At 33.1% G+C, this 144,179-nt stretch overlaps 1 protein-coding gene and 1 long non-coding RNA gene across 7 annotated transcripts; one reads left to right on the top strand and one right to left on the bottom strand.

Moving 5' to 3' along the window:
* Window positions 1-12,020: 12,020 nt before the first annotated feature.
* On the bottom strand, window positions 12,021-80,574 carry LOC142225472 (beta-1,3-glucosyltransferase). Of its 5 annotated transcripts, none has more exons than XM_075295242.1 (9): window positions 80,458-80,574; window positions 58,850-59,196; window positions 45,981-46,372; window positions 45,711-45,847; window positions 36,027-36,660; window positions 28,161-28,293; window positions 27,799-28,018; window positions 12,599-12,863; window positions 12,021-12,417 (listed from the first exon to the last, which is right to left on the bottom strand). In XM_075295242.1, the coding sequence occupies exons 2-9, from the start codon at window positions 58,908-58,910 to the stop codon at window positions 12,100-12,102; spliced, it is 2,160 nt and encodes a 719-aa protein (XP_075151357.1). In that variant the 5' UTR covers window positions 58,911-59,196; window positions 80,458-80,574; the 3' UTR covers window positions 12,021-12,099. The 5 variants fall into 5 exon arrangements, with proteins under 5 accessions (XP_075151357.1, XP_075151356.1, XP_075151355.1 ...); XM_075295241.1 differs by having other exon boundaries at window positions 80,382-80,568; XM_075295240.1 differs by having other exon boundaries at window positions 80,358-80,568.
* Window positions 80,575-87,922: 7,348 nt separating this feature from the next.
* On the top strand, window positions 87,923-89,363 carry LOC142227673 (uncharacterized). 2 transcript variants are annotated; one of them, XR_012719965.1, is made up of 4 exons: window positions 87,923-88,303; window positions 88,397-88,701; window positions 88,796-89,037; window positions 89,119-89,363. It is a non-coding gene; the product is annotated as an uncharacterized LOC142227673 (long non-coding RNA). The 2 variants fall into 2 exon arrangements; XR_012719964.1 differs by having other exon boundaries at window positions 87,923-88,701.
* Window positions 89,364-144,179: the final 54,816 nt, after the last annotated feature.

The raw sequence follows: 144,179 nt of genomic DNA on the forward strand, positions 1-144,179 counted from the left end.
TCGGCCCCGCCCGACTTTAGACTTTCCTTACTTGTTTCATATTGCCTTTTTGCACGAGTACAAAGCTACCGTGGCTTTTCTCGTTCTTTCTTCAATATTAAGCCTAAAGTTTAGCTTCCTGTATATGGGGGCTATATCTAAATCTGAACCGATTTCAACCAAAACGGCATGTGGACCCACAAATTCACAAATTTCAACCTAAGAGGAAAACACCTCAGCTTTCATACAAAGAAAAAATGATGGTGATATCTTTATCCGTTCAAAAGTTCCAGAATTATTAAAAAAAAAAACAAGTATATACGGCCGTATATACTTGTTTATACATAAGCTCGGCCAGGCCGAAGCTTATGTACCCTCCATCATGGATTGCGTAGAAACTTCATCTAAACACTGCCATCCACAATCGAATTACTTAAGTTGCGGTAACGCTTGCCAATGGCAAGGTATCTTAAAACCTCCTAACACCATCTTCTAAATTGTATGTAAGTCCATACGTGGTATATATTAAATCAAAAAAGATCGATGCAATACGTATATAATTCAGTTTGACAAAGTAGACATAAAATTTTGACAAAATTTTCTACAGAAATAAAATTTTAACAAAATTTTCTATAGAAATAAAATTTTCACAAAATTTTCTACGGAAATAAAAATTTTGACAAAATTTTCTATAGGAAGAAACTTTAGACAAAAATTTCTACAGAAATAAAATTTTAACAAAATTTTCTATAGAAATAAACTTTTGACAAAATTTTCTATAGAAATAAAATCTTGGTAGATTAGTTTTGGCTCGAGTGGCAACCATGATTATGAACCGAATAAAATTTGAACAAAATTTTCTATAGAAATAAAATTTTGACAAAATTTTCTATAGAAATAAAATTTTGACAATGATGAAAATTTTATTATGAACCGAATAAAATTTTAACAAAATTTTCTCTAGAAATAAAATTTTGACAAAATTTTCTATAGAAATAAAATTTTGACAAAATTTTCTATAGAAATAAAATGTTGGTAGATTATTTTTGGCTCTAGTAGCAACCATGATTATGAACCGATATGGACCAATTTTTGTGTGATTGGACCAATTTTGGTATGGTTGTTAGCGACCATATACTAACACCACGTTCCTAATTTGAACCGGATCGGATGAATTTTGCTCCTCCAAGAGGCTCCGGAGGTCAAATCTGGAGAATGTTTTATATGGGGGCTATATATAATTATGGACCAATTCTGGCACGGTTGTTAAAAATCATATACTAACACCATGTTCCAAATTACAACCGGATTGGATGAAATTTGCTTCTCTTGGAGACTTCGCAAGCCAAATCTGGGGATCGGTTTATAAAAGGCTATATTTAACTATGAACCGATGTGGACCAATTTTTGCATGGTTGTTAGAGACCATATACAAATATCATGTACCAAATTTCAGGCGGATCGGATGAAATTTGCTTCTCTTTGAGGCTCCGCAACCCAAATCTGGGGATCCGTTTATATGGGCGCTATATATAATTATGGACCGATGTGGATCAATTTTTGCACGGTTGTTAGAGACCATATACTAACACCATGTACCGATCCGGCTGAAATTTGCTTCTCTTCTAGGCTCCGCAAGCCAAATCTGGGGATCGATTTATATGGGGGATATATATAATTATGGACCGATGTGGACCAATTTTTGCATGGTAGTTAGAGCCCATATACCAACACCATATACCAAATTTCAGCCGGATCGGATGAAATATGCTTCTGTTAGAGGCTCCACAAGCCAAATCTGAGGGTCCCTTTATATGGGAGCTATACGTAAAAGTGGTCCGATATGGCCCATTTTCAATACCATCCGACCTACATCGATAACAACTAATTTTGACAAGTTTCAAGTCGATAGCTTGTTTCGTTCGGAAGTTAGCGTGATTTCAACAGACGGACGGACGGACGGACATGCTTAGATCGACTCAGAATTTCACCACGACCCAGAATATATATACTTTATGGGGTCTTAGAGCAATATTTCGATGTGTTACAAACGGAATGACAAAGTTAATATACCCCCATCCTATGATGGAGGGTACAAAAACGATTTGGAATCACTAAAAATGAAACGCCCGATTTTAAGCAAACTCGGTGAAATTCAACCATATATATGGTTGAGCGTTTACTTGAACTACGTTCATTTTGCGAAAAAAATTGTAAAACGCACAAAGATTTATATATACAAAATTCCACTTGGGCGTTTATGAAAGTATTTGTTGCGGTTCTGGGACCCGCCAAAGAGGCCACAATAAATTTGCAAGCCCCAAACTTGGTAATTGGAAATTTTTTCGGAACTTGGATAAAAATGAAACTGGAAATTTCTTCAGTGAGAGAAAGTATGGCGAAGGATTTTTGGCCAACCAGCAGTGATTTGCGTCCTTTATTTGGACCCGAGATACAAAAGCCTTCTAAAACAAGAATCAGTGATAAACGGAAAACAGTGACCTGGCGTCAAATACGACATCTAAACCCAACAACTCCGAATATTCCAAGTGAAAGGGCTGCAAGTACGAGTACTAACAATGATGGTACGTAATATTTAAACTAATAATATGTTAAGATACGTTTTCTTGTTATTGAAGATGACATTAAAGCTAAAATAAATGAGTTCTTTTATCGTGCTCGCATTTCGGCACAGAGCAGTGTTCTGCAATTTTGGGATGAACGTCGATGAATTTCGATGGCCAATAATGACAAGCGACTATACACTAACTGAGTGCAACTTTGTCGGGGTACTTCTAGATCCGATTAGACGATTACATAAATCGAGCTACTACACGCCAACATCAAGCTTCCCCATTGCGTGGGAAATGTGTACTATACGTCTTACTTTCCGGTTGTCTGGGATTCACGACTGTGGTATAACTGCCACAATTCATTTGGCACGTCGAGTAGAGGAAGTCATGATCAGTCTAACAGTCCAATTAATCGGTGTACCCATTAAAGAGAAACATAGACCGTAGGATTTGGCAAACTACGGTTTTTATATTCCGTACCCATCCAAGACTGTGTTGGGAGCTCATATACCTCGGCTTACTAGAATAGGACTCAAACGAATGTTTCGTCCAACGCACTATTTTCGGGAAATCAGTGGTTGGAGAAGTCGAAGCTGAACCAACCGAGGGCCAGTGTGTTAAGAATACTATCATTGAATTATAATCACCATATGAATTTACCAGTATTGAGTTAGAATTATTTAGACATAAGTCCCGGTTGTCAACCCAATGAATTTTAACTTTCTTTTACTAATTTGAGTTAATTGAATTACAGCTTAATGAACTAAGTGATGCAAGGTGGGCGGCAAGTCTACACGTTACGTCGACCACTAATTACTAGTCGATCGCTCTGGTTATCGATTATTGCGTGTGGACTTGTTAAGTTGAAATTATTGAACTTCTCAAATTGTTTTATTTTTATTCTCATTCTCGTTTTATTCGAAAAATTATTGCTGCCGTGAAACGACCATCCTCTTATTTTTATGTTAATAGAAGTTAACAATATTGAACCATATATTAGACTTACAGTGTAAATAAAGTCCCTTGTGAATTAAAGAGAACAAATTAAATCAATTGAGTACTCAATTTACATAGAAAGTAATATATTGGTGGTGACTTTAGTCTTTCGTACTGTTGCTGCTGCAGTTTTTTATATTTTCAATCTAGGCGACAAAAATTCATTTGCATAGGGTTGATATAAATTGACGAGTGCCGGTTCAATAATTGGTCAGTGTGACCAAGACAAGTGTTGGCCCAAACAAATGGAATAATTCAATATTTGTTCTATTCGCATTTAAAAATCACCTTGAAAGTCCAGGAATAATATATACATAGAAGTTGAAGAGTTTTTTGTACCAAAATTTATTTAGGCAAAGCCGACTATCGAAAACCTTTTTTCGTATAATTAGTTGATAGTTTTGCTGAAAGTAGAGGATGCTGATGAGGAATGTGGTAATTCCGAAACGGGCTTTCCCCAAATAAATTTGACAAATATGCTTTTCCTCTGTTGGTTAAGCTACTCTTGTAGTGTAGTCAACGTAATGGTTTTAAGCTGAATTCAAAACAACAAATATGTTTTTGCATCACATAATTACTGTTGTTGAAGAGTGGATCAACTACGACAATCCCATGATATGGCTGTCGCCGTCATGCCTAAACTTTGACGGCAAAGTGGAATATACATGGAAATTAATATGGTGGAATTAGCTGGGTTGCTGTTTGCAACCGAGTGATCACATTTTTGATCGCGATGACACTCGGTCACATTTGGAATAAATCCTCTATATAAGTTCAAGGGTCTATTATCTGTCTAAAATTAATTGGTGTGCCTTTAGATATTTTATATATTTTATCCAATCCCAGGATAACAGAGTTTATCTGAAGGTCCATCGCAAAAATTAAAAGATTTCAATAGGGTAGCACCCAATGTCCTTTTCTCCAACTTTTAAATTTATATGGACATATTTCTGTTGTTACTCGTACGTGGTCATCTCTTCGGGCAGGATAACTATGACAAAGTTACACATTTAAAAGAACTAAATTATGAATTTTTTTCCAACACGACAATAAGGACATCTAAACCAAACTAACACATGCATATACAAAACCCAAAATGGGAAGAGTAAAAACCATAAAATCCCCTTTTATCCTGCAAATACAAACAAAGCTTTTATGCTAGTTTCTTCTGAGTGTTATCTTTGAAATTTCCCGCTAGAAATAGTTAAGACGACGACAAAAAAACTGTCCACATTAGGGATTCGTTGCACAAAAGCACCGAATAAATCCTCTAGGGAGTACGTGTTTTCATTTTCATCTGCGTTCTATTTTTCCCCGCCGAAAACTTCGACACTTGTTTTAGGGTAGTATCACCCACCATCCTTATGTAGAATAGTACTAGGAATTGTGTGATAAAAATCTCTTTTTTTAGTATAAAATTTAAATGTTGAAAACTTATTTGAGCAAACATCTTCAGTGTCATGCTATTTTGTGCCCAACGGTCGCTCGCGTCCCCTCACCACTCTCCCAGCCATTGGAATAAAATAACCTTGAAGCTTTTCGTAAATATCATCTGTCGAAGAGTGTATGATTGTGTTCGTCGTTCGTGGTTTTTTGGGGGCGCTTATATTATACTCAAGCGTTTAAAATGCATTACACCATCTTCTACTTAACCTTTCCCTGATGCCTTCACAGTGCCTAGTATTTTACTTTGTGGAACACGGAAATCCTGAGGAATCCCTTTTATGGGAATGTTTGTGTGAAAAATGGAAATTCATTCAACTTTTGCCTTTTTAATGAATGCTTGACTTAGTTTGTTTTATCCTTGATTAATGATGAGGACCTTTCCATTGGTGCCAGAGGTGTTACTCTGTCAATATTCATGAAAATTTTGCCCGAAATTTTGGTAGGGGAAATGTGTGATAAGGCTGTTAGAAATTAAAGTTCAGTTTTTTTTCTTCTTCTTTTTTGAAACTTTTTGTGGGCAAAGACTTACCTTATTGAGGGTGTTAACTTTAAGTCATTATTCACGGTGTGGTTCCGCACGAATTCCTTTATCAATTGTGAAACTAGAACGAGATTACTTAATTGAAGTATGCTATTTCATTGGTTTGAAAGAGTCCCTTATTGCCAGGAATATTTAGATGCTTTTAAAAACCGCCAACATGAGGCAGAGGACATTCATTTGTATTTCTTATTATGTTGTTTTCTTTTGCAAATATTTTTATTGATTGAAATGGCAAAAATGTGTAGAAGTAATTTAAATTTCAGAAGCCATTTATTTTTGCTCGATATGGGCAACTATACACTGAAAGAAATATTGACTTAATATGAAATATCCTGCATCTAGACACGCAATTTACACATTGTTAAAGACATTTTTTTTAATAAAGAAATTTTAATTGAAAGAAAGCCCATAAATTTTAATTTAGATTTGTGTTTCTTTAAATCTATATTAAAAGTTAAATACACCGAAAAAAGCATGTCCAGTTCCACAGATTTTTTTTACAGTAATGATTTTGGTATTGAGTCCGAGCGAAAAAAGTGGAGTATTGAAATTATGATACAATTCTCTTTAACATTTGGGTTTGATTCTAGGAAACTATCAAAATCATTTAAAAACGTGTTAACAACAACTTAACATTCCAAATTCAGACTCTGCAAGTAGAATTTATGGTATGTTCAAGAACAAAGCGTCTTTAAAAAAAGGATTGAATAACATTTTATATTTTTGAACGATTTTTTGCTTTGTAGTCAAGACACCATAAGTCAACAAATTTAAATATGAATTCATTAATTTTGAAGTAAATATTTTTCAGAATTATTAAAGCAAACTTGACCTTAGTCAAACAAAACTTTCTTTCGTGTGAAAACACCCAGTTTAACTATAAGGACAAAACGACTTCAATGAAAAGTTTATCGACTTTTCAACAACGAAAAAAAATGTGTTACAGAAATGTGTCTTCTATTCTAAGCAAAATTCGCATTCGTATTTTAAAGACATGAACTAGTTGGTGTCATTTATTTTAATTTACCGTGTAATGGCTTTCTATTGCGTTTCCATACAGCCATATATTTTAGTCCTTAACTAGTTCTGTAAAATGGTTCAAATACACTCAAAAAAAAAAAAAAGAAATTGATAATTGAAAGTTGACTGCAAACATTTTGTAGTCTTGAAATACGTCCCCTATTTTTGAACGCATTTTGACTTTGTAGTGTCATAGGACGGAATTACTCCGTTCTATTATCAATTTTTACAATTTGAAAATGTATTTCGCTCCGACTGGGAGTTGAACTTGGTTTTATTGGCACCATAACAGAATGTCTTGACATACTCAGCCACAAACGTCACGGATAAGGACGAGAACGATTGTTGGCAAAAATATTCATTTTCCCAACGAAAAATTCATGGAAAATCCATAAATGTCATCTTTCATATGTAGCTACAATAATCACCTACACAATCATCAAACATCACAAACTTCATCATCGTCTTAAGCATACAAAGCTTAATAATCGAGTTTTGTTTACTTTGCTTGGCTGTCTACTTGCATAATCTGCGTATGCAGCTTCATTTGTAGTGAATGCATCCCCTGCCCTCTGCCAAGCAATAATGCGTGCGCAGGTAATTGACTGCAAGTGTTGACAACAGGAGTGGGTGGCGACGCACAAGCTACTAGTATAAAAACATAAAGAACTAAGTATCCTTAACATTGTAATAATTTTATAATCACTTTTTCTTACAGCAAATAAATAAATCGTGTTATTATTTTTAATTATTGAAATATTTGAATTTTTTAATTATTCTTTTCATTTCAAACTACGCAAGTTTTCTCAACAGCGATGGAATCTTAACATGTCCGCCATGCTTACAAAGCGTCATGGGTTTAATCCCAGTTTCGACCAAAAACACCAAAAAGTTTTTAGCGGTGGATTATCCCTTCCCAATAATGCTGGTGACATTTCAGTGTTTTAGTTTAGGGTGAAACTCCTTTCGAACTCATCTATAAAAAGGAGGTCTTTTGTCGTTGAGTTAAACATGGAATTGGGCAGCACTCATTGATAAGCGGGAAGTTCACCACCTGTGGTACCACAATGGACTGAATAGTCTAAATTAGCCTAAAAACGGGATGATACTCTACACTGAAAAAAAATATTGTCGTGAGTTCAAAGATTTTATGTCTTTAAAATACGAATACAAATTTCGCTTAGTATAGAGGACACATTTCTCTAATATAAAGTTTTTTTCCTTCTTCAAAAGTCGATAAACTTTTCAATGAAGTCGTATTGTCCTTATAATTAGTTGATTTCATTTAAAAATGGGTATCATAACATGAAAGAAAACATTGTTGGGCTAAGGCCAAGTTGACTTTAATAATTTAGAAAAATTCTTTAAAATTAATGAAATTGTCTTTAAGTTTGTTGTCTTTTTGCATCTTGACTACAAAGCAAAACATCGTCCAAATATAGGACGTGTTTTTCAACACTTTATTTGAAAGACTTTTTTTACTTGAAACATAGCATAATTTCTACTGGAAGTCGAGTCTAAATTTCAAAAATAAAGTTGTCGTTAACTCGTTTTTAAATGACTTTGATAGCATATGAAGAAAAAAAAAACTGAAAAAACGAAAAAATAAAATTTGCTTCCCAGAAGCAGTACACACAACCCAAATTTAAAAGGGAATTGTGTCTTAAAAGTGTCCTTACTTGTATTCTCCGCTTCTTTGGCTCGGAATCAATATCAAAATTTTTAGAGTAAAGACGAAATCTTTGGAACCAGGCATGCTTTTTTTTCAGTGTACCCAACCTAGCCTATTGATCATGAGGCATCAACACGTCAATTCAAATGTTTGTAATAAGTACGTAATCTGACACCTACAGCTTCTCTAGAACGCAGGTTGAAATATCACCGGATTTTTGTATTAATTATTTTTTAAAAGACTGCTTCTTTATGCTACACATAGTTTTATTTGGTAATTTCCAGTATATAATTTTGTACAAAAAGATTTCCTCCATTAACATTCAAGAAGAATTGAAAATTATTTTAATTTTAATAAATTTCTCAAGCGGCTTAGGTTAAAATCTTCGCTAGGGTAAAATTTTAATTTATTTGTTTTATTTCTTTATAGATTTCCTATTCATTTTTGCAACATTTGTCCAACATTTAATTTTTAGTTTAAAGCGGTCAAAGAGAGTAACATCTACGATTTATTTTAAAAGAACTTCATCGGAAGTAGAAACATGGAAAGAGGGTGCCCGGATGTGCTTAAAAAGTAAAATATTACTGAGAATTTTCGAAATCTCAGAAACCCGGGATTGAAAATATGGTAAAATGTTGTTCTGAAAAAAAAAAAACAAAAAACGTAATGCTACGGCTCCATACATTTTGCTAATACAAAGAAAAACAAAAAAGTCCGTAGTTAAACTAACGCTAAATTTAATTTATTCATATTGCAAAAAATTATTTGTTTGAAGTTAAATTTTATTACTTTTTTCGAAATTGTCCACAGCCTAACGAAAGTTTACTTTTCTTAAGTATGTCTCAAACATTTTATAAACTAAACGTGTGTATAAATTTCAATGACCGTACACATAAATTCAATATTAACGAAAGCAAAAGAAAATTTTCGTACGATTCCAAAAAATAGTAAGAATGAACTATGGTATGGTTAAAATGCTCATGATTTGGCGACAATGATTTCTTCTTTTATGAGAGGGTGCAATTTTGTGAATTGCAGTTAAAAACTACACCAGGACATTAAATTTTCCTAGGTTTAACAACGCTTTGTGAAAATCTCAAAATGTGGAGTACAATTTAAATAGTTATACTATAGGGTCAGATGTGGACACACTTTGTCCATCACAAAATATTTTTTTGAATGTATCCTCGGTCGAAATTTTCATACGGCGCCTAACATCTGGAGACTTTAAATTTTCCTAAAGAGTTATTTTTACCCTTTCATATATATCACACCCATTAGTAGTTTTTGTTCGATTTCATCTCACTGTGCGATGGGTGATATTAAAAACAACAACCTTTTTGTCAAGTTTAGCATATTTAACATATATTGAAACAAAAGCTGTTAACCCAAGTAGGGTTAATAGGCGATTAACGAAAATCGACTTTGAATATCTTACACTGAAAATAAATTCTCGTAATCCCTATGATTTTATGCCTTTAAACACGAAGCATAACTTTTTGCATAACATGAAATACGAATTTCTCTGATGCAAAGATTTTTACTTGGGCAAAATCATTGAAGGCATTTTGTCCTTACACGCAAAGAAAAAAAAACGTTTGGAAAACGTGTACCGAAAACGTTGTTCTTTTGTTAGAGTTTTTTGAATTTCTTCGAAAATTTTAAACTTTTATCACCAAAAAATTCGTTTGTTACAAAAGTTTTATTTTTTCAATAAAAAAATATTTTTGAACCAACAACACAGTCCATTTCGTTTATATCAAGCACTGTTCTTTTCTGACTTTAAGTCTTTAATAAGACACATTTTACAGTTCATAGTAAAAATTTAATATAGTAGTATGTAATGTTGAACATCTTTTCGGAATCTTTCGAACATAACAGGTTGGCTGATAAGTCCCCGGTCTGACACATAGATGGCATCGCTAGTATTAAATGCATATTATTTTCATATAGTACCAACCTTCAAATGATTAGTTTGTGAGATAAAGCGTCTTTTGTGAATAAACTTTTGTTACTGTGAAAAAAATAGAAAAAAGGAATTTCGTGTTTTGATAAAATACTGTTTTCTGAAGGGAAAAAATACGGTGGAAGCAAAAACAAAAACCACAAAATGATTTTGAATGACCGTAAAATGAAGTTGATCGAGATAGCAGAGGCCTTAAATATATCAAAGGAACGTGTTGGTCATATCATTCATCAATATTTGGATATGCGGAAGCTCTGTGCAAAATGGGTGCCGCGCGAGCTCACATTTGACCAAAAACGACAACGTGTTGATGATTCTGAGCGGTGTTTGCAGCTGGATGAAACATGGCTACATAACTACACTCCTGAGTCCAATCGACAGTCGGCTGAGTGGACGTGTTGGTCATATCATTCATCAATATTTGGATATGCGGAAGCTCTGTGCAAAATGGGTGCCGCGCGAGCTCACATTTGACCAAAAACGACAACGTGTTGATGATTCTGAGCGGTGTTTGCAGCTGGATGAAACATGGCTACATAACTACACTCCTGAGTCCAATCGACAGTCGGCTGAGTGGACAGCGACCGGTGATCCGTCTCCGAAGCGTGGAAAGACTCAAAAGTCCGCTGGCAAGGTAATGGCCTCTGTTTTTTGGGATGAGCATGGAATAATTTTTATCGATTATCTTGGGAAGGGAAAAACCATAAACAGTGACTATTATATGGCGTTATTGGAGCGTTTGAAGGTCGAAATCGCGGCAAAACGGCCCCATATGAAGAAGAAAAAAGTATTGTTCCACCAAGTCAACGCACCGTGCCACAAGTCATTGAGAACGATGGCAAAAATGCATGAATTGGGCTTCGAATTGCTTCCCCACCCACCGTATTCTCCAGATCTGGCCCCCAGCGACTTTTCTTGTTCTCAGACCTCAAAAGGATGCTCGAAGGGAAAAAATTTGGCTGCAATGAAGAGGTGATCGCCGAAACTGAGGCCTATTTTGAGGCAAAACCGATGGAGTACTACCAAAATGGTATCAAAAAATTGGAAGGTCGTTATAATCGTTGTATCGCTCTTGAAGGGAACTATGTTGAATAATAAAAACGAATTTTATATGGATAGTTAGCTATTGATGACAATAACAGCTACGTAGCTCAGTGGATAGTCTGCTGGCTTACAAATTGCAGGGTCCGCGGTTCGATTCTCCGTCCAGGCGAAAGGTAAAATTTTAAAAATTTATAAAATCGTATAATTTATTCTACATTGTTTGTATTACAGAAAAAGGCGCTAAGAACTAAAAAACCTCGTGGAAGTGAGAAAGATGTGAGGGAAAATGCAATTAGCCAGAAAAGATTGTTTTTTGAGTTAGTCTTTATGAAATTGTTTTTACATCCCGGAAAAGAGTAAACGTTTATCACAAACAGTATATACTTTTCTTCCAAATAAACTTCCTTACATGTGATGCGACTTTAAATGGTTATCAGCGATAAAGACTCATTTTATATGCAACATTTAAATTTAGAAATTTAATTTGCGGTTAACATGTTTATGAATGACTTTATTTTACACGAACACAAAAGATGAAAAAATTCGTGAATTGAAATTGGTTTCCCAGTATCAAGTAAGCAAAATCTTAATTTAAAAGTGAAATGCTTTTTAACGATCCTCGCTGTAAATCCTCGCTTCTTTGGCTCGCCATTAATTCCAAAATAATTAAAGACAAAACTTTGGAACTGGGTAAGCTTTTTTTCAGTGTAACCGAACGAAACCCAACCCAATCGTTTAGTTTCTTGAAATGCCCACTTAAATAAAAAACAATCAATGAATTGATTTGTATGTTAAGTGCATAGAAATATAGAATTTATTTACAGTTCATCTTCATAGTTTTTCCCTTATAGAACTATAGAGATTACAAATCCACATGTCGCTCTTTGGAATGATGGAGTGAGGCTATCAGGGATACAGGTACAAATTCATTAAAGTTTATAGCCTCAGGCTTGGCCAACAGATTACGGTTCTTATGGTAGTAGTTGGGATTTTCCTGCGGCTTTTGCCGTCGAACATCTTTTTCCGCCTCAACATCTTTGGCATCCGTCAGTAGCATACGATCGTCAGCATTGAAAAACCATTCCTGGTAAACTTCATTGGGATCCATTTGCCAAAACTTGTGAAATGATACTGGTGCTTCTTGTTTCAAACGTTCTGCTGGGTAGTCATTAGGCCGAGCCTATAGATGGAGTAGTAAAATGAAAAACGGGGGGCGGGAAGACAAAGAGAGGGAGAGAAAAAATAAGCAAGCAAACAGACATTAATGACACATGGCCCACATATAACGTCAAGTTGTGTGTATGAGTGTGTGGTTTTTTATATATCACTCTTGGCAAGTAAATAAAATTAAAGTATCCTACTTGATGGAAACGCGATGAATGGAGTGCTTTCAACTGGAGTGTGTGCAAACAGGAACCCAAAATCATATCGTCGGGCGCCGAGGGCGAAGGACAGCTACAGTGTTGCACAATCAATTGAAGAGCCGGCACCGACACTGCAATGCCACCACCCCCTGTTATGTAGTTGAAGCCATCGGGAGCATACAAGCGATAACCATAGCGTTCGCCCAGATAGATTTCATCCATTGAATTGTAACAGCCAAGTACTTGGCAAACACCTGAAACACTATTGAGGGTAGAAAAAAGCAGGAAGACAGAAGTGGCACATTAACACAAATAAAAAAGTCATCATCAGCAAGACGGAAGAGCAGGGAATTTTCATTCGTGGCATGTATAATGAGGTGGTGAACGACAATGTGTTTGTGTATGCAAATTTCTCGCCGCAATAAGCAAACCGATTCAAGCGGAGGATAATTTTATTAAATGTGTAGGTCACACTGTACATATAGTAGGTCGGAAGAATTCTATCCCACACCCTCCACCGGAAGATGCGTAGGAGAGGTATATTAACTTTGTCATTGTGCACACACAGAAAAAATATCACTAAAGTGTTCGAATTTAAAAAGTTGATTGAAATAAAAGAAAAGAAATCAATTAAAAATTTAACTGGCAAAATAAAATTTTAAACAAATTAAAAATTAAGTCAGTTAAGAAATTAATTAGAATAATCATTGTTCCTATAAATATAAAATAAAAACAAGTAAGTAAAATAGAAAGTTGGGCGGTGCCGACTATATCATACCCTAAACCACCTTTATTGAATTAGTAAACCTAAGCATTTGTGGGGTAACATTGATATAGGTATGGAAGATAAACTGCAGTTGCATATTTAAGAAAATTAAGGGGAACATGTTTATGGGTGCTTTGTATCAATCTGGCTATAGCTCATAGTCAGTGTTGCCAGGGAAAATGTTCGGTTTACCCTACAAGAACAAACAAAGTTCCCTACTTTCCCATACATTCCCAAACAATTTTCCCTACAATATTTTTCGTTAAATTTAAACAAATTTTACAAAAAAAGGGTTCTAATACTTTATTATCTTAAAACATGAATATGCAACGTTATATCTTAGAATATAAATTTGTATTACCACCACGGTTGCCACAGTTGGTACAATTATACCCAAAATAGTAATTTTTTGTTTGTTAAATCTCTATAAAAATAAAATTTTGGAAAAAGTTTTATATATCATTTCATTTCATTTCTTTATAAAATTTTTGTGAGAAATTTTTTATATAGAAATAATATTTTGAAAAAAAAAATTCTATAGAAGTACAATTTTGACAAAATTTATTTGACAAAAATTTCTATAGAAATATTTGTTTGTTAGATTTGTGGTAATCTTCAAATTTTGTTAGATTTTTTTTTGGCACGAGTGGTAAAGATCAAACCTTGCCGGCTTCTAATTTCCTCCTCTAGAGCCACCAAAATGTAAAATTTATAACAAATTTTGTTGAGTGAAAATGTCCCTAAATTGTAGCCATACGTCCCTACAAGGCGCTAAATATTAGAAAACCCCTACATATAGGGAATATATTGCACCTACGGAGTTAGTGTGCCACTAATATTGAGCCCATTATTAAAAAAGAGAAAATCGTTCAATTCGTGTGGGTAATAAATCCAAATTTCTAAAAATCGAGCCATATTCTTATGTAAAAGCTATAAGTACGTATAAATACGATCGGCTAGTACATCAAAATTTGAAATTTGAGTAACATTGGTTAATAAATTAGAGTACAATGGCCAAATTTGAGAAAATCGAGCAATGCATATATATATGGAAGCTATATCTAAATCTGAACCAATTTGCATAATATTTTGCAGGTTTGATTAACACCACAAAAGGTTACCTTTTGCAAGATTTGAGTAAGATCAGTTAAGAAATGAAGCCTGTATGGTCAAACATAAGGTTATTAAATATGGGCGAATTTTTTAAAATCGGGAGATACATATATGTGAGCTATATCTACATCTGAACCGATTTCGATAAAATTTTGCACATACAGTTAGTACTATGGAGCACTAGCACATCTAGACAACTTTGAGTAAGATCGGATAATAAATAAGGGTTCTATGGCCAAATTTGGGAAAATCGGGCTATACATATATATGGGAGCTATATCTCAATCTGAACCGATTTCGATGATTTTTTGCACATATAGTTAGCGCTATAGAAGATTACATTTAGCCGACTTTGAGTAAGATCGGTTGATAAATAAGGGTTTTGTGTCAAAATTTTGGAAAATCGTGACCCCATTTGTCGAAATCGGGCGATAGATATATAGGGGAGCTATATCTAAATTTGATCCGATTTCTTCCAAATTCAATAGCGTTCGTACTTGTGCCCAAAAAACTCCCTGTACCAAATTTCATCAAAATCTGTTAATAATTGCGACCGGAATCCTGTGAACAACAAATACATGGACAGACGGACGGACGGACACCAAGCGCTAGATCGACTCAGGAGGCGATTCTGAGTCGATCGGTATATATTTTATGGGGTCTAAAATCAATATTTCTGGTAGGCACATTTTTTGGCAGATCAAACTTATTATACCCTGACCACTAAGTGGTGTAGGGTATAATAAAAAAGGATATTTTCAATCAAAAATATAATTGAAAATTTTGCTATTAAAAATTAGTTTCTATAAATGAACGTATATAAATACATACGCCCGTCGATAAAAACCTAAGTATCCCTTAGTACATTTTTTAAAATTATAATTAAAACAAAAAAGTTATTAATTTTTATGTATATAAAACATAATATATCTTTATTATTTAACAAGTAAGGAAAGTCTAAATTGGCCGAGGTCGACTATATTGTACTCTGCACCATTGTGTACATTTACATTTTAGATACCATGTCAAATCCTTCAAAATTGTCGGGATCCATGTATAGGGGTTTAAGTTCTTATATTTAAATCTGAACTAAAATTTAAACCAGCTAATGCTCTAGGATAATGCACGAAAAAATTGGGAAATATTTAAATCTAAAGCCATTTTTTTTTATAAAATTTCATTTTACAAGGATATGGGCTATTCTGGCCATATTTGCCTAAATTGGAAGAATATATTTTATATATTTATTGAAAAGGATCTAACAACAAAGATTTTCGATCTAGGAAGAAAATCTATATAGGGTTTTATCTAAAGTAGAATCGATTTGGATCAAGATCATTCGGAGTACCGTATTTCCTTAATTCAGGGGTAAATATATCCAAACGATTTTACCAAATTTTGATATTGTTAAAATGTTAACTATACTCTCTTTTCAAAATTTCAAGTAAATCGGAGTGAAATTTTACCCTCCGGAGGTCATATGAATCTAAGTCGGGCGTAAAACATTTATGGGAGCTATAGCAAATTTGAACCGTTTTCCACCAAGCATAGCTAGAATGTTAATTTTATTCCCTTAACACCATTCACTCAGTATCCTAATGGTTTCGTCACGCAGTTTAAACTTGTGGATCGCTAGGAGCATACAGAAATTAATTGATCCAATTATTTTTTTTTATTGAAATGTCTTCAATCACGAAAATAATAGTATCACAGTTTTAATTGAGCATAAAATATAATTCAATAAAAAATTTAATGATTTCATAGCAAATGTCAATTATTTTTTAAAATTAAATTAAAAATTTAATTGGTGTTGATTGCAAAACTCAATTTTTTTGTAATCAAAAATTTAAATATTTTCAATCATTGACTTAATGGTTTTACTTTTATTAAAAAGTTAATTGTTTCAATTAATTATACCCTGAGCCACACTGTGGAACAGGGTATTATAAGTTAGTGCCTATGTTTGCAACACACAGAAGGAGACGAGATAGACAAATGGTGTCTTTGGCAATAATGCTCAGGATGGGTCCCTGAGTCGATCTAGCCATGTCCGTCTGTCCGTGAACACATTTTTGTAATCAAAGTCTAGGTCGCAATTTAAGTCCAATCGACTTCGCACAAGTATGTGTTTTGGCTCAGAATATAACCCTATTGATTTTGGAAGAAATCGGCTCAGATTTAGATATAGTTCCCATATATATCTATCGGCCGATATGGACTTATATGGCCCCCAGAAGCTAGAGTTTTAGCCCAACTTGGTTGAAATTTTGCGCTAGGAGTGCAATTAGTAGTATAGTCAAGTGTGCTAAATTTTCTTGAAATCGGTTCAGATTTAGATATAGCTCCCATATATATCTTTCGCCCGATATGGACTTATATGGCCCCAGAAGCCAGATTTTTGGCCGAATTTGGTTGAAATTTTGCACTAGGAGTACAATTAGTAGTATAGTCAAGTGTGCAAAATTTGATTGAAATCGGTTCAGATTTAGATATAGCTCCCATATATATGTTTTTCTGATTTGGGCAAAAATGGCCAAAATACTCTCATTTTCCTTATAAAATCGCCACTGCTAAATCGAAAACTTGTACAAACGACTCAAATTTTCCTTTATTTCTAATACATATCTATCGACCAATAAATCATAAATACACTTTTACGAAGTTGCCTCAAAATGTGTTCCACCTCAGCGCATTCGCCGACTTAAATGTAAAATATATAAGTATTGTAGAACTCTGTCCAGATCTGGTCAGATATATAGAATATATGTGTATGGGTACATATAACATCCAACACATTGGACTGATTTGATATGGTATCGAAAATGTGGATTTACAAAGTGGTGCAGGTTATATTATAGTCGGCTCCGCCCGACTTTAGACTTTTCTTACTTGTTTTTTAATTGAAAAAGTTTTCAATTTCAATCAACTTTTAATTTAATATTTTTTAGTGACATATTTTTCTGCGTACTAACAGATCCTAGGCCACCTAGAATAAATAAAGGTAATGAATGATATGTCCTTGTGACAAGACCTTTTAGAAAACAAGTGAGCAAGGTTTTTTTATTTCATTTATTATTTATTACAATTAATAAAAAAAACTGTAATAAACAAGTAAGTTAGGTAGAAAGTCTTCAACAAAAGATATTTTCATTAAAATTTAGCCAACGATTTTTTTTTCATTTGCATACACTAATAAAAAAGTTTCGTTACATAAACGAAATGTGTCGTTAAAAGTCAGCCGATGAAACAAATTCATTAATACAACGAATGTTTTCGTTAATATAACGAATTTTCTGCAAATAAACGTAACATTTCGTACTATTAGCGAATATTTTCATTGTATTAATGGAAATGTTTCGTTATATCAATGAAAATTTTTCGTTGGCCGACTTTTAATGAAATTTTCTTTATGTGTAACAAAAAATTTGGATTTCATATCGGAATCGCCTATTGGAAGTTTATTCAAATGCAGTGACAAAAGATGGGAGAAAATATGTAATTTGTTCTTATTTTTAATCTGAAGGATTTGTTTTGAGACCTTTCCAGTTCTTGTTTATGTGCTCTCGGATTGTTCTGGTACACTAATAGAAAAAAAGTCGTTATATTAACGAAATGTGTCATTAAAAGTGAGCCAATGAAACAAATTCGTTGATACAACGTAGGCATCCAGTTTCTCCTGAACTTTGGTTTTAAAGTATGCATATCGACATGAATTCTTGTGTAAAAGATTTGGACACAGGATTGTTTTTCTATTAAGCTTCCAGCAAAAAAAGCGTCGCCAAAAAAGTAATGAAAATGTTCTTTTTGGATCCGGAAGTGGTGCAAAATTGACGCAGAAGCGATGAATTTAACATGGGCTTGTCATAGGACGGAAGTCCTCCATTTCAACAGCCGTTGCACTGAATTTCCATCACTTCTTTAGGTGTGATCCGAATTCAATGGTTTGGATGTAAATTAAAAAATTCTGTGATATTTTGTCAAATAAATAATTTTTATAATTTTTTAATGGATTCTAACGCTTGTCGGAAACGTTTGACCTCAAATATTTTCAAAAATTCACAGTTTTTTCAGATTGGATTTGGCATTTTTTTCGACAAAATTTAAATTATTTGTGCCGTTTTATGAATTCTTACTCTGTTTTTAACCTATTTGAAGCCAAAAAAGTTAAAATTACCAATTAAAAGTATGAAAAAACCAAGTTATAAAAAATTGAATTAAAAGAACTTCCTGGGTAGTTAAAACAAAGAACATCATTGGGAGTGCATTTCTGGAAGTGCTTTTAAATTTGTGCCTTTGGAAGAACTTCCAAATTTTTTTGCTGGGCAGGTTTAATTTCCTGCCAACAAAGCGATATCTTTCGTTTCAAAGGAAAGTAATAGTATTTTGTACGAGTATTTTGTTGCGGTCGGTTAATTTCCCTATTAATATAGCTTTAATTATATTAATATAACTTTACACAAGCAAAAATTATGGCTTAAAATTTTAATTTTCTTCTGTGTCTCTTTGCTTGCACTAAACCACTGTGACTTCCTCCATATTGAACATACAAGGACGAGTTGACCGGAAAGAGTTGGTGAACTTGTTGCCGACCATAATCAAATAAACATTTTCGCCTTAATCATTGATACTAACAACTTAACTTGCACTGGCCTACAACCCGAAAAGCGGAACCGCAAAATAAAGACAAAAATTGCAATAAAATGCATCTGCACAGACACTTGTACCATCCTGAATTTTTTGCGATATGTATTTCCATATTAAAATCAATGGAGCAAATACGCTTAATCCATACCAGATAAATTGAAATTTTAATTGAAAAATATTACATATATCATTTTTATTTTTCGATGAAATGCAATGTAACATATATTGGAGGCATTCGGTCCTACAGTAAATGAATTAGTTTCATAAGGGATAACAAGATGCTGTTTTGTTAAACAATTGAAAAGGAGTTCGGCCGAGCCATGGCACCCTAACACATACAAATTTACAATCGATACCTACTATTAAAGATGTTAAGGCAGAGACACAATGAAAAAAGCAGATCTAGGCTTTTGCTTTTTTTCTTTGCTTTAAACCCGCTGTAGTTTTTCCAACACACATAGAAAAGCACAATTCTCGCTTCATAAACATAAACAAACTTATATTTCTAGCTTATATTTATTGTGCGTGCCCTCATATAATTATAAACATTTCAACTTTTTTCGAAGCAAAGAAATAAGAATTAAGCTGTTCATTGTGTGTAGGCCTTTAGTGTTTGCACTAGGGGTTTTTTCCCGGGAATTTGCTATTTTTTCCGCTCCCGCTTTCCCTTCTTTACAATATTTCATATATAATAGAGGGTTTTATATGGCAAATGACAGTTGAAATCTAGTTAAAGTGGATTTTGGAAGTGTAATGTGAATGATAGTGAAATCGAAATAAGTTTCTTTCATTTCCAAACAGTTTTTTAATGTTACAAAAAATCTCACTAGTTATATTAAAAGTGTTTTTCCGAAAACTACACTGAAAGAAAACATTGTGAAATTTTTTTGTATTAAAAAATATTTCATATTTTAGTATGATTTTTATGGCTGATGTACGAGATCAACATTATATATATTGTTAGTTGTCCAGACAACGCCTTAAAATCGTAGCTTTAGGTGATTTCTAAATTATTCAACTGTGTAAATGTATGCCGGGAATGGAAAAAGTCCGGGAAAAAGAAAACCCTAGTGTGTACACTTTTTCATTAGGCTCAGAAACGTTAACAGCCTGTTTAAGTTAATATAGTCGAGTTTCGGCAGTTCTCTAATGCAAAGAAAACGGATTTTTTAAAATGTATGATAAAACTGACTGATTAATCGAGGTATTGCCCATCGCTGGCCACAACTTTTCCCTATCTTTCTGGCAACATCCGGATAGCGCGACGAAAAACGACAGGTATTTGAACTCACTGCCTGTTCATGAAACACAAAATCGACTCGATACGAATCGTTCGTCTACATTGAAACTAAAATAACTTTAGATACATTTGCTAGAAAATCCTGAAATTTGTCATGAACTCATTATTTATGATTTACTATCGAACACCGAAACAATTAGGATTCACAAACTCTGGTTTTTGTGATATCAATATGGGATTTTTGACGAATCGTTCGTCTCAAGGCGAACGAAAATTCCATGAAATGCTGATCAGTCAAGCCATTCGCCATCTATCTGAACAAGTTGTAATCAGAAGGAACAATGTTTAAGCTATAAACAAAGCTCCTGTGATACTTTCACTCGGTTGCAGCAGTTGGTCTCATCAAATACACAGCATAAATTTCATTCCATGGATGTTCGGCTTCCCCGTCGATGGTGAGGCCGATCGGGGAAACCGTATCATTTGTTCGCTTGGAATTATCGCAGTGCATCCAACTCAATAACGACCTTTTCTTTTTGACTTTTGAGCAGCTGTTCGCAAGCTTTTCGTAAATACGAAAAAAAAATTGACAATATTTTGTATAGAAATAGAATTTTGGCAAAATTTTCAATAGAAATACAATTTTGACAACATTTTCAATAAATTCAATATGTTTAAAAATTTTGATTTTCGTGTTAGGTCATTTAATAAAAAATATTGATAAAAAATGAAATTGGTGATTTTTAAATTTCTTTATTCAAATGATCTTCCCAGGCACAACTTTTAAAGAAATGCAAAGGTTTAAAAAAGAGAGTACATTCGTCCTATGAGAAGCCTTGCAAAATTCATTGGAGACGATCCCAATTTGCACTACTTCCGGATCACAAGATGGAGATCAATCTACTTTTTTGGAAGCTCCCTTTCCAACACTTATATTTAAGACATTTTGCTGCAAGCAAGCAAATGGAATAACTTTTTGGAAACTAAACAAGTAAGTAAAGTATGGTTCTAAGTACAAAATGGTTCTAAGTACTTTATTATCTTAAAATATGAATATGCAACGTATATAACTTAGAACATAAATTTGTATTACCACCACGGTTGCCACAATTAGTAACCTTTTTTGTTAAATCTCTATAAAAATAAAATTTGGAAAAAGTTTCTATAAACAAATTTTTGTGAGAAATTTTTCTATAGAAATAAAATTTTGACAATAAATTCTATAGAAATAAAATTTTTAGAAAAATTCCACAGAAATAAAATTTTGAGAAAATTTTTATAGAAATAATATTTTAAAAAAAATTTCTATAGAAATACAATTTTGACAAAATGTTCTATAGAAATAAAATGTTGACAAAATTTTCTACAGGAATAAAGTTTACCACACATTATCAAAGATCAAGCTTTGCCGGCTTCTAATTTCCTCCTCTAGAGCCACCAAAATGTAATTATTACAAATTGTGTTGAGTGAAAATGTCCTACATTGTGGCCCTACGTCCCTACAAGACGCTAAATATTAGAAAACCCCTACATATAGGGAATTTCCCCTACTTCTAGCAACACTGGCTGTGTTGATATTGCACCTACGGAGTTAGGATGCCACTAATATTGAGCCCATTATTAAACAAGTATAAACAGCCGTAAGTTCGGCCAGGCCGAATCTTATGTACCCTCCACCATGGATTGGGTAGAAACTTCTACGAAAGACTGTCATCCACAATCGAATTACTTGCACGCAGAGAAGGAATATGATCACCTCAAACATGTTTCAAGAGCAAAATGTTATTTTTGTATGGTAACCATGTAACATGTTTGTCACTAAAATGTTATTTTCTCGTCAAATATAACCTGCTTGCCGAAATCAGGTGCATGCTTTCCGAGAAAATAACACGGTTGCGAAAACCATGTTACATGGTCACCACCCAAAAATAACATTTTGCTCTTAAAACAGGTTTGAGGTGGTCATATTCCTTCTCTGGGTGTGGGTTGTGGTATCTTAAATCGTTTTCTAAATTGTGAGTTAGTCCATACGTGGTATACATTAGACAAAATAAAAAGTATGTGTAGATAAGTCTACAAATAATTACGAATCGATATGGGCTATTGCACGGTACGTAGGGAGCCAGAATTGAAATATGGGGGTTGCTTATATGGGGACTATATACAATTATTCTTGATTGATGATATTGATGGACTAATTGTTGTGTGATTGGGGATCGATTTATCTGAGGGCTATATATAACTATATAGATATGGACCTAGTGAGGCATGGTTGTTAACGGTCATATAAATACTAGCACAATGTACCAAATTTCAACTGACTCGGATGAAATTTGCTCCTCCAAAAGGCTCCAAAACCAAATCTCGGGATCGGTTTATATGGGGGCTATATATGATTATGGACTGATATGGACCACTTTTGGCATGGTTGTTAAATATCATATACTACCACCACGTACAAAATTTCAACCAGATCGGATGAATTTTGCTTTTCCAAAAGGCACCGGAGGTCAAATCTGGGGATCGGTTTATATGGGTGCTATATATAATTATGGGCTGATATGAACTAATTCCTGCATGGTTGTTAGATACCATATACTAACATCACGTACCAAATTTCAACCGAATCGGATGAATTTTTCTCTTCCAAGGGGCTCCGGAGATCAAATCTGGGGATCGGTTTATATGGGGGCTATATATAATTATGGACCGATTTCGACCAATTTTTGCATGGGAGTTTGAGGCCATATATTAACACCACGTACCAAATTTCAACTGAATCAGATGAATTTTGGTCTTCCAAGAGGCTCCGGAGGTCAAATCTGGTGATCGGTTTATATGGGGGCTATATATAATTATGGACCGATGTGGACCAATTTTTCATGGTTGTTAGAGACTATATACTAACACCATGTACCAAATTTCAGCCGGATCGGATGAAACTCGCTTCTCTTAGAGGCCTCGCAATCCAAATCGGGGGATCGGTTTATATGGGGGCTATATATACTTATGAACCGATGTGGACCAATTTTTGCATGGTTGTTAGAGACCATATACTAACACCATGCACCAAATTTCAGCCGGATCGGATGAAACTCGCTTCTCTTAGAGGCCTCGCAAACCAAATCGGGGGATCGGTTTATATGGGGGCTATATATAATTATGGACCGATGCGGACCAATTTTTGCATGGTTGTTGGATACCATATACTAACACCATGTCCCAAATCCAAATCGGGGGATCGGTTTATATGGGGGCTATATATACTTATGAACCGATGTGGACCAATTTTTGCATGGTTGTTAGAGACCATATACTAACACCATGCACCAAATTTCAGCCGGATCGGATGAAATTTGCTTCTCTTAGATGCCTCGCAAGCCAAATCGGGGGATCGGTTTATATGGAGGCTATACATAATTATGGACCGATGTGGACCAATTTTTGCATGGTTGTTAGAGACCATATACTAACACTATATACCAAATTTCAGCCGGATCGGATGAAATTTGCTTATCTTAGAGGCCTCGCAAGCCAAATCGGGGGATCGGTTTATATGGGGGCTATATATAATTATGGACCGATGTGGACCAATTTTTGCATGGTTGTTAGAGACCATATACTAACACTATGTACCAAATTTCAGCCGGATCGGATGAAATTTGCTTCTCTTAGAGGCCTCGCAAGCCAAATTTGGGGGTCCGTTTATATGGGGGCTATACGTAAAAGTGGACCGATATGGCCCATTTGCAATACCATCCGACCTACATCAATAACAACTACTTGTGCCAAGTTTCAAGTCGATAGCTTGTTTCGTTCGGAAGTTAGCGTGATTTCAACAGACGGACGGACATGCTCAGATCGACTCAGAATTTCACCACGACCCAGAATATATATACTTTATGGGGTCTTAGAGCAATATTTCGATGTGTTACAAACGGAATGACAAAGTTAATATACCCCCCATCCTATGGTGGAGGGTATAAAAAGAGAAAATCGTTCAATTAGTGTGCGTAATAAATCCAAATTTGTAAAAATCGAGCAATATTCTTATGTAAGAGCTACAAGTACGTATAAGTACGATCGGCTAGTACATCAAAATTTGAAGTTTGAGTAACATTGGTTAATAAATAAGAGTACTATGGCCAAATTTGGGAAAATCGAGCAATACATATATATGGAAGCTATATCTAAATCTGAACCAATTTGCATAATATTTTGCGGGTTTGATTAATACCACAAAAGGTTACCTTGTGCAAGATTTGAGTATGATCAGTTAAGAAATGAGGCCTGTATGGTCAAACATAAGGTTATTAGGGGCGAATTTTTCAAAATCGGGTGATACATATATGGGAGCTATATCTACATCTGAACCGATTTCGATGAAATTTTGCACATATAGTTAGTACTATAGAGGACTAGATCTAGCCAAATTTAATTAAGATCGGTTAATAAATAAGGGTTCTATGGCCAAATTTGGGAAAATCGGGCTATACATATATAGGGAAGCTATATCTAAATCTGAACCGATTTCGATGATTTTTTGCACATATAGTTAGTGCTATAGTAGACTACATTTAGCCAAATTTGGGTAAGATCGGTTGATAAATAAGGGTTTTATGGCCAAATTTTGAAAAATCGGGCGGTACATATATATGGGAGCTATAGCTAAATCTGAACTGATTTCGATGATTTTTTGCACATATAGTTAGTGCTATAGAAAATTATATTTAGCCAACTTTGAGTAAGATCGGTTGATAAATAAAGGTTTTGTGGCCAAATTTGGGAAAATCGGGCGATACATATATATGAGAGCTATATCTAAATCTGAACCGATTTACATGAAATTTTGCAGACTTGAAGGGCGATGGAAAAGATTACCTTTTGCCAAATTTGGTGACGATCCGTTTGAAAAAAGCGCAAAGTGACCCCATTTGTCGAAATCGGGCGATACATATATATGGGAGCTATATCTAAATTTGATCCGATTTCTTCCAAATTCAATAGCGTTCGTCCTTGTGCCCAAAAACCTCCCTGTACCAAATTTCATCAAAATCGGTTAATAATTGCGACCGGAATCCTGTGAACAACAAATACATGGACAGACGGACGGACACCAAGCGCTAGATCGACTCAGGAGGTGATTCTGAGTCGATCGGTATATATTTTATGGGGTCTAAAATCAATATTTCTGGTAGGCACATTTTTTGGCCGATCAAACTTATTATACCCTGACCACTATGTGGTTTAGGGTATAAAAAACGATATGCTTGCACATTACAAAAAATTTTTTGTTTGAACAAATTCTGAAAACAAAATCTTCAAACAAATTTTGTTTGAACAAATTCTGAAAATATATATGATTGAAGATATATGGGATTTTTTATACCCTGCGCCACACTGTGGAACAGGGTATTATAAGTTAGTGAATATGTTTGCAACACCCGGAAGGAGACGAGATACACTGAAAAAAAGCATGCCCGGTTCCAAAGATTTTGTCTTTCCTTTAAAAAATTTGGTATTGATTCCGAGCCAAAGAAGCGGAGAATACAAGTAAGGATACTTTTAAGACACAATTCTCTTTTAAATTTGGGTTTTGTGTACTTGCTTCTGGGAAGCAAATTTTAATTTTTCGCTTTCTCATCTTTTTTACTTCATATGCTAACAAAGACCTTTAAAACGAGTTAACGACAACTTTATTTTCTAAATTAAGACTCGACTTCCAGTAGAAATTATGCTATGTTTCAAGTAAAAAACTTCTTTAAAATAAAGTTTTGAAAAACATGTCCTATATTTGAACGATTTTTTGCTTTATAGTCAAAATGTAAAAAGACAACAAATTTAAAGACAATTTCATTAAATTTAAAGAATTTTTCTGAATTATTAAAGTCAACTTGACCTTTGCCCAAACATTTTTTCTTTCATGTTATGATACCCATTTTTAAGTCAAATCACTTAACTGTAAGGACATTACGACTTCATAGAAAAGTTTATCGACTTTTGGACAAGGAAAAAAACTTTATATTAGAGAAATGCGTCTTCTATGCTAAGCAAACTTTGCATTCGTATTTTAAAGACATGAAATCTTTGACCTCACGACAATATTTTTTTCAGTGTAGACACATGGTGTCTTTGGCAAAAATGCTCAGGGTGGGTTCTTGAGTCTATATAGCGATGTCCGTCTGTCCGTGAACACATTTTTGTAATCAAAGTCTAGGTCGCAGTTTTATTCCAATCGACTTCAAATTTGGCACAAGTGTGTGTTTTGGCTCAGAATAGATCCCTATTTTGGAAGAAATCGGTTCAGATTTAGATATAGCTCCCATATATATATTTCGTTCGATATGGACTTATATGGCCCCAGAAGCCAGAGTTTTACCCTAATTTGCTTAAAATTTTGCACTAGAAGTACAATTAGTAGTGTAGTCAAGTGTGCCAAATTTTATTGAAATCGGTTCAGATTTAGATGTAGCTCCCATATATACCGTTCGCCTGATTTACACTCATACGTCCACAGTGGCCAATCTTTTACTCCGATTTAGTTGAAATTTTGCACAGGAAGGAGAATTAGCATTGTAGCTATGCGTACCAAATTTGGTTGATATCGGTTCAGATTTAGATATATCTCCCATATATAGCTTTCGCCCGATATGGTTTCGAAAATTTAGATCTACAAAGTGGTGCAGGGTATAATATAGCCGGCCCCGCTCGACTTTAGACTTTCCTTACTTGTTTTGTACTAGCCATCTCCGAGGCAATATCAACAACGAAGTGTAGTCACACAATGTCATCTGAAAACCGAAAAGCTCATCAGCTCTCGAATACACGATTTATCGGTCAACGAATAGTCTAAGTGAGCCTGAAATATCGGGCTGCCACTATACCTAACCTAAGCTAACCTATGTTCCCCATGTACTACAAATCGAGACGAGATTTCTCACCAATTACAGATCATCTGGAAACCAACCAACACCCGACAATATAACCGCAGTCAGTTCCTGACCAAAATAGACAGAAACTGTCGTATATCATTCAAGTAGATTATAAATAGAGTCTATCAATAAATTGTTGAATATTTCACTCGACAGAGATAAACGTTGGTGTTCATATTCCGAAAGGATCCATTAATTCTTATGGAGATCGTGCAGGCGACAAAGTTTACCTTGGCCGTTGACAAAACCACGTTACAATTTCTTTGATATTTCAGAGCAAGTCAGCGGACATTACGAGTATTAAACAAATTACATCTCAGTACACATGTCATTTCTGTAAATTCATTGCGGGTGTTGATCACTGTGTTCGTATGAAAATGGAGCATAATCTCTTCCTTTACACAACTCCCGTCACATGCAGAACATTGTATTCATTGACGATGGTATTGTTATGTGTAATTCCATGCTTTTCTGTGTTTTCTTTTGACATTATTGCGATTACCTTAATAAAGTATCGTCATCCGTAAGAACAAGCCATTGGATTTGGAAATCTTTGTGGTCATCCTTATTGCGCGATTGATAAAAACTATTGTGGCCATAGGATCTCAAATTGTTGTGATAGTCTATGTCCCTCAATGCCATTTTCAAAATTTGTAGTGTTTTCGCACAATGTCCCATTTCAACATTTGCTATGCCGGTATTTACCGTCGGTATGCTAGGATCTTAAATGGAAAACAAAAGAAAAACATTTTTCAAGTATACTAGAAGCGTATAGATACATTCATATTAATGTTAATAATATATGTATGTTATATTAATTTTAAATTTATTAATTTTAATTCTACGCAATGATTTTGTAATTACCTTCAATATCACTAAAGTATTTGATGTGTTTTGTGTACGGTGCCCATGTACTTTTTAAAATGGGTAAACGTTCATGGTGATATTTAGAACAGGTCTTAACGGCAAAATAGATCTGAGTCCTTTTAGCTGGAATCTGAAAGAATATGTGCACACAAAAAATTTTTTCTCTGATTCAATCATCAAATTAATTGATCCAATTAATTTTTTAATTGAAATGTCTTCAATCACGAAAATGATAGTATCAATCACAGTTTTAATTGGGCATAGAAAAAAATCTTGATTAAAAAATTAATTGATTTTTTCAGCAAAATTCAATTAATTTTGTAATTGATTCAATTAAAAATTTAATTGATGTTGATTGCAAAACGCAATTAATTTATTAATTAAAAAATGTAACTATTTTTATTTACTTAGTTAGATTGGCTTAGAATTTTTATTTGGATTAACAAATGATTGTTTGAAATACATTTTTAATTAAAAAAGTAAAAAACAAAAAAAAATCAGCACTTTTTTTAACTGAATTAGTCTTCCGAATTTGATTAAAAAGTTAATTGTATCAATTAATTTTTTAATTAAACATTTTAAAAATTTCAATCACTGACTTAATTAACTTAATGTTTCTATCATGATTAAAAAGTTAATTGTATCAATTAATTGAAAAAATGTTCAACTTCAATTAACTTTTTAATTGGAAATATTTTGGTGATATTTTTTTCTTTGTGGATTACTGAGATATAAGTGAAAAATTTACCATTTGAATTCTCTGCAGTGTTACATCAGTTGTCAGCTTATAACCATTAACAATGCTCACATTATTGAGGACATATCTGTGATTTTCTAAAGAATCCGCTTAAGACGAGTTTTGATGAGAAATGTTTATGTTATTTAAAAGCTTTCTATTGGTTTTTATTTGAAGTCGAGGCGTTGTCCTATTACGAAGGCTATTTTGTTAACCCTTTCACTACCGAAATAAACCTAATATTACAAACTTTAATTTTTCTTCTGTTTTCACTTGTACTAACATCATGTAGAACAAAAATTGTCATTTTGAGAACCTACCTCAATTACTTCAAGAGCTATATGAGCTTTTTCTGAAAACTTGCTTCTTGAATTGTGACCAAATGGCCTTACAAAAATAAGCCCTATTTGGCCTATAATAACTTTCACAGTGTGAGAATACAAAAAGGAAACCGTAAAAGTATCAGCTATAGTTTTTGTATAAATGTCCATTTACTAGAAACATACAAAAGAAAAATTGTCTCAAATTTTCGTATTTTTCGTTTGTTGTTAAAAAAGTTTATACAAATATATTTTAGTGCTCACCAATATGGAAAATATTTATAGCTTATTTAGACTAAGGCCTCTACTTTAAAATAACATCGAGAAATAAATCGAAACTAAGTGGGAAAATAGAATTTGGTGTCTTTTTCGAATGTCCTTCTAACTGGACATCGGTAGTGAAAGGGTTAACAATAACCTAAGATCGATAATTAAAGATATGCTCATAAATAACCTTCCATTTTGACACAACATAAATTTTTGTATTTTTCAGTACAACATTTATGTTTTTGTTTTTTTCTTATGTACTCATACACCCTCAAAAAATGTGAACATATAATATGTTTGGAAGCAAATTGTCCCTAAAAATAATATATGTTTGGAATCATTTTCTCCCAATTTGTCGCAACAGAAAAAATATCTCCAAAAAATTTCCATTTAAACTTATAATTGAATTTTCAAACACATACAGTCAGGAAAAAACTTGTACACCAATCAATGTGAAATAAATTGTAAAACGATATGGAAAATATGTATGTATGGTATTATACCTTAATTTAAAGCTTGAGATCCCAGCCACAAACAGAAAATTAATTCAGTTTTATTTCGGTTTAGGGGACAAAATAAAAAGAACAAAAAAATGTTAATTTCGCATAGCAAAAAAACTTGTACACCAAAAATAAATGAAAATTATTTGTTTAAATATAAAATATTACTAGTTTTTAATATTTTGTATGGTATCCTTTAGCATAGTTTACAGCGTCAAGACTCTTTGGCATTGAGTTGGCTATGGTTTTCGTCAAATATATGTGAATTCCGTTCCATATATCAATAAGGATGTTTATGAGAGTTTCTTCGCTAGAATGTTAAAGTTCATCAGCTTTGTTTTGATATATGCCCACATACTCAAAAACAAAAATCGATTCTGTAACATATACCCCAAACACATTTTGCTTCAAGCATATATACTTTCAGGATTTGTGCAAACAAAATATTGTCAAACATGTTATGTTTCACCTTAGGCATACACTGGTAGAAAAAAAAAATTTGATGAAATTTTCTTCGTGTATATATATTTTTAAGGCGCCAATTGGTTATTTCCATTATTTTACTTGCAGCATTCTCTCTAGGTCTCTCTTTCTACACACATATATGTTTATAGGTTATTTCTAAATTAATATATGTTTGCATCCAAGCATATTATTTTTTTATTATTCATCTATGGAGAAATCCTTATAGACTAACAATGCTATACTACAATATTTACAAAAGGTATTGTATGCCTAAGTATTTAATAATAGTGTTATATTTCTTTTTATATTATATTTATCTTCTGAAAGATCCAAATATTTATAGTATTTATTAAACTCTTCACATAATCGGCGAACAGGATCGTGATTTTCAAAGTTTGTTCGAAAGAACTGAATGCGAAGCAGTTCACTCAGATTTAAATCTACCATTAATAACATCAACCATAAAACAGATATTCAGCATAGTACGTCTACTTTTCAGTTTAGGCAATTTTACAAGTTTTTCCTTGTAAGATGGCAAAGTCTTTCCTTGTAAGATGGCATGGTTTAAGGAGTCCAGTTGTTCCGACGTAAACAACAGTAGAAATTGCTTTTGTACAGATTCAACACGGTTCAAATGAATTTGATACTGTGGGTGCCATATTACAGATCCATATTCAAAGATTGGACGTACAAGTGAAGTGTACAGATTCCTTGTTACAAATGGATCAGCAAACTCCTTACTCCAGTGTTTGACAAATCCAATTGATCCATATGATTTATTGACGGTCATAGATATGTGAGATCTAAAATCTAGTCTCCGATCCAACAGTATTCCGAGATCCTTAAAGGATTCAACAGTTTGAAGCATGTCGTTATTAATATAGTAATTTGTATCAACGTGGTTCAATCTGTAAAAAGAGATGTGTTTGCATTTTCTTATGTTCAGTTCCATCATATTTAGAGAACACCAGTTGTACATGCTATTTAGATCAGATTGAAGTAATGCTTGGTCATTACTATTCCGGATAATTTTCATAATTTTAACATCGTCAGCATACATAAGTGTATTACCAAATCGAATTGCTGATGGAAGGTCATTTATAAATAAACAGAACAATAAAGGTCCAAGATGACTGCCTTGAGGAACACCAGAAGGCACATGTATCGATTCCGAAATAATGCTATCAAATACTAAACATTGAGTGCGATTTGTCAGATAACTTTCAAATCAGGATACCATTAAGTTACTGAAACCCATGCGATGTAATTTGTACAGTAGTAGGGAGTGATTTACTTTGTCAAACGCTTTACTATAATCAGTATAAACGACATCAGTCTGTAAACGATCTCTAAAGCCTTCATTAATCATTGTAGTCAGTTCCAAGACATTTGTTATGGTTGAACAAGATTTACGGAAACTATGTTGTTTGGGTGATAGAAAAGAGGAGACTTGATGAACCAAAATATCAGATATAATATTCTCCATTAGTTTACAAACATTTTATATCCCAAACATAATATGTTCTAACATATTAACATATATGTCCCAAACATGTATGCTTGCACTTAAAAATATTGTGTTAAAAAATTGAGGTGTTGAGGTGGATTCAAGTTCGGGCCCTGCGGAGGGTGAAGTAATACTTGTTTGGTGTTGTATATCAAGTATTCTTTAAGAATATGGGACGAATGCTTGAGGTCATTATCTTGGACAAACACAAAACCATCCCATGTTTTTTGGCACATTATTCTTCAAAATATTTAAATTATACATTGTGCGTATATTTCATTCAAGAAATGTGAGGTTTCCGGTGTGATATTTCCTTCAAGAAATGTGAGGACGGATATTTGCATTCCGTCACATTTCCATCTATTTGGTTAACAGTACACTGAAAAGAATATTGACCTAATATGGAAGATTATGCAACTTAAATTTTAGGACTTGAAATTTACGCAATGCTAAGGACAAAATTCTTTAAAATAATGACTTTTTAATTAAAAGAAAGTTTATAATCCTCGCATCAAAAATTTTTTTCATTAAATTTAGGACACAAATCTTGAAATTGTGCGTCCCTCTGTTTAAGTTGTAGATCTTTGAAGTAAGGCAAATGTTCCTTAAAATAAAGAAAAACATTTTTAATTTAAAGAAATCGTCTTTAACTCAACTGACATTGAATTTTTAAATTTAAGATAAAAACGCTTCAAATATAGGCTAAGACTTATTTTAAGGATTTGCATCTTTGGTTTAAAGTTTTTTTTTAGCATTAAGAAAACAGTTTTTACTTTGAAGTACTTGGCATAATTTGGATTTTGAAACTGGAATTTGTTTATACATGAATACCTTTAATAATATATCGCAAACAGAGTATACAAATTCGACAAATGAGATCTGTATCCAATTTTAATTTTATTGATCCTAGATTTATCTTTATTTTAAAGAAGCCGCATCTTTGGCTCGGAAGGTCAAAATCTTCGTTTTTTTTCCATAAGGTATATTACATATATATTTACTTCATATTTTCCATATCATTTCACAATTTATTTCACATTAATTGGTGTACTACTTTTTTTGCTGACTGTATATTCAATTAAAAATTTATTTGATTCAATATTACTATTTAAAACAAATATTTAACAAAATTTTCTGAAACAACATAGAAACAGTTTCACAATAACCACCAATTGTTTGTTTCTCGCTCTTTGAATAAGATATCGCAACATACATATACATATATACTCGAAATTTCTAAATAAATATATGTTTACATCCACTTTTATTTATTAAAAATTGACTCTCATTTTATTAAAAAATGACATCTCAAACATAATATAGTGTAACATATTACCATATGTGTCTAGGTTTGCCAGATGGCCGGGATTCGCCTGGATTGTCCCGGAATTTCGTCACCAGAAATTTGTCAAAAATCTCGGAATTTGTCCAAATCTCGAAATTTCAATTACACAACGCATATATTTAAATTTTCCCATTTTCTAGAAAAGATATACAAGTAGAAATTATTCTATGTTTTTGCTTTGTAATCAAGACACAAAACCACAAATTTAAAGACGACAACAAAGCTTTTTGCCCTTTTTGAATTGGACACTTTTTAAAACATTAGACACAGACTAAGTGCAATATTAACCATAACTTTTATAAATTCGAACTTTTGAAAGGATGCAATTCACATCAATCCGAATAAAAAACAGCGAACTCTATCAAAACATGCTAAGTCAACTTAGCGTACTATGGAATGAGGGCATCGATTTGTGAAAGTATCGATGTTTGATATAGGTTAGGTTAGGTTATGTGGCAGCCCGATGTATCAGGCTCACTTGGACTATTCAGTCCATTGTGATACCACAGTGGTGAACTTCTCTCTTATCACTGAGTGCTGCCCGATTCCATGTTAAGCTCAATGTGAAGGGACCACCTTTTTATAGCCGAGTCCGAACGGCGTTCCACATTCCAGTGAAACCACTTAGAGAAGCTTTGAAACTCTCAGAAATGTCACCAGCATTACTGAGGTGGGATAATCCACCGCTGAAAAACTTTTTGGTGTTCGGTCGTAGCAGGAATCGAACCCACGATCTTGTGTATGCAAGGCGGGCATGCTAACCATTGCACCACGGTGGCTCCCATGTTTGATATAACATCATAGGAGAAAGAGGCTCCAATATAACAGTTAAGGAATTTTCCAGCCTGTAGGCAATGGCGGACTTTACACCCATAGAAAAAATGATTTCAAAACGATCCGTTCATGAAAGTGAATCAACACACATGTGTTTTCAAACTGAGAACGGACGGGGTCAATTTGACAACGTAAAAATGATAACATGCGTTGCTAAAACAAAAACCAGCGTTCATGATCTGAAAACGTAATAGTTACGAATTTATAAACAAAATTAAAAAAAAAAAAAAAGATTTCCGTGAACATTCCGTTTTGATTTTTTGTGAACGTGTCCGTTTCATTTTGTCACCGTCCGTTCACGTTTATGGAACCCAATTTTTTCTATTAGAGTAAGTGCAGCAAATGTGGTACAGGCTGGTAATGTGGTATAGTAGCTTTTTTCTCTATCTAAAAACATACGAATAACTAAACCAAGTTGAACATATTGTGGCTGTCAGAGAATGTTCTTTGTGTCAGTTGAAAAAAATCACATTTACCTGTACTCGAATGTTTTTTGGGAGGTTCTTAATCGTTTTGTGTGAAGGTATATTTTCACTTTATGAATTTTGGGATGAATGTGGTAAAATCTTAGCCTCGTTGGACAAAAACAAAAAATTTGGCTATCGAAAAACAAATGGGTATACCACATTTGCTGCACTTACCCTAGTGTATAACTATAAAACAACTTTTTATATGCAAGTGAAACTCAAATGTGACTGTTTTTTTTGTCCCGACAAATCCAGGAATGTACGCCGCAAACTCCCGGATTTCGGCAACCATCATCTGTCAACCCTATATGTGTCGCAAACATTTGATTCTAATTTAGGAACTTATATTTCATGTTAGCCTGATATCGAAACAGGCAATTGACGTCCAAATGCATTATATCTAATTATACAATTATTTTTCGAGCTTTATGGACAGCTATAGATTAAGGAACATGGTTAATAGAACCATTGAAAAGAAAACGCCAGATACAAATCTATACACGTCTGGACTGTACATGTTTCGGTTCGGGCGAATGAACCTTTCCACAGCCTTTAGTATAGATCTGGCTGGGAGAGATAACTCAATTTTAGGCCCTTTATGCTTACTCCTTATGGAGAAAACATTTGGGAATTTTCCTCTTACAAATTGAATCATCTTTTTCTCCCACTGTACATCATCTTTTCATATAACTTACAAGTCCGTTAATCTTATTTTTATTTCGTTTTGTTACATAGTAATGCAACAACACGAAATTTATTTTTAGAAAGCTAATTTGTTAGAATTCACCTAAGTGGTGAACAGTCGAACAATGCTTATTGTTTCTACAGTCAACTACCGAAACATGTACAGTCCAGGCGTGTATAGATTTGTATCTGGCGTTTTCTTTTCAATGGCTCTATTAACCATGTTCCTTAATCTATATCTGTCCATAAAGCTCGAAAAATAATTGTATAATTAAATCTAATTTAGGAACTTTATATTTTTGCATTTTGCATTTTTGCAACATATTTTTCTATCCGTGTAATAACCCACTCAAAAGAATAACGAAAAATTATACAAAATGTGTCTCCATTACTTTAAAAATTAGATTTCCAATGATCGCTAAGCAAATATTTGATTAATATGAATTTTCAAAAAAAACGAACAATGTGAAAAGTTGCGAGTTTGATTCCCGGTTATAATTCCTAATTTCCACTAATGTCATCACACAAATTAAAGTTACATTTTGAAGATGCTTTAGGCATCTAAAAGTACCACCCTTTCCCAATATTAAAAATGTTTGGAATACTTTGTAATGGTTGTCCTTTTTTGTTGTTGTAATAATTATGTTTTCCATTTACCTCGTCAACTGTTTTTTATGTGCACCCTTTGCAGTGCTTACATTTCTTTAGGACCATATTCCTATCACGAACCATACTTACACATGATACGGGCGATGCTGACGCAGTGACTTCTTGTGTTGCATACATGGCACAGGCTATATTTGTTTTCTTTGTATCGCCATATTCCCGGGAGGCCTCAGGGCAAATATATGAAGCTTTCTTCAATATTATTTTCTTGGTTTGTTTCAGGTTTGATGATGATGATGATGCCGATGCCGATGCCTGCTTCATAGATCCACCATCAAAAATTTCATTAGTATGCCGGAAATCAGAGTGTGACCCAGCCTGCTTATCGTAATCCTCCGTGTTGTCAGCATCTATGGTGGATTCTTTTTTGTGTCTCCTATGTTGAGTGCTAGCAGAAGTCCTTGTGTGAATGTGGTCTTTTGTGTGGCCCTTTGTGGCTCCTGTATCACTGCTGCTCGCACTCACATTGTCATAAACGTTGACATCAGGACTTTCGCTATCATTTAGTGATGGCGTTGCGGATGAGGTTGCTTTTACCGGAAGAGATGTTGTAGTGCTTGTTGCTGATGCTTCTGTTGTCATTGATATTTGGACATTATCATAAATGAAACGAGCCAGCTCATGTGCCGCATCAATACTAAATTCCGAACGTAGCAGTGGCTGCTGTTTTAGATGTTTGTTGTGGCTGCTGAATATGTCGGCAATGCTAATGCGACCACATCCATGCACAGGAATTATTTGAAGAGTAAATAGAAGAAAAGGTAAGGAAAATAAAGCATTTGAGGTGAACGAGAAAAGAGACAGTGAGGAGAGCGTAAATCTAAACGAGGTTATAATGTGTTAAAGAGCAAATAGGTATGGAGAACAAACTCACACACACACACACACACATCAAAGCCTAAACAAACACACCAACCCATTTCAAGTATATGTTAAGAATCTGTTTGAAATGTTGCTGCTACGCATCAAATATCCCCGCAAACCTTTTCTTTCACAGAAGAGTTTCAATAAATTCATCACAAGCAATATTTTGTTTACGGCGTACATTTGAAATCGTTTCTCCCGTCATCAGCAATTGAGTCCGGATCGCAAATCTTCCAAAATTAGATTATTTCATATGGAAGAAGTTCATATGAAATAGATCGACTTTCGCAAAAGTTTCTTCTGTAATTTTAGCCATGCGTTAATTCACTCGAAGGATTTTTTAAATACAGTCGAAGCTCTGTTCAACGAATACCCCATTTAGCGAAAATCCAATTTAACGAATGACCAAATTTTTAAAAATGAGAATTCTAAATAACGAACCGTTGATCAAAATTTACATTCGGTATAAGGAAAACGCTTTTAAGCGTAAGAAAATAAACAAAAAAACTAGCAATGTTTTTGTTGAATCACGCTAACTTCCGAACGAAACGATCATCCGATCCGGTTGAAATTTGGTACGTGGTGTTAGTATATGGCCTGTAAAAACCATGCAAAGATTGGGCCATATCGATCCAAATTTATCCACAAAATTGAACTACTATCGGACAATCAATTATTACTACTATGAATTTGTATTTGAACTTCTTTGTATTCAACTTAGAAGTTTTAATATACCTTGCCATCGATTGTGGATTACAGCCTTTAGTAGAAGTTTCTACGCAATCCATGGCGGAGGGTAGTTAAGATTCGGCATGGCCGAACTAACGGCCGTATATACTTTTTTTTTTTAATGAAATTCTCCTTATTCTAAGAATGTTTCAAAAAATTTATGAACTAAACGTGGGTGCAAAGGTTAATGGTTGTGCACATAAATTCAATGCTTTTAAATTCAAAGCAGAAGAAAACTAATGATGTTTTAATTACTTTTAGTTAATTATTTCCTCTGCGAGGGGTGTAGTTTTGTAGATTGTATTTAAAAAGTATACCAGTTTATAAACGCATTGTGCACGAGTTTTTTTCTGTGTAAGAACAAATATAAGTTATTCGCTAACGCCATAATCTCACACTTAATAAAAACTCTTTGCAAAATATTAACTTATAATTCGTGAAAATGAAAGTTCTTCTAAAATTCTTCAAATTGTTTGCAGGGATAAACATCAAAATATCGTAGTGAGTCAGTTTTTAAGGTGTCCTTCCCGTAGGATGGGTGATACAATAAGTTTGAAATTCTGTTTGTAACACATCGAATTTCTTCGTTCCACAGTATAATGTATATACACTGAAAAAATAGTTGTAATTTCTCAGTAACGATATTTATAAAAAAAAAGAAAAAAATTAAATAGATTAAACAAGTAAAAAAAAAATAATTCTTTCCTCCCAAACGAAATTTTAGACAAACAAAGTTCGTTTCTCATTTGCTTTTCGCTGTAAGGAAGTGTATTTGGAAGAAAAGCATATAATTTTTGTGGTAAACCTTTATTCTTTTCCAGGATGTAAAAACAATTTCAGAAAGACAAACTCAACAAAAAAAAACATTGTTTTCTTGCTAATTGCATTTTCCCTCACATCTACGAGGTTTTTTAGTTCTTAACACCTTTCCCAGTAATACCAACAATGTAGAAGAAATTATACGATTTTATAAATTTTTAAAATTTTTTTACCTTTCGCCTGGACGGAGAATCGAACCGCGGACCATGCACTTTGTAAGCCAACACACTAACCACTGAGCTATGTACCTGTTATGGTCATCAATAGATAAATATCCATATAAGTTATATTTGTATAGCATACAAATATAACAACGAACCGAATAAACAAAGTTTATTTAACAGAAACAAATATTTAGTTTGGCACCGTGGAGCAGTGGTTGCTACGTCCGACTTGCATGCCAAGGGTGGTGGGTTCGATCCCTGCTTCGACCAAATTTTTTTTGCTTTTTTTACACATATTCCAGATGTTCGGAAGATTCCGAAAAAATGTTCAACATTACATTGTAGTATATTAAATTTGAACTGTAAAATGTGTCTTATTAAATACCTAAAGTCAGAAAAGAACAGTGTTTGATATAAACGAAATGGACTGTGTTGTTGTTTCAAAAATAACTTTTTTATTGAAAAAAAAAACAAAAATTTTGTAACAAGCGAATTTTTTTAGTAATAAAAGTTTAAAATTTTCGAAGCAATTAAAAAAAAACTCTAACAAAAGAAAAACGTTTTCGGTACACGTTTTCCAAACGTTTTTTTTTCTTTGCGTGCAAATACATACATTTAAATATCACTCGATGTAGACAGAATTTGATAGACTTCTACAAAATCTATAGACTCAAAATTTAAGTCGGCTAATGCACTAGGATGGAATACAATGTTAGTAAAAAAATATGGGAAACATTTCAATCTGTTGAACCATGTTCAACAAAAACTCATTTATTGTATTTTATTTTTAGTTTTTCATGAGATGAATATGAATTCGCTTAATTATGAATATTTGAATCTAACGAATTAATAGACACCTTGCACTTGAATTGTCTGAATCAATTTTAAGGAAACTTCGCAAAAGTTTATTTATGATTGTTGCGGCAGCAACTGTTGTGTTACGGCTGTAACACGTTGAAAAAAAAAAATGAATTATAATAAAAACGTCAATTAACGAAATCGCACGTACACTCAGAGAAGGAATATGATCACCTCAACCATGTTTCGAGAGCAAAATGTTATTTTTGGACGGAGAACATGTAACATGTTTGCGGCAACCATGTTATTTTCTCAAAAAGCATATGGCTTACTTCGGCAACCATGTAAATGTTTGCCGAGAAAACACCATTTTTGCGACAAAAATGTTCCATGGTAACCGTCCAAAAATAACATTTTGCTCTCGAAACATGGTTGAGGTGATCATATTCCTTCTCTGCGTGTAGCGAACACAAAAGAATGGAGTTTTATTATCTAAAATAATAAAATGATTTTACATAAAGTATATAAAGAATGTAATAAAAAAAACTTACTTAATTCTATTTAAATCCGGCTAAAAATTTTGGCGAATCCCTGTAAATTCAGGATTACTAATACATACATACATAAATACGTAAAATAACCGGTAACGAAAATGCTACTACAAAAGTAATTCATATAGCAATCGGAAATGACGTGAATTAAAACAAAATTTTACATAAAACGTATCGTTCGACAAATCGACTTTTTTCAAATTAACGACAAAAGAAAACAAAATTAACGGTTTATATTCAAAATTCAAATTATAAAAAAATCTATGAATTTTCTTCATAACAATGATTTATCGCTCGATATATATGTATTAGAAGTTTAGGAAAATTAGTGTCATTTTTACAACTTTTCGACTAAGCAGTGGCGATTTTACAAAGAAAATGTTGGTATTTTGACCGATTCCGGTGTCAAAAAAATTTGGCACGCATAGCTACAATGCTAATTCTACTCTCTGTGCAAAATTTTAACTAAATCGGAGTTAAAAATTGGACTCTGTGGTCATATGAGTGTAAATCGGGTGAAAGCTATATATGGGAGATATATCTAAATCTGAACCGATTTCAACCAAATTTAGAACGCATAGCTACAATGCTAATTCTACTCCCTGTGCAAAATTTCAATTAAATCGGAGTAAAAGATTGGCCACTGTGGCCACACTTGACTACACTACTAATTGTACTCCTAGTGCAAAATTTCAACCAAATTGGGGTAAAACTCTGGCTTCTGGGACCGTATAAGTCCATATCGGGCGAAAGATATATATTGGAGCTATATCTAAATCTGAACCGATTTCAATAAAATTTGCCACACTTGACTATAGTACTAATTGTTCTTCTTGTGCAAAATTTTAAGCAAATTAGGGTAAAACTCTGGCTTTTGGAGCCATATAAGTCCATATCGGGCGAAATATATATGGGTGCTATATCTAAATCTGAACCGATTTCTTCCAAAATCTATAGGGTTCTATTATGAGCCAAAACACATACTTATGCCAAATTTGAAGTCGATTGGAAAAAAACTGCGACCTATACTTTGATTACAAAAATGTGTTCACGGACAGACGGACATGGCTATATCGACTCAGGAGCCCACCCTGAGCATTTTTGCCAAAGACACCATGTGCCTATCTTATCTTATAATACCCTGTTCCACAGTGTGGCGCAGGGTATAATTACGCTAGTCATAAATTCGGGTGAAGGTGCTAAGCTTTCCAACAGAAATGAATTTGGTATCATATTTTTTCTTGCTTTGTATATTTTTGATAAGAGCAAAATACTACGCGAATTATTTAGTTTCGTTTGTCTGTTCGGATCATTTAAAAGCTTCCAATAATCATGCTAAGGTGCAGAAAGTTGGATGAGATTTTAAGTTACTAAAAGAGTTCGTCATTTTTCAGTAATCCGTCCAACAAAATGGCTGGTGAAATAAAGTTGCCATATAATCTACCTAATCATCTCAGCAAAGTTGAAAAAGCTAACATTGCATTTTGAAGTCCACTTTTCGATTACGGCATTCTATATTTCGTGACGAGACAAAAAGCCTCACAAAAAGGCTAGTTCCTGTCCTGTCACCTTCAAAGAGAATGGAACCATTTCCTACAATTCGCATTGTGTTTTCCACATCGATTTATTGGAGAAGCGTTACAATGTCTCAGTATTTCGTTGGTTTTGCGCTGATTTAACGAAGGAAGATCTGACTCGTCCAAGCGAAACAACGTCAAATTTAGCTACGATCTCTTGCTTCACCCTCCTATTTTCATAATTTGATCCCATTGTTTATAAATTTAAAAAAAAAAAATCACTTACTGGGAAAAATATCAGCCGAAGGGAAAGTTTTCGGCGCCACGGAGGCTATTTTGTCAGCCATCAAAAGCTGAATCTCAACCACTGATATTTAAATCTGATTCATTCTAGATCAAAATTTGGACCAATGTCTCCCATAATCAAGACGACACACACAGAGGAACTTGAACGACTATTTCTTCCAAATTCGAATTTTCTTTACAATAAAGACATTTGACCTTATTTCGAATGCATTCATCTTCAAAGGAGAACGAAAATTTCAAAGAAAATCTTTAGGACAACATTTACAAAATTTATTTTAATGAAAATATCTGTAAATATATAAAATTTGTCCCCAATATAATTTTTTTTGTCCAACTTTATAGGTTAAAAAATGTTTAAAATGTTATGATGGAAAATTAATTTTCTGTGTATTTATCACCGATTCCCGAAGTTTGCGGAGACTTTGGACTTTGTCCTTGCACAATTATGGCGTTTAGGGGATTTTTATGTTTGCACATTCGTATCGCCACTAGTTCTGACTAGCCTTTCAACATACCAAATTCCACAAACATACACACACATACACCAAGGGAAAAGGAAACCAGCAACAGATTTTTCTGTTAAAGTTAATGGCAACAACGTGTTACCAACATAACAACAACAAAAACATCACCATCACAAACAACAACAAAAAAATTGCAAAATAAACACAAATAAATTACAATAGCTTTTGTACACCAAACACCAGCTCTAACGCACAGTAGTTTCTACCGTTTAACGGAAATATGTACAGTGTGACCAAATCCAGAATATTGTTGTTATGGATAAAGTGGTTGTTGCGAAGATCGTATACTTTCTTGATTGGTTGTGCCTCATTAAAACATACATTGTTGGTTCAAAGCCAAAGACAATTGTGAATGAGTAAAAACTGGAAATTATTCCCTTCCATAATTGTCCCATACGACCTTTTCATAGGTGTATCTGAACCCTACACCGAAAAAAATATTGTCATGAAGTCAAAAATTTCATGTTGTTAAAACAAGTATGCAAATTTTGCTTACCATTGAAGACGTATTTCTCTGATATAAAGCTTTTTTCATTACCCAAAAGTCGATAAACTTTAAAATTAAGTTGTTTTCCCCTTATAGTAAAGTGATTTGACTTAAAACTAGGTGTCTTGACAAGAAAGAAAATTTTGTTTGACTAAAGTCAACTTGGCTTTAATTCTGAATAATGAAATTATATTTAAATTTTTGTCTTTTTGCATTAGCCAAAGATTCGTGTCCTTAAAATACGAATGCGTTTTTTACGTAGCATAAATTTTTCACTGATGCAATTCTCTAATATATATATTTTTTCTTGTCCAAAAGACGATCAACTTTTCAATAACGTCGTTTTGTGCTTACACTTAAGTGATTCGACTTAAATATGGCTATCTTAAAATGAAAGAAAATTTTGTTTGACTAAGATCAACTTGTCTATAATAATTTTGAAAAATTCTTCAAAATTAGTGAAATGGTCTTTAAATTTTTCATCACTTTATTTCAAAGACGATTTTTACTTCAATTATAGCATAATTCCTACTTCGAGTCGAGTCTAAATTTGGAAATTGAAATTTTCGTTAACACGTTTTTAAAGGACTGTGATAGCATAAGGTTGGTACTATGTTCGGTTTTCGAGTTGAAATTCACTTTATTTTCGCGATTACTTTTCCTTAAATATTCAAAATTATAAATGAAAACAAACATATTCCTGTAAAGTCTTGTCGAAATCCAGAGGAACAAGAAACTGCGCATCAATTGAGTTAATTTATCTTTTTTATATTGACCTGTTTTAATAAAGTAACCACGAAAGTTTCAACTAGAAAAGCGAACATAGTACTTACCTATAAGAAGAAACAAGTATATACGGCCGTAAGGTCGGCCCGGCCGAAGCTTAGGTACCCTCCACCATAGATTGCGTAGAAATTTCGACTGAAGCCGATGGCAAGGTATCTTAAAACTTCCCAACACCGTAGTATATACTACATAGTCCATACGTGGTATATATTAAACTAAACAAGTATATACGGCCGTAAGTTCGGCCAGGCCGAATCTTATGTACCCTCCACCATGGGTTGCGTAGAAACTTCTACGAAAGACTGTCATTCACAATCGAATTACTTGGGTTGTGGTATCTTAAACCTTCTTAACATCGTTTTCAAAATTGTGAGTTAGTCCATACGTGGTATAATTAGACAACAAAAGTTATGTATAGTGAAGTCTACAAATAATTACGAATCGATATGGACTTTTTGCACGGTACGTAGAGAGCCAGAATTGAAATATGTGGGTCGCTTATATGGGGGCTATATACAATTATGAACTTGATATGGACCAATTTTTGTGTGATTGGGGATCTGAGGGCTATATATATAACTATAGACCGATATGGACCTAGTAAGGCATGGTTGTTAACGGCCATATACTAGCACAATGTACCAAATTTCAACTCACTCGGATGAAATTTGCTCCTCCAAGAGGCTCCAAACCAAATCTCGGGATCGGTTTATATGGTTATGGACTGATATGGGCCACTTTTGGCATGGTTGTTAAGTATCATATACTACCACCACGTACCAAATTTCAACCAGATCGGATGAATTTTGCTTCTCCAAAAGGCACCGGAGGTCAAATCTGGGGATCGCTTTATATGGGAGCTATATATAATTATGGACTGATAGGAACCAATTCCTGCATGCTTGTTGTATACCATATACTAACATCACGTACCAAATTTCAACCGAATGGGAAGAATTTTGCTCTTCCAAGGGGCTCCGGAGGTCAAATCTGGGGATCGGTTTATATGGGGCCTATATATAATTATGGACCGATATCGACCAACTTTTGCATGGGAGTTTGAGGCCATATATTAACACCACGTACCAAATTTCAAGTGAATCAGATGAATTTTGGTCTTCCAAGAGGCTCCGGAGGTCAAATCTGGTGATCGGTTTATATGGGGGCTATATATAATTATGGACCGATGTGGACCAAATTTTGCATGGACCATATACTAACACCAGGTACCAAATTTCAGCCGGATCGGATGAAATTTGCTTCTCTTAGAGGCTCCACAAGCCAAATCGGGGGATCGGTTTATATGGGGGCTATATATAATTATGGACCGATGTGGACCAATTTTTGCATGGTAGTTAGAGACCATATACAAACACCATGTACCAAATTTCAGCCGGATCGGATGAAATTTGCTTCTCTTAGAGGCTCCGCAAGCCAAATCGGGGGATCGGTTTATATGGGGGCTATATATAATTATGGACCGATATGGCCCATTTGCAATACCATCCGACCTACATCAATAACAACTACTTGTGCCAAGTTTCAAGTCGATAGCTTGTTTCGTTCGGAAGTTAGCGTGATTTCAACAGACGGACGGACGGACATGCTCAGATCGACTCAGAATTTCACCACGACCCAGAATATATACATATACTTTATGGGGCCTTAGAGCAATATTTCGATGTGTTACAAACGTAATGACAAAGTTAATATACCCCCCATCCTATGGTGGAGGGTATAATAAATTAAAATTTGTTTCCTAGAATCAAACACGCAAAACTCAAATTTGAAAGAAAATTGTGTCTTAAATATATCCTTACTTCAATTCCCCGTTTTTTTGGCTCGGAATCAATACCAAATCACAAAATCTTTGGAAACGGGCACGCTTTTTGCAATGCTTCCAGACATTGCATTTCAAACCTTGATAATTGAATTTTGTATAGCTTCTTACTCAAAATGGAATTTTATTCAAACACAATTTTCTTTTCTTTCAGACAATATACGGACGGATATTCGGGCTAATTGACATCAGGATGTGATTCCGAGTTGACCATCAAATCACTGTGCATTGATTTGTGTACATTTTAGCAAACATTTGTCATACCAACCCACCTTGTGATACCAACCCATGTATCGAAATACAACACACATACGTACAAAACCATTCACACTCACTCATACACACATTCCATGAAGTGAAAGGAAACCTACCTTTTGAGTAAAGGCATGCTAAACACGACACCGGCACGCAACATAGGATATGGAAACCATTTGGGATTCTCGAAAAATGCAAAGTGATGTATTATAGTCGGTTCACGATCATACAATGGATGGCCCAAAAACAAAGGCTGCCACAGAAACATGTGGAGAAAAGAAACATTATACATCAATTTTCGAAATGCATCCCCTTTAAATTGGGTAGCCCCACCCACCTCCACCTACCACACACACCTACACCCACCCAGTGTTTTGCTAACATACCTGTGTATGATTCTCTAGTGTTAATCCTTGCATGAGTAGCCGTACATTAACACTGGTAGATTCTTCACAAAAGACAATCCATCTGGTTAGATGTGTTATTAATTCTACACCAATCTTAATTTGTTCACTTGTCCGGGCCGATGTTGCTGTCTTAGTCGTCGTCATCAACGTCTTTGTCATTGGTGCTGTTGTGGACATTAGCTGTGGTATTATGTGCAGTAAGGTCCACTCTCCAGGGTAATTGAATAATTCATGTAATATTTGTACTTTAATGCTATAGTCCGGCCTCAGCTCCTCAGATTGCCTGATGATATTCTCTTTCAGTTGTTGACTTAATTGATTTTGTGGCGGAGCATCTTGGCTTCTGATGATGAATATGGCTTCGATAGGTTCTGTAAATGGAAAAATTTCAATATTGACTATGCATATTTAGAAACATTTCTATGCAATTGGTTAATTTACAAATGTTTATTACACTCAAAAAAAAGTGAACTCTCTATTTCACTAAAGCCAATTTAACTTTATTTTAGTTCATGGAATTATTATGTTTGGAGGAAGTTTCCTTTACTCTAATAATTTTTTGTGTACGTTAGTTAAATTAACTAATATCAAGGAAAAAAATATACTCAAATGAAACATAAAGATTAACTAAATTCGTGTCTTCCACAAAATAGTTCAGAATTTCTTTAAATTTGTAAATTTTACCAAAAATGCGTCCATCATGAACTTCGTATGTCACTAAAGACATTCTTGCAATTTTGAACTCCAAGTTTTTCCTTCAAACTACAAAATTTTCTTTAACAAGTGAAAAAACTTAGTTATGTCTAATAAATTTTCTTGAATTTGTCGAAAAGTATTTACTTATTTTTAGGACATCGGCGTGATGCCAACGCTTGTAATACTGTTTAGTTAAAATTTTCTACAAATATTCAAAATTTTCTAAAATTAACCGAAAGTTTTCTTAATGGTGGGTTCACTGTTTTTTCAGTGTAGGATCTACCTATTAACATTGGAATGAGAACGATTTTTTAAAGCATGGAATAGATTTATAAATTATTGTGAATATATTTTTAAACTATAATGATTTATTTATAAATTATAATGAATAAATAATAGTGAATTATAGAAAACCGAATAACTCTATAATGAAATGACCTTATAATAACTATTGAAACTGCTTTACACTGTCTTTTTATACCCACCACCATAGAATGGTGACGGGGGTATAATAAGTTTGTCATTCCGTTTGTAACACATCGAAATATCGATTTCCGACTATATAAAGTATATAAAGGGTGATTCTTTTGAGGTTAGGATTTTCATGCATTAGTATTTGACAGATCACGTGGGATTTCAGACATGGTGTCAAAGAGAAAGATGCTCAGTATGCTTTGACATTTCATCATGAATAGACTTACTAACGAGCAACGCTTGCAAATCATTGAATTTTATTACCAAAATCAGTGGCAGAAAATCCGCTTTTTTATCGACAAATTTTGTTCAGCGATGAGGCTCATTTCTGGTTGAATGGCTACGTAAATAAGCAAAATTGCCGCATTTGGAGTGAAGAGCAACCAGAAGCCGTTCAAGAACTGCCCATGCATCCCGAAAAATGCACTGTTTGGTGTGGTTTGTACGCTGGTGGAATCATTGGACCGTATTTTTTCAAAGATGCTGTTGGACGCAACGTTACGGTGAATGGCGATCGCTATCGTTCGATGCTAACAAACTTTTTGTTGCCAAAAATGGAAGAACTGAACTTGGTTGACATGTGGTTTCAACAAGATGGCGCTACATGCCACACAGCTCGCGATTCTATGGCCATTTTGAGGGAAAACTTCGGAGAACAATTCATCTCAAGAAATGGACCGGTAAGTTGGCCACCAAGATCATGCGATTTGACGCCTTTAGACTATTTTTTGTGGGGCTACGTCAAGTCTAAAGTCTACAGAAATAAGCCAGCAACTATTCCAGCTTTGGAAGACAACATTTCCGAAGAAATTCGGGCTATTCCGGCCGAAATGCTCGAAAAAGTTGCCCAAAATTGGACTTTCCGAATGGACCACCTAAGACGCAGCCGCGGTCAACATTTAAATGAAATTATCTTCAAAAAGTAAATGTAATGGACCAATCTAACGTTTCAAATAAAGAACCGATGAGATTTTGCAAATTTTATGCGTTTTTTTTTAAAAAAAAGTTATCAAGCTCTTAACAAATCACCCTTTATATTCTTGATCAGGGAGAAATTCTAAGACGATATAACGATGTCCGTCTGTCTGTCTGTCTGTCTGTCTGTTGTAATCACGCTACAGTCTTCAATAATGAAGCAATCGTGCTGAAATTTTGCACAAACTCGTCTTTTGTCTGCAGGCAGGCCAAGTTCGAAGATGGGCTATATCGGTCCAAGTTTTGATATAGTCCCCATATAAACCGACCTCCCGATTTGGGGTATTTGGCTTATAAAAACCTTAGTTTCTATCCAATTTATCTGAAATTGGAAATCTAGAGGTATTTTATGACCACAAAGAGGTGTGCCAAAAATGGTGAGTATAGGTCCATGTTTTGGTATAGCCCCCATATAGACCGATCTCCCGATTATATTTCTAGGGCTTCTAGAATCGATAGTTTCTATCCAATTCGCCTGAAATTGGAAATCTAGAGGTATTTTAGCACCATAAAGAGGTGTGCCAAAAATGGTGACTGTCGGTTGATGTTTAGGTATAGCCCCCATATAGACCGATTTCCCGATTTTACTTCTTGGGCTTCTAGAATCCGTAGTTATTATCCAATTTGCCTGAAATTGGAAATCTAGAGGTATTTTAGAACAATAAAAGGGAGTGCCGAAAATGGTGAGTATCGGTCCATGTTTTGGTATAGCCCCCATATAGACCGATCTCCAGGTTTTACTTCTTGGGCGTCTAAAATCTGTAGCTTTTATCCAATTTGCCTGAAATTAGAAATCTAGAGGTATTTTAAAACCCTAAAGAGGTGTGCTGAAAATGATGGGTATCGGACCATGTTTTTATGTAGCCCCCATATAGACCGATTTCCCGATTTTACTTATTGGGCTTCTAGAATCCGAAGTTATTATCCAATTTGGTTGAAATTTGAAATCTAGAGGTAGTTTAGGACCATAAAAAGGTGTGCTAAATTGGTGAGTATCGGTCCAGGTTTTGATATAGCCATCAGATAGACCGATCTCCCGATATTACTTCTTGGGCTTCTAGAAACCGTAATTGTTGTCCACTTTGCCTGAAATCGAAAATCTGGAGGTTTTTAGGAATACAAATAGGTGTGCAAGAATTGATTTTATTTTTTAGGCTTCTAGAATCCGTGGTTTTTATCCAATTTGCCTGAAATGATAAATCTACAGGTATTTTATGACCTCAAATATGAGAGCCGAAAATGGCGTGTATTGGTCCATGTTTTGGTTTATCTCCCAAATAGACTGATCTCCCGATTTTACTTCTTGGGCTTTTAAAAATCATAGTTTTTATCAAATTTGCATGAAATTTTAAATCTAGAAGTAGTTTAGGAACATAAAGAGGTGTGCCGAAAATGGTGAATATCGGTCCATGTGCACTGATAATGAAAATTGCTTGAAACTGAATTATAGTTTCCAGATTTTACTTCTGGTAATCATTTAAATAATGGGGGTAAAAATCTACAGATATTAGATTTTAAATCAAGGCGTTATTTCATTTTCATTTAATTTTCTTGCACACTTGCACACTATGTTTATGATTCCTCTAAAACTCAAACAAATATGGTTCTTATAAATCCAGAATCTGATCTAGTCTTCTTTGAATTTATCTTCGGGAAGTGGTCTGGTTGAACTGATCTGCTTGTCACCAAATACCCCTAAAATTTTCACAGGAAACTATAATATTTGATTCATGGTGGTGGGTATTTCAGATTCGGCCCGGCCGAACTTACTGCTTTATATACTTGTTAGTTTTCACTCAGTCCAAATGGAGTGTACACTGAAACAAGCATACCCCTTTCCAAAGATTTTGTCTTTAGACAAATGATTTTGGTGTTGATTCTGATCCAAAGAAGCGGAGTATTTAAAAATGGAGTCCTTTAAAATTGTGTTAACTACAACTTAAATTTCAAATTAATGCTCGGCTTAAAGTAGGAATAATGCTATATTCCAAGTAAAAAAACGTCTTAGAAATAAAGCAATTTGTGTTCCAAATATACAATTTTTTACCGAAACATCTTTGATTATGAACCGAAGTGGGCCAATTTTTTCATGGCAGGGCGTATACTGAAATCGTACAACAAATTTAAATGGAATCGGATGAAATTTTTTCCTCCGTGGGACTCAAGAAGTCAAATCCTGGGGGATCGATTTAGATAGGGCTATACGTAAAAGCAGTCCGATATGGCCCATTTGCAATACCATATGACCACACCCTCAAGAAAAATCGCTTCTCTAACATATGTTCCAAACATATTTTGCAGGAAGCACATATATTATTGGATACTGCCGAAACATTAATATGTTTGTTTTATGTGAGCATATTATATGTTTGGAAGCATTTTGAGTCCAAAAATAGTATATGCTTGGAAGAATTCCTCAAAAAAGATTGTGCTCATTCCCTCACATAATTTTCACTTCCACGAAATTTTTGAGTTCTTCGCATCTTTTTTTGTAATATGCTGTTGTTTTTCAAATGTCTATTCTCTTGATTCCGAATACTCATTCTAATATTCAAATTAAATAATATTTAGACTTAAGCATATTAAATTTTTGGCCTTATCATGAAACAGTTTTCCGAAACAACATACAAGCGGTTTCACAGAAATTGCTCTCATTTCATTCTCTCGCTGTGTTATGTTGATATCTTTTTATTCAACCCTCCCGGTTTCCATCTCTATTTATTTCTCTATACTAACTCTCTCTCTCTCTCTCTCTCTCTCTGTCGCTCTCTGAATAAAGTATCACAACATATATATGTTTACTCGAAATTTGTAAATTTATATATGTTTACATTCACACATATTATTTTTATGAAACATTCATGCCCCAAACATAATATATTCTAACATATTAACATATGTGTCCCAAACATTTTGTGTTAGTTTAGGAACATTACATGTTTGCCCTTAAATATATTGTGTTTAAAAATTGTGCCCGAAACACATTTTGTTTATATCGGAACATATATAAAACATATTTTTCTAACAGTGCAAGATTAATAACAAGTACACTAAAAAACCTTTGATTTGGAGCCAAAGAAGCAGAAAATTGAAATATGGTTAACTTTAATATGCGAATTTGCTTCTACATTTCAGTTTTGCGTACTTGATACTAGAAAACAAATTTAAAATTTTCTATTTTCTCTGTTATTTTTTGATGTACCATCACAATGCCACTTTAACCTAACCATCAAAGTCCTTCACAAACATCTCAATTACAACTTTTCCAAAGTCCTACTCGACTTGTATTAAAAAACCGCTTTAAACTAAAGTTTTGAAAGGCATCTCCTATTTTTGAACGGTTTTTAGATTTGTGGTCATGATACAAAAAGTCATCACATTTAAAGACAATTTCAATAATTTTGAAATTTTGTTATTAAAGCCAATTAGACCTTAGCCAAACAATAATACCCATTTTTAAGTCAGATCACTTAACTATAAAAGCAACTTCATTAAAACGTTTATCGACTTTTGGACAAGGAAATAAGTTTATTCCCCATGTTCCGAAATTCGTAATCGCAAATCGCAAATAGCAAGAATTTATTTTTCTTATAACCAAAATAATGTTATACTATCGGATATCAATCCAATTTCAAAATTAACTTCTTATTCATGAGATAGGGTGAGGAAAATGTAGCCAAACGAAAATTTTGCGATTTGCGATTTCGAGAATATCACAACATATGGGTAAATACGATTTCACTAAGTTCAGTTGTAACTAAGAGGTGTCCAATGGATCCGAATAGCTTTTTTTGGAAAGAATTCTGGAACTTTTGAACGGATAAAGATATCAACATAATTTTTTATTTGTGTGAAAGCTGAGGTGTTTTCCTCTAAGTTTGCAATTTTGAAATTTTGTTTCAGCTGTCAACTCTGCAATTTTGAACCGATTTAGATTTTTCCTTTGCTGGATAGAACTTGTGAAGCTTGCGTGCGTGTGCGATTATCTAGATATGGGCACCACAATTTATTTTTTTTGCAAAATTTTGACAAAGTGGGGTCAGTAGTTTGGACCTAGAAGTTCCGTTTTTGAGTGGATCCGTACTTTCTCTTCTTAACTGCATTCCTTCCAAATTCAACGAATTTAGAAGAACAACAACTGTACCTATGTGCTATGTGTTGTAAAGCACACATCGAAATATTGCTCTAAGACCCCATAAAGTATATATATTCTGGGTCGTGGTCAAATTCTGAGTCGATCTGAGCATGTCCGCCCGTCCGTCCCTCTGTTGAAATCACGCTAACTTCCGAACTAAACAAGCTATCGACTTGAAACTTGGCATAAGTAGTTGTTATTGATGTAGGTCGGATGGTATTGCAAATAGGCCATATCGGTCCACTTTTACGTACAGCCCCCATATAAACGGACCCCCAAATTTGGCTTGCCGATCCTCTAAGAGAAGCAAATTTCATCCGATCCAGTTGAAATTTGGTACATGGTGTTAGCATATGATCTCTAACAACCATGCAAAAATTGGTCCACATCGGTCCATAATTATATATAGTCCCCATATAAACCGATCCAGATAAACCAGATTTGACCTCCGGAGCCTCGTGGAAGAGCAACATTCAACCGATTCGGTTGAAATTTGGTACGTGGTGTTAATATATGACCTCAAACACCCATGCAAAAATTGGTCGAAATCGGTCCATAATTATATATAGCTCCCATATAAACCGATCCCCAGATTTGACCTCCGGAGCCGCTTGGAAGAGCAAAGTTCATCCGATTCGGTTGAAATTTGGTACGTGATATTAGTATATTCTACTAAACAACCATGCAGGAATTGGTTCATATCAGTCCATAATTATATATAGCCCCTATATAAACCGATCCCCAGATTTGGCCTCCGGTGCCTTTTGGAGAAGCCAAATTCATCCGATCTGGTTGAAATTTGGTACGTGGTGGTAGTACATGATATTTAACAACCATGCCAAAAGTGGTCCATATCAGTCCATAATCATATATAGCCCCCATATAAACCGATCCCGAGATTTGGTTTTGGAGCCACTTGGAGGAGCAAATTTCATCCGAGTCAGTTGAAATTTGGTACGTTGTGCTAGTATATGGCCGTTAACAACCATGCCTAACTAGGACCATATCGGTCTATAGTTATATATAGCCCTCGGATAAATAGATCCCCAATCACAAAAAATTGGTCCATATCAAGTTCATAATTGTATATAGCCCACATATAGGCGACCCCCATATTTCAATTCTGGCTCTCTACGTACCGTGCAAAAGTCCATATAGATTCGTAATTATTTGTAGACTTATCTATACATACTTTTTTGTCTAATACCACGTATGGACTAACTCACAATTTTGAAAACGATGTTAAGAAGTTTTAAGATACCACAACCCAATTAATTCGATTGTTGATGACAGTCTTTCGTAGAAGTTTCTACGCAATCCATGGTGGAGGGTACATAAGATTCGGCCTGGCCGAACTTACGGCCGTATAGACTTGTTTTGCTTGTTTCTTATAGAACACCATATAAGGATACGTTTTAAGCTTTTATCGGCCACTTTGGTCAAGTAGTATATGAGTTCTTCTCCTCCCAAAATAAGCAAGTTTTCAAAAAGAAAGAATTTTGTTTTCAAAAATTCTCATTTGACAAAACACCGATTCGGCTTAGCGATCTCTTTTCCAAAAAGTCCCATGTGTCCACTAACTAACAGTAAAAGGTTTCAACATCTTACGAGTAAACAGCTGAGAAATATGCAAATTACAAAAAATAACGTTTTTTATACCCTCCACCATAGGATGGGGGTATATTAACTTTGTCATTCCGTTTGTAACACATCGAAATATTGCTCTAAGACCCCATAAAGTATATATATTCTGGGTCGTGGTGAAATTCTGAGTCGATCTGAGCATGTCCGTCCGTCCGTCCGTCTGTTGAAATCACGCTAACTTCCGAACGAAACAAGCTATCGACTTGAAACTTGGCACAAGTGGTTGTTATTGATGTAGGTCGGATGGTATTGCAAATGGGCCATATCGGTTCACTTTTACGTATAGCCCCCATATAAACGGACCCCCAAATTTGGCTTGCGAGGCCTCTAAGGGAAGCAAATTTCGTCCGATCCGGCTGAAATTTGGTACATGGTGTTAGTATATGGTCTCTAACAACCGTGCAAACATTGGTCCATATCGGTCCATAATTATATATAGCCCCCATATAAACCGATCCCCCGATTTGGCTTGCGAGGCCTCTAAGAGAAGCAAATTTCATCCGATCCGGCTGAAATTTGGTACATGGTGTTAGTATATTGTCTCTAACAACCGTGCAAAAATTGGTCCATATCGGTCCATAATTATATATAGCCCCCATATAAACCGATCCCCCGATTTGGCTTGCGAGGCCTCTAAGTGAAGCAAATTTCATCCGATCCGGCTGAAATTTCGTACATGGTGTTAGTGTATCATCTCTAACAACCATGAAAAAATTGGTCCACATCGGCCCATAATTATATATAGCCCCCATATAAACCGATCCCCCGATTTGGCTTGCGAGGCCTCTAAGAGAAGCAAATTTCATCCGATCCGGCTGAAATTTGGTACATGGTTTTAGTATATGGTCTCTAACAACCATGCAAAAATTGGTCCATATCGGTCCATAATTATATATAGCCCCCATATAAACCGATCCCCAGATTTGGCTTGCGAGGCCTCTAAGAGAAGCAAATTTCATCCGATCCGGCTGAGATTTGGTACATGGTGTTAGTATATGGTCTCTAACAACCATGCAAAAATTGGTCCACATCGGTCCATAACTATATATTGCTCCCATATAAACCGATCCCCAGATTTGTCCTCCGGAGCCTCTTGGAGGAGCAAAATTCATCCGATCCGGTTGAAATTTTGAACGTGGTGTTAGAATGTGGTCTCTAACAAACACGCAAGAATTGGTCCATATCGGTCCATAATTATATATAGCCTCCATATAAATCGATCCCCGGAGCCTCTTGGAGAAGAAAAATTCATCCGTTGAAATTTGCACGTGGTGTTAGTATATGGCCGCTAATAACCATGCCAACATTGGTCCATATAGGTCTATAGTTATATATAGCCGATCCCCAATCACACAAAAATTGGTCCATAATCATGGTTGCCAAATAATCTACCAAAATGTTACTTCTATAGAAAATTTTGTCAACACATATGGACTACCTTGCAATTTAGAAGACGGTGTTAGGAAGTTTTAAGATACCTTGCCATCGGCAAGTGTTGACAGTCTTCAGTAGAAGTTGCTACGCAATCCATGGTGGAGGGTACATAAGCTTCGGCCTGGCCGAACTTACGGCCGTATATACTTGTTTTTTTTTTAACATATGTCCTCACTTTGGGTATATGCAGCAATATTTCTTAAAACAATTTTTCCTGCAAAAATCAATAAAATTCATAATGATCACAATTAGTTCAAAAGTTATTAAGGGTTTAATTAATATTTTTAATTCCCAAAAAATCGGAATTTTTAAAAGAATTTGTTCCTTGACCCAAAAACTTAAATTTTTCATAATTTTTTTTTTTTTTTTTTTTTCAATTACATAAGGAAAACGTCACTAACTCGGGTAAAATAATGCATTTCTGCAAATGTACGTTTATATGGGGGCTATACCTAAATCTGAACCGAATTACATAAAACTCGACACACTTGACGATACTATTAAATATAGTCCTTGTGCAAAATTTTAAGCAAGAACAAGAGAAAAAATCTGGCTTCTGAAGCCATGGGGCTATATCTAAATCTGAACCGATTTCAAACTATAAAATTTTATTAACAAGTGAAAAAAATTATTTTTGACTAATACTTTTTCCTTAATTTGTTGGAAATATTTACTTATTTTTGTGATATCGGTGTGATGTCAGAGTTTGTAATATCTATATCCTTCACCACTACTGTGGTACAGGGTATAATAAGTTTGTGCATTTGTATGTAACGCCAAGAAGGAAAAGTCTGAGACCCATCGCTTAGTATACCGATCGTCTTACAATTAAATTCTGAGTTGATTTAGCGATGTGCGTCTGTCTGTCTGTATATGTAATCTTGTGTGCAAAGCTCGAAGTTTAAGTCCGATCGTCCTCAAACCGGCACAGGGTTTTACTTACTTTGGCTCAAAGACAATTGCTATTGATTTTGAAAAAAATCGGTTCAGATTTAGATATAGCTGTCATATATATTTATCACCGATCTGGTCATAATTGACGTATTTATCAACGTATTAAAATTTCGTACAGCCAAATGGTTTGCGGCTCTCGTAAAATATGCAAAGTTTTAGCCAAATCGGTTCAGATTTAGATATAGCTTCCATATATATCTTTCGTCCGATTTGCACTTATATGGCCCCAGAGGCCAGAGTTTTACCCTAATTTGCTTGAAATGTTGCACTAGGAATACAATTAGTAGTATAGTCAAGAGTGGTTAATTTTATTGAAATCGGTTCATATTTAGATATAGCTCACATATATATCATTCGCCCGATGTGGACTTATATGACCACAGAGACAAAAGTTTTACTCTGACTTACGTGAAATTTTGCAGAGGCAGAAGAATTAACATAGTAAATATGCATGTGAAATTTGATTGAAATCGGTTCAGATTTCGAAATAGCTTCCATACATATGTTTTTCCAGTTTAGGTCAAAATGACCAAAATACCCATATTTATACCCTTCACCACTACTGTGGTACAGGTTATAATAAGTTTGTGCATTTGTATGTAACGCCAAGAAGGAAAAGTCTGAGACCCATCGTTTAGTATACCCATCGTCTTAGAATTAAATTCTGAGTCGATTTAGCGATGTCCGTCTGTCTGTCAGTCTGTTGATGTATTTTTGTGTGCAAAGTACAGCTCGCAGTTTTAGTCCGATTGTCCTAAAATTTGGTATAGGGTCCTGTTTCGGCTCAAAGACGATCCCTATTGATTTTGGAAAAAATCGGTTCAGATTTAGATATAGCTGCCATATATATTTTTCACCGATCTGGTCATAATTGGCGTGTATATCAACCGATCTTCCTCAAATTCCGTATATCCGAATATTTTATGAGTCTCGAAAAACTTGCAAAATATCAGCAAAATCGGTTCAGATTTAGATATAGCTCCCATATATAGCTTTCGCCCGATTTACACTCATTTGCCCACAGAGGCCAATTTTTTGCTCCGATTTAGTTGAAATTTTGCATAGGGAGTAGAATTAGCGTTGTTACTATGCGTGCCAAATTTGCTTGAAATCGATTCAGATTTGGATATATCTCCCATATAAAGCTTTCGCCCGATTTACACTCATATGACCACAGAGGCCAATTTTTAACTCCGATTTAGTTGAAATTTTGCATAGGGAGTAGAATTAGCATTGTAGCTATGCGTGCCAAATTTGGTTGAAATCGGTTCAGATTTAGATATAGCTCCCATATATATGTTTTTTTGATTTCGACAAAAATGGTCAAAATACCAACATTTTCCTTGTAAAATCGCCACTGCTTAGTCGAAAAGTTGTAAAAATGACTCTAATTTTCCTAAACTTCTAATACATATATATCGAGCGATAAATTATAAATAAACTTTTTCCAAGTTTCCTTAAAATTGCTTCAGATTTAAACGTTTCCCATATTTTTACTAACATTGTGTTCCACCCTAGTGCATTAGCCGACTTAAATTTTGAGTCTATAGATTTTGTAGAAGTCTATCAAATTCTTCCAGATCGAGTGATATTTAAATGTATGTATTTGGGACAAACCTTTATATATAGCCCCCAACACATTTGACGGATGTGATATGGTATCGAAAATTTAGATCTACAAAGTGGTGCAGGGTATAATATAGTCGGCCCAGCCCGACTTTAGACTTTCCTTACTGGTTTTTTAGTAACATTGTGTTCCACCCCAGGGCATTAGCCGAATTAAATTTCAAGTCTATAGATTTTGTAGTTGTCTAACAGATTTCATCCAGATCGAGTCAGATTTAAATGTATGTATTTGGGATAAAAACCTTTATAGATAGCACCCAACACATTTGACAGATTTGATATGGTATCGAAAATGTGAATCTACAAACTGGTGCAGGGTATAATATAGTCGGCCCCGCCCGACTTTAGACGTTCCTTACTTGCTTGGAGAAGCTTTGATATAGCCACAAATGTCACCAGTATCCACCGCTGAAACAATGTTTCCTGTTTGGTCAAAACCGGCAATGAATCCATGACCCTCTGTATGCAAGGTGGGATATTGCACCGCGATGGTGCAATATCCCAAATTGAATTGCTTCAAATTGAATTGCTTCAAATTGAACACTTCCCTTGTGTGAGACTTTGGACGCATTCATGTGACTAAAGCTGCACATTTCGAATATTTTACAAAAGTCGCACAAAAAGTCGTATAGTGTCAAAAAGTTTGCAAAGTGCGTCTTATAATTTATGAAGCTAAATTTTTTTGGGAGTATATGTAAGAAAAACCATTTTTGACGGTGTATGCATGAGGGGTTGTTGTACTAACAGTACCCTTTTTGGTCTTGCCCAATTAATTACACTTGAAGTGAATTGAACATTAAATATTATAGATTAAACTATTAATTAAATTAACCGCAATGTATTCAACATAAATTATAGTGCTTTAATAAAAATGCTTCCCTTGTAAATATTCATATATTTCAATACTTACCTTTTGCATTTGTTAATTTGCTGATTATGAAGACAATGTAAAGGCAATTTAAGATATACATATTCCTTATGTCAGCAACGTTGTAATATTGATACAAAGTTTTGATGTTTGCACAGATATGAATTATCCATGGATTTCGAAGGATATGTTATTTGCTTAACATTTAAGATATGTTAAAGGTCAGCCTATCTATGTGTCAGCATCAATGTGTTGCAAGACAATAGAGTTAATTATCAATGGATAAACAATTGAAATTGATCAATTGTTGCGATGTCCATTGACACATTCGTTCACATGGTTCACTATATACATACGTACATATAACATGATAACCTCATACAATGTTCCTATATGAAATGAAGATAGCATATTATAGATTACAAAGATAATAGCTACATATCGTTAGCAAGTCATTATATACTAAGTCGACAAGCATAATTCTTCCGACAATCGAATTAAAAAAATGTTTGTGATTTATAATTTATTGCGGTTTCTTGAATTAATTCGAACTGCATATTAAGAATTCCGATTTAATATTTGCTTTATATGATTTTTGTTAAGTTGCTTCAATGTATGGCTGTCCAAAATCAATATTAGCGAAAAACTGTTTTCATAGTGTTAGCATATTTTCACGTGGATATGACAGAATACTCGTACATATTCCAACATATATTCACTTCCACACATCATTACGAATTCTAGCTTAAAAGGGAACTATCCAATGAATTGTAATACAATATTCCACAATTTCAACTACAACTACTGCTATAACAGAACAAGGTTTTAAATCGCAAGGGGACAAACAACGTATTGCAGTGTTTCTTATTATTTGTGCATTTAATTTTAATTAAATAATGTGAGATTCCTAATAGATTGCAGATATTCTACATAAATATGTAAAGTAACTATTTTGGTATGTTCTTGGTTTCCCTCAAAAAGATTTCAATTTTCGATTTGATTCCACCAAAAAAATTTTTGATGTGAAAATATACAAATCCCATGCTTTGCAGAAGAAAAAGTAAACAAATTATTTACATTTGTGTTACAAATTTGTTATTTGTAAAAAATATTGGAAAATTGTTAAAAAAGTGGAGGTACAAATTGCAAGCGATCCGGTTGAAATTTGGTACGTAATATCACTCTTGGCCTCTAAACACATATATAGCCCCCATATAAATCGATCCCCACATTTAATTTCCGGGGTTAACTGGAGGTGCAAATTTCATCCGATCCGGGTGAAATTTGTTAGGTTGATGTTAGTATATACCCTCTAGGAACCATGAAAAAATTGGTCCATATCGGTCAATAATTATAACTAGCTTCCATATAAACGGATTCCCAGATTTGACTTCTGGTGCCACTTGGAGGAAAAATTTCGTCCGATCCGATTTAAATTTTTATATCGGTATTGTTATAATTAAAAAAATCATTTTTTGCAAATTAAATCTATACCAAGTTAATAGCCAGTTTATCTTCAATCCATTATATATCAATCCTTCAAATTGACAGTTCAGAAGAGTAGCCTGGTTTACCTGTTCATACTTTGAGGCGGTACTTTCAAGTGTCTGTTTAATGCACCGTTAATACTACAAGTTTTTCCGGACAACTTTTCGAGACATATCCCAGATATTGGCCACACTATAAGTTATGATCGATCACATAATTGACATTGCAGCTTGTTAATGTGATCGATAACACATATATCGATATGTTTGTTGTAGCCAACAGTTCGTAGCGTTTGGTCACACTATAAGATTCTTTACAAACATAGTCAAAATAAATCAACAGGGTCCAAATCGTTCATTTTCAATATATCGTATAAATGCCATAGTTTTGTATCAAACATGTTGCAAAACGATACGAACATTTTCTTCATATTCCCTGCAGCATTTCACATGGTTTTACTTCGGTGACTTGCGTTCGATTTTTATAAATCAAATTATTCTTTGTGTAATTAAAAAATTTTTTAATTTACAATAAACCGTGTATTCTTGTAATGTTTATAAATGTTAAAAAATAACTTCACGAAAAAAATCTAGTAAAAAAATGAAAGTTTTCAGGAGTATTTTACCTTAAGCTTACTACTCATCTCCAGCCGAAATTTCATGTAGGTACCAATTCGTATGTTCCTTGAAATGCTTGGTTAAATCTATTAATTTTATTTTTTAACGATCTCTAATAATAATTTATAATTTGTCTAAAGGAGAAAACATGTCGTATGAATGTTTTGGAACATAGATTCAGGGGCTAAAACATATAATATTATACACATAAACTCGCTAATTTGTCATATGTTTCTTCCGAAAATCGGAAATTTTGTAGAGAGATACTGACGATGAGAGACAACTGGCTACTGACAACACGATTTCATTAAGTATCTCAAAATAATATTTTACTATAACATCTTCTACACGACGATTTCACATTCTCCGATAAAAAATGAAGAGATAAATTGTGTGTCTTGCACCCAAAGAAAAAATATTTTTCTTCGGAACGAAATTTTAGTTTTTTTTTACTTTGTTATAAAGTTTTTTTCTATGAGAGAAAATAACCCCCAATTTACTAGAAGCTTTATGAAGATTTTCTCAACTATTTTTTATTGTCTTCTAAAGAACATTTTCAGTTGCAAAGGAAAATGTCTTTTGTGTAAAATTTCGCTCCTCAGAGAGAAGCATTTTCTTAATGTAATTGTATATGCTGAAGATGTATAGTCTGATATCTACTATCAGTATCACATGAATTAATCATTAGTTCGTTTTAAATGCTCATTTCATTACATTGAATTGTGAGTCCTTCGATTTTAAGAGTAAAATTTATGTTTGGAAATCATTTTCACTCATTTGCATTTTTTCGCTTTTTACCGGATAACAAGTTTTGAGCAAACTACACTAATAGAAAAAGTTTCGTAATATTAACGAAATGTGTCGTTAAAAGTCAGCCAATGAAACAAATTCGTTAATACAATGAATTTTTTCGTTAACATAACGAATTTTCTGCCAATCAACTTAACGTTTCGTACTATTAACGAATATTTTCATTGTATTAATGAAAATTTTTCGTTGGCTGACTTTTAATGAAATTTTCTTTGTGTGTAAAAAACCGAAAATTTGATTGAATTTTTCGCATAAACCGAAATTTGAGTTTTCAAAAAGCGGTCCCGATTTTACTTAAGAAAATTGGTTCCTAAAAGGTTGTTCAAGACTGATTCATGGGGACTTAACTATTTTGGTATTGATTCCGAGCCAAAGGTGCGGTTTCTTTAAAACGAAGAAATTTTTTAGGATCCTAAATCTAGGATCAATAGAATTAACATAAAAATAGGAGACAGATCTCATATATCGAATTTTCCTTCTCTTTTTCCGATATATTAATACACCCAGAAAAAACTGAAGGAAAAATGTTCATCAACTAAACTAGCCATTTAATTTCCATTAAGTTGAACTTCTGTGTATAATAAAATTTACTTGTTTCAACAAAAAAAAAACCTAAACAGAAAGTAGTTTGAAATAGTTCATTAACTATAATAAGGTATGGAATTTTACTAATCCTGAATTTACAACTGAACAAGAATTTACAACTGAACAAGAAAGTTTTATTCACTGATAACAACGCGTTCATGAAAATGATAAAAAATCGCACTAAACCCGGGTTTAGTCACACTTTGTAAAAATTCTTATAAAATGATAAATCTGACTTTTCTTATTATAGAATGTTTATCATATATATGAATAAGTCTTAGCATAGAAAAATATTTTAGTACACTCGTACTAAGACGCATTCAAAACTTAAGAAAATCCCTTGTTAGTATATAGGATTTTTTTCAGTTGGAATAGTGTTATAATATACGGAGCGTAACCAAAAGTTGTGTTTGTAAAAATTAATATAATAGTCGGAAAAAATACAAGTAAAATATTAATTTTAATTTCATGTTTTTTTTTGTTTGAAAATCAATAACAAAACTATATAAATCTATCAAAGTGCGAGATGGTGTATAAAGGAAGCATGAACAAGAAAATGTCAACAGAATAACAAGCCCTTCAGTCGTCTTCTTTTTGGAATCTTTAATTATCAGGTAACATTCAGTGACGCTAAGCTTTTGTGGAAAAATTGGTTTATGATTTTCTTATATTTGTAGGGATTGAAATTGTAAAAGGAGGACAAAATCGTTGGACAGAAATTTACTAATACTGGAATGTAGAAGTTGCAAAAATTATTTTATGTGGTTGGGAAAATGTAACATTACATGCACGCAAAGAAAAAAAAAAAACGTTTGGAAAATGTTTTTCTTTTGTTAGAGTTTTTTGAATTGCTTCGAAAAGTATACACTTTTATCACCAAAAAAAGTCGTTTGTTACAAAATTTTTATTTTTTCAATAAAAAAAGTAATTTTTGAACCAACAACACAGTCCATTTCGTTTATATCAAACACTGTTCTTTTCTGACTTTAGGTCTTTAATAAGACACATTTTACAGTTAATAGTACAAATTTAATATAGTAGTATGTAATGCTGAACATTTTGTCGGAATCTTCCGACCATATCTGGAATATATGTAAAAAAATGGTCGAAGCAGGGATCGAACCCACGACCCTTGGCATGCAAGTCGGACGTAGCAACCACTGCTCCACGGTGCCCAACTAAATGTATTTTTCTGTTAAATAAACTTTGTTTAATCGGCTCGTGGGCGTCGCAAGCTATGCTATATAAATATAACTTATATGGGTAATTGTCTATTGGCTTACAAATTGCATGGTCCGTGGTTCGATTCTCCGTCCAGGTGAAAGGTAAAAAAAAACAATTTTAAAAATTTATAAAATCGTATAATTTCTTCTACACTGTTTGTATTACAGAAAAAGGTGCTAAGAACTAAAAAACTTCGTCTAAAATTTCCTTTGGGAGGAAAGAATTATTTTTTTGCGGGTGGAAACTGAAAATAGTGGAATAATAGACTAATATTTTAAGGCCAGTCAATGCTGGTATAATACTTAATAAATATATTTAATATATTAATAAAACGTGTCTTTTATTTAAGAAAATATTCTCCTATATAAATAAATATAACTGTATTTAAAAACGTAAGTAAGCAGTTCTAAGTTTGAAGTAAAAAGGTTTACCACAAATATGTAAGATTTGTTAACTAATATATAGAATGTATTTTTCCTAATTTCTACGAAAATCACATCGTTCGAACAAATAAAAATGTCTTTGGCGCAATACGTAGTTCAACTTTCTTCAAAATTAGTGGTCACTTTTTTTTTTGGTTTACAAATGTATTCCAAATTGTAACAGATGATCAAAAATAAGAAAAAATGATTTCTTATTCCCAAAAAACGTTAAAACAAAGATGAAAAATCTTCAAAATAAGTCTTAGACTATATTTGAAACGTTTTTATGATAAATTTAAAGATTCAATATGGCAGTGAATGTAAAGACGATTTCTTTACTTTAAAAATGTTTTTGTATTTTTATGTTAGACTGATATCAATACAGGCTGGTTTAATGTCCAAATCATTTAAACTACAAATTATTACAGTATTTATTCGAGCTTATTGGACAGGAATTGATACTTTAAGTTATTGAAAAGAAAATGCCAGATACCAATCTCGCAAGCCTCACTACACATATGTTTCAGTGTCGCCCACTACACATTTCCATAATCTCACTGGCCGGGTGAGATGATTTAATTTGGGTCTTTTATATTAATTCCTTATGAAATTTATATACGAGAATTATTCTCCCCAAATTGAACCATTTCTTCACCACCACTGTGCATCATCTTTTCGTTTCATCGTAGCTTACTATTTTTATGTTAACCTGATATCAGTGCAGGTTGGTTTAATTTCGAAATTATTTAAACTACAAATTATTACAATATTTATTCGAGCTTTTTGGACAGGTATATTTTCCTTAGTTCAAAGACATACAACTTTAACGGAGGGATGAAAGTTTGTATGATTGTGTCCGAAATTTATTGAAAATATTTTTATAAACTTTCTTTTAAATAAAATTTAATTATTTTAGACAAGTTTGTACTTAATGTTTTGAAAATTGTGTCAATAGGTTTCCGGTCATTGGCGTAGCTAGATGGTGTTGGGGGAGGGGGCTATGCCCCCCCTAGAAAAATTTTATTTATTATTTTATTATTTTTTCAGTCTTCATATCTTTGACTTCGAATATTATTATGTACATGCGAAAGCCTTTTACAATCTTGAATTTTGAAAGGATGGGCGAAAAACTTAAAATCTGAGATATGTGTGTTTGTGAATCGAAATAAGATCCAGATATGTAAACCTGAGAGATAAATATAAGTGGGGAATGCATTAAATATTATCCGACGAGAACCGTCTAATTTCTAGTTATGTTACTGGGAAACGATATTTTAGACCAAAGAAGTTTTCATTTATTGTTAGAATTATTCTTTGAAGCCTACAAATTTAATTGAGGCTTAACGCACCGAAAAAAAAGTTTACTATTTTTTATGAAAAATGAACTAACCCATAGTAAGAATGACCATGATTTGGCGCCAAAGATTTTTTTCATCTAGATAAGTTCATGATTTTCTTATAAATTAGTCCATGTATTTCATCGTATTTTAGTTCATTATTATTATGCTGTGCTATGGAAGAATATAGTTAAACTCATTCAAAATATTCCTGCTATCCGGAAAAATGAACAATTTTTTGGGAAACCTGTATTAAGAAATTGGTTTGAAATAAACTGTTTGTCGGTATAATTTTCAAAAAAGTAGAGAAATTGAGGAATCAAAGGTACAACAAGCCTGTATACAACTAATACATTTTTCGTACAAAACAAGTCAATTTTCTATAACCACCAGTATTTTATTCCAAAAAAATATTATTACATTACACAAAACTATGGTTTAGGTTTAAACAATAAAGGAAATATTTTTATTAGTACGTGGGATGCAGTTACTTGTCGGTAGTTAGCAATTGCTTCTTCAAAAGAGTAATATTCTACGTTATTAGGACTAAACTAATTAATTTAAATTTCCATGTTTTCTATCCAGAATTGTGCAATTTCGTCGATTTTGGCTAACTTTTGTTGGGCGGATTTGTCTTATAAGCATCTGAAATTGCAAAGTTATACAAAATATAAGAAAAATATTATCAAATTCTATCGTTCATATTGATTTTTAACTTACGGTTTTCAAGAGTATTTCCTAGAGCCATAATTAACATTAAACAGTAAGAATATTCAAAAAAATTACCATTACAAGACCTGTTTACCTGCAAGTGAAAATAATAATTTTTAATAAATTGAAATTTTAGTTTTATTAAAAACGGACAAAATACCGTTTATAGAAAACTTACCATATTGAAAAATCCATCCAGTTGGTACATTATTGAAATCATATCCATGGACTAATGGGACGTTATTTAAATTATTCTCAGAATATATTTGAAATAAAAAACGAAAAAAAAATTAGACATAATTTCCAATTGTCAGTATAGCATTTAGTATTTAAGGTGGATATTAAGTTCGAGTTTAGAGGCTAAAATCGCAATTTTCATGATACGTTTTCTTTAATAATCCATTATAAAAAAAATAATCTTTATAAAAAACTTGGTTTGGGCTATTCTCCATCAAGTTATATTTAAATTTTTATCGGAAGACGTACAATTTTACACTTTTCTTAGTAATTTATTTTTATTTTTAGCGTCTAATCTCGAACTTAGTACTCACCTGTAGGAATTGCTGTAATATAAAAAATATAGATTCAAAAACATGGTTGCATCTCCAACCTGTGATCCAGAAGTAGAATAAATATAGATCATCCTATTACCACTCATGTTGTATATTTTTTATGTAAATCAATTAAAAATCCGCACTAATTTTAAACTATTAACAGAAATATACAGTTCCTTAATCTGTTATTTGTTTTTGTTTTTTTTTTTTTATCAATAAAAAGCGTTTTTGATTACTCTAACATCACATCATTCACTTCTCAGTTTATAAAATGTTTCGAAATAAATGTATTTTCATTAATAATCACCAATGCCTCACGTACAATTTTGCAAAATTAAAACCCCGTGTGTACTTCATAAATGCATCAACATAACTGAGTGCAACAATAAAACTCAAAGACACAAATAGCCATAAAGAAAAACAACTCCGTAAAGAAAAACAACTCCACACACACACACGATCCCTTTCTGATCTCGCTATTGCAAGAAAACAACTCTCACCACAAAAGATACCAACAACACACAAGGAACATTCCATTGTCTCTAGAATCAAAACAACCAACAACAGCATAAATGACGCAATAACAAACACAAACAATCATACGAGATATACACAAAATGTCTCTAAAAACTCCCTCATATGATGCACTCACATTTTCCAGTAGCACGTTTATTGATTAGTTGGAATTCTATCTATAAGTTAAGGTAAAATATATACCAAATCTATGAGGAATCTATAAAAATTGATATACACCCTGCAAGGATTATATTAACTACTTTTTATTCTACTTTATCTACAATTTTCAATGTGAGGAAAAACACTCCAACTTATAATAAAAAGGGAAATAATCTGTAGGTAGCCATCATACGAATCGGTAATGTCGTTAAGTTAATTTTTACTACAAAAATTTTTTTCCATACAAAATTTTTTCTTAGTAAATTGTCCACATTTCGTAGTAAGATTTTTATATTGCCCATGTATTTTTATAATAGAATCAACGATGCATTAACTACTGTGTTGGAAATTTATTTAAGGAAAAATCCTTCCCATTTCGTAGTTAGTGAACTAAAAAACATTTACTGAATTTTTATAAGTTTTCCTTTAGCTAAGTTAATTTTCGTTGTGGTTACGAAAAATGAACTATATTACAGTAAATTTGTTGAACTATGTGGAAGTCAAAATGGTCCTTAAATTTACAAGACACTTTTTTTTCTGTGCGGATACCATAAACAAAAATGTCAAGATGATCAAAAAATAAAATTTGTAGGATGTCCTCATACACCGAAAAAAGTGAACTGTTTTATAGGAAGAATGAACTACCACGCACGAAAATTGAACTAAATTTTATTCCACATTTTAAGATTTCCCACAAAGCGTTGTTAAAACCAGGAAACTTGAATGCCCTGTTGTACTTTTTAACTGCAGTTCACGAAATTACATCATCTCATAGAAGAAAAAATTAACTAAAAGTAAAGAAGAAAATCATTGGCGCCAAATCATGACCATTTTAACCACACAGTAGTTCATTCTTACTATTTTTGGGAATCGTATGAAAATTTTCATTTGTTTTAGTTCATATTGAACTTATGTGTACGGTCATTGAACTTTATGCTCACGTTTAGTTCATAAAATTTTTGAGATATATTTAAAAAGAAAGTAAGATTTCATTAAGCTGTGGAAAATTTCGATAAAAATAATAAAATGTAACTACAAGCAAATAGTTTTTTTTCCAAATAAAACTAAGTTAAATTTAGCGTTAGTTTAACTACGGAAATTCTGTGTAACAATCATACAAAAGAGAGATATTAGCAACTTCAAGAACAACTTTCCGCTCATTTAATTTAATTTTTTTTATTGAAAATAATCCTTTTGAATTGGTACTTTGGATCATTCCCTATTCAAGTTATATTAAAATGTGCCAACAATAAATATCTAATTTCGGCTTGAGGCCCTTTTCTAATTGTTAATTAACTTTCTTTATAACGGACGAAAACATTCTCATTTTTCTTCTTTTTGTTCATGTTTTAAAATTAGTCGAAGACTGACGATGTTAGTCGAAATATTGGAAAAATCAATTTTACAATTAATCAAATCTCGTAAAAGGATTTTTTAAAGGACCTCAAGCCGAAATAAGAAATGAATAGCAAAACCTTTATAATTTTATTCTACACTTACTGATACATTTTTGATTTTAGCGGCTAAGCTCAAACTTAAACCCAGAAAAAAGTGAGCCCTTCTTTAAGTTAAAATGAATTCATTGTGAAGAAAGTTGAACTTCGTATAGTTCTAAAGACATTTTTATTTTTTTGAACGATGTGATTTTCGTAGAAATTAGGTAGAATGCATTCCATATATTAGTAAACATTTTCCTAAATTTATGTACCACTATACTACAGAATGAAAAAAATTAACTGAATTGAATTCATATGTGGAATGATTTTATTGAACTTTTGTCGTTCATTTGGACAAATCTTACATATTTGTGGTAAGCCTTTTACTTCAAAATTAGAACTGCTTACCTTCGTTTTTAAATACAATTTATTTATTTATATAAGCAATTTTTTCTTCTATAAAATGCATGTTTTATTAATATATTAAATATTTTTTTTTTTTTTTTTTTATTTATTTATTGTTTCTTTATAACGTTATAAATTTACAAATTTCATAGTATGGCCTCAGCGCCTTAAGGCATTGTAGAGGCTCGTTGGCAACATATAATATAATCTTAGATTTTTAAATTTTCATTCAATACATTAACTTAAAAAAAAAAAAAAAAAACTCGAGGTTAGAACTAAAATTATATTAGGAGTTCATCGATGTTTGTTTTCAAAAATTCCTTTATTCTCACTTTAAAAACAGAGATACTTGAAACAGACTTGATTTCACTGGGCAAACTATTAAATCTTAAACTGCCAGAATATTCAATTCTTTGTTTAGTTGTTTCACTTCTGCATAAAACCACATTTAGCATATTATTATTACGAGTGTTTATGTTGTGACTATTGGACAAGAACGAAATTGTATGATGTCCTATTTTATGCAAACATTTGTATACATATAACAATAGTTGAAGGTTATAAGTTCCGTGAATTGGTAAAATAAGAGGGAAAACATCTTTATACAGGGCAAGCGTAGGGTATCCTATAGGCAAATTTGCCACTGCTTTTAATGCCTTATTCTGCATTCTTTGCAGAGTCCTTAACTCCGCACTCTTCCTGTGCGCATAAATTATAGCCAAATAGTTACAATGGCTTTGAATCAGAGCCTGGTAAATCAAAAGTTTAGTCCTTTGGTCAAATCTATTCCTAAATTTTCGCAAAATTCCTACAGCTGGGGCAATTTTGGATTTCACATACCGTATATGTTGATCCCAGGCTAGATTACTTTGTAATTGCAATCCTAAATATTTCAGTGAACCTGTCTCCTTTAATTCCTTCCCATCAACATTTATTCTAAACGTGTCACTAAATCGAAACCGTGGCCTGAAACGTATTAATTTTGTCTTGCAAGCATTTATGAAAAGTCTGTTAAGACGAGCGTACTCCAATATTAGAGCGGAATCTCGCTCCATATAAGGCCTAATACCGTCTTCATGTTTATATGGATATAGTAGACATATGTCGTCAGCGTAAATAAACATCCTCCCATACAACTGCAATCTACCTATATCATTTATATAAATTAAAAAAAGAAGTGGACCTAGCACACTACCCTGGGGAACACCATGACTTAAACCCCTGAAATCACTTTTCTCTCCATTAATTTGTACGAATTGTTTCCTATTCTCCAAATAGCTACCAATAAGTGAAAGTTCCCTGTTGCGAACACCGCAAAAACTAAGCTTTCGTATCAAAATCTCATGATCAATAAGATCAAATGCCTTACTGAGGTCATAAAAAATTCCAGCGACTCCACTGTTCCCTTTATCAAGTCCACGACATATAAAGTTAATAACATTCACAGCTGCTTCCTCGGTACCACATCCCCTTCGAAAACCAAACTGATAGTCATTGAGAAAACCAGTGCTATTTAGAAATGAGAACAGATTACTATATATCAGCTTCTCAAATATATTGCCAATTATTGGCAGTACTGATATCGGTCGAAATTTATCTACCGTTAACGAACGCTTCTCCTTCGGAATTGGAATTACCTTATGAATCTTCAATATATTAGGATATGTGGCAGTATCGATCATATTGTTGAAAATTCTTGCGAAGTAGGGTGACAAAATTTCACTACATACCGAAATAACCTTAGGGGTTATTCCGTCATGCCCACAGCTCTTCCCTAATACTAGTTCTGATACTATAGTTCTCACATCCTCTTCCGTAGCATATTGTAAGCGAAAAATATCCGAACTAACTTGTAATGTACCTAATGAATTACAATCATCCCCCGGATAACTTATGATGTTCCCTTTAATCTGATTCACAGAATCCAAAAAATAATCATTCAATACTGCTACCTTCCTGGCATCACTCAAAATCGGCTCACCGTTACTGTCCATTAATGTTGTGAATTTATTAGGGCTTCTACCCAGAGTACCATTCAAAAATTCCCACGTTTTACGCGCATCAGACCGAGTATCTGATAACTTTATGATATAATAGTTATTATTAGACTCTTTGTACGCTCTCTTAATAACTTTGCTAATTCTCTTCAATCTCTCAGCTACATCACTGTCGCATGGTCTTCTTCTTCTCAGTCTCAACAACTTTTCCTTATAACTCATTAATTTTTTTAGGTTTCCATTCACCCATGGTGTTAGCTCACGTTCACAATTCCTGGCAATACGCGTTGTACAATTTTCGACAGATTCCCTAATACAATTTATAAGATTGGATATGTCTACAGATACATCACCGCTATAAGGCAAATAAGATATCTTATCCTGTAAATCTATTCTGAGCTCATCATAGTCGCAGCGCGTATACTCTCTTGTTATATTCCGTGAACGAACATTCAAGTCAAACAAACACGACACAATGTTATGATCAGACAATCCCTGCGTAATGGAATAAATATAAAGTGGATGATGAAAATTAGTATAAACATGATCTATCGATGTATTACTCCGAGGGCGAGTCACTAAATTATGGCAATTTCTAAAATCATATGTCTGAAGCAAATGCAATAAATCGTCAGCACTGGTTGAGTCCATGATATCAATATTTGAATCTCCAACAAAGAAGGAATAACCACGTGAATTACATTCAAGTAATCGTTCCAAAAATCTTAGAAAATTCGCCGAACTACTTCTTTGAGACCTATAAAATGAAACTAATGATAATGGCTTTCCTTCAATTTGAACTCCCAATAATTTAACAACCACTGAATCTATATAACCTTCACTTGAACATTCTTCAATAGCATATGCTATGTCCTCCCGAATATACAATGTTGTGCCTCCATATCCATCAAACCGACAAGAATGCACTGAATTGAAGCCTGGCAGATTGTAAACCTGTGAAATTTCACTGTCAATCCAAGTCTCTTGCACAGCAATAATTGCTGGTAGTATTGGAAATTTAGATAATAATGTTTTAAATTTGTTCAATTTCGTAATCGATGAAATGCTCCTAATATTTACAGAAATAATATTAAAATAATGCAATTTGTTGTTTAAACATACTTTATACTCTTCAAAATTTGAGATATATTGACTTTCAATCATTAAAAAGTGTTTTTTTTTTTATAAATCAAAAATTTTAATTTAACAAAAACAATTATAATGGGGAATCATAGTTCACATCAGTTTCACTATCATTCGAAATGCGAGTAGATCTTCTCTTAGAAGGCTGATAAGTTGCTGCTTCCTGCAGAAGTTTATCTACATCATCTCTGTTCATTATGAGTCTGCCCTTAGACAATTCACTCCTTTTTACAAAAACTCGACCATTATTAGTGTAAACAGCTCTATATCCAACATTCTTCAACGACTTTGCATAGTTGAATAAGCTTAAAGTCTCTCTGCTAAGAAAATCGTTGATGAAAATATTTTTGGTTTCCTCAGATTCCTTCAATTTTGTTTTAGCCATCATTAAAGCTTCTTTTGATTTCTTCGAATCGAATTTAACAACAATTGATTTTCCCCCATGTTGCTGTTTTTTCAAAAAATATGCCTCACTAATCGAATTCTTCTCCATTTTAACACCTACATTCTCTGATATTTTTACAATTGTGTCAGCGGCCGATAAGTCATTTGGCGATTTTACACCGCTAACTATACAATCATTTTTGACTCTATGATCATTTAAAAATTTAACAGACTGTTTCAATTCATTTATCTCCTTCTTCAACGTTTTGTTTTCCTTCTCAAGTAAATCAATTTTCTTCTTGTTATCTCTGACGCCGTTCAAAATATCATCATATTGCTTTGACATGAAGCTCATTGTATCATGCAATGCACTCAGCTGATTGTTCATCTCAGCTCTGAACGTTGCCAACTCAGCTTTGACAGATTCATCATCATTACTGTTGTTGCTTTTACCACTGTTCTTGTTGCAAACATGACAAACAAACTCTTCTTCTTGGTGCTCCAACAAATGCTTAAACTGCCGTTTATTCAACATAGTACAAACAACATGAAAGCTGTTGTTGCATTTATCGCAGTCTATGCTTTCATCTTTTTCTTCTACTTCCAACTTACATTGAAGGCATATAATTTTTTGGCTTTTAATGCTTCTTCTGCTTGCAGGCGGCATACTTCAAGTCTCTTATTTAAAATCAACACCATCGACTGGCCTTGAAAAATTAGTTTATTATTCAACTATTTCCAATTTCCATGTAATGTCATCAACTGTAAACCGCATTTTTCTTCTTCTTGTACCTTTCACTTTTAAAAAGTTGCTGCCTAACGATTTTATCCTCCTTTTACAATTTCAGTACCTACAAATATAAAAAAATTATAAACCGATTTTTTCACAAAAGGTTAGCGTCACTGAATATTACCTGATAATTGAAGACTAATAAAGGGGTTGTTATTCTTCTGGTATATTCTTACTATTTAAAATAACAAATATTTTAGATATTTTATTTGTTATTTATTATATTATTTTACTAAATTATTTTTTAACTAGCTCTCCGTATATCATAACAACACGATTCCAACTAAAAAAACAACCCACAAGCAAACATATCGATTACATCGATTACAGGCAGATAAAAGAAATATAGGAAAATTTCTTATATTCTAACAAGTGTGTTTCCTTAAGTTTACAAAGGATTGAATACTTCTTAGTGCGAATGAACTAAAATATTTTTCTATGCCAAGTGTTAAAGGGTGATACGGTCAAAATTTGGTCAAGGGAAAACGCGTGTAAATCGGTGAAATCGTTTGTTTAAAAAATTAAATTAAATTTTTTTTCAAGTTCAATTAGTATAAAATTCAGGAAAAATATTCAGTTAGGCTTTCGCTTTTCCAAATCCGAATTGCCGGGCCTCACGCTTGACACCTGCCATCAGATTTTGTGCAGCCACCTTGTCCACCTTCTTCGCCGCAGAAAGCCAGTTTGCCTTGAACTGCTGCTCGTCCTTAGCAGTTTTTTTGGTCTTCTTTAGGTTCCGCTTGACAATAGCCCAGTATTTCTCAATTGGGCGGAGCTCTGGCGTGTTGGGAGGGTTCTTGTCCTTGGGAACCACCTGCACGTTGTTGGCGGCGTACCACTCCATGGCCTTTTTACCGTAATGGCAAGATGCCAAATCCGGCCAAAACAGTACGGAACAACCGTGTTTCTTCAGGAAAGGCAGCAGACGTTTATTCAAACACTCTTTCACGTAAATTTCTTGGTTGACAGTCCTGGAAGCTATGAAAATGCTGCTTTTCAAGCCACAGGTACATATGGCTTGCCAAACCAGATATTTCTTTGCGAACTTTGACAGTTTTATGTGCTTGAAAATATCTGCTACCTTTCCCCTTCCTTTTGCCGTATAAAACTTTTGTCCCGGAAGCTGCTTGTAGTCGGCTTTGACGTAGGTTTCGTCGTCCATTACCACGCAGTCAAACTTCGTCAGCATCGTCGTGTACAGCCTCCGGGATCGCGCTTTGGCCGTCGTATTTTGTTTATCATCGCGATTTGGAGTCACTACCTTCTTGTAAGTCGATAGTCCGGCTCGTTTTTTGGCTCGATGCACGGTTGTAGACGATACACCCAGCTTATTTGCGGCATCTCGGGGAGAGAGGTTTGGGTTTCGCTTGAAACTACCGGCAACTCTCTTTGTCGTCTCAGCGGCTTCCGGTTTTCGATTTCCCCCCTATCCAGACTTCCTGGTTGTCGACATACGTTCCCCAAACACTTTAATTACATTTTTAACGGTTGATTTGGCAACTTTTTACGACTTTGCCAGCTTTGCGTGCGAGTAGCTCGGATTTTCTCGATGCGCGAGCAAAATTTTGATACGCTGCTCTTCTTGCTTGGACGGCATTTGGACAACTGAAGAGTGAATACCAAAATCAAAATAGGAGCAACATTCTACACACACACATCTTCAAAATGAGGGGTGTTCAGGTTTTTTAAATGCAAAATTGAAAAAAATACGTCAAGTTTATATTGACCAAATTGTGACCGTATCACCCTTTATTATACCCTCCACCATAGGATGGGGGTATATTAACTTTGTCATTCCGTTTGTAACACATCGAAATATTGCTCTAAGACCCCATAAAGTATATATATATATATATTCTGGGTCGTGGTGAAATTCTGAGTCGATCTGAGCATGTCCGTCCGTCCGTCTGTTGAAATCACGCTAACTTCCGAACGAAACAAGCTATCGACTTGAAACTTTGCACAAGTAGTTGTTATTGATGTAGGTCGGATGGCATTGCAAATGGGCCATATCGGTCCACTTTTACGTATAGACCCCATATAAACGGACCCCCAAATTTGGCTTGCGATTGCTCTAAGAGAAGCAAATTTCATCCGATCCGGCTGAAATTTGGTACATGGTGTTAGTATATGGTCTCTAACAACCATGCAAAACTTGGTCCACATCGGTCCATAATTATATATAGCCCCCATATAAACCCATCCCCCGATTTGGCTTGCGGAGCCTCTAAGAGAAGCAAATTTCATCCGATCCGGCCGAAATTTGGTACATGGTGTTGGTATATGTTCTCTAATGACCATGCAAAAATTGGTCCACATCGACCCATAATTATATATAGCCCCCATATAAGCCGATCCCCAGATTTGACCTCCGGAGCCTCTTAGAGGAGCAAAATTCATCCGATCCGGTTGAAATTTGGTACGTGGTGTTAGTATATGGTCTCCAAGAACAATGCAAGAATTGGTCCATATCGGTCCATAATTATATATAGCCCCCATATAAATCGATCCCCAGATTTGTCCTCCGGAGCCTCTTGGAGGAGCAAAATTCATCCGATCCGGTTGAAATTTGGAACATGGTGTTAGAATGTGGTCTCTAACAAACACGCAAGAATTGGTCCATATCGGTCCATAATTATATATAGCCCCCATATAAACCGTTCCCCAGATTTGATCTCCGGAGCCTCTTGGAGGAGCAAAATTCATCCGATTCGGTTGAAATTTGCAACGTGGTGTTAGTATAAGGCCGCTAATAACCATGCCAAAATTGGTCCATATCGGTCTATATTTATATATAGCCGATCCCCAATCACACAAAAATTGGTCCATATCGGTTCATAATCATGGTTGCCACTCGAGCCAAAATAATCTACCAAAATTTTATTGTTATAGAAAACATTGTCAAAATGTTATTTCTATAGAAAATTTTGTCAAAATTTTATTTCTATAGAAAATTTTGTCAAAATTGTATTTCTGTAGAATTTTTTTTCCAAATTTTATTTCTATAGAAAATTTTGTCAAAATTTTACTTCTATAGAAAATTTTGTCAAAATTTTATTTTGTCAAAATTTTAGTTCTATAGAAACTTTAAACTTAATTATGTACGTATTTAATCGGCCTTTTTTAGTTTATAATATACCACGTATGGACTATGTGGTATATATTACGGTGTTAAGAAGTTTTAAGATACCTTGCCATCGGCTTCAGTAGAAGTTTCTACACAATCCATGGTGGAGGGTACATAAGCTTCGCCTGGCCGAACTTACGGCCGTTTATACTTGTTCGTATGTATGATAAGCTTTCTATTAAAAAGGAAGTCAGAATTATCATTTTATAGGAAATTTTACTAAATTTGAGGAAACTTTAGTTCGATTTTTGTATATTTTTACGAATGCGTTGTTATCATTGAATACAATTTTCTTTTTCAGTAGTAAATTCTTTTACACAGCGAAGAAAACAGTATTAGTAAAATTCCATGCCTTATTCTAGTTAATGAACTATTCCTAACTGCTTTCAGTTTAGGATTATTTTACTGAAACAAGTAAATTTTATTATTTCACACAAAAATTTACCTTAATAGAAATAAAATGGCTAAACTTAATTGATGAACATTTTTTTCCTTTGGTTTAGAAGGCACTTTTTACTGGGTATAGTATCCATTTTTAAGGAAAACTACTATACTCATAAAAAAAATTAATTGATCCTATTCATTTTAAAATGTCTTCAATCAGAGAAATTAATTGATCCAATTAAAAAATAAATTGATACCCTTTATTTTTTGGGATTTCAAGATAGTATCAACCACCGAAGTCAATAAAAAAATTATTGATCCAATTAAAAAATTAATTAATGCTATTAATTTTGGGGATTGATTTTTTATTTAATTAAAAAATTTTGTGAGATTGGTTTTATGTATTTTAATGAAGATCTATAAAGATGGATATCTTGATTTTACTTACATCCTGGGCTTCAGAAACCATAATATTTGCCTGGACTTTGTACATGAATCTTATTTCAGACCCACAAAGAATTTCAATTTATGGATACACAAAAATTATTACAGACTATGTGCTACATATTGTTTACACCGTCTATATTTTGATATAGTCATAGGAAAGTCATTTTCATACGGGTTATCTGAAATTTGGAATTTAGAGATATGTGGGAGATACACTAAGCATGGTTGCAGTCTGTCTAGATTTTGATATATTTCATTTAAATTTTGGATCACTTGTAAGTGGCAATTTCTATCCGATTTGCCCCAAATTTTATAGTTATGTTGGGCTATAGAGAGATTTAGCAACTTATGGTTCATTGGTTTATATTTCGCTATATAGCTCCTAAATTTTCTGAAGTTTGAGACGTGGTGTTATTTTATGTCCTTATGTGGGTGTGCCACATACGATTTAAATTTATTATTTTTTTCTTTTCGTTTATTTGCCTACTTTACGAACGGAATTTTCACTTATATAATTTGATTTATATAATTTATATCTTGAACTTGTATGCTCAATTTTAATGCTTGATCATATACGGTTTAAAATGACTTCTATATGTATACCCTTAACATGATCCGAAAATGTCCGTAAATTCCTATAGATGAGGCGTCTTCATTTAAATTTGTATGGGTATTAGAAATTAGGTTGGGCCTAACATTCGTCTGGGCATATTCGTTTTAATAACGCCCTATGTAGACCAAACTCTCCATTTAATTTCCTACGATTTACGAACGGAATTTTCACTTATATAATTTGATTTATATAATTTATATCTTGAACTTGTATGCTCAATTTTAATGCTTGATCATATAGGGTTTAAAATGACTTCTATATGTATACCCTTAACATGATCCGAAAATGTCCATAAATTCTTATAGAAGAGGCGTCTTCGTTTAAATTTGTATGGGTATTAGAAATTAGGTTGGGCCTAAAATTCATCTGGGCATATTCGTTTTAATAAATCCCCTATGTAGACCAAAGTCTCCATTTAATTTCCTACGATTTGGATGTCTATTTGGTGAGAATGATTGTATCAATAATGAATGCTGGTAAACGGCTGTATAGAGTATAAACACTTAAAAAAATTTGACTTAATATGAAAAGTTATGCGACGTAAATTTTAAATGACAAATATCTTTAATATAAAGTTTAATTAAAAGTAAGTTTTATTATCATTCCCTTCTTTAAAGTCGTATACCTTTGAAGTAAGGTAAATTTTCTTCAAAGCAAAAACAAACAACATTTGTTGGTTTAAAGAAAAGCTTTAAAAGGCTAAGAGTTTTCTGAGGATTTTACATCTTTAGTTTAAGTTTTATTTTTGGAATTAAGAACGTCCTTTTTACTTTGATGTGCTTGTTATAATTTAGGTTTTTGAACTGACATTTATTTGTACAGCTTTGACAATACATCGAAAATAGATAATGATAAATCTGATATGTATCTTAATTTTAAATTTATAGAGCCTACACTAAAAAAAATATTGATATAATATGGAAGATTATGCAACTTAAATTTTAGGACTCGAAATTTACGCAATGTTAAGGACAAAATGATTTAAAATAATGACATTTTAATTAAAAGAAAGTTTATTATCCTTGCTTCATTAATTTTTTTTTTCATTAAATTTAGGACACAAATCTTGATATTTTACGTCCCTCTGCTAAAGTTGTAGATCTTTGAAGTAAGGCAAAATTCCCTTAAAATAAAGAAAAACGTTTTTAATTTAAAGAAATCATCTTTAACTCAACTGACATATTGAATTTTTATATTTAAGATAAAAACGCTTCAAATATAGGCTAGGACTTATTTTAAGGATTTGCATCTTTGGTTTAAAGTTTTTTTTTAGCACTAAGAAAACTGTTTTTATTTTGAAGTACCTGGCATAATTTGTATTTTGAAACTCGAATTTGTTTGTCCATTAATACCTTTATTAATATATCGCAAAAAAAATTCGATGAATGAGATATGTATCCAAATTTAATTTTATCGATCCTAGATTTAAAGCCAGAGGGGTCCGTAAAAAAGTCTTTATTTTAAAGAAGCCGCGTCTTTGGCTCGGAATCAATACCAAAATCCTTAAGGGAAGGTCAAAATCTTGGGATCCAAGTGTAGTTTAAAGCTAGATAGCTTTCTTGAAAATGTATTTTATGTAATGAAGCCGAGTCTTTGGCCGGAACCAATAGCAAAATCCATAAGGGAAAGTCATATTCTTTGGATCTTTTCTTAATGCGAGCGATATTGGTCCGAATAACATGGTCTCTATCTCACAAGTTTCTGCTTCCCATATTATAAGTATGCCGAAAGTATTTTAATGCGTTGTATACCCCCAATAGAATTGTGTTACATCAACACAAAATTAGTAGTATATCGAAAGTAACTCATTACAGAATGTCTTACTCTATGGCATGTCGACTTGGTAAATCTTTTCACACTCATTGCACATCATCAAATCACTTTAATCAAATTGTTTCTAGTTTTGTAACGAAATGTACGAATTCATACACATGCTTGAATTACAATTCTCAATTGATTTGCTTAAAATAGTCGTTCGAAATGTTCAAATTCAATGCAATTGTCTTTTCATGTATCGGTCATTCAAGATAGTGTACAACGGAGAATTATCACCAGCACAAATCAATCGCAGCACTTTCAATACTGCACATTGGGTAAATTAATTAAACGTATTTAGTTGGCCAGGTAGTAACCACATCCAATGCAATTCCATGATTCAGTCCTTCAACACCATCATCACAGAAATTCTGTAAGTAAGTAACTGCAGCATCAAGATGTGCTTCTGATTTCAAGTGGTCCCATGTAATCAATCTCATCACTATTCTGTTTTTTCACCCACTTTTAGATAAATTAATTCAAAGGCTATTGTTTGTCAGGAGGGGAGGATGCACACCGACGGAAACACTGGGAATTACAATGGCAATGACGGGATACCGAGGGTCTAGAACACATTCGCTAATACCACAAAGAAATTGAATACAATTACGATGCAATTTTCCAAATTGACATTGAAAGTTGATAGTGCGACGACAGTAGTTAGTCACTCAGCCAGTCAGACAGACCATGACCAATGATGACATTGTCAAGTGTTTTGAACAAAAGTTTCGAATTTCCGTTTGTCACGTGCTTGACGCGATACTTCAACAAAGATGTGTAGAGACGATCTGAATGAAATGACGTGCCGGCTCGTACTGATGGTAAACACAATGAAGGCATGCTGTTGAAGCAGTTACTTTAGGAATTTGCCATAAATCACTCATCACACATTGAGCACATTGCTAGTGCGCCGATGCGTACTATAGGAATTTATGAATGAAATGCCATCGAGTGAAAATCTTGTGGCCAGTGGAGTTCCTATGGTAGAGTGTCAGCATGCCTGTCCATTCGATGTAATTATGTGTGATTAAGTTAATTCAGTAATCATTTGAGTGATTCTTTCAATGTTGTTGGTTAGGGTGACGGATGGAGTTCTATCACCCATATATTGAGTTGTTGTTGATGTTTTAAGGTGATATTATGCAAATGATTTGATTATTGACAGTGAATTTGCTAAAATCCCTTTTCTCGTTATAAAAAATCTGCATTGGTAATCTTGGTCTGTAATACATTAATTACATGTAAAGATTGAAATGTTTGGAAAACAGTTATCTAAAATATTATGTTTTTTTACACTTTTTGGAATTTTTTGGAAAAGTTCAATCTTGGAAAACAAAAACAAAGTTTTATTTTTATTTTTGGGAAACAAAAATAAAGTTTTTTATTTTTTTGTGTAAAAATTGTTTTTAAAAATCTCAATTAATATGGCTTTTGAGGACATACAAGTAAAGGGTGGTTAAAATTTCAAAGGCCGATGTTGATTTTTAATAAAACACAAACTATTTAGGAAATTATTGTAATTTTATTTTATTATGATATATTGGTATTACTCAATTATGTATGGAACAAATTATCGGCCAAATGGGCGCCGCGCCCTCGGTGGCACACCTTCATCCGATGGTCCAAATTTTCGATGACACTGAGGCATAATGGAGGTTCTATGCCGTTAATGTGCCGCTGGCACATGCTGGCTTATCGACGTACACCTTTTCTTTCAAATAACCCCAAAGAAAAAAGTCCAACGGTGTCAAATCACATGATATTGGCGGCCAATTGACATCGTCCTTACGTGAGATAACACGGCCATTGAATTTGTTGCGCAAAAGAGCCATTGTTTCGTTAGCTGTGTGGCAAGTGGCACCGTCCTGCTGAAACCACATATCGTCCACATCCATATCTTCCAATTCGGGCCATAAAAAGTTCGTTATCATCTCACGATACCGAACACCATTCACAGTAACTGCCTGACCGGCCTCATTTTGGAAAAAATACGGCCCGATGATGCCAGCCCGATGATGCCAGCCCATAAACCGCACCAAACAGTCACTCTTTGTGGGTGCATTGGTTTTTCGACAACCGCTCTTGGATTCTCATTCGCCCAAATGCGGCAATTCTGTTTATTGACGAATCCACTGAGGTGAAAATGTGCCTCATCACTGAAGATGATTTTCTTCGAAAATAGATCATCTACTGTTAGGTTGTGTTAACTAGGATGCTTATTCTACTATCTGCACGTGAGTAATAGTTTACTCACGCTCACTCACACTCACGACTGAAAAATCATACTCACGCACGATATTTTTTGGTAGGACTCACGCTCACGCACACTCACGAAAAGGAAATTTGTACTCACACACACTCACGCACGAAAACGTCGTGACTCACGAAAAATACAGTGACTCACGAATAGTTTTATGATTAATTTACCTTACCGAAGTGTCCGAAAACATGAGCATTATTAAAATCGAGAGTGTTATTAAACTCTTAACATCCCAGGTGTCACTAAAATTGTAATTGAATTTAACTCTTACGCGCTTTATGTTGGTGAGCAGGAATATTTTCGTGAGTGTAATTCGTTACTCACGCACCCTCACGAAGATATTATTTTCGTGACTCACGCTCACGCACGACATTTTGGTATGTTAATCGCGCTCACGCACACTCACGCTGTTGTCATGAGCGTGACTCACGACTCACGCACGAATCACGAAAATTTTTGTGAGTCACGACAATTTCGTGTCACGTGCAGACCTCTAGTATGAATGTAAACATATATAAATTTTCAAATTTCGAGTAAACATATATATGTTGTGATATTTTATTCAGAGAGCGATAGAGAGAGAGAGTTTAGAGCAAGAAAGGAAAATAAAATTTTTAATAAAGTACAAAAAAGGTATTTTTTGAGCAAGTACTTTTCACTAAATTTCAACAAAAATTCCATTGGAATATTATTGTCAGAGCTCCTTTAGACTGAAATTTTCAATTGATAAATAAGAAATTTATAGAAATTAAATTTTGACAAAATTTTCCATAGACATAAAATTTTGACAAAATTTTCTATAGAAATAACATTTTCTATGGAAATAAAATGTTCACAAATTTTTCTATAGAAATAAAATTGTGACAAAATTTTCTATAGAAATAAAATTTTAACAAAATTTTCTATGGAAATAAAATTTCGACAAAATTTTCTATAGGAATACAATTTTGACAACATTTTCTATAGAAATAAAATTTTAAGAAAAATTTCTATAGAAATAAAATTTGAGAAACTTTTCTGTAGAAATTGAAATAAAACTTTGAAAATATTTTCTATAGAAATAATATTTTGACAAAATTTTCTAAAGTTTACAAATTTTCCAAAAGATAAAAATTTTGTCAAAATTTTCTATAGAACTAAAATTTTCAGAAATAAGTTTTTGCTAAATAATATTTTTTGGTTGTTTTTGGTAATATTTTCTCCAAATATTGGTAGATAATTTTTGTCTAAAGTGTTCGTGTGGAAGCGTAATAAAGAATCCCATGCATTTTCCGACCAAAACATTCGTGAAATTCAAGAACATTTTTGACTCTGACTTTTACAAAATCGAGATTTTCTTCCCGCATGAACTGGTTTGTTTTGACAAATTTGTAACAGACCATTAGCAAATAAGGTTGTTAAAGACTTTCTCAAAATATTAAAATATTTTGTTAAAATTAATGTACCATAAATCTGATATCGGCGCAAAACTGTATACACAAAAGGTACTAAATCATTCGCGGGGGTACTACGATACTGACCAGGCTGAAAAAGTATTGAAAAAAGTACTATAGCACTGCATTTTCCATCCCTGGTATAGAGAAAGAAATAGAGATGGAAACCGGGAAGGTTGACGAAAGATATCAACCAGGGATGGAAAATACAATTTTTAAGAAAGTACAAAAAGGGTATTTTTTGAGCGGAAAGGTACTTTTTACAAAAATTTCACTGGAAAATTATTGTCAAGAGACTAAATTTTAAAGAAAATAAAATTTTGACAAAATTTTCTATATAAATAAAATTTTGCAAAAATTTTCTATAGAAATAAAATTTTGCAAACAAATTCTGTAGAAAAAAAATTTTGCAAAATTTTTTCTATAGAAATAAAATTTTGCAAAAATTTCCTATAGAAATAAAATTTTTACAAAATTTTCAATTGAAATAAAATTTTGACAACATTTTCTACCGAAATAAAAAATCGATAATATAGAATCGCATTCTTTTTTCGACTAAAACATTCTTGAAGATCAATAAAATCCTGTTTTTGACTATGTCTTTTACAAAATCGAGATTTTCTTTCCACATGAACATGTCTGTTTTGCCATATTTGTAAAAGACTATTAGCAAATAAGGTTGATAAAGACTTTCTCAAAATATTAAAATATTTTGTCAAAGATATTGTACCATAAATCTGATATCGACTCAAAAATGTCTACACAAAAGGTACTAAATCATTCGCGGGGGTACTACGGTACTGACCGGGGTGAAAAAGTATTGAAAAAAGTACTATAGTACTGCATTTTCCATCCCTGATATCAACATAACACAGCGAGAGAATCGAAAGAGAGCAATTTCTGTGAAACTACTTGTATGTTGTTTCGGAAAACTGTTTCTTTTGTTCTGGCTATGCGCTTAATAAGGCTTCACTAAAAATTTGATATACTGAAGTCTAAATATTATTTTATTTAAATATTGAAATGAGCATTCGGAGTAAAGAGAATAGACGTGAAATTTTTATTTTTACAATAAAAAAATATGTTATCCAAAAGCTCAGTCCATTTCGTTTATATTAAGAACTGTTTTCTTCTGACCGTTTCGAAGTTTCATTGTAAAAATTGAATATAGTAATACGTATTGTCGAACAACTTTTCGGAATTTTTGGAATATATTTATAAATAAATGTAAAAAAAATTTGGTGTTCGGTCGGAGCAGGGATTGAATCGACGACCCTTTGCATGCCAGGCGGACATGCTAACCATTGCTCTACTTGCCCAACAAATGTATGTTTCTGTTAAATAATGTTTTGTTTGCATCGGTTCGTGGGCGCCGCAAACTATGCTATATAAATATAACTTACAACAATCAAAGCTACGTAACCTCGGTTCGATTCTCCGTCCAGGCGAAGGGTAAAATTTAACAAATTTATAAAATTGAATAATTCAATATTGTTTGTATTACAGAAAAAGGTGCTACGAACTAAAAAAAGTGTGAGGGAATATGCAATTAGGCAGAAATATTTTTTTAGCACAATCTTCTTTGGGAGAAAATTCTTCCAAGCATATAATATTTTTGGGCTCAAAATGCTTCCAAACATATAATATGTTCACATAAAACAAACATAATAATGTTTCGACAATATCCAAGAATATATGTGCTTCCTGCAAAATATGTTTGGAACATATGTTAGAGAAGCGTTTTTTAGGGTGTTTAGACCAGACTGTGGACCCATAAAGTGCAAACTTAGAGGAAAACACCTAGGCATTCACACAAAGAAGCAACAAGTGAGGAAAGTCTAAAATCGGGCGGGGCCGACTATATTGTACCCTGAACCACTTTGTAGATCCACACTGTTAGAAGAATATGTTTTTCATATGTTCCGATATAAACAAAATGTGTTTCGGGCACAATTTTTAAACACAATTTATTTAAGTGCAAACATGTAATGTTCCTAAACTAACACTAAATGTTTGGGACACATATGTTAATATGTTAGAATATATTATGTTTGGGGCATGAATGTTTCGTAAAAATAATATGTGTGAATGTAAACATATATAAATTTACAAATTTCGAGTAAACATATATATGTTTTGATATATTATTCAGAGACCGACAGAGAGAGAGAGAGAGTATAGAGAAAGAAATAGAGATGGAAATCGGGAGGCAGTGCTGCCGCTTCAATCGAAGTATTTTGCTTCATTTTCACAAAATTTACTTCGTCACTCCTTCTTCCAAAAATCTGCTTCACTTGTTGTTCTGCTTCAAATTTTTAAATTTTCCCCATATTACCTAATTGTTTGTCCTATTCCTTTAATTACGATGAACATAGCGGTTTTAATCATTGAATTATTAACCGATGTGGACCAATTTTTGCATAGTTGTTAGAGACCATATACTTACACCATATACCAAATTTCAGCTGGATCGGATGAAATTTACTTCTCTTAGAGTCCCCACAAGCCAAATTTGGTCAAGAACAACTACTTGTGCCAAGTTTCAAGTTGATAGCTTCTTTCGTTCGGCAGTTAGCGTGATTTCAACAGACGGACGGACGGACGGACATGCTCAGATCGACTCAGAATTTCACCACGACCCAGAATATATATACTTTATGGGGTCTTAGAGCAATATTTCGATGTGTTACAAACGGAATGACAAAGTTAATATACCCCCATCCTATGGTGGATGGTTTAATAAAATGAATTCTATTGTTTTGTTTTCAAAAAGGTATGCTACTTAAATTTTATTCAATCTACTCCACTTTTTTCCAAAATCTACTTCACTCAATTTTTCACTAGCGGCAGCACTGTCGGGAGGGTTGACGAAAGATATCAACATAACACAGCGAGAGAATCAAAAGAGAGCAATTTCTGTGAAACTGCTTGTATGTTGTTTCGAAAACTGTTTTATAATAAGGCCAAAAATTGGATATGCTTAAGTCTAAATATTATTTAATTTGAATACTCATGTAAAGAGAATAGACATTCGGAAGCGGGCATTAAGTTCGAGTTTTGCGGCTAAAACAATCGAAAAAGTTTATTTTCTTGAAAATGAATTATTAATGAAAAGTAAAAGGCAAAACATTTCATTTTAGAACGATAATGCCAACTTAATACCGCCCTTAAGGGTAAAAATGAAATTAAGTACAAAAAACGATAAGTTTTAAATGCACTTCAAATGGTGTTAAATGCTATTAAAAAACTGTTCACGCCTAACTAAATTTATGTGTATATTATAAAATTATTTATGTATGTATCGACTATTTATGTCGTGTATCGACTCCACGTTCTTCTTTTGTTAGAGTTTTTAAATTCCTTCCAAAATTTCAAGCTTTTATACCAAAAACAGTTTTTGTTACAAAATTGTTATTTTTGCAATAAAAAAATAATATTTTATCCAAAAGCTCAGTCCATTTCGTTTATATCAAGCACTGACTGTAAATCTTTGATAACACACATTTCGAAGTTTCATTGTAAAAATTTAATTAAATAATATAAAAATATAAATACAAAAATTAAAAAAATTGGTGTTCGATCGGAGTAGGGATTGAACCCAGGACCCTTTGCATGCAAGGCGGACATGCTAACCACTGCTCCACGTGGCCAACAAATATATGTTTCTTTTGAATAATGTTTTGTTTGCATCGGCTCGTGGGCGCTGCAAACTATGCTATATAAATGTAACTTATAACGATAATTGTCTATTGGTAACTATAACAGCTACGTAGCCCAGTGGTAGTGTGTTGGCTTATAAATTGCACGGTTCCCGGTTCGATTCTCAGTCCAGGCCAAAGGTAAAATTTAAAAAAATTATAAAATTGAATAATTTCTTCAACATTATTTGTATTACAGAAAAAGGTGCCAAGAACTAAACAATTTCGTGGAAGTGAAAATTATGTGAGGGAATGAGCACAATCTTCTTTGGGGAAAATTCTTCCAAGCATATCATATTTTTGGGCTCAAAATGCTTCCAAACATATAATATTAATGTTTCGGCAGTATCCAATAATATATGTGCTTCCTGCAAAATATGTTTGGAACATATGTTAGAGAAGTGATTTTTTCTGCACATTTTCGATACACAAATCAAATCCGTAAAATGTGTTGGTTGTTATATATAAAGGTTTTTGTTCCTACACACACAAAATTATCACCAAAATTTTTTCAATTAAACACTTAATTGAATTTGGAAACGGATTCAATTAATATGTTAATTGATTCAATTAATTATTTAATCAAATCCGAATAAAATCCAATTAAAAAAATGATTGATATTTGTTACGTTTCCAATTAAAATATTAATTGATTCAATCAATTTGTTAATTAATTCGGAAATAATTTTCAATTACAAACGTGATTGAATTTTTTTCCGTTTCCAATTACATATGTGATTGATCCAATTTGTGATTGAAATTTTTAATTTTTTCTAATTTTTCTAATTTTTAGCAATGGAAAGAGCGAAAAGAGAACAAGAGAATGGGTATTTATTCAACAATGTATGATGGAGAGATCAGTCTGTGGAAGTAACTCGTAACGAACGGTTGGGTTTTTGTTTTTCGCGTAAATTGAAAAACATGATTGGCGACACTCTGTCTGCTGCTTTCAAAATGTGTGCATAAATATTTTGAACGCAACAACAAATCATAGCAAAGGGTTGAAATAAATAAAGTGTGCAACAACAAACGGACACGTGGTAAAGGTTTGAAAAAAATATATGACAGAACGCATTTGAAATTACCTGTGTTTGTGTTTTGTGGTATTGTAAAAATGGAAAACAATCTACGTTTATTGAAGGTAAAAAATTGTGAAATGTGAATACCGTTTTCCATTGAAGCCTGTTTACATTAAACGGACTAAAATAATATATTTTTTATTCATTTCTTTTAGTGACCAATTTTATTTCGTGAAATTGACCAATCAATCCCATCAACTCCATCATTTTATCAAATATATAATAATATGTTTTCAATAAAAAAGTGGGTACCGTATTGATCTTTTAAAATTATAAATTTTTTTCACTCCTAGTTTTCTTAAAACCAAGAGCGGTATGGGTTTGTTGGAAGATTCACCTTGAAGTTGCGAAGTAGCGTTGGCATTAAATTGCATTTTTGTTTTACCTGTCTTTTTCAGTTTGAACCCAAGTAGAGAGCAGTATATCTGGTATATAAACTAATGAGCTGAATTATGTAATGGTAAAAAAGTTCTTTCTTTTGGATTTAAAAATATGAAAAATATCCGATAATAATAAAAATATGTATTTTCCATTTATATTTTTTCTATTTCCAGAATTTGCAAAGTATCATCAATATAATACCAAATATTACATTGCTTTCCAATTATTTTTGTCTTTGATTGGTTCAAATTTTAATAGACGATTTTAATGTGTGGAAATTTTGGAAAGGAATTGTTACTAAAATTAAATTACCGAGCTCCTTAATACACCTTTTTATGCTAAAAGACTACAACTGCAAAAGAAGATTATAAATCTGCAACCTGGAACTAAGAATTGAACTTGATATTCTATGCAGGTAATGTTTAACTAAATTAACTTTTAGTTGTACAAAATTAAGTTCTAATTATTCTGTATACTTTCAAAAAAATTAATTTAGCTTACAGGCTGCTGAATTATTGGAAATCTAGGCGCATCTACATATTAGAAGGAACATGCTAACATGGTTATTATTATAAGGAAGATAATGATTTATATAATTTATTTTTTCACCCTATAGTTGTTATTGATAGTAGTTGTATTTGTAAGTTATGTTAGAACAAAACACAAATGACAAGAACCAAATTTATTTGTCTATTGCATAATTCAAATAATAATAAAATATTAAATATGTTTTATAAGAAACACATATTTTCTTTTATTTCAAAAGAAAAAAACTAAATACGATTTTGGGTTCGCAATATATAATTTTTTTGATCGAAATTTATAGCCAATTTCAATTAATTATTTAATTGAATGAATCAAATAGTTGATTGATTTTTGTCGCGAAATTAATTAAAATTTTAATTGATTCAATTAAAACTGTGATTGAATTTTATGTTAAAAATCAATCACGTTTTTAATTGATTCAATCACACAATTAATTGATTCCGTGACAAAAGTCAATTAAATTTTTAATTAAAAATCGTGTTGGTTTTCAATCAAAATGGGTGATTGATACTATCATTTTCGTGATTGAAGACATTTCAATTAAAAAAATGATTGAATCCGCGATTTTCGTGATTGAAATCAAAAAATTTTTTTTTGTGTGTATATACGTATATTTAAATCTGACCCCATTTGGACAACATTTGTTAGACTTCTGCAAAATCTAAAGACGTAAAATTTAAATCGACTAATGCCCTGGGGTGGAACATAATGTTATTAAAAACAAGTAAGAAAGTCTAAAGTCGGTCGGGCCGACTATATTATACCCTTCACCACTATGTATACCAAAATTATTGATACCATTTTAACACCTTCAAATTGGTTGGGAGCTATGTAAAGGTATATTCCCATATACAAATATTTAAATATGAAGCGGTTGTACAATTTTTTACAAAATATCTATACTCAAAAATTAAATTGGTTAATGACCGGGACGGACCACAATGTTAGTAAAAAATATTGGAAATATTTAAATTGCATGAAATTTCTCAAGCCTGCATTTATGATTTATCGTTTGATACATATTAATTAGAGTATAGGTAAACTTGAATCATGTTTGCGAGTTTTAGATTTAGCAGTGATGACTTTACATGGAAAATGTGGGAATTTTGGTCATATGTGCTAAAATCGGAAGAACATATATATGGGAACTTTGTCTAATTCTGAGCCGATCTAGATAAACTTTGACACACATTTGCTAAAATTTTAATTGCACTCTCAGTGCAAAACTTCAAAATTTTCGAAATGAAACTTTGGCCACCGTGGTCATATGAATCTAAATCGAGCGGAAGATATATATGGGAGTTATATCTAAATCTGAACCGATTTTGACCAAATTTGGCATAGCTAGCAAGAATGTTAGTCCTACTTTCTGTGCAAAACTTCAAGTAAATCGGAATGAAATTTTGACCTATGGGGCCATATAAGAGGGTATCGGACGAAAGATATATATGGCAGCTATATTTAAATCTGAACCGATTCCAACTAAATTTGGCATAGTAAAAACGTTAATTCCATTCCTTGTGCACAATTTTAAGTAAATAGGAGTGAAATTTTGACCTACGGTGGTCATAACATATGATCGGACTACAGATATATATGGGAGCTATATCTAAATCTGAATCGATTTCAAACAAATTCATTATGCATATTTATAATGTTAGTTCTACTCGCTGTGCAAAATTTTACATAGCTCGGGGTAAAACGTTGTCCTCTGGGGCCATATGAATGTAAATCGGGCGATAGCTATATATGAGAGCTATATCTGAATCTGAACCGATTTGACTGATATTCTTTAAAATTTACGAGACTCACAAAACACTTGATTATACGATATTAGAAGCAGATTGGTTGATAAATACGTCTTTTATTACCACATCGATTATAAATATATATGGCAGCTATAACTAAATCTGAACCGATTTTTTTCCAAAAGCAATAGGGTTCGTCTTTGAGCCGAAAAAAGACCTTGTTCCAAATTTGTGGGTGATCGGACATAAGACCTATACTTTGCACAAAAAATACATTAACAGACAGACGGACACACAGGCAGACAGACGGACGTCGCTAAATCGACTCAGAATTTAATTCTAAGACGATCGGTAAAAGAAAAATGGGTCTAAGACAGGTCCTTCTTAGCGTTACATACAAATGCACAAACTTATTATACCTGTACTACAGTAGTGGTGAAGGGTATAAATATGGGAAACATTTAAATCTGAACCAATTTTGAGGCGTCTTCGCAAAAGCATATATATGATTTATCAGTCGATAGATATGTATTAGAAGTATAGGCAAATTGGAGTAATTTTTACAAGTTTTCGACGATATGGCGATATGGATATTTTGGCCATTTTTGCCGAAATCGGAAAAACATATATATGTAAGCTATATCGAAATCTGAACCGATTTCAAAAAATTAGACATGCATAGTTACTATGTTAATTCTACTCTCTGTGTAACGAATAAATTAAATTAAAAGTTGGTTCTTAGAATCAAGAACGCAAAACTAAAATTTGAAAGAGAATTGTGTCTAAAATGTATCCTTACATAAATTCTTCGGCTCAGAATCAATACGAAAATCATATGTGAAAAGACAAAACCTTTGGAACCGGGCATGCTGCTTTTCAGTGTGGTTTTAGTGCCCTAGAGAGTTCACTTTGTTTGAGTGTATACTTCTCCTGTGTGGTCTCACATCTAGATGGATGGTTCTAAGTCCTCCTACAATATTTTCCTTATAAGCTGAAACAAATCAAAAATTTACCAATGTGTATACTAGAGGTCTGCACAATTGCATTTGTAAATGCAGAGTACACGTGTACTTGCTACATGAGTACAGAGAGTCGCAAAACAATTGGTACACATTTTAATGAACATCAAAAGCCACGAGTAACTTCTTGTTGCTACTCTGATGTCTTCACTACCAACAAACACATATTCCTCTTTCTCTCTTATTGAAGTGTACTCAGATTGATCACGTCGAGTATGTTGCGAGAACAAAACTTCATAGAGTACTCCATGTACCACGTGAAGTTTCAGAAATACAAGAAAACAGTTACTCTCCAAAATATATGTTTTCGGATTGATATAAAGAACGGAAAACGTTAAGGTAAGTGTGTGACATACATAAATATATGAAATATGTGACATACATACATATCTATGATTAATATTAATGGAAAGTTTTGCTTCGCACATAGCTAAGCAATACTTGTGGTACCACGTGAAGTGAAGAGAATCCATGTTGTACTTTTTCTCAAGTACTTACATTTTTATTGTTCCTTTTTTTCGGAACACATATTGTTTCGGATAAGTACTTGGTGGTATTTGACAAGCAAGCGTTCTCTTCACTTCACTACTTGCGCTCTGAGAGAAAGACAGTGTATGTACTATATTCGACAGCGAATTGCATACATGTAGTGAAAAGTTATTCGATGCAGACCTCTAGTGTATACCTTTCATTTGCCGAAATTGTATGACGAACATACAATGACTTTATCTGATATTTTTGTTTGTTTTGTGAAAAAAATACCTTTTTCGTTTATCAACACTATTAAAAGCCTGTGATTAATGGTAATTGCACTTGTATTAAATTGTGGTTGATCTGACCAATAAGCAGGGGAAATGGGGACCCATGTCACGGTGAACATTTAATGACAGGATTCCAAGTAATTCAAAATGTAGTTAACTTTATCGAATCTATTCATCTATTGCTTGGTTTCAGGATATCCCTGATAAAAAACACAAAGAAATATTTTCCAAGGAAAAGCTAACATAATACGTTTTTCTATAATCGTTACTTACAATGCCAAAGATGTTAGCTGAAAAAATTACAACAACATAAAATTAAATTAGTTATAGAATTATTATTAAATATATTACTTCTATTAACATTTAAAGTGGAGAGTCAAAGTTTGAACTATAGACTGTTTGCGACTTTATATGATTTTGGAAGATGATTTTGTTCGACATTAAAATTCAATAGGCTACAATATTGAATTTACGGATTGTGTTAGGGTGTATCCGGTGTCATAGCGGCTTAACTCATTCCACAAAATAATAAGAAGCGATAATATCGCCATATTTTTAAATTATGTCAACCACATCTAAATTTCATCAGAAGTTTTCTAAATTCTAAGGGCTCGTCCCCATGAACAAAAAAAGATAGGAAAAGAGTTTTCTATAAGTTTCTAAAGAAAATTTTTAACGTGAAGAAAATTTTGTTCCTCATAAAAATTCTAGGATCTTCAAAATGACGAATTGCAAAGCCAAATTGTACCTCTGAACTTATATAACTATAGTTATAAAAAAATGAACTACCTTTCGAAACTCTTAAGAACGGAAATATACAAATACAAAATTAAAAAATAAATTGTGAAAAGAATTTTCTAGCCGAGCAAAAATATATGCTGGCATTTAAATGGTTCTCAAATTCCACAAACATGTTCTATTATTTAAATGATAGAATTTGAGACCATCACATGGTCGGGAAAACCATGTACCTGAGCATTCAATTTTTCAAGACCATGTATATTCAATTTATAAAGACCATGTATATTTTTTTGTGACCATTTAATTTTTTAACTTTTTTGCAGCAAAAAGAATTATAAAAACTTTGAGCATGTACACACGATTTTCATTTTTCGCGTCAGTCGAGTGTTAACTGTTGCTTAGAATGGACGCAGAATACGGAATTACTGTGTTTTGTGTTTATTTACTTATTCAAAAGTGGCACGTGGTTTTATGTAAACATTAAAGATAGGCACGACGTTAATATGGAATGATTATTTATTGTTGAAATTTAACCAAAATATAGTGTATAAAAATTTACTTACACGACATTATAAATACAAATAAACAAGGAATTACCCAGCAAAAACAGCGTCGCCAAAAAAGTAGTGAAAATGTTATTTTTGGATCCCGAAGTGGTGCAAAATTGGACCAGAAGCGATGAATTTAACATGGGCTTGTCATAGGACGGATGTTCTAGCCGTTGCACTAAATTTTAATAATTTTTTAGGGTGTAATGTGAATTCAGTGTTTTGGATGTGAATTAAAAAATTTTGAGATATTTTGCCAAATGAAAAACAATTAATTTTTTTTTTGATTTTTAATGCATGAGCTTGTCTGAAACGTTTGACCTCAAATATTCGCAATTTTTCTAGAATGGATTTAGCATTTTGATCGACAACATTTGAATAATTTGTTCCACTTTATTAATTTTTACTCTGTTTTTAATCTGTTAGAAACAAAAAAACTTAAAATTATCCATTAAAAATTGAATGGAAGAAACATGATTGTCACAATTCTATTCGAAGAGCAAAAAAATATGATAGGAGCTATATTTACGGCGACCCTGTAACATTTTCACCTGCAACCATGTTGGCTCAGTGGACATGGTTCTATGAAAAGAAAAATTGTCCTCATCTAAAATGTTATTATATTGATAAAAAATAATTTTATTTGAATCAAAAGACAATGGTCACGATGTAAAATGTTATGTTATTCGTCAAAAATGGTCCTCTTCCAGTTAAAAGAACATGGTCACCACCTAAAATGTTTTGACCTTTATGAAATAACTTTTTTCGTCGTCGAAAAAAGGACGCCACTTGAGAAAAAAAAACACGTAATTAACTTTATTTATTGGTTTTTATTTATTTATAAATTAAATCAAGCAAACATCATATATTTTTACACACTCTATTTTGATTTAATTTCAACAATAAATAATTATTCCATATTTACTTCGCGCCCATCAAATGTACCAACGCAGGCATCATGTAACTGCAAATAAAAATAAATTATACCGTATATCAAAATGCAGAGCAAAAACAGATCAATTTTTTTCAATTACACTTTCCTTTTTTGTATTCACATAAAACCACGCGCCACTTCTGAATAAATAAATTAACACAAAACAGACCAATTCCGTATTCTCCGTCCATTCTTAGAAACAATCAACACACGACTGACGCGCAAAATGAAAATCGTGTATACACACAAAAAATTTCTGATCCAATTACGAAATTAATTGATTTAATTTTAATTTTTTTAATTTAATTTAATTTTTTAATTGGAATGTTTTCAATCACGGAAATGATAGTATCAATTAAAAAATTAATTGATACTATTAATTTGTGTGATTGATTTTTGCTTCAATTAAAAAATTTGTTGAATCAATTAAATTTTTAATTGAATATTTTTTAAAATATTTTTAAGATTTTAATTGGAAAAATTTTCGTGAATTTTTTTCTGTGTACCTGCTCAATGTTTTTATAAAATTATTTTCGCTGCAAAAAAATTAAAAAAAAATTAAATGGTCACGAAAATAATGTACACGGTCTTAATGGTCTTAATAAATAAATAATTAAAGTTGCTTTTGTGTTTTTTTCTCATGTTGCGTCCTTTTTTCGTAGATGACAAAAGTTTTGTCATAAAGATCATTACATTTTAGGTTGTGACTATGTTCTTTTAACTGGGAGAAAAACATTTTTGACGAATATCATAACATTTTAGATCGTGACCATTGTTTTTTAATTCAAAAAAATTTCTTTTTATAAATATAATAACATTTTAGATGAGGACAATTATATTTTTCTTAGAACTATGTTCATTGAGCCAACATGTTTTCAGATGAAAATGTTACATGGTCGCCGCAAAAACAGCTCCTATCATATTATTTTGCTCTTCGAATATGATTGTGACAAACATGTTTGTTCACTGCGTGTGGGTGTTATAAAAAAATTAGCCAACATTAACAAACTAATACTAATTTGATTTTCTGGACCCAGTATAAATATACGATCCAAATCAAAATTAGTCAAATCAAATGAAAGTGAGAGCTTTTATGCGATCAAGAATCTGTTTATGTAAGGATATTGCAAAATCTGGACCGTTTAATGCTGTTGAACTCCTTCCTCCAAATTATAATATAAGATCTAAGATTTGAATAATTTTAATTATACTTTCCTAATAACGTTTAATTATTTCAATTGGTTCCAGTTAATGCATTACTAGTCCAACTGAATTATTGGTATCGATACTTTAAATATATAAAGAGCGGAAACCCCAAAGCTTTAACTCAATATAACTTAGGAATTTGTCCCTTTCTAAAAGTAATTAAAATATTATTGTTGTATGTAAAAAAACATAATGTTGATTTAACGCTTCGTTTGTTAATTTCACTTGTGCTTTATCTTTGACCTTGATAAATTGCCGCCATTCTTAATAAAATTATATCTTCCCAGCAAACAAATTTGGAAGTTCTTCCAAAGGCACAACTTTAAAAGCACTTCCAAAAGATGTACTCCCAAATATGTTCTTTATTTCAACTATACAGGAAGTTAATTTAATTCAATTGTTTATAATTTGGTTTTTTTCTTATTTTTAATGGGTAAATATAATTTTTTTTGTTTCAAAAAAGTTAAAAACAGAGTAAGCCTTAATAAAATGGTTCAAATTATTGAAATTTAGTCGAAAAAAATTCAAAATCTATTCAAGAAATATTGCGAATTTTTCAAAATATTTTAATTCAAACGTTTCGGACAAGCATTAGAATGCATTAAAAATCATAAAATATTTTTTAAATTATTTATTTGTCAAAATATGACAAACTTTTTTAGTTCACATCCAAAACACTGAATTTGAATCACTGTGTAAAAAGTGATGCAAATTCAGGGCAACGACACTGAATTTGAGTCACAGTGTAAAAAGTGATTCAAATTCAGGGCAACGGCAATTGAAATGGTGGACATCCGTCCTACACACAAAGAAAAAAAAAACGCTTGGAAAACGTGTACCGAAAACGTTTTTATTTTGTTAGAGTTTTTTGAATTGCTTCGAAAATTTTAAACTTTTAACACCAAAAAAATTCGTTTGTTACAAAATTTTTATTTTTTCAATAAAAAAAGTTATTTTTGAAACAACAACACAGTCCATTTCGTTTATATCAAACACTGTTCTTTTCTGACTTTAGGTCTTTAATAAGACACATTTTACAGTTCAAAATTTAATATAGTACAATGCAGGGATCAGGAGCGGAGCGGAGCGGAGCAAGCCCTTTTTTGCCGGAGCGGGAGCGGCATTTCTAAAATCCGGAGCGGACGGAGCGGAGCGGGAGCGGAGCGGGAGCGGTTTCCAAATGAAAAACCGCTCCGCTCCGAATAAAATATTACTTGAATGAAATGTGTAACTTTGAAATTACACTGTGTAGGTAATTTCAAATATAGCTAGTACTTATCGCAGTGTGAGTAAACGTTTAAAATGTACGATATGTATTTTTGTACGTCCGTACATTGGGGAAAACACAACGTGTTTTTTTGGTAATTGTTTTCAAAAACGGCAAATGTCAAAATATATCTCTAGTACGTGTTGTAAAAGTAACAACAGTACTTTCGATCAATTTCATCCCGTATTACTACAAAGATGTTTGTAGTGAACGTCAAATAAATGCAATTAAACGATCTTATTTATATTTAATTTTTTAGTTTTCTACACTGAAAAAAATATTGTCGTGAAGTCAAAGATTTCATGTCCTTAGAATAAGAATGCAAATTTTGCTTAACATGGAAGACGCATTTCTCTAAAATAAAGTTTTTTTCCTTGTCCAAAAGTCAATAAACTTTTGAATGAAGTTGTAATGTCCTTATAATTAAGTGATTTTACTTAAAAATGTGTATCATAACATGAAAGATAAAATTTTTGAGGTAAGGTCAACGTGACTTTAATAATTAAGAAAAATTCTTTAAAATTAATAAAATTGTCTTTAAATTTGTTTCCTTTTTGCATCTTGCCTACAAAGCAAAAAATCGTTAAAAAATAAGACTTGTTTTTCAACACTTTATTTTAAAGACGCTTTTTACTTGAAACATAGCATAATTTCTACTGGAAGTCGAGTCTTAATATGGAAATTGTCGTTAACTCGTTTTTAAAGGATTTTGATAACAACTAGCGAAAAAAATCTAAAAAAATGAAAAATTAACATTTGCTTCCTAGAAGCAAGTACATAACCCCCAAATTTAAAAGAGAATTGCGTTTTTAAAATATCCTTACTTGCATTATCCGCTTCTTTGGCTCGGAATTAATACCCAAACTGTTAAAGTAAAGACAAAATCTTTGGAACCGGGCATGCTTTTTTTCAGTGTAAGGACATTCATATTTGCTTTACTATTGTACTATATCCTAGCATTCTCTTATTTCTGATATTAGTTCTCGAAAATTTAATTAAAATTATGGATAGTTTAAATTTTGGTTGAAAAATGTGAGCATATACATTTATTTTAATTTTTTCTCACATTGAAAACTAATGACTTGATTTGTATTATTGCATGTTATCTACTTTTTTTGAGAACGAACATTTCTTAAAAACGCTGTTCGAAAATGTATTTTTACAATAAAGGAGAAAAAAGCGAAAAACAGTAGATCTGAGTAAGAATATTCGTAGGTATACCACGGACTGATTTCGATGGAGGTTGTTGCAAACATAAACATACACACACACATTACAAATATAACAAAACCTCTTCTCTACGTCTGTTGCAAAACAAAACAAAACTTTCGGAGAGTAGTTACTTCTACTCTGTGTATAGACTTTCAATTCCAATCAGCGTTGCCGTTTTGGTCCGATCGGACCAAAATTGGTCCAAAAGATTTCTAATTTTTAAATTTGGTCCGATGGTCAGACCAAACAGAATTTGGCCCATTTTCATAAATTTGGTTTCTATCACATATTAAATAGTAGATGGTGCACCGCAAAGAATATTGTCGGGAGGCCAAATATTTCACATGCTTAAAATACGAATACGAATTTTGCTTAAAATAGAAGACGTATTTCTCTGAAATAAAGTTTTTTCGAACGCTATTGAATTTGGAAGAAATCGGATCAAATTTAGATGATGATGACATTAAAGATAAATAAAATAAATTACTTCTTTTATCAAGCTCGCATTTCGGCACAGAGCAGTGTTCTGCAATTTTGGGATGAACGTCGAGCACACCCTCTGTATGAGCTGGCATGTGTAGTTCTAGGTGTTCCAGCTACACAAGTGAGTGTAGAGCGGAATTTTTCTGCTCTTAAACAATATATAATCACTTACGCTGCCGCCTAACGGAAACATACTTTTAATTAATCTAAACACAAAATCTAAATAATTAATTTTTACTACTATTTGTTATGTATAGCAAGAAATACTTTTTGTTGTTTTTTGTTTTTCTTTTATAATACAACTATTGAAGTAAGTTTTTTTTGTTTTCGTAAAATAAAACTCAATTGAACAAATAATACAATGTTTGTACTATAATTTTCTCGAAGAGGAGCGGAGCGGAGCGATTTTTTTTCTCGGAGCGGAGCGATTTTCTTTTCTCCGAAGCGGGAGCGGAGCGGAGCGAAAAAAATGGACCGCTCCGGATCCCTGGTACAATGTAATGTTAAACATTTTTTCGGAATTTTCCGAACATATCTGGAATATATGTAAAAAAAACTTTGGTCGAAGCAGGGATTGAACCCACGACCCTTGGCATGCACGTCGGACGTAGCAACCACTGCTCACGGTGCCAAACTAAATGTTAGTTTCTTCTACATTGTTGGTATTACACGAAAAGGTGTTAAGAACTAAAAAACCTCATGGATGTGAGAAAGATGTGAGGGAAAATGCAATTAGCAAGAAAACAATGTTTTTTTGAGTTAGTCTTTATGAAATTGTTTTTACATCCTGGAAAAGAATAAACGTTTATCATAAAAAGTATATACTTTTCTTCCAAATACACTTCCTTACAGCGAAAAGCAAATGAGAAACGAACTTTGTTTGTCTAAAATTTCGTTTGGGAGGAAAGAATTATTTTTTTGCGTGTATGACAAGCCCGTGTTAAATTCATCGTTTCTGCGCCAATTTTGCACTACTTCCGGATCCAAAAAGAACAACTTCACTCCTTTTTTGGTGACGCTTTTTTTACTGGGTTGTTCACTGAAACTTGCCTTTTGCTGTCTTCTCTTTTTCTTCCAAAATAATGTTACATTTCTGAGTCCACTTAAGGAAACCTCTCTTGGAATTGTACAAAAGCTATATTTTGCATATATCTTTAGGGATCCGAAATTCTGGCAAATCGTGTGAAAATTTCAGGCTAGCCAAAAATATTATTCAACCCATATAACCTTCTACAAAACATAGAATAATCCCCATCATTTGAATTTGCAGCGCAATTGCAGTCATATTAAATATTTGTTTAGTTACAAATATATGAAGTGTTTTTAAAATTATGGTGTGGCCAGTGCCGAGGAAAATGTCTAGGACTTCGGCTCCCTGCTCACAACAGACTGGAGTAAAATGAAATGGATCACGATATACAATGAGCGTTAAAAGGTATGAAGTTGAAATAAAATGTTTTTTGAAACAAATTAGTATGTACAGTTTATTTTCATCTATAAACCAACAATCATTTATCGTTTAGGGGATATAATTTGACACTGTTTACAAAGTGTATTTCGTTGATATCAACATGCATATAGTACATTTTCTAACCTAATTAATTCGTTGAAGGATATCCGTACTCATTTGTGTATGTATTTGTATATTATCGTCGTCTTCAATAGCGTTGTTAAGTTTGCTGTTGCAATGCAAATTTGTTTGGTCTTTAACAGGTGATGTGTTTTCTTCATCACACTGGCTATGTAAATACAAATAAATTAAATATTCTAAAATTAGCTAAATTGTTATTGAAAACGGCTTAATGTTTATCACATAAATTTGAGGCAGACCTCCTCTCTTACATACTTACTTCGAATATGAATTGACTAGAAGAATGTCGATGGGATTCTTGAACAATTAAACACTTAATTGAATTTGAAAACGGATTCAATTAATATGTTAATTGATTCAATTAATTATTTAATCAAATCCGATTCAATCACCTTTTTGATTGCAATTGAATGATTTGGAGTGAAAGGGCGATGAGAGAATAAGAGAATGACTATTTATTCAACAACGTATGATGGAGAGATCAGTCTATGAAAGTAACTCGTAACGCAGTGTTGCCAGGCGATTTTTGATTCTTCCCCCCAAATCTTAAGAAAAAAAAACCCTAAATTGGTCTAGGCTTTTTTCAAAAACCCCCAAAAAAATTAAGAATGTAAAAAGTATAAAACGGGTCCAAAATTCCGTGAAAAAATCCTGTAGTGATACACTTTAAAAACTAAATTTAACACAAATATATATACTGAAAGAAGAGTTTTCTTTTCTGAGAAACGAAATTTTAGACAAACAAAGTTTTCTTTTGATGCTAAAAAATTTCTTTTGAAGTAAATAAAAAATAAAATTTGCTCTTTTAGAAAATACTTTATAACAAAAGACAATTTCGTTTGTTTAGAATTTCGTCCCTGAAGAAATTATTTTTTCTTTGCATGTAATAATACAATATATCAATTTAAAAACCAGGCTTACTCTTAAAATGCTTTCAGCTGCTAAGTTAAAATAAGATTGTATTTAATTGTGTCAAATATTAAAAATGCCCTTTCAACAGAAGCGTTTAAAAAAGATAACGAAAATAATGCTATTGCATACTTGCTTGTATTTAGGATCTTCTTGTTGACTTCTCTCATCTTTTTTCTCATAATTCATGCCAGAATTGTTCCGAATTTGCTTGAGAATTGACCCACATTATAAGGTCTAAGATATTTTTTTACCCCTAAATAAATAAAAATCCCCCTAAACGTGAAAAAACCCCTAAATTTGGGGGGGAAAACCCCTAACCTGGCAACACTGTCGTAACGAATGGTTGGGTTTTTGTTTTTCGCGTAAATTGAAAAATATGAATGGCGATATTCTCTCTGCTGTGTTCGAATTGTGTGCATAAATATATTGAACGCAACAACAAATCATAGCAAAGGTTTACCATGTGGTAAAGGTTTGAAAAATATATTACAGAACGCATTTGAAATTACCTGTGTTTGTATTTTGTGGTATTGTAAAAATGGAAAACAATCTACGTTTATTGAAGGTATGTTAAGCAATTGTGAAATGTGAATACCGTTTTCCATTGAAGCCCGTTTACATTAAATAATATATTTTTATTCATTTCTTTTAGTGAGCAATTTTATTTCGTGAAATTGATCAATCAATCAAATCCATTATTTTATCAACTATATAAGAATATTTTTGCAATCAAAAGGTGGGTCCGTATTGATCTTTGACAATTGTAAATTTTTTTCACACCTAGTTTTCTTAAAACCAAGAGCGGTTTGTTGGAAGATTCACCTTCAAGTTGCGAAGTAACGTTGGCATTAAATCACAGTTTTGTTTTACCTGCCTTTTTCAGTTTGAACCAAAGTAGAGAGCAGTATATCTGATATAACCTAATAAGCTACATTATGTAATGAAAAAAATTCTTTCTTGTGGATTTAAAAATATGAAAAATATCCGAAAATAATAAAATATGTATTTTCCATTTATATTATTTAATTTCCAAAATGTGCAAAGTACCATCAATATAATACCAAATATTACATTGCTTTGTTATACCCATCGCCATAGAATGGTGACGTGGGTATAATAAGTTTGTCATTCCGTTTCCGACTATATAAAGTATATATATTCTTGATCAGGGAGAAATTATAAGACGATATAACGATGTCCGTCTGTCTGTCTGTCAACCGTGCTGAAATTTTGCACAAACTCTTCTTTTGTCTTCAGGCAGGTCAAGTTCGAAGATCGGTCCAGATTTTGATATAGTCCCCATATAAACCAACCTCCCGATTTGGAGTCTTGGGCTTATAGAAATCGTAGTTTTTATCAAATTTGCCTTAAATTTGAAATCTAGAGGTATTTTATGACCATAAATAGGTGTGCCAAAAATGGTGAGTATCGGTCCATGTTTTGGTATAGCCCCCATTTCCCGATTTTACTTCTTGTGGCTTCTAGAATTCGAAGTTTTTATCCTATTTGCCTGAAATTGGAAATCTAGAGGTATTTTCGGGTCATAAAGAGGTGTGCCGAAAACGGTGAGTATCGGTCCATATTTTAGTATAGCCCCCATAAGAACGATCTCCCGATCTAACTCCTTGGGTTTCTAGAAACAGTAGTTTTTATATGATTTGCCTGAATATTCTGGTATTTTAGGCTCACAAAAACGTGTATCGGATTAAGTTTTTATCGGTCCATTTGGTAATGCCTCCATATAGACCGACTTCACTTCTTGAGGGTGTAGAAGGCGCACTGATCATGAAAATTGCTTGAAACTCAATGTAAAATTTCCAGATTTTACTTCTACAGATTTAAGATTTCAAATCAAGACGTTATTTTATAATTTTCTTGCACACGTACAAGATATGTTAATGATTCCTCTAAAACTCAAACAAAAATGGTTCTTATAAATCCAGAATCTGATATAGTCCTCATAGGTGAAATCTTTAAATTTATCTTCGGGAAGTGTCCTCAAGTCTTCAAGCCCTCCTGGAATTTCAAAGGAAACCCTAATATTTGGTTCATGGTGGTGGGTATTTAAGATTCGGCCCGGCCGAACTTACTGCTGTATATACTTGTTTTTGTCTCTGATTGGTTCAAGTTTTTAAAGGAATTTTACTAAAATTAAATTACCGAGCCCCTTAATACACCTATGCTAGAAGACTACAACTGCAAAAGAAGATTATAAATCTGCAACCTGGAACTAAGAATTGAACTTCTTCTATGCAGGTAATGTTTAACAAAATTAATTTTTAATTGAACAAAAATAAGTTCTAATTATTCTAAAATCTAAAAATAAATTCTAAAAAATCTAGGCGCATCTAAATATTAGAACCATGCTGACATGGTTAATATGATTAGGAAGATAATGGTTTAAATAGTCTATTTTGTAACCCTTTAGTTCAGTGCTTCCCAAATGGGGGTTGTTACATGCAATTCTATAATTTGTTGTAGGTTTTCCATTATTAGTCGTTCACTTTATTTGCAACGGCTGAATTTCTTGCTAAAATATCAGAACCAGTACCCACTTTGGTATTCACACATTTTAAAAATTTTGAAACCATTTTTGTCACTTTTAGCCATAAAGTCAAAATATCTGTCTTGACTTCATGTTGAAACTGATTTGAGGCGTACTTTGTCAGTAATATTACCAAATATTAAAAATCCAGGTAATGAAAGGAACAATTGCCAAATTTCCCACTAAACTCTTTTATATTAATATTCATTAACATTTTTATTTTTAATTATTTAATTAATTATTGTTAATCATAATTTTCAGCTTTTGTTAATATTTATTTCTGTTTGTTTGGGTAAACAATATTTGTTTTAGTTTGGGGGCGCAAAGAAACTGATACATTTTTTGGGGGGCGCGAAGCAAATTGGGTTGGGAAGCTCTGCTTTAGTTGTTATTGATCGTAATTGTATGTCCAAGTTATGTTAGATCAAACACACACCAATAACAAAAACCACATTCTTTTGTCTGTAGCATAATTCACAAAAATAAAATATTGACTATTTTTTTATAAGAAAAGCATATTTTCTTTTATTTCAAATTAAACTAAATAAAATTTAGGGGACGCAATGTATTCATTTTTTGATTGAAATTTATTGCCCATATCAATTAATAATTTAATTGAATCAATCAAATAGTTGATTGATTTTTGTCGCGAAATTAGTTAAAATTTTAATTGATTCAATTAAAACTGTGATTAAATTTTATGTTAAAAATCAATCACGTTTTTAATTGATTCAATCACACAATTAATTGATTCCGTGACAATAGTCAATTAAATTTTTAATTGAAAACCGTGTTGGTTTTCAATCAAAATGGGTGATTGATACTATTATTTTCGTGTTTGAAGACATTTGAATTAAAAATTGATTGAATCCGCGATTTTCGTGATTGAAATCAAAAAAAAATTTTGTGTGTAGCTAAAAAATTTCCAGAAAAAATTTTGCAGGTTCAATTAATGTTTTATTTTATAAAAATGAATAAAAAATGTAATTTATTACAAAGCAACTACATGTCGTTCCATATTTATTTCCAGAAAAAAATTGGAAGTTGTTCTAAAGGCACAATTTTAAAAGCACTTCCAAAAATGTCCTCACAAAGAAGTTAATTATTTAAACCACACAGGAATTTGTTTAATTCAACTTTTTATAGCTCGTTTTTTCATATTTTTATATTTTTGTTTCAAGTAGGGTAAAAAAAAATAAGAATTAATTAAGCTCCCTCCCCAGAGGCCATCCTACTCCTATGTCTTTTTGTCATTTCAATTCAACAGGTTGGCTGATAAGTCCCCGGTCTAACAAAGAAAAACGCATTTTTTTTTGTCAAAATTCGTTTTTATTATTCAACATAGATCCCTTCAAGAGCGATACAACGATTATAACGATCTTCCAATTTTTTGATACCATTTTGGTAGTACTCCTTCGGTTTTGCCTCAAAATAGGCCTCAGTTTCGGCGATCACCTCTTCATTGCAGCCAAATTTTTTCCCTGCGAGCATCCTTTTGAGGTCTGAGAACAAGAAAAAGTCTCTGGGGGCCAGATTTGGAGAATACGGTGGTGGGGAAGCAATTCGAAGTCCAATTCATGAATTTTTGCCATCGTTCTCAATGACATGTGGCACGGTGCGTTGTCTTGGTGGAACAACACTTTTTTCTTCTTCATATGGGGCCGTTTTGCCGCGATTTCGACCTTCAAACGCTCCAATAATGCCATATAATAGTCACTGTTGATGGGTTTTCCCTTCTCAAGATAATCGATAAAAATTATTCCATGCGCATCCCAAAAACCAGACAGTGACAGGTTCACCGGTCGCTGTCCACTCAGCCGACTGTCCATTGGACTCAGGAGTGTAGTGATGGAGCCATGTTTCATCCATTGTCACATATCGACGGAAAAACTCGGGTGTATTCCGAGTTAACAGCTGCAAACACCGCTCAGAATCATCAACACGTTGTTGTTTTTGGTCAAATGTCAGCTCGCGCGGCACCCATTTTGCACAGAGCCTCCGCATATCCAAATATTGATGAATGATATGACCAACACGTTCCTTTGATATCTTTAAGATCTCTGCTATCTCGATCAACTTCATTTTACGGTCATTCAAAATCATTTTGTGGATTTTTTTGATGTTTTCGTCGGTAATCACCTCATTCGGGCGTCCACTGCGTTCACCGTCCTCCGTGCTCATTTCACCACGCTTGAATTTTGCATACCAATCAATTATTGTTGATTTCCCTGGGGCGAAGTCCGGAAACTCATTATCAAGCCAATTTTTGCTTCCACCGTATTTTTTCCCCTCCAGAAAACAGTATTTTATCAAAACACGAAATTCCTTTTTTTCCATTTTTTTTTCACAATAACAAAAGTTGCTTCACAAAAGACGCTCTATCTCACACACAAAAAAAATTTCATTAAAAGTCAGCCAACGAAAAATTTTCATTGATATAACGAAACATTTTCATTAATACAATGAAAATATACGTTAATAGTAAGAAACGTTTCGTTGATTGACAGAAAATTCGTTATAATAACGAAAAATTTCGTTGTATTAACGAATTTGTTTCATTGGCTGACTTTTAACGACACATTTCGTTAATATAACGAAACTTTTTCTACCAGTGCACAAACTAATTGACTTACAGACGTCAAATTTTGACATGAATCATTTGAAGGTTGGCACTATATAAACATAATATGCATTTAATACTGGCGACGCCATCTATGTGTCAGACCGGGGACTTATCAGCCAACCTGTTATTTAAAAGAATATGATTTGTTCAGAGAATATCACAGTGAGAAATACTTTGTAGTAAATTTGAAAAAGATAGATTACTAAATGGATATTTTAGGACCATGTCACACGGAATAAAATTCCGTACGCAATATTTAACTTATTTTTATCGCAAAAAATTATTTGTTTGTAGCTAAATTTTATTATTTTTACGAAATTTTCAACAGCCCAATGAAATTTTCCGTGTTTTAAGTATGTCTCAAACTTTTTATGAACTAAAGTTCAATGAATGCACACATAACTTCAATATGAACTATAGCAAAAGAACATTTTCGTACCATTCCCAAAAATAGTAAGAATGAACTACTGTATGGTTAAAGTGGTAATGATTCACCGTCAATGATTTTTATCTTTACTTCTAGTTCATTTTTTCTTCCATGAGAGGGTGTAATTTCGTGAGTTGTAGATAAAAAATAAACCAGGGCATTAAATTTTCCTAATTTTAACAACGCTTTGTGGAAATATCAAAATGTGGAGTATAATTTAAATTTTCAATTGACGTTGTTCTTTCTTGCTATAAACAAATTTATTTTTTTATGTGTATTTAAAATCGACCCCTGGATATATAGAAGTTTTACCTAAATATGATTCTATACGGATACTTTTCCAAATTCGCGCAGATCCACCAACAACCCAGAGTGCACGACTTGAATGTAGGATTATGTGCTAGGATGTAGGATATGTATTAACATCCGTTAACATCTTGTTGCGGAAAACCTATCCGTGTCATACTAACGAGTCATGATTGTAGCACAGTTAAACTAAATTAAATAGAATGAGAGAATAAGGAAAACTGTTTGTCTTTTTGAGGGTTTTAATTAAAATATTCCTCATGAGAAGCTAGATAGAGCAAGAGATTCAGTGGAAAGATTTCAATGCTTATTTTACTGATGACATACAAATAATGAAGGAGAAACATACATATACCTGTATTGGTTACAATGTAGTTATCCTAATATATATAAATAGACATGAGCGTATTCAAATGAACCCTGTAGGAAATGTCAATAATTAAACTGTAGTGAATCACTACTGACCATGTCGCCAGTACTACTGACAAATGTGTGGGGTATACATTGTAATTATATTTATATTTATTTGATATAGACATTTAACATAAGCTTGTCATTGGAACTTATGGGACCATATGGAGACATTGGAACTAATGAATCAGTAGTACTTTGTCGCTACTTTAGTCAACAATTTTGGATATTTTTTGGAAATAAAAAGGATTACTTGTTTGTTTGAAAAAAAATGTAAATAAATTTTTAACTGTTATTGTTGGTTTGCTCTTCAATCATTTTAGTTGTTTTGATTTTAGCTTTTCTTCTGTTGTTTAAGCTACTCTTGTACGTAGAAAAAAAAATCAGTAGTTAATCTAACGCTAAATTTAACTTATTTTTGTTGTTTTTTTATTTCAGCTTAAAACCATACATTGACTAAACTACAAGAGTAGCTTAACCAACAGAGGAAAAGAATGTTTGTCAAATTTATTTGGGCAAAGCCCTATAGACTGCAAGATGGTTGGATGGACGCACGTTTCGGAATTACCACATTCCTCATCAGCATCCTCTACTTGCAGCAAAACAATCAACCAATTATCAGAATAAATTCAGGCAGTTTATTAAACCCAACAAAAACCACACTTGAACCCTCCGAAAAAAGGTTTTACATTGATAGCCGGCTTATGCCGAAATAAATTCGAAACAAACATATCTCTTTTCCTATGCCACTGTCAAATCATCGATTTGAATTCACATGGCTGGGTTTATTTTGAGCGTGCCTCCTCTTCTTTTTCCATTTGTTTTGTTTTGTTATTGTTGGTTTTGTTCTTTAAGCATTGTTGTTGTTTTTTTATTTCAGCTTAAAACCATACATTGACTAAACTACAAGAGTAGCTTAACCAACAGAGGAAAAGAATGTTTGTCAAATTTATTTGGGCAAAGCCCTATAGACTGCAAGATGGTTGGATGGACGCACGTTTCGGAATTACCACATTCCTCATCAGCATCCTCTACTTGCAGCAAAACTATCAACCAATTATCAGAATAAATTCAGGCAGTTTATTAAACCCAACAAAAACCACACTTGAACCCTCCGAAAAAAGGTTTTACATTAACTTATTTTTATTGTTAGTAGTTAAATTTTATTACTTTTTGCGAAATTTTCCGCAGCCCAATAAAATTTTTGTTTTTTAAGTATGTCTCAAATATTTTATGAACTAAACGTGAGTATAAAGTTCGATGACCGTACACATAAGTTCAATATGAACTAAAGCAAATGAAAACTTTCATACGATTCCCAAAAATAGTAAGAATGAACTACTGTATGGTTAATAGGGTCATGATTTGGCGCCAATGATTTTCTTCTTAACTTTTAGTTAATATTTTCTTCTATTAGAGGGTGTAATTTCGTGAACTGTAGTTAAAAAGCACAAAAGGCATTAAATTTTCCTGATTTTAACAACGCTTTGTGGAAATTTCATAATGTGTACCAAAATTTAGTTCAATTTTCGTACGAATTAGTTTATTCTTCCTATAAAACAGTTTAAATTTTTTTCGGTGTAGTTTAGTCAAAGCATGGTTTTAACCTGCAATCAAAACAACAAAAATGATTGAAGAACAAACCATCAATAAGAAACAAAACGAATGAAGAAAGAGGAAGCACGTACAATATAAATCCAGCCTACTGCACTCAAATCGATGATTTGACTTTGGCAAAGGAAAAGTGAAATATTTGTATAAAATTTATTAAGACAAAGACGACTATAGAAAACCTTTTTGCGGGAAGTTTGAGTGTAATTTAGTTTGGGTTTAGTGAAATACCCGAATTTATTCTGATAACACAAGGGAACAATGGTTCTGTTGATTAAGAACTGAATATTGTTTTTAAGGTTATTTGGGACGCTGAACCATAAAAAAACTAACTTATTACATACAAACACTTACACATTAGAAAATGATATTTTTGTATGGAAATCGCGATTCATATCAATTCAGTAAATCGTGAACAAAATCAAAAGTTGTGCATCGATGCTGTTTTTTGATTTCAGCTTAAAACGATGCATTGACTAAACTACAAGTGTAGGAAAAGAATGTTTGTCAAATTTATTTGGGCAAAGCCCTATAGACTGCAAGATGGTTGGATGGACGCACGTTTCGGAATTACCACATTCCTCATCAGTATCCTCTACTTGCATCTAAACTATCAATCAATTATCAGAATAAATTCAGGCAGTTCATTAAACCCAACAATGAAGCACACTTGAACCTTCTGAAAAAAGGTTTTGCATGATAGCCGGCTTATGCCGAAATAAATTCGTACAAACATATCTCTTTTCCTGCATCGATTGTAATGAAGTAAAACTCATTTTATTCGAAATATATTTAACTAACTGTTTCTAGACCAAAACTGTGATGTCCCATTTTTATTTCTTAGGAATTTTTAGAGAACACAAAAATTTTTTAAAAATTTTAATTTTATTTTTCAAAACTTAAACGATATCTCCTATCGTTGAAAAACATTGCATGCACGGTTTAAAGAGAATGTTGTTTGAGAGTTTCGGATTTTTTTTTAATTTAATATGGTGAACCACTTTCAAGTTAGTCCAAGATATGTAGCGGAAGTGCTTAAGTGTGAACATAACGGTATATCTCGAAAAGTCGAGCTGATAAAAAAACCAAGTGCAGATTTGGATTCAGGGACCTCAAAAATGCTATAAATTTAAAATCAACACAAAAAAAAAATTCAATTTTGTTGCTTTGTGTAATTGGTTTCGCTGCAAGTAGAGGATGCTGATGAGGAATTAGAGGTGTGCACGTGACACGAAATTGTCTTGACTCACGAAAATTTTCGTGATTCGTGCGTGAGTCGTGAGTCACGCTCATGACAACAGCGTGAGTGTGCGTGAGCGTGATTAACGAACCAAAATGTCGTGCGTGAGCGTGAGTCACGAAAATAATATCTTTGTGAGTGGTTGTGAGTAACGAATTACACTCACGAAAATATTCCTGCTCACCAACATAAAACGCTTAAGAGTTAAATTCAATTACAATTTTAGTGACACCTGGGATGTTAAGAGTTTAATAACACTCTCGATTTTAATAATGCTCATGTTTTCAGACACTTCGGCAAGGTAAATTAATCATAAAATTATTCGTAAGTCACGATATTTTTCGTGAGTCACAATATTTTTCGTGAGTCACGATATTTTTCGTGAGTCACGGTATTTTTCATGAGTTACGACGTTTTCGTGCGTGAGTACAAATTTTCTTTTCGTGAGTGTGCGTGAGCGTGAGTCCTACCAAAAGATATCGTGCGTGAGTGTGCGTGAGTGTGCGTGAGCGTGAGTAAATTATTACTCACGTGCACACCTCTATGAGGAATGTGCACCCTCAAAAAAATTGCTTCTCTAACATATTTTCCAAACATATTTTGCAGGAAGCACATATATTATTGGATATTGCCGAAACATTAATATGTTTGTTTTATGTGAACATGTTATATGTTTGGAAGCATTTTGAGCCCAAAAATATTATATGCTTGAAAGAATTTTTCCCAAAGAAGATTGTGCTTATTCCCTCACATAATTTCCACTTCCACGAAATTTTTTAGTTCATGGCACCTTTTTCTGTAATACAAATTATGTAATTATTCAATTTTATAAATTTTTTGAATTTTACCTTTCGCCTGGACGGAGAATCGAACCGAGGACCATACAGTTTGTAAGCCAACGCACTATCCACTGGGCTACGTAGCTGTTATAGTCACCAGTGGACAATTATCGTTACAAGTTACATTTATATAGCATAGTTTGCAGCGCCCACGAGCCCATGCAAACATAACATTATTTAACAGAAACATACAAGTGTTGGCCACGTGGAGCAGTGGTTAGCATGTCTGCCTTGCATGCGAACACCAATTTTTTTTAATTAACACATCTATATTTATACTATATTATATATTATATATTATACTATATGTTATATATTTATACTATATTTATACTATATTAAATTTTTATAATGAAATTTCGAATTGTGGGTTATTAACGATTTACAGTCAGAAACGAACAGTGCTTGATATAAACGAAATGGACTGATCTTTTGGATAAAATATTATTTTTGCAATTTTGTAACAAAAAAACTGTTTTTGGTATAAAAGTTTGAAATTTTGGAAGGAATTCAAAAACTCTAACAAAAGAAGAACGTGGAGTCGAGTAGAAACATACATAAATACTCGTAATTTTACACATAAATTTAGACGTGAACAGATTTTTACTAGCATTTAACACCATTTTAAATGCATTGAAAACTGTTTAACAGTTTGGCGTATGGTCAATTGTTTGGGATAGTGTATATTGGAGCTTTGTCGAAATCTTAACCGATTTCAATCAAATAGAGTACATTTGAAATCTGAAAATTTGAAGCAAAACTCTGTTCTCTGAGGCTATAGAAGGCAGAAAGAAATATATGGGAGCTATATCTAAGCCTCAACCGTTTTCAATCAAGTTTATCACACTTGTGGATACTACTAATTTTACTGCATGTACAAATTTAGAACAAATAAGTTAGAACTCTGGCTACTGGGCCCATATAAATGCATATCGGGCTAAAGATCAATCAAATTATCCAACTAATTGTACTCCTTGTGCAAAATTTTAAGCAAATCAGCGTAAAACTGTTCCACAGTGTGTCGCAGGGTATAAAAATTCTAATAAACACTAATACGGGCTCCTTGGCCCAAATCTTTAAGGATACAAATTTATATAAAAAATGTAAGTCTGTAGAGTGACTACAATAGAAATAAATCCGGACCTATTTAGAACGTCTTCGAATTTCACCATGATCAATTATATATACACTAAAAAATATTGTCCTTAAAATACTGTTACGAATTTGATAATTCTAGATTTAAGTGTATTTAAATTAGTTTCCGTTAATTTAAAATTTCAAATTGTAACGATAAAATTGCGTCATCACTTGTTAGAATCATCTATTTATTTTCCGGTACTTTCCTAAACTTCTTTTGTGTTCTTAGTTTCTCAATCGGTCATAGTAAAGTTTTGTTATTCTTAGTGCCTATTGTTATTGATGTAATAATATGAGCATAACCAGAGAGCGTTATTAAACTCTTAACATCCCAGATGTCACTAAAATTGTCAATGAATTTAACTCGTAAGTATTTTTCCGAAATTCGTTATTCACGCACACTCACGAAGAAATTATTTTCGAAGAAATTATTATTTTACCAGGAAGAGATGATGTGCGGAAAGCATTAATTATTTGTCTTCATTTGAAGAAAAGTGCTGCAGAGTCGCATCGATTGCTTGTCGACGCATATGGTGATCATGCTCTATCAGAAGCAATATGCAAAAGACGGTTTCAACGGTTCAGAAATCATGATTTTGATGTGAGAAATGAAGAGCGTGGAAGACAACCAAAAAAGATTGAAGATGCCGAAGTGCAAACGATATTGGATGGAGAGTCAAAAATGGCAGCAAAAGCAATGGGAAAGAGAAAAAACTCATTTCATACTGGTATACCTGGTATATTGTGTTGCTTTCATTAAGTATATGTTTTTGGTTTTGTTATTTCTTTTATTTTAAAGTTTTAAGTTCAATGAAGAAAAGTATGTCCTGTTGTTAAAGAAAACTTCAAGTCTACTTTTACCATAAAAATTTCCTCGATAAACTGTCAATAAATAATTTTACATATGGACAATTGTCTTTCCATTATTGATTTTGGTAATGATTCCGAGAGAATTGAAGTAAGGATACTTTTTCTCGTACTTTATTTTAGCAAACAAATTTTAATGTATTAATTTTTTCAGCTTTTTTCCTCATGTGCTATCTAAGTCCTTTAAAAACGTATTAACGGTAACTTAAGTTTTCAAATTCAGACTCGACTCGACAAGTAGAAATAATGTTACATGTTAAGAAAGCCATTTTTAAGTGGAATCATTTAACTATTACTAATACTAATTCAGCAGCGACGCAACTTCGAAACAACGCAAAACGAAACGACGCAAAGCGAGGTCTAGGTGTAAATAGGTTATCTCGAGGACAACGCTTTCAAAATTGTGGAATGTTTTTTCAATTAAAAATGTTTATAGAGGCGACCGGACATATCCCCCAACGGACATTTCGCCCAAAATGATTTTTGGGCGTTATGACCTCCATTGAGGCGGTCACATCGCCCAATTTTAGTTTGGGCTTTATGTCCTCCCTCATCGCGGTCATAAGCCCCATAAAAAATGTGGGTGTTATGACCGTTTGAATATAATTGAATAAAAACAATAGTTTAAAATAACAAAATATATATTTTCTTTTAAATCATTCAAAAGCTATACATGATTACTTCATCTATCCATACATTTTTTTTTTAAATATTTAATAGATAGATATGCCTCTTATTGACAAATATCGAATCCTGCTTTTATTGTGTATGCTGGAAGAAGATGTAAAACTAGCATATCTTGGCTTCATCGTTTGCTTTAATTGTTTTTGATTGGAACATAATTTTTGACTGTTTTTCTTCTCAGCGTACGATTGAAATGGAAAAGCGGCTAAAGTGGCACAACGAAGACCTATTTCGCTCGTGAAATAGGTCGGTTTAAGCTCCAAGACATTTGAATTTATATATTGAAACATGAAAATTCGGAAATTGATCATTTTTTCTTTTGAACAAACCAGACAAATGCTGAATTGAAAATTATGTATTTTAAACTGAAAATTGGAACAAGATGAGATGATCGATTTGCTGCTGATGGGTACGTGAAAAAAATCGCGCTCGCGATTTATTTCAAGTACCCATCAGCAGCACATCGATCATCTCATCTCTTTCCATTTTTAATGTTTAGAACAAGATAATAAAACGAAAGTTGCAAGAATGTGAGGATGAACTGAATGTGATGAATTTAAAAAAGGATTCGCGCGCGCGATTTGGTGGCAGATGAGATGATCGACGTGCTGCTGATGGGTACTTGAAATAAATCGCGCGCGCGATTTTTTTCAAGTACCCATCAGCAGCACGTCGATCATTTCATCTCTTTCCAATTTTAATGTTTAGAACAAGATAATAAACTGAAAGTTGCTAGTATTTGAGGACGATGAGAATTCGCGCACGCGAATCCTTTGTTAAATTCATCACATTCAGTTTGTCCTCAAGTTCTTGCATCTTTCGTTTTATTAACTTGATTTAAAAAATTAACACAGTTATACTGACATGTCGTTTGTAACCTTCGTAAATATTAGTAATTTCTTGTACCCATAAGATAAATTGGAACGACCGAAAAAGGGACATCAATAAAACAGTAGCATCTCCATCATCCATATTATTCATTATTTCAGTTACTGCGGTGGAACACAAAGATACTGTATGCCAAATCGGCTTCCATGGTTTCCTAAAATATCTTTTCCGGCACACTTTCGAACATTTAGTATTCACTCATATGTTCTGATTTGGCAAATAGTGCTATGAGTTCTTGGGGGCTTTGTGGAGCGTTTTGCATAATTTTTCTTCAGTGATGGGACGCATTTTTGGTTGAAGGAAGTTACCAATTGGCGCCCTAAAAATTTATACACACAATTTCATTAAAAGTTTTTTTCTGCCAGTATATGCCTAAGGTGAAAAATAATATGTTTGAACAATACAAGCAATATTTTCTTGGACTAATCATGAAAGTATATATTGAAGCAGAATGTGTTTGGGAGTATATGTTACAGAAGCGATTGTTTTTGAGGGTGTGGGCTGAGGAAGGACGACGCGTTAAAGTGAATGGAAATGGATACAGAATCATGATCAATGAATTTCTGTTGCCATAACTTCCAAATATGCACTGAAAAAAATATTATCGTGAGATCGAAGATTTCATGTCCTTAAAATACGAATGCAAATGTTGCTTAGTATAGAAGACGCATTTCTCTAATATAAAGTTTTTTTCTATGTTCAAAAGTCGATAAACTTTTCTATGAAGTCGTGTTGTCCTTATAATTAAGTGATTTGACTTGAAAATGGGTATCATAACATGAAAGAAAAAATTTTTGGACTAAGGCCAACTTGACTTTAATAATTCAGAAAAATTCTTTACTCTTAATGAAACTGTCTTTAAATTTGTTGTCTTTTTGCATCTTGGCTACATAGCAAAAAATCGTTAAAAAATAGGACATGGTTTTCAATACTTTATTTTAAAGACGTTTTTTACTTGAAACATAGCATAATTTCTACTGGAAGTCGAGTCTTAATTTGGAAAATAAAGTTGTCGTTAATTCGTTTTGAAAGGACTTTGATAGCATATAAAGAAAAAAAGCTGATAAAACGAAAAATTAAAATTTGCTTCCTAGAAGTAAGTACACAAAACCCAAATTTAAAAGAGAATTGTGTCTTAAAAGTGTCCTTACTTGTATTCTCCGCTTCTTTGGCTCGGAATCAATACCAAAACTTTTAGAGTAAAGACAAAATCTTTGGAATCGGGTATGCTTTTTTTTCAGTGGTTTCAACAGGATGTTGCCACTTGTCACACTGCGGGTGAAACAAAAGACTTATTGAAAGAACATTTCAACGACATTACCGGTGGACCGGTGATTTGGCCTCCGAGTTCGTGTGATTTGGCGCCATTCGATTATGTTTTGTGGGGACACCTAAAGCCATTAGATTAGGTTAGGTATATTGGCAGCCCGAAATTTCAGGCGCATTTAGACTATTGTGATACCGCAATGGTGAACTTCTCTCTTATCACTGATTGTTGCTCGATTCTTTGTTGAGTTCAATGACAAGGGACCTCCGAGTCCGAACGACTTTCTATATTGCAGTAAAACCACTTAGAGAAGCTTTGAAATTAATTAACTTTGTGCATACACTGAAAAAAATATTGTCGTGAGGTCAAAGATTCATTGTCTTTAAAATACGAATGCAAAATATAAGGTTTTTTCCATGTCCAAATGTCGATAAACTTTTCAATGAAGTCGTATTGTCCTTATAATTAAGTGATTTCACTTAAAAAATGGGTATCATAACATGAAAGAAAAAATGTTTGGGCTAAGGTCAACTTGACTTTAATAATTCAGAAAAATTCTTTAAATTTGTTGTCTTTTTGCATCTGGACTACAAAGCAAAAAATCGTTCAAATATAGGACATGTTTGTCAACACGTTATTTTAAAGACGTTTTTTACTTGAAACATAGCATAATTTCTACTGGAAGTCGAGTCTTAATTTGGAAAATAAAGTTGTCGTTAACTCGTTTTTAAAGGTCTTTGATAGCATATGAAGAAAAAAAGCTGAAAAAGCGAAAAACTAAAATTTGCTTCCTAGATGAAAGTACACAAAACCCAAATTTAAAAGAAAATTGTGTCTTAAAAGTATCCTTACTTGTATTCTCCGCTTCTTTGGCTCGGAATCAATATCAATATTTTTAAAGTAAAGACAAAATCTTTAGAACCGGGCCTGCTTTTTTATCAGTGTAATAGTCGTGGTGGCCATATAATATTTATACCCTTCACCACTACTGTGGTACAGGGTATAATAAGTTTGTGCATTTGTTTGTAACGCCAAGAAGGAAAAGTCTGAGACCCATCGTTTAGTATACAGATCGTCTTAGAATTAAATTCTGAGTCGATTTAGCGATGTCTGTCTGTCTGTCCGTCCGTCTGTCTGTCTGTTCATGTATTTTTTTGCGCAAAGTACAGGTCGCAGTTTAAGTCCGATCTCAAATTTGGTATAGGGCCGTTTTTTGGAACAAAGACAATAGCTATTGATTTTCGAAAAAATCGGTTCAGATTTAGATATAGCTGTCATATATATTTATCCCCGATCTGGTCATAATTGGCGTGTTTATCAACCGATGTTCCGATTCCGTGCATTCGAATATTTTATTAGTCTCGAAAAACTTGCAAAATATCACCCAAATCGGTTCAGATTTAGATATAGCTCCCGTATATATCTTTCGTCCGATTTAGACTCATATGGCAATAGTGGCCAAAGTTTAATACCGATTTTCGTGAAATTTTGCACAGAAAGTAGAATTGACATTCTACCAATGCTTGGTAAATTTGATTGAAATCGGTTCAGATTTAGATATAGATCCCATATATATCTTTCGTCCGATTTACACTCATATGACCACGGGGGCCAAAGTTATACTCCCATTTACGTGAAATTTTGCAGAGATTGCAGAATTATTATTCTAACTATGCATGTCAAATTTAGTCAAAATCGGTTCAGATTATATATAGCTCCCATATATACGTACACCAGAGTTGGTGAAATACGGTAGACTGTTTCATATTTTAGACCCATTTTCAATGGGATTTTCCTCCAATTGACTGGATAGTTTCCACAGAGAATATATTTTATATGATATTTAAATGTGTCAAGATTGATCTAATTTGGTTCCAATTTAGATAAAGCCTCCATATATACGTTTTTCCGGTTTATACAAATATGGCAAAAATTCCCACACTTTACACAAACCAAGTCGCCCAACTTGACCAAATAATATATCACAACCCACACTTGACCACATATCTTGGCAAGATCTAACCAATATCCTTGTGAAATCTCCACTGATGAATTGCAAAAATTCTAAATACTACTAAAATTGTCCTACATCTCGAATACATATGTATCGCCTGACAAATCATAAATGCTCATTTGTACAATTGCATTAACATTTCTCTCGCTTCATATTTCCCATATTTTTTTTATTAACATTGTGTTTCATCGCCCTGGTTAGCCGATTTAAATTTTAATTCTAGAGTTTTTGTAAAGTACAAAAAATTGTCTCCATTAAAAGTATTTGTATCTGGAAATGCAAACCTTTATATAGCTCCCAGTAAATTTGAAGTAGTTAAGATGGTAACACAAATATTTGTCTACATAGTGGTAAAGGGTATAATATAGTCGGCTCCGCCCGACTTTAGACTTTACTTACTTGTTTTTATTTAAATTTCAAATCAGCAAGCTCTTAGAAAAACACACTTTATTTAATTATTATTTAATATTTAACAGATATATAATCGTATTATGAATCAAGCTTTATTATTGGCGGAGTAGAATAGGTTAGGTGGCAGCTCGATGTATCAGGCTCCCTTAGACTATTCAGTCCATTGTGATCCCACAGTGCTGCCCGATTCCATATTAAGCTCAATGACAAGGGCGCTCCACATTGCAGTGAAACCACTTAGAGAACCACCGCTGAAAAACGTTTCGGTGTTCGGTCGAAGCAGGAATCGAAACCACGACCTTGTGTATGTAAGGCGGGCATGCTAACAATAGTACTAGAGCAAATAAATAAATAAATTCATAAGCGTTTGAATTAAAGAAATAATGTTTAAATTATCTGAGCTTTTGAAGGTAAAGTAGCGTCAAATATACTCTAAAAAATATTTACGTGATATTAAAGATTTCGCACCTAAATTTTAGGATGCGAAATTTACAAAATATTAAGGACCAATTTCTTTAAAATAATGAAATTTTAATTAAAATAAAGTTTATAATCTTGGCTTCAAAAATTTTTTTCATTAAATTTAGGACACAAACTTTGTAAATTTGCGTTCTTCCGTTAAAGTCGCATGTCTTTGAAATTGTCCTAAAATTAACTGAAATATTGAAACTGTAGATTTAAGATAAAAACGCTAAGACTTATTTTGAGGATTTAGCGTCTTTGGTTTAAAGTTTTTTTGGAATTAAGAAAACGTTGTTTACTTTGAAATATCCGTTGTAATTTAGATTTTTAAACTGACATTTGGTTGTACGTGAGTACCTTTATTAATAAACCGCCAAAAGAGAATGAAACTTTGATAAATGAGATCTGTATCCTAATTTTAATGGTCCTAGATTTAAAGCCAGATAGGTCGCTAAAAAATGTCTTTATTTTAAAGAAGGAGCATGTTTGGCTCGGAATCAATACCAAAATTCTTAAAGTAAGGTCAAAATATTTGGATCCAAGTAAAATTTTTTTTTTGAGTGTAGGCTTCGACTTGTTTTGAGAATTTTGTACCATTTTTTGAAATTTAAATGTTTGATATTTATTTGAACGTTAATAACTTTTTAAGATATCGCACAAAGAGACTGGAACTTCTATAAATCAGATCTGTATCGTAATTTTAATTTTTTATACACTCATAGAAAAAATAATGCACGGCGTGCTCATTTCAAAACGATTCGTTCATGAAAGTGAATCAAAACACATGTGGTGTCAAACGAAGAACAGGCGGTGTCAATCTGACAACGATAAAATGACACCATCTGTTGTCAAAACAACAACCAGCGTTCATGATCTGAAAACGTTATGGTTACGATTTTATAAACAAAATTAAAAAAAGAAAATATTTCCGCTACCGTGACTCGAACCTGTGTTTTCTGCACCATACGCATTAACAGTCGCCTTAGCACATTGCACCACCGAGGGAGTTGCCATAATAACGTCTAACGATTATTTTAAGACTTTTCATGGCCAAAGAAAAACGAATGCCGTTCATGAAATCGTGAACGTCCGTGGACGAAATTGTGAACATTGCGTTTTGATTTTTTGTGAACGTTTCCGTTTCATTTTGTCACCGTCCGTTCACGACTATGGAACTTAATTTTTATACCCTCCATCATAGGATGGGGGTATATTAACTTTGTCATTCCGTTTGTAACACATCGAAATATTGCTCTAAGACCCCATAAAGTATATATATTCTGGGTCGTGGTGAAATTCTGAGTCGATCTAAGCATGTCCGTCCGTCCGTCCGTCCGTCCGTCCGTCCGTCTGTTGAAATCACGCTAACTTCCGAACGAAACAAGCTATCGACTTGAAACTTGGCACATGTAGTTGTTATCGATGTAGGTCGGATGGTATTGAAAATGGGCCATATCGGTCCACTTTTACGTATAGCCCCCATATAAAGGGACCCTCAGATTTGGCTTGTGGAGCCTCTAACAGAAGCATATTTCATCCTATCCGGCTGAAATTTGGTACATGGTGTTGGTATATGGTCTCTAACAACCATGCAAAAATTGGTCCACATCGGTCCATAATTATATATAGCCCCCATATAAACCGATCCCCAGATTTGGCTTGCGGAGCCTCAAAGAGAAGAAAATTTCATCCGATCCGGCTGAAATTTGGTACATGATGTTGGTATATGGTCTCTAACAACCATGCAAAAATTGGTCCATATCGGTCCTTAATTATATATAGCCCCCATATAAACCGATCCCCAGATTTGGCTTGTGGAGCCTCTAAGAGAAGCATATTTCATCCGATCCGGCAGAAATTTGGTACATGGTGTTGGTATATGGTATCTAACAATCATGCAAAAGTTAGTCCACATCGGTCCATAATTATATATAACCCCCATATAAACCGATCCCCAGATTTGGCTTGCGGAGCCTCAAAGAGAAGCTAATTTTATCCGATCCGGCTGAAATTTGGTACATGATGTTGGTATATGGTCTCTAACAACCATGCAAAAATTGGTCCACATCGGTTCATAATTATATATAGCCCCCATATAAACGTATCCCCAGATTTGGCTTGCGAAGTCTCCAAGAGAAGCAAATTTCATCCAAGCCGGTTGTTATTTGGAACATGGTGTTAGTATATGATCTTTAACAACCGTGACAGAATTGGTCCATACCGGTCCATAATTATATATAGCCCCCATATAAAACGTTCTCCAGATTTGACCTCCGGAGCCTCTTGGAGGAGCAAAATTCATCCGATCCGGTTCAAATTAGGAACGTGGTGTTAGTATATGGTCACTAACAACCATACCAAAATTGGTCCAATCACACAAAAAGTGGTCCATATCGGTTCATAATCATGGTTGCCACTAGAGCCAAAAATAATCTACCAAAATTTTATTTCTATAGAAAATTTTGTCAAAATTTTGTTTCTAGAGAAGATTTTGCTAAAATTTTATTCGGTTCATAATAAAATTTTCATCATTGTCAGAATTTTATTTCTATAGAAAATTTTGTCAAAATTTTATTTCTAGAGAAAATTTTGTTAAAATTTTATTCGGTTCATAATAAAATTTTCATCATTGTCAGAATTTTATTTCTATAGAAAATTTTGTCAGAATTTTATTTCTATAGAAAATTTTGTCAAAATTTTATTTCTATAGAAAATTTTGTTCAAATTTTATTCGGTTCATAATCATGGTTGCCACTCGAGCCAAAAATAATCTACCAATATTTTATTTCTATAGAAATTTGTTTTAAAATTTTATTTCTGTAGAAATTTTTGTCAAAATTTTCTTTCTATAAAAAATTTTGTCAAAATTTTTATTTCTATAGAAAATTTTGTGAAAATTTTATTTCTATAGAAAATTTTGTTAAAATTTTATTTCTATAGAAAATTTTGTTAAAATTTTATTTCTATAGAAAATTTTGTTAAAATTTTATTTCTACTTTTTCAAACTGAATTATATACACAGTCTCACATAAGTTTACATACCCTTGAGGTTTTTACCTTATAACTAAACTTGTTTCTTGTTGTTGTTTATAATCCAGACTAAAAACATCTTCTTGAAAATGGACAAATACTTTGTTTTTCAAATTAATTTACAAAATCTAAAGCATATATATGCATATTTTATTATATTTTAATAATTAAAGAAAATACAATTTCTTAAACCGTATGTAAACTTGTGTAAGACTGTGTACGTATTGGATCGATCTTTTTTGATTTAATATATACCACGTATGGACTTACATACAATTTAGAAGATGGTGTTAGGAGGTTTTAAGATACCTTGCCATCGGCAAGTGTTACCGTAACTTAGGTCATTCGATTGTGGATGGTAGTGTTTAGAAGAAGTTTCTAAGCAATCCATGATGGAGGGTACATAAGCTTCGGCCTGGCCGAACTTACGGCCGTATATACTTGTTTCTATTAGTGTAGAGTCTAGATTATAGCTAGATAGCTGCGCACGAAATGCTTTCATTTGAAAGTAGGCCCATCTTTGCCTTGGAATCACCCTTTTAAGGAACGTCAAAATATTTGGATCCAAGTAAGCTTTTTTTATTAAAACCATATTCTACATAACATATTGAGAAACTACCAATTGTTTTATTGTAATAAAGTCAGTTTTGCTCAAAACGAGTTCTCTCCTCTCCAATCTGATCCAATGATATTGGCATTTGGTACGTTTCATTGGGACGTGCCAATACATGGGAGTTATATCAAAATCTGATCGACTACGAATGATATTTTGAGAAATTTGCCAGTTGAGAGATTTCAAACATTTCCCCCATGTAAACATTTTAGCTGCGCTCATGGGTGTGAAAGCATGTTTCATTTATTTAAAGGATTCTTTGCACCAATGCACTTGAAATCTTTTCTAATTAGGAGAGGTCGTGTCATGAGCAGGAGTATATCTCTATTTAGTTGTCTGTCATATTTGTCTTTTCATTTGTTTTATTTTACTTGCATTCGAGATTTCTCTTCAAACTTAATTGCTGCCCAGCACAGACATATAACATTGTGACATGTAATACTACTCGAGGTCGAAATGAGATTGAAGGCAATTTGAAACAAAGTGAGTTAACATTAGTATGAAAATTAATTTACAATAAAATGGGTCGAGTTTTAGAATACGACAAGTAAAAACAGGAATGAACCAAGTATCGTGGTGTTCCGCACGCTGGATTATGGTACGGTCTAATGATATTTATAGTGTATTAGTTTATTGTAAATTGCGGTCCAAATTTCGATTAGGTCTATTTGGATGCTAGAAAAGAGCAATATCAGTAAGTCACTAGTCATTAATTTCTTGCTTCCTAATTGGCGTTATGTGGACGCCAAATAGACTTGTCGCTTGGATGATACGACCGTTGCTTTTTATTTGGCGAGATTGTGCCAATGGTTAGTATGCCCGCCTTGCATACATAGGGTCGTTGGTTCAGCCCCAGATTCTACCGAACATCAAAACTTTTTCGTCAGTGGTTTATCCCCAGTCAGTAATGCTGGTGACATTTCTGAGTATTTCAAAACTGCAATATGGAACGCCTTTCGGACGCGTCTATAAAATATAGATCTCCTGTTATTGTGCTAAACATAGAATCGGGCAGCGCTCAGTGATAAGAGAGAAGTTCACCTCTGCGGAGGGAATAGTCTAAGCGAGCCTGAAATATCAGGCTGCTACGGCATCAAGCCTAACCTAACCTAACTTAGTGTTTCAATCTGCCAACTGGCAGATCTTCTCCAAAGCTTGATATGCACGGACGAAAAAGACGGGTTTTCATACGTTTGGCTGTAAAAATTATATGCTTGGAACTCAAAATTTTTAACACATTATTTTTAAGTGCAAGCCTATAATGTCCATAAACAAGCATAACATATTTACGACATATACGTTAATATGTTAGACATATTATGTTAGGGACATAACTTTTTTTGTCAATATATTATGTTTGGATGGAAACATATATTAATTTAGAAATAGCCTATAAACATATATGTGTTTCGAAAGAGAGACCAAGAGAGTATGCTGCAAGTAAAAGAATGGAAGTTACCAATTGACGCCTTAAAAATATATATACCCAAAGAAAATTTCATTAAAATATTATTTTCTATATATATATATATATATATATATATATATGTTGTCGACTGTTGTAAAACAACGTAGAAATTTAAGTTAAAGGTAGGTTAAAGTGGCAGCCTGATTCATTTTGAGGCTCACTTAGACTATTCAGTCTATATATATATATATATATATATATATATATATATATATATATATATATATATATATATATATATATCCCTTTCCGACCGTAAATATTAAATATTGTATGCAAACAGTAACTTCGTGATTATTTTGTGTTTTTTGATATTTTTACGTCCGGACTTTTACCGGAATTTAGCGGACTGCAACGATTGTGCGTATCCTGAAAAAACAGGATACAGGATCAAACTGAACAAACTTAATAATTTAAAATGTTTAAATTTTAAATATATATATATATATATATATATATATATATATATATATATATATATATATATATATATATATATATATATATATATATATATATATATATATATATATATATATATATATATATATATATATATATATATATATATATATATATATATATATATATATATATATATATATATATATATATATATATATATATATATATATATATATATATATATATATATATATATATATATATATATATATATATATATATATATAGACTGAATAGTCTAAGTGAGCCTCAAAATGAATCAGGCTGCCACTTTAACCTACCTTTAACTTAAATGATTCAGATGGAATTTCTACGTTGTTTTACAACAGTCGACAACACATGGACAAACCCCTATTGCTAGAGTTTTGTTTTTATCGGACTTTTTCCATTCCCGGGAAAGCGGGATTTTTTTTTTTCAAATTGTCCGGGATCTCGTTCAAAGAAAACCTTAGAATTTTAGCCATTATGAGGGAATTTAGCAACATATTTGATTTGAACCACCTACAACAGCCAAAAAAGCAAGTCAAAAATAGAAGAAACTGTTACGAAATTTGGGACAGTCTCACCAAACATAGGGTTATGACGTATTTCGATTGAGCAATGTGTTTTCTTTGGATCTCAAATTCTTGTAAACTAATAAATTGTTTTGAAATTAAAGAAACTAATTGCGGGAACACGCTTGGAGTTAGGTATTGAGCGGTTTATATATATATTGTTCTAAAGATCTAAAATTTGTATAAGCAATTGCAAAACTTTCTAGCTATATTTATTAAAAATATTGAAAAAAATGTAAATATAAGTTACAAAGATTTCAAAGTTATTTAGGTTATATGAATTAAAACACGAATTGTTTAACTTAAATAACTATTTAAATTAGTTTTATTTAATAAAAACATAAAAAGTTTAATTTATTTAACTTAGAAATACGATTTTGCACAGCTGTGGTGGTGAAGACTTCTCGAGGAATTAACTTTTGTTTTCTTCTTTGTTATCGTTTTTCCGCAATACCAGACTTTTGAAAATCTGTCATTGACTCGGATGAAATTGCCACAATTTCATGTCCTTAAAATATGAATGCGAATTTTGCTTAAATAGCATAGAAGACGCATTTCTCTGATATAAAGGTTTTTCATTATCAAAAAGTCGATAAAATTTTCAATGAAGCCGTTTTGTCTTTATAGTTAACTGATTCGAACTAGAAATCGGTATTTAAAAAAAATTTATTTTGACTTTAATAATTCTGAAAAAAAATCTTCAAAATTGAAATGAAATCGTCTTTAAATTTGTTGACATTTTGACTATAAAGCAAAAAAGTGTTCAAAAATAGGAGATGTGTTTCAATACTTTATTTTAAAGCCGTTTTTACTTGGAACATACCATCAATTCTACTTCGTCGAGTCTGAATTTGGAAATTTTATTTATTGTTAAAACATTTTTAAAGGGTTTTAATAGCACAAAAAGACAAAAGCTAAAAAAGGAATAAATTAAAATTTCTTTCCCAGAATCAAGTACTCAAAACTAAAATTCTCAACCGATTTGGATAAATTCGACACAGTATAGATAGTACAGTGCTGATAGAATGTTAAATCTTTTCTCTGTGTAAAATAAAATCAATTGGAGTGAAATCCTGTTGAAAATTGGTGTACATTTTAAATTTTATATTATATTTCCCCAAATCAAGCGTTACAACTTTAACCTAACTGCTGCCAACTTTAACCTAACCTCTATGGAGTGATCTATAGGAGTTATCCAATTAATTGAGAGTTCTATAAAATCGTATGTTTTTAGAGTCGAATCTTCCATTCACTGACATTTGTAGATAATAAATCGCCACTTTGACATGCATTAAAATTATTAGATTAGGGATTGTAGTGCAATGTTTCCCTCGTCATCCAATCTGTCTATGAAACCAAATGGGGGGATTTTTGTTTTTCATTTTGCATCAAAGTTACAGGTTCATCCATACAAGTTTATGAATGCGTTCATAACACACGCATGATTATATCCTGGTCCTTAACGCTCTAATAATGCAGATACCTCCTCATCGTTCGTTCATTGGCTCTAACGAAGAGGTTTTTTATCTCACCAACATCCAGTACAGCTTCACCTGCTGTCGTAGTTGTCACTAGCCACGCATTGTTGCGAGGATTTTTAGCTGTGACGATCCCTTGCGCCCCTCGCCGCATAGGCAGTCGTTACAACTGGATGTTGTTGTGATGCTGTTGCTGCCGCTGCTGCTCTCATTAACCGCCAAATCAACTTTAGATGACTTACGAACAATAAATACGACGGGGAACAAGGAACACTGGCAATGTTGATGCATATGCATATGCAGGCATTACATTTGAGTACCGATATGCATGCCTTGCCATGTCAATAGGAATGCATATTTATTCCCATATATATTCCCTCGAACTTGATTCGTCGACGTCGTCGTTGTTGTCGTCGCCGTCTTCGTTGTAGCCATTTACACTCCGGATATGATAACCGAAAACTGGTACAACTGTGTCTCAACCAAAAGTCCAAATCAAACAAGAACCACAACAACAATGGCAACAACATTGGGAAGCGTAAAGATATAACGCAAAAAGATCGCTTCTTAATGCTTTGTTTTTATAGTCAAACATGGCCACTGCCGCCAAAAATAGCTACATTGTCTTTGATTCGATCCGAGAGCCGAGACGGAGAGCTGAGGATGGATGGCAAGCTGGCAGCAGTCAGCAGAGCTATGAAAGAATCACACGAACATCTACGGTGTTTGTAAAAGAAGACGACATGAGAAAATATCAAAAATCTTCTCAGATTGGGACAGGAAATCTATAGCAGCAGAGCGTTAACTGAAAATTCTCAATTCCCCCACAAGAAGTCCCATGTACCATATATCGCCACCACTAATACACACCCAAAAAATGGCGAATCAACCAATACGCTCTGCTATTGCTTTAATTATCAAAGTGTTCCAAGTGAATGGTAATAAATTTAAAATAAACATAATTATGTATTTATATCCGTGAACAGTGGGTACTCGTTAATGCACTTGCATCTAATACGACACTAATCCGTTGTTATAGAGCAAAAACACACAAATATAAAATATATTTTAGAGCATAGTTAAAGCAATCGTTTAATGTTTTTATACCCTCCACCATAGGATGGGGGGTATATTAACTTTGTCATTCATCATGTTTGTAACACATCGAAATATTGCTCTAAGACCCCATAAAGTATATATATTCTGGGTCGTGGTGAAATTCTGAGTCGATCTGAGCATGTCCGTCCGTCCGACCGTCCGTCAGTCCGTCTGTTGAAATCACGCTAACTTCCGAACGAAACAAGCTATCGACTTGAAACTTGGCACAAGTAGTTGTTATTGATGTAGGTCGGATGGTATTGAAAATGGGTCATATCGGTCCACTCTTACGTATAGCCCCCATATAAACGGACCCCCAAATTTGGCTTGCGAGGCTTCTAAGAGAAGCAAATTTCATCCGATCCGGCTGAAATTTGGTACATGGTGTTAGTAAATGGTCTCTAATAACCATGCAAAAATTGGTCCACATCGGTCCATAATTATATATAGACCCCATATAAACCGATCCCCCGATTTGGCTTGCGAGGCCTCTAAGAGAAGCAAATTTCATCCGATCCGGCTGAAATTTGGTACATGGTGTTAGTATATGGCCTCCAACATCCGTGCAAAAATTGGTCCACATCGGTCCATAATTATATATAGCCCCCATATAAACCGATCCCCTGATTTGGCTTGCGAGGCCTCTAAGAGAAGCAAATTTTATCCGATCCGCCTGAAATTTGGTACATGGTGTTAGTATATGGTCTCTAACATCCATGCAAAAATTGGTCCACATCGGTCCATAATTATATATAGCCCCCATATATACCGATCACCAGATTTCACCTCCGGAGCCTCTTGGAAGAGCAAAATTCATCTGATTCTGTTGAAATTTGGTACGTGGTGTTAATATATGGCCTCAAACTCCCATGCAAAAATTGGTCGGTATCGGTCCATAATTATATATAGGCCCCATATAAACCGATCCACAGATTTGACCTCCAGAGCCCGTTGGAAGAGCAAAATTCTTCCCATTCGGTTGAAATTTGGTACGTGATATTAGTATATGGTATCTAACAACCATGCAGGAATTGGTTCCTATCAGTCCATAATTATATATACACGCAAAGAAAAAAAAACGTTTGGAAAACGTGTACCGAAAACGTTTTTCTTTTGTTAGAGTTTTTTGAATTGCTTCGAAAATTTTAAACTTTTATCACCAAAAAAATTCGTTTGTTACAAAATTTTTATTTTTTCAATAAAAAAAGTTATTTTTGAAACAACAACACAGTCCATTTCGTTTATATCGAACACTGTTTTTTTTCTGACTTTAGGTGTTTAATAAGACACATTTTACAGTTCAAAATTTAATATACTACAATGTAATGTTGAACATTTTTTCGGAATCTTTCGAACATATCTGGAATATATGAAAAAAAAACTTTGGTCGATGCAGGGATCGAACCCACGACCCTTGGCATGCAAGTCGGACGTAGCAACCACTGCACCACGGTGCCAAACTAAATGTTTGTTTCTGTTAAATAAACTTTGTTTATTCGGTTCGTGGGCACCGCAAGCTATGCTATATAAATATAACTTATATGGATATTTATCTATTGATGACCATAGCAGTGCATGGTCCGCGGTTCGATTCTCCGTCCAGGCGAAAGGTAAAAAAATTTATAAAATTTATAAAATCGTATAATTTCTTCTACATTGTTGGTATTACAGGAAAGGGTGTTAAGAACAAAAAAACCTCGTGGATGTGAGAAAGATGTGAGGGAAATGCAATTAGCAAGAAAACAATGTTTTTTTTTGAGTTTGTCTTTATGAAATTGTTTTTACATCCTGGAAAAGAATAAATGTTTATCACAAAAAGTATATACTTTTCTTCCAAATACACTTCCTTACAGCGAAAAGCAAATGAGAAACGAACTTTGTTTGTCTAAAATTTCGTTTGGGAGGAAAGAATTATTTTTTGCGTGTAGTTCCCATATAAACCGATCCCCAGATTTGACCTCCGGTGCCTTTTGGAGAACCAAAATTCATCCGATCTGCTTGAAATTTGGTACGTGGTGATAGTATATGATAATTAACAACCATGCCGAAAGTGGTCCATATCAGTCCATAATCATATATAGTCCCATATAAACCGATCCCGAGATTTGGTTTTGGAGCCTCTTGGAGGAGCCAATGTACCAAGCCAAATCATCCGAGTGAGTTGAAATTTGGTACATTGTGCTAGTATATGGTCGTTAACAACCATGCCTAACTAGGTCCATATCGGTCTATAGTTATATTTATCCCTCAGATAAATCGATTTCCAATCACACAAAAATTGGTCCGTATCAAGTTCATAATTGTATATAGCCCCCATATAAGCAACCCCCATATTTCAATTCTGGCTCTCTACGTACCCTGCAAGTCCATTTCGATTCGTAATTATTTGTAGACTTAACTATACATAACTATTTTGTCTAATATATACCACGTATGGACTAACTCACAATTTAGAAAACGATGTTAAGAAGTTTTAAGATACCACAACCCAAGTAATTCGATTGTGGATGACAGTCTTTCGTAGAAGTTTCTACGCAATCCATGGTGGTGGGTACATAAGATTCGGCCTGGCCGAACTTACGGCCGTATATACTTATTTTTTCTGATTCAATCACGAAATTGTTTGATTGTTTGATTAATTACGAAAATGATTGTATCAATCAAAATCAAAGTTGATTGATTTCTTCCGGCACTTTTGAAAGATGAAATAATTTTCTACTTTCTTATGAGTTTTCCGATTGTAATTATTGTTAAATTTTTCTTCAGATTTGAGACAAAATGTAATGATCCACTAAATTAATTCCGAATAAAATTGTAAATAATTTTTTTATTTGGAGATATATTTTTATACCCTTCACCACTACTGTGGTACAGGGTATAATAAGTTTGTGCATTTGTATGTAACGCCAAGAAATAGTGGTCATAGACCCACCTTTTAGTATACCGATCGGCTTAGAATTAAATTCTGCGATGACCGTCTGTCTGTCTGTCTGTCCGTCCGTCTGTCTGTATATGTAATTTTGTGCACAAAGTACAGCTCGCAATTTAAGTCCGATCGTCCTCAAATTTGGCATAGGGCCGTTTCTTGGGACAGAGACAATCGCTATTGGTTTTGGAAAAAATCGGTTCAGATTTAGATATAGCTGCCATATATATTTATCTCCGATTTGGTCATAGTTAACCGATTTTCTTGAAATACCGTACATCCAAATATTTTATGAATCTCGATAATCTTGCAAAATATCAGCCAAATCGGTTCAGATTTAGATATAGCTCCCATATATATCTTTCGTCCGATTTAGACTCATGACCACAGAGGCCAAAGTTTACTACCGATCGTCGTGAAATTTTGCACAGAGGGTAGAATTGACATACTACCAATGCTTGGTAAATTTGATTGAAATCGGTTCAAATTTAGATATAGCTCCCATATACATCTTTCGTCCGATTTGAACTTATATGGCCACAAAAGCCAGATTTTTGCACTGACTTACTTCAAATTTTGCACAAGCGGTACTTTTAACGATACTATTGTATGCGCCAAACATGGTCAAAATCGATTCAGGTTTGGATATAGCTCCCATATATATCTTTCGTCCGATTTGAACTTATATGGCCTCAAAATCCAGGGTTTTGCCGTGATTTGCTTCAAATTTCGCACAAGGAGTACGCTTAGTAGTATCGGTAATTGTGCCAAATTTGGTTGAAATCGGTTCAGATTTAGATATAGCTTCCATATATATTTTTCGCCCGATATGGACTTATATGGCTCCAGAAGCCAGAGTTTTGGCCCAATTTGGTTAAAATTTTGCACTAGGAGTACAATTAGTAATATAGTCATGTGTGCCAAATTTGATTGAAATCGGTTCAGATTTAGATATAGCTCCCATATCTATGTTTTTCTGATTTCGACAAAAATGGTCAAAATACCAACATTTTCCTTGTTAAATCGCCACTGCTTAGTCGAAAAGTTGTAAAAATGACTCTAATTTTCCTAAACTTCTAATACATATATATCGAGCGATAAATCATAAATAAACTTTTGCGAAGTTTCATTAAAATTTCTTCAGATTTAAATGTTTCCCATATTTTTTTATTAAATTGTGTTCCACCCTAGTGCATTAGCCGACTTAAATTTGGAGTCTATAGATTTTGTAGAAGTCTATCAAATTCTGTCCAGATCGAGTGATATTTAAATGTATGTATTTGGAACAAACCTTTATATATAGCACCCAACACATTTGACGGATGTGATATGGTATCGAAAATTTAGATCTACAAAGTGGTGCAGGGTATAATATAGTTTATTTCATTAAAATGCTAATTGGGGTAATTAATATTTTAATTATAAATGTAAAATTGTTCAATCAGTGACTTTATTTTTAATGTAATTAAAAAGTTAATTGTATCAATCAATTTTTAATTAATCACGTTTTCAAAAAATATTTCTTTATTTCTTAATAGTGTTTTCCAATGATGGAATTCATAAATTATATGAACAAATCTCATAATACTTGTTTTGAATGTCTACTAATCTATATGTTATACATATATATAAAATACAAAGTATGTTTGTTTATTTGTTTGTTTGGGTAAGCTCGAAAACGGCTGAACCGATTTACTTTAAATTTTCGCAGAACATAGAGGGCTAACATGTGGTGAAAATAGTGTACCTCAGTTTTCGACATCTGATGGGAAGGATGTCCTCCCCCTTGCCCGATTTTTTCAAAATTTAACAAAAGTTCTCCGATTGTGGTGAAATTTTCAAAAAGGTTAAGGGTGATGTATAGACAAAGATACGCAACTTTATTTTTCCATATTTAGGAGGTCCACACCTCCACATTGCCCGACTTTTTTACAGTACAGTGAAAAATTTACAGAGGACGTGGGGAGAGGTTACGAAATTAATATTGGATACCGGATTTTGTGATATTTGGACGGGAAGAGGGTCTTATAATTTGCTTGACATTTTCTGGGACGTCTACACAAAATACGCTACATCATTTTTCGATATTTGGCAGGGGAGTGGGACCACCTCTAAAACTGAAAAAAAAGTAAAATTCAAAAAACATAGACCGTAGGGGATAGTTCTGAAATCAATATGGTCTACCTATTTTTGGGGTATTTGGTCGGGAAGGTAACCTTCTGCTTGCCCCACACTTTGAAACTTGGAGGAAAGTTACTACTTTTTTTTGGAATTTTAAGGGAAGGTTAAGGGTGCTACCCACTTCTGTATTTGTCGATATTTTATCGGGGAAAGTGACGTCCCTTAAAGAAAAACATAGAGCAAAATCTAGGCTTCACATTAGAAAATGTTATTTTTGTATTGAAATCGCGATATATATCAATTCAGTAAATCGTGAACAAAATCATAAGTTGTGCACCGATTGTAATGAAATAAAGCTCATTTTATTTAACCCTTCTGTGCGTGATGAGGTCCCGCTGGACCTTTTTGATTTTTATTCATACATAACTTTATCTTTTATTGCAGCGTTATGACTTCTTGTATTAAAGTATTTTAAGGTGAAAACTTTAAATTTTTATGTGATTGAATCATTATATCGGTTTTTATAGGTATTTGAAAAAGTTTAGTGCGATTCTTCGTGATGAGGTCCAATGGGACCTACCACTAATTACATTAGTGGTTTTAGCATAGTTGGATTTTGAATAATTAATAACACTAACATCCTTTCAGAAAATATCGTTATTTAGAAGAATTTGTCATTTTTGAAGTTTCCATTGGTTTCGTTGCTTGGTAGTACATAATTCTATGTCTTCCGTAGATATATCCTCTATAGTGAAACTACAAGTGCAAAAAAAGTTATTTGAACTTCATAGAAATCGTGGTCGATCTAAGTTTTTATATAGACCAGACCCATCGGCTCCTAGAATTTGGCAAGATGTGCCTCAATTTGGACCAAGTTTGAAACAACCACTATGCACATAATACTGCGAAATATCAGCAAATCGGTTCAGATTTAGATATAGCTCCCATATATATCTTTCGTCCGATTTAGACTCATATGACCACAGAGGCCAAAGTTTACTACCGATCTTCGTGAAATTTGATTGAAATCGGTTCAAATTTAGATATAGCTCCCATATATATCTTTCGTCCGATTTGAACTTATATGGCCACAAAAGCCAGAGTTTTGCCGTGATTTGCTTCAAATTTTGCACAAGGGGTACGTTGAATAGTATCGTTAAGTGTGTCAAATTTTGTTAAAATCGGTTCAGATTTAGATATGGCTCACATATATATCTTTCGCCCGATTTGGACTTATATGGTCTCAAAAGCCAGAGTTTTGCCCTGACTTACTTCAAATTTTGCACAAGCGGTACTTTTAACGATACTATTGTATGTGCCAAATATGGTCAAAATCGATTCAGATTTAGATATAGCTCCCATATATATCTTTCGTCCGATGTGAACTTATGTGGCCTCAAAATCCAGGGTTTTGCCGTGATTTGCTTCAAATTTCGCAAAAGGAGTACGTTTAGTAGTATCGGTAATTGTGCCAAATTTGGTTGAAATCGGTTAAGATTTAGATATGGCTCCCATATATATCTTCCGTCCGATTTGCACTCATATGACCAGGGGGGCCAAAGTTATACTCCCATTTACGTGAAATTTCGCATAGATAGCAGAATTATTATTTTACCTATACATGTCAAATTTAGTCAAAATCGGTTCAGATTATATATAGCTCCCATATATACGTACACCAGAGTCGGGGACATATGATAGGCTGTTACATATTTTAGACCTATTTTCAATGGAAGTTTCCTCCAATTAACTGGATAGCGTTAGCCGATTTGAATTTTAATTCTAGAGATTTTGTAGAAGTAAAAAAATTTTCTCCTTTATATAGCTTCCAGCAAATGTAAAGTAGTTGAGATGGTAACACAAATTTTGGCCTACATAGGGGTGAAGGGTATAATATAGTCGGCCCCGCCCGACTTTAGACTTTACTTACTTGTTTTTTAATAGTGTTTTCCAATGATGGAATTCATAAATTGTATGAAAAAATCTCATAATACTTGTTTTGAATGTCTACGAATCTATATACATATATAAAATACAAAGTATGTTTTTTTATTTGTTTGTTTGTGTGTTCCGGGTAAGCTCGAAAACGGCTGAACCGATTTACTTTAAATTTTCGCAGAACGTAGAGGGTTAACATGTGATGAAAATAGTGTACCTCATTTTTCGACATCCGATGGGGAGGATGTCCTCCCCCTTGCCCGATTTTTTTGAAAATTGGACAAAAGTTCTCCGATTGTGGTGAAATTCTCAAAAAGGTTAAGGGTGATGTATAGACAAAGATCCACAACTTTATTTTTCCATATTTAGTCGAGGCGTGGACCTCCCCATTGAAAAATTTACAGAGGACGTGGGGAGTGGTTACGAAATTAATATTGGATACCGGATTTTGTGATATTTGGACGGGAAGAGAGTCTGGGACGTCTACACAAGATACGCTACATCATTTTTCGATATTTGGCCGGGGAGTGGGACCACCTCTAAAACTGAAAAAAAGTAAAATTCAAAAAACATAGACCGTAGCGGATAGTTATGAAATCAATATGGTGTACCTATTTTTGGGGTATTTGGTCGGGAAGGTAACCTTCTGCTTGCCCCACACTTTGAAACTTGAAGGAAAGTTACTATTTTTTTTTGAATTTTAAGGGAAGGTTAAGGGTGCTACCCACTTCTGTATTTGTCGATATTTTATCGGGGAAAGAAAAGAAAAACATAGAGCAAAATCTAGGCTTCACATTAGAAAATGTTATTTTTGTATTGAAATCGCGTTATATATCAATTCAGTAAATCGTGAACAAAATCAAAAGTTGTGCACCGATTGTAATGAAATAAATCTCATTTTATTTAACCATTCTGTGCGTGATGAGGTCCCGCTGGACCTTTTTGATTATTATTCATACATAATTTTATCTTTTATATGATTTGCAGCGTGATGGTTTATGACTTCTTGTATTAAAGTATTTTAAGGTGAAAACTTTAAATTTTTATGTGATTGAATCATTACATCGGTTTTTATAGGTATTTGAAAAAGTTTAGTGCGATTCTCCATGATGAGGTCCAATGAGACCTACCACTAATTACGTTAGTTATTTTAGCGCAGTTGGGTTTTGAACAATTAATAACACTAACATCCTTTCAGAAAATATCGTTATTTAGAAGAATTTGTCATTGAAGTTTTTGGTTTTGAAGTTTCCATCGGTTTCGTTCTAAGTTTTTATATAGACCAGACCCATCGGCTCCTAGAATTTGGCAAGATGTGCCTCAATTTGGACCAAGTTTGAAACAACCACTATGCACATAATACTGCGAATAAAATCCAGTTTGTTCAGAACTACCAAAACAATATATTGTTGCTTGGTGCGTATAAGGATACTTATAGGTACCACGCCTGTGACAAACATCAGGGCCTCTAGAATACTTATCAAAAATTTAAATATTCTATTAAAAATTAAAGAAAATTCTATATTTACAAAAAAATATCTATATATGCAATTTGTTCGTCATAGAAGACTCCACCTACAGAAAATAATCGAAAAATATCGTAGGGATAACCTCTCTACCATCCTATTTTTTATTGTAGGTCCCACGGGACCTCACCACGCTGTTATCGCTTCCGGTGTTATCATGTACACAAGGGTTAAAATATATTTAACTAACTGTTTCTAGACCAAAACTGTGATTTTTGTCCCATTTTTATTTTTTAGGAATTTTTAAACAAGTTTTTTTTTGTTAAAAATTTAAATTTTTCTCAAAACTTGAACGATATCTCTAAAACTACTTGGAAACTTGAAAAACAATGTAAGCACGGCTTAAAAAGAATATTGTTTGGGAGTTTAAATTTTTTTAAATTTAATATGGTGAACCGTTTTCAAGTTATTCCAATATATGTAGCGGAAGCGCCTTAATTTTGAACATAACGGTATATCTCGATAAGTCGACCTGATAGAAAAAAACAAGTACTGATTTGGATTCAGCAACCTCAAATTAGTAAAAATTTGTTATACATTGTTTAATCTACATTTTAGCGAAAATTATGGAAATTTTAACAGCTTTAGCTTTTTGTTCTCTGACGATTTCGTTATGCTTGCGCGACGGCAAAATAGACGCTCGGTCTAGTTTAATCCATTTTTTGAGCTCCCATTCATTTGAAGAGTGTCTTGAAACTGCGACTTTTCATATTCGCCATCAGAATTTTCCAATTCAGAATTAGAAACTTCCGTATCTGAGATGTTAGGAGTAATTTCATTTCAAAATTTTCAGTTTCTCATTCAATACAATAATAATACAATAACAGTGTGATCAAAAGTTGGTACACCCGATCAAAAATTTGTCTTTATTTATATTTACATTGAAGTAAGCAACCATTTCAATTTATTCCCTCCTGTTATGATAACTGATTTGTTTTGCAAATGTGTCAAAAAACCCAACTGAAAGTCTGTCTAGCAAATAAGTTGGTTGTGTTAACAAATTTGTTAGTTATAAAGAGAACATGTTGCTATGGACTCAAAACAAAGATCGCTGCTGTAACAAACACATTCTGCTTCAAGCATATATATTTTCAGAATAGATTGAATTAAAATATTGTTTGTATAGTAGTAACATATTATGTTTCACTTTAGACATATACTGATAGAAACAATTTTTAATAAAATTTTCTTTGTGCGTATATATTTTTAAGACGCCAATTGGTTACTTCCATTTTTTACTAGCACCATACTCTCCCGGTGTGTCTTTCTGAACACATATTATATGTTTATAGGTAATTTCTAAATTAATATATATTTGCATCCACACATATTATATTTAAAAAAATGTTATGGCCCAAACATAACATGTTCTAACATATTAACATATATGTCGCAAACATAATATGCTAATTATGAACGTTATATTCGTAAATTTAAAAATAATGTGCTAAAAATTTAAGTTCAAAACATATAATTTTTACACCGAAACATATGAGAAATAGTCTTTTTTGTCCGTGTTCATACACCCTCAAAAAAAATCGCTTCTGTAACATATACTCCCAAACATATTTTGCTTCAAGCATATACATTTTTGGGTATTGCCCAAACATTTATATGTTTGATTTCTTCCAATATATAATTTGTTTGAAAGCATATTGGTCTAAACAATATAATATGTTTGGGTAGTCTAAGTTCCAAACATTTTGTATTTTTCCATCCAAATTCAATAATGTTGTCTTCCAAAAAACTATATGTTATTATGTGAACATATAATATGTTTGGAGGCATTTTGGACCCAAAAGTATTATATGCTGAGAAGAATTTTCTCCCAAAGAATATTGTGCTCAAAATTTTTTTTTCTGCCTAATTCTATATTGCCTCACATTTTTTTTCACTTCCATGAGTTTTTTTAGTTCTTAGCACCTTTTTCTGTAATACAAATATTGTAGAAGAAATTATTATATTTTATAATTTTATTTAACAGAACAGCGGACCACACAGCGAACAGCGGACCACACAGTAAGTAAGCCAGCACACTAACCACTGGCCTACGTAGCTGTTATGGTCATCAAGAGATAATTATCGTTATAAGTTATAAGTTATATTTATATTGCATAGCTTGCGGCGCCCACGAGCCGATGCAAACATAACATTGTTTAACAACATAACATTGTTAAACACAAAGATTATAGAAGAGGAAGATGGGAGATTGGCTATTGAGCACATCAAACCATTTACCACATTAGTTTAATACTCGAACCAAACGCGTATACGACAAGTATTGACATAGCATCAAAATGCAAATAAAAAGATATTAAGAGCACGAAATAAATTTCCATAAAGGGGAAAAATTAATTTTTTTGTTGTTGCCTAAAATTTAACATTGTTTCATTAAGAAAATTACATTTTTCATTTAAAAAAAAAAAAACTAAAAACAACTAAAAGATTACAAACATGTATTAAACTAATCTGGTAAATGCAACATTTGCTATGACGCAAGCCAATTTCCCATCTTCCTCAAATCTATAATCTTTGGTTAAACATACATTTGTTGGCAGCGTGGAGCAGTGGTTGGTCGTCCGCCTTGCGTGACAGGGGTCCTGGGTTCGATCCCTGCTTCGTCCAACACCACTTATTTATTTTTTTTTAAATATATTTTTTAACATATATTCCAGATACGTTCGAAAGTTCCCGAAAAGGTGTTCAGCATTACATACTATTATATTAAATTTCTACTACGAAATTGTAAAGTGTGTTTTATAAAAGACTTAAATTCAGAAAAGAAAAGTGCTTGACATAAATGGACTGAGTTCAAATCAAATATTATTTTTTTATTGCAAAATAAAAATTGTGTAACAAATAAAGGTTTTTGTATACAAGTTTAAAATTTTCGAAGAAATTTCGAAGAAAAGAAGAACGTGAATTCGAGTATATAAAAATATTTTTCTATCGAATCCTAAGGTTAACGATAAGCATTCAAAGGCACATTATATTTAAATTCTAAACAGTAATTTTACAACAGCACATAAATTTATTTTGGTGTGAACAATTGTTTGCTAGCATGTAACACCATTAATTTAGAAATACAAATAAATATGAATTTTTATTAACGAATAATTTTGTAATTAATTTAATTCTTAAGGCCGGTATAAATTGGTATTATCGCGTTAAAATGGTCATGTTTACCATTTTACTTTTCTTTAATAATTTCTTTTAAAGAAAATAAACTTATTCAATTGTTGCTTTGGATCTTTCCCCACCATGTTGTAATGTTATTCTGGTTTTGCCGCTAAAATGAGAAATAATTTTAGCGGCAAAACTCGAACTCAATGCCCGCTTTTATTTTCGAAAAAATCCTCTTGGACTACTCATTAATAAAGAGGAACTAATCTTTGTTTTTATAGATCTTATTGTTTAATTTTTCACAGTTTCGCCCTGTTTGCATTTTACTTTCACAACTCTAAAAAGAGTGCACTGAAAAAATATTGTCGTGAGGCCAAAGAGTTCATGTCCTTAAAATAAGAATACAACTTTTGCTTAGCTTAGAAGACGCATTTCTCTAATATAAAGTTTTTTCCATGTTCAAAGGTCGATACTTTCAATGAAGTCGTGTTGTCGTTATAATTAAGTGATTTGACTTAAAAATGGGTATCATAACATGAAAGAACAAATTTTTGGACTAAGGTCAACTTGACTTTAATAATTCAGAAAAATTCTTTAAAATTAATGAAACTGCCTTTAAATTTGTTGCATTTTTGCATCTTGACTACAAGGCAAAAATCATTAAAAAATAGGACATATTTTTCAATACTTTATTTTAAAGACATTTTTTACTTGAAACATAGCATAATTTCTACTGGAAGTCTTGTTTTTAACGGACATTTTATATCATATGGAAAAAAGCTGAAAAAGCGAAAAATTGAAATGTGCTTCGTAGAGTCAAGTACCCAGAACCCCATTTGAAAGAGAATTGTGTCTTAAAAGCATCCTTACTTTTATTCTCCGCTTCTTTGGTTCGGAATCAATACCAAAATTGTTAAAGTGGAGACACAATCTTTGGAACCGGACATGCTTTTTGTTCAGTGTATAGTGCCCTTTCGTTAGTTTTTATGAAGATCCCTTTAATTACCTTTGTTTGAATATTTTGACTTACTCGTCCTACGTTCCGATTTGTTTTGACGAAACAAAAAAATTGTGCCGTAATGCGAAAATGATAAACAAAACTCATGCTCTTTTTTCTTTTGGTACCGAATGAATTTTCTCTCCGAATACTCATTTTACTTAAGCATATACAATTTTTTGCGAAGTCTTATATCACAACATATATATGTTTACTCATAATATGTAAATTTATACTTGTTTATATTCACACATAGTATTTTTCTATATTTAATGAAATTTTCTTTGTGTATATATATTTGTAATGCGCCAATTGGTTACTTTCATTATTTTACTTGCAGCATACACTTTGTCTCTCTTTGTAAACACATATATGTTTATGGGCTATTTCTAAATTAATATATGTTTGCATCCAAACATATTATATTTACAAATATTTTATGTCCCAAACATAATATGTTCTAACATATTAACATATATGTCCCAAACATATTATGCTAGTTTATGAACATTATATGTTTGCACTCAAAAATATTGTGTTTAAAAATTTGAGTTCCAAACATATAATGTTTATATCCAAACATATGAAAAACAGTATTTTTCGTCCGTGTATATATGACAACAAATAAGTTGATTCTTGTTTCATTAATTACATAAAACTCTAATACCTCATTCACATTACACTTCCAAAAACCACTTTACCTAGATTTCAACTGTCATTTGCTTTATGAAAAATGGATTTCAAATCTAATTTTAGTAGATTTCGAGACTAATATGAATGGGGTATAAAATTCAAATGTTTGATGACGATAATTCAATTTTATCAAATATTTTGCCATCAAAAATTGCTGTGAGTTGTATGTAATCCGGTTGCTGCATTATTATGTGGTAAGTAAGCTGTACTTAAACTTATACCGCATATTGTATTAATGGGTCAAATTTGCCCAATATAAATTTATTCGTATATATGTATTTAAAAATTGTTTTGGAATTTTTTTAATAGGGCTCAGCCAAACATAGCTTTAAACTCAGCTAGTTCTTTAGAATAAAATTCTTATAAAACATTGGTTTGGGCAATTTTGACCCACTATTTAGTACAGGATAAAGTTTAAACTACTCCCTCTTTACCATTTTTCTTATTTTCATAAAATTTCTAGATATATGTGATGTACAAATGTGATGACTCCCGAGGATGTGAAAAGGTAAATGCCTCACATCGAACTCGAAATTTATCAACATTCGCCTGGTGTTGGGACAAAAGAAAAAATCCATGACCCATGCGTGAGTCCTGCTGAAAATTGATGTAGATTGTGAGTGGTCGAGAGGACTGTCCACCAAAAAAAAAACAATTTTCGAAAATCCCAAATGCTAATTTCCAAGCCCGAACAGATTTTTTTCAGAGATAAAAGTCAGAATTTTTACAATCTACAGATTCCGATTTTTTAGGTCAAAAATCAATACAAACTATATTAATTTATAATAAAATAAAATAAAAACTGATATGAATACAACAGATATTTTCTTTAATTTCACAAGCTTTGGTTGTCCCACAAAAACAATTAGTTGGTTTAACAAACGAATTAAATCGTATTGGTTGCGATTGCCAATGAGACTGTTAATGTGCCCAATATTTGGTTTTCCAAACAATTTTATGTACAACTGTTCCAAACAACAGTTGGTTGCTTCAACAAATTTTGTCAGTTACCAAATAATTCGGTTGGCAAAAAAAATGGTTGGCACAACAAATTTGTTTTTGTGTGCAGTTTGAAATAATGTGACTAAATCGAACAATAGTAATATTGGTGGGAAATCTTTCTCGGGAGAAGCAGTTCCCATATTTGGAAAATGAGAACACCACACCAAATTTGTCAATACAAATATGAACTTTCTTCCTTTAAAAGTGTTCTGATATCGATTCAAATTCCACTCGACCATTCTAAATACGACTACGTCATACACACCTATTAAATTTCAAATCTAACATAAGAACATAACAGTACACGATTGCGAGTCCATACTGTATTGCATGGAAACCGTTTCGCGAGGAAAACAAGTGCAAACACAAATCTAGTTATGCGATGCTGTAAAGCCTTTTGTCCGTCTGTCTGTCCGTACATCCATCGGGTACGATTGTATAGAAGTTTGGATGGATGTATGCAAATGTCGCAACTTGCAGAGAAGAAAATACAACTCGAAGAGATAACAGATGAGACTGGTGATGCTGATGGCTGACGACGATGTTGATGCTAGCGATGGCTATGTTGTTGATGATGAAGATGCTGGTACTTGGCCATAGGTTTCACTATCCTCAAAAGATTGAAGCTCCCAAAACAAAAGAATAATGCAAAGACACGCTGTGCGAAATCAAATGCGACGACTATGGCAGTGTGGATGATGATAATGATGGTGCGATGGGCGCTGCAAATGGAACCTGTGGTAGGAAATCGACATCGGAATGACAAAACGAAGCTTAGGCACGAGTCTACGCACAATACGAAGGAGACGTCAGACCGGGAAAACCAGCACTAACTCTCGCACCACCGGCACCAACAACATTGTCTTAAAACATCGATGGGATCACTACACACGTCCATACATAAACTAAGATAGATGGACATATGGAGTTATGTTGAACAGTCTCTTGCCAGAACATTAAGGAATTCGATAACAATCAAGAACGTCTCCACAGTTAGACTATGTTCACATCATGCCTGAAATCTCCTAAAAGTGGATTGACATTTTGGTTGATTTCAGTACATTTGCAATGGGGAAATATCAGCTTTCTCATAGTGAATTTCAACAAAATCTCATGCACCATCCGCTATACTGCTGTGTACAATTGAGGTTCAATATTGAAAACTAACTTTATGCAATCCTGTGGTCATTTTTAGTGTAGATGTATGTGTGTATGAGTGTGCATATATGGCTATATCTATGTTTTCACATACATGGTGGCTGATATGTAATGCAACAAAGTTAAGCTCTACATATTATTCATTTTTAAACCTTCCACCATAGCATGGCGGTTTACAAACTTTTTGAAAAGCTTTTCTCTGATTTACTTGAAACTTACAGAGAACGTTATGAAGTTAATATGTTTTTTTTTAATATTTCGAAGGAGTTTGGAAATTGGACCTAAGTTCTTCGATTTGCTCGAAATTTTCAAGGAGGAAGTTCCTCGATTTCCTTGAAATTTTCAGGGAAGGTTGCGGTTGGCATCTAGACAAAGATCCGCCACTTTAGTTTTCGACATTTTGTCGGGGAGCGAGACCTCTTCTTTGTCCGACTTTGTTTTTCTAAAGTACAGAGAAAAAAATTAATTTTATTTAGAACAATAATAGGTCTGTTTTCTTTTAGCACTGGATGCAACATTTGTATGAGCTATACAGAACATTGTTGCACTGGTGTTCTATACAGAACATCTCATCAGTGCAAGTCGCGCCGATGTTGCCAGATTGTATTTTGATTTCTTCGATTCACAATAGCAATTTATTATGACTAATTTATCGAAAAACATGAAA

Source organism: Haematobia irritans, chromosome 2 (assembly GCF_050003625.1).
Source record: "Haematobia irritans isolate KBUSLIRL chromosome 2, ASM5000362v1, whole genome shotgun sequence".
Taxonomy (NCBI): Eukaryota; Metazoa; Arthropoda; class Insecta; order Diptera; family Muscidae; genus Haematobia; species Haematobia irritans.

Excerpts from the sequence above, each read along its gene's own strand:
- LOC142225472 (XM_075295242.1), bottom strand. The coding sequence starts at position 58,910 with ATGTATATCTTAAATTGCCTTTACATTGTCTTCATAATCAGCAAATTA. Across the intron at positions 36,661-45,710 it reads AGCATGCCTTTACTCAAAAG|CATTGCCGACATATTCAGCA; the intron begins GTAGGTTTCCTT and ends TGGTCGCATTAG. Across the intron at positions 12,864-27,798 it reads GATGACGATACTTTATTAAG|TGTTTCAGGTGTTTGCCAAG; the intron begins GTAATCGCAATA and ends TACCCTCAATAG.